At 51.6% G+C, this 140,456-nt stretch overlaps 3 protein-coding genes across 11 annotated transcripts; 2 read left to right on the top strand and 1 right to left on the bottom strand.

Annotated features, from left to right (window-relative positions):
* Nucleotides 1-3,966: 3,966 nt before the first annotated feature.
* U2AF1 (U2 small nuclear RNA auxiliary factor 1) lies at nucleotides 3,967-16,881 on the top strand. 3 transcript variants are annotated; one of them, XM_067739592.1, is made up of 8 exons: nucleotides 3,967-4,125; nucleotides 7,578-7,665; nucleotides 10,993-11,059; nucleotides 14,406-14,455; nucleotides 14,608-14,706; nucleotides 15,268-15,401; nucleotides 15,480-15,572; nucleotides 16,600-16,881. In XM_067739592.1, the coding sequence occupies exons 1-8, from the start codon at nucleotides 4,082-4,084 to the stop codon at nucleotides 16,736-16,738; spliced, it is 714 nt and encodes a 237-aa protein (XP_067595693.1). In that variant the 5' UTR covers nucleotides 3,967-4,081; the 3' UTR covers nucleotides 16,739-16,881. The 3 variants fall into 3 exon arrangements, with proteins under 3 accessions (XP_067595693.1, XP_067595694.1, XP_067595695.1); XM_067739593.1 differs by lacking the exon at nucleotides 10,993-11,059 and adding an exon at nucleotides 10,110-10,176; XM_067739594.1 differs by lacking the exons at nucleotides 3,967-4,125; nucleotides 7,578-7,665 and adding an exon at nucleotides 10,155-10,176.
* Nucleotides 16,882-32,674: 15,793 nt separating this feature from the next.
* CBS (cystathionine beta-synthase) lies at nucleotides 32,675-66,167 on the top strand. Of its 3 annotated transcripts, none has more exons than XM_067739591.1 (16): nucleotides 32,675-32,803; nucleotides 36,450-36,657; nucleotides 39,833-39,939; nucleotides 41,893-42,027; nucleotides 43,394-43,473; nucleotides 43,553-43,687; nucleotides 44,228-44,297; nucleotides 45,550-45,641; nucleotides 46,408-46,533; nucleotides 47,183-47,267; nucleotides 47,589-47,694; nucleotides 55,402-55,479; nucleotides 55,643-55,777; nucleotides 56,494-56,602; nucleotides 60,372-60,456; nucleotides 65,668-66,167. In XM_067739591.1, exons 2-16 carry the CDS (start codon nucleotides 36,458-36,460, stop codon nucleotides 65,775-65,777), a joined length of 1,653 nt encoding a protein of 550 aa, XP_067595692.1. In that variant the 5' UTR covers nucleotides 32,675-32,803; nucleotides 36,450-36,457; the 3' UTR covers nucleotides 65,778-66,167. The 3 variants fall into 3 exon arrangements, with proteins under 3 accessions (XP_067595692.1, XP_067595691.1, XP_067595690.1); XM_067739590.1 differs by lacking the exon at nucleotides 65,668-66,167 and adding an exon at nucleotides 62,360-63,212 and having other exon boundaries at nucleotides 39,833-39,930; XM_067739589.1 differs by lacking the exon at nucleotides 65,668-66,167 and adding an exon at nucleotides 62,360-63,212.
* A 12,654-nt stretch (nucleotides 66,168-78,821) lies between these two features.
* Nucleotides 78,822-128,494, bottom strand: PKNOX1 (PBX/knotted 1 homeobox 1). 5 transcript variants are annotated; one of them, XM_067739583.1, is made up of 12 exons: nucleotides 128,356-128,494; nucleotides 109,699-109,767; nucleotides 108,636-108,742; nucleotides 105,010-105,137; nucleotides 102,824-102,995; nucleotides 100,863-101,033; nucleotides 97,014-97,113; nucleotides 96,030-96,127; nucleotides 90,423-90,551; nucleotides 86,691-86,767; nucleotides 84,372-84,544; nucleotides 78,822-82,030 (listed from the first exon to the last, which is right to left on the bottom strand). In XM_067739583.1, the coding sequence occupies exons 3-12, from the start codon at nucleotides 108,684-108,686 to the stop codon at nucleotides 81,819-81,821; spliced, it is 1,311 nt and encodes a 436-aa protein (XP_067595684.1). In that variant the 5' UTR covers nucleotides 108,687-108,742; nucleotides 109,699-109,767; nucleotides 128,356-128,494; the 3' UTR covers nucleotides 78,822-81,818. The 5 variants fall into 5 exon arrangements, with proteins under 5 accessions (XP_067595684.1, XP_067595683.1, XP_067595686.1 ...); XM_067739582.1 differs by lacking the exon at nucleotides 128,356-128,494 and adding an exon at nucleotides 120,021-123,962; XM_067739585.1 differs by lacking the exon at nucleotides 128,356-128,494 and adding an exon at nucleotides 110,659-111,305.
* Between the last annotated feature and the right edge of the window lie 11,962 nt (nucleotides 128,495-140,456).

Genomic DNA, 140,456 nt, shown 5'->3' with positions numbered 1-140,456 from the left:
GTGCCGCGGAGCGGCTGGGCCCGTGAGCCATGGCCGCTGAGCCTGCGCATCCGGAGCCTGTGCTCCGCAACGGGAGAGGCCACAGCAGTGAGAGGCCCGCGTACCGCAAAAAAAAAGAGTTTTTACATTCACTCTTCATGGGGTGTAAAACTCCTGTCACAAATCGGGGGAAAATGAATGTCAGAAATCTTACTTTTCGAAAAACATTCAGGAAGGCACCGTGTGCAGGAATAATAAAATACCCGTTTTCTCCCAGTCTGGGGTTCTCTCAGTGAATTCATGCTGCTGATTGAAAGGGATCATCAAGCCAGGCAGAAAACACTTCTTGGGTTACCAGTACACGTTCGTTTGCGTAAGAGGGCACACACAGGGATGCATTCGCCCGCCACCTGGGCCTTTTTCCAATCACAGCCAGCTTCATCCTGAGTCGGCCTGTGCTTTTCATCCTGCAACCCTGCCTGCACCCTCCTCAACCATTCTAATGCCTTTCTAGAAATGCACTACAGGACCCAGCTGTTTCCTCAGCTCTGAAGCCTAGTGCAGACTGAGGTTTTAACCCGAAGCAATCTTAGCAAATCCACCACTATGATTTTCAGATGGTTCCTGAAGAGAAGTTTTTCTATCAGACATTCAGATTGTTTTACATCACTGCCTAAATCTCTACAGCCAAGCTTCTGAATATTCATGCTCACCTTTACAAATCAGTTCTTCCCGTGCTATCCAAGCTGTTTCGTGAGCAGCAAATGCCGTTTGGCATACACTGGCGTCCTCACTGCCAACCCCACCATCCACTTCTGTCAGCATCCCTGGCCCCCCATGCAGTGGTTTCCACGTCTCACTGGGTCTTGGTCATCACCAATCCTGCAGAACTTCAACTGCCCGCCCTTTGATTTCCAAAGTCATATGTCATGGTGGGTCCCAACATCACTGGCTTCCTGATATCACCAAGGACAGTGTTATCTGTGTCCCCAGCAAGCAGTGGGGTATCTTTAACTCTTTTTTCAGGCATGAATAGTATGACTGAACACGAAGTCACAAAAGGAAAAATAAACTTTAAAATTTAAAACACACACATCAGCAACGGATAGAGGCGCCTGCACCCCTGGGAGCACTGGAGTGCTACAGTCAGGTCAGGTCAGCTTTGCAGCGAGGTGAATCTTGGCACAAAACTTATGGGAAAAAAAACTTCTCAGTGTCCAGAGCTTTCTGCATTTTGGAATTGCAGATAAGGGACTGTAGGTCTGTTCTACCGGGGAATCAAGGAAAAGACAGAACCAGCGTCTTCAAAGAGCTCCCAGTCCAACAAGGAGAGCTGTCTGCAAACAGAGCACAGTTCAGTGGTGAAAGCTGCTATTCCTTCCGGGGAGGAAGACCTTACCCTCTACCCTTCTAGGGTTTTCCAGCTGCTCTAAGAATTAAATTGACCTGAGACAGATTAATAGGAGAACATCAAACAAAAGTTTAATAACATGTATACATGGGAGAGGCACTGGAAAAATGAGTATCTCACCAAAATGGCTGAAGCCCTCACCTTAAACACCATTTTCAGCTGAAGACAAAAGAGCACGTTGAGGGTAGTGGTTCGGGACTTCAAAGGGGTGGAAGGCAATTCACAGAGATGGAAAAGCAGATGTGTGGTAAGCAAATGTTCGTGGGCCTTGCAGAGACAGTGGGACACAGAGTGGACTCTGACCTCTAGGTTTTCCCACCACATTGGGCCATGTTCTTTGTAGACATCTGTGGCGACGGCCCTATTCCAGGAACAGGCCCTTTATCTAAATTCTTTAGGCAGCTAAGGGGGGGGGGTGGTGGTAAAAAGAAACACTTTCTGAGTCTTTTTTCTTAAAAACAATCAGCCTAAATTAATCCTCATGCCAAAGAGACACATTTTGGGTTGGCACACTTTGCTTACCTAGAATGAGCACCTACGAAGTGGTCCCTCCAAGGCAAGCATTGCTGATCCCATTCACAAGTGGAAACTCTGAGCCCAGAGAAGTTCATAACCAAGTGCTATAAAGACTTACATCTCCCCCCTCAACACATTTAAATTCTAACCTCCAATGGGGTGAGGGCCTTCGGATCACAGTCAGGCCATGAGGGAAGAGCTCTCACATATGGAATTAATGCCCCTATAAAAGGATCCCAGAGCGCTCTCCCTTCCCCCACGTGAGGACCGTTGGGGCCCAGGACAGGCCATCTCAAAATGTGCCTTAATGGCATATTGATTATTTTGAATTAAAGTACTTAAAAAACGGCCAATGCAAAGGGACACTCTGACCCTCCTTTCTGTCTCCCTGAAAGCAGGACATAAATCTTTTCTGTGAAAGGAGCATCCCCTGCATCTAGAGGCAGGACACCCTTATCCCCAAAGATGGGGAACTGGGGGCTGAGAAGCACAAACCTCATTCTTTAACTGGCACCCCAAACCTAAGTTTCTTTGTCCTGTCGAGTCCTCACAAATGTATTGTTTCTTTGTCTAAAAAGTATAAAAGTTTCCTGCTTTGGCCACTTCTTAGGTCCCATTTCTATGGGGCCTCCATGCACATGAATTAGAATTAGTTTCTTTTTCACCTGTTAATCTGTCTTGTGCCAACTGTACTATCAGTCCAGCCACAAGCCCCCAAGAGGGGTGGAGGGGAAGTTTCCCCCTCCCCAAGAGCACAGAGTGGATCATAGCCCCTGCTATGACACTCACCAACCAAAAAAGTGGTTCTCAGACTGTGTCCAAAGGAAACCAAGAGGCCTCAGATCTGCTGTGAGAGCTACACAAGGACCTGATTATCTATTTTTACCCTTCACCTGCAACCCATTCTCAAATGTGTTCTATAGCAAATTTTAACACACTAGAGACGGCCAAAATATTAACCATTTCTGCCAGGATAACTCACTTTTGTATAGGCCTCCCCCCAGGATAAAACTTTGTTGCATTCTCTTGTTTAGTTATGAACACCCAAGACTGCAGAGCTTGGTTGGCAAACACACCAGGTGTGCATTTGCCCCAAATACAAAAAGATGCCTGCAGGAGGCCACTTGTTGCAGGACTGCTAATGGAGACGAGACTGGATCAACCCATGGGCCCATCAACAGGGGACGGGTTGACCACACAGTGGAGCTCTGCGCAGCTACAAAAGCAGTCAGGACCTTGACCACGTATCCTATGAAGCCTCCTCAAAGACGGACGGTTACATGAAAAAAGGCAAGGAGGAGGAAACATGGATAGAAAGGAGAGTCCTCCAAAAACCGGAATAAACTAAGAAAACCGGAGGTCGGTAGCGCTGGGGGAAGGACCTGGCGTCCCCGTAGGTCTGTAACCTCTGCTCGGCTCCCGACCGGCCCCCTTCCCGCGGCGGCCCCTGCGCTCCAGCTCTTCCGCGGTCTTTAGGGTTTACGTGCGGCCGGCCTTCTGGGTATCGGGAGGCTCTCCGAAACCGCCGGGCTTTCCCGGGACCGGGCCCAGGCGGCGCACCTCCCGGACCGGGGACGGCTGGGCACCCAGATTTTGCTCCCCGCCTACGAGTGGTGCTCGAGGAGGGATCTTCCCGGAGGAAGGGTTCGAAAGACGGTGGGGGTCCCAAAGGGAAAGTGCGGGCAGAGGGCGCCTGTCCCGCTGAGAACCCGCGGAACCCGCCCGCGCGGGACAGGCGCGCCCCGGACCCAGCCCCAGGGACAGCGTGGAGAAGCTGTCCGCCGCCTCCTCCTCCTTGACCGCCGTTTGCGCGCTCGGCTTCTCTGGGCACCGGGGGACGCCGGCGGGGGTCTTAGGGCCTCGGCAGTGGCGCGAGGAGCGCAGGAGAGTGGCCGGAGATCGCAGGGAGCGCCGCCGGAGAGCGCAGGAAGCGCCAGGAGGGGACGCCGGGAGGGGACTCAGGCGGGCGACGCGCGGGCTCCTGGGCCGCGAGGGCGGTGCCTCACGCGCGCCAAGCCCCGCCCACGCGCAGGCAGCGTCTCTTCCGATTGGGCAGCGCCTCCAGGCCGTCGGGGTGGGCCGAGAGTCGTCGCGTCCGGGTGACGTCTCCCGCGGGCGTCGGGAGGGGTCGTCGGCGTCCGCACCAGTGTCGGCGGCCGCGGCGGCGGGTGGGAAATGGCGGAGTATTTGGCTTCCATCTTCGGCACCGAGAAAGACAAGTAAGTGAGAGCCGGCCGCCGGGGTCCCGGGCCAGGGGGGCGGGCGGTGTGCGGCGAGGCTCGGCGGCGGGGCCCGGGAGGCGGCGGGAGGCCCGGCGGGCCGGCGGGGGGAGGGGCGGGCGGCTCTTCCGGCCTCGGGAGTCGCGCGCCGCCGCCTCGTGCGCCCGGGCGGGCGGGCAATGGGCCGGGCGGGTGGCGGGCTTCCGCTCAGGCGGCGCGGCCTCTCCCGCCGGGGGCTCCTCGGCGGCCCACCTACAGGCGACCCTGGCCCCCGCGACCCCGGCACGCGGAAGCCGCCTCGAGTTGTGCTGAAGTTGTCAACATTAACGATTCCCCCAACTTTCATCTTTTAATGTCGAGTCGGGCAAGCGGTAGTACAAGCTTCGCCCGCGTTAAATCGTTAGATAACTTAGGGTCCTAACTGTTAGGGTTTTATCCGCTTCACGAGCCTCTTGTGTGAGTTAAGCGGTGATCGGGCTGATCATAAGGACATTTGATGTGAAAAAGTATTTTGGAGATTACGGGTTTAACTAACCGTAAAAGACATAATCTGATTTTAAAATACTTTAAGATGTAATTCTAATATAATAGTAAGATGGGTGTTTTTTCTTTTATTAGGTTGTATATCTTTCGTAACCAATTGTTAGATTAAAAGTAAAACATATAATTTTGATTTTGCCACGTATTAATTTCCAGTTTATTCACTGAAATTTAGACTAAAGGAAATGTTTCCAGACATTTTGGAGGATAATTCTTATTTGAAAACCCAAAGATTAAGCTTAATCTATTCTTTGAATAAATGGTTAACATCTTGGGATTCTTTAGGGCTGTACAGGGCTTACGTGAATATGTTTTTTAATGATAAACTCCTAAGGGTGCTATAGATAATGTTTCAATACCACTTGATCAAACACTTTAAATTGTTTCTGTTTTCCAGGATGCAGTCTATCTTGTAAAATGTCTTCTTTTACACATTCTAGAATTTCCTGTGTTGTTTGGAAGAGGGGGTTATATTTTTTCCTAGCAAAACTCACAAGACAAAAGCATCAGTCATACTCACTCCAGAAACATTAATTGAGTGTCAACTCAAGGCCAGTCTCTGGGGACTCAAAGATGGGTAAAATTTGGATCTTGTTCTCAAGGAACTCAAGGAGTGAGGGGGTACTTATTGTGTAAAGGATAACTAAAGTAAAACACATTAAAATGTATTAAGTGCTATGGAAGAGGTGTGTGCCCCGAAGGCTGTGGCTCCAGAGGCCGCAGCTTGGGGAACATGATCTTGAATGGATTGGCCAGCTCTGCTGGAAAAAGAGGCTTCTCGGAGTTTGCTGAAGAGCGTGCAGTGTTAATTTCACTCTTGAGCTTATGTTAGTGTGCGCCATGACTTATGTCCCATGCAGTGTTTTTCCATTGTTCTGGTAAAAAGCTGCATAAGGTGGTGTCTTCGCTCTTTGCTCTATGAAACTCTTACTTCAGAGGTTCATTTCAATGTTTTTTATATTCCTTCTATAAATAACCACATTTCAGTCTGTTGGTGCTGTATTGTAAAAATCATGGCTGTAATTCAGGAAACGAGTATTTAATCTAGGTTTCTCATTTCAGGGAGACTTGCGGGGTTTTAGTTTCCAGGAAACATCTCGACTCCTAAAAAATGAAGATGATGATTCCCGCTAACCTTTTAATTTTCTTTTTTTTCAATTTAAGCTGGAAGTAAAATGTAGGTCTGTACCAATTGAAAATATCTAGCTGATTAGCTGATTACACATGTGAGGTTATGGACAGTTTCTAAATCTAAGCGTAGATTAGCCTTTCTGACATCTTCTCTGTGATAGTAAATCACGTGTTTTACATCATTTTATTCCAGTAGTTTAATGAGCACACTAGAAAAGTTTTGACTGATAGACTGAATTCAGTGATTAACTGGGCATCGTGAAAAGAGAGTCATCTCTGGAAGTACAGGACCAAGGGTTGTTTTAGTTATATGGAATAGTTGGGTATTAATTGTTGAGATGGGTTTTGTCTATTCTGGGATCTTCTTAAAATAAGCTCTTTATTTTCAAGTGACTTCCTGAAGATGTAATGTTATATACTCAAGCGAAATAATCTGAAGCAAGACTTACAAGTTTGCAAATACATGTAGTAATCATTTTCCTCTCCTGGTACATTTAGACGTTTCCACTTATATTGCCATCTGATAGTAAATCAATGGCTAGTTGACCTTAATGGTCCATCAGATTTCACTGAGGCCCTTTGACCTTAACTCTGGGTGGCCCTTGCTGAATACTGGAATCTACAGGGTAACTTTCCCACCTCTGCGAGTCTAAGTTTGAATGGGGCCCCCTGGTAAGAGTGCATAATTCATCATGGATGGGTTATGCCAAGCCACCTTGCGTTGCTCTCACGCTGGCTGGAGTGCTGGTTTTGATTTTATCCGGATGGCCCAAGTATTGGAGCTTTTTAAAGGAGGGCTTTGCGATATGGGGACAGAAGGTGGCCTCGTGTAGTTCCTGCAGACGGGGGGGAGTTCCCCAATAGCTTGTTTTCAGTGTATTGAAACCAGGAGGACCTCTTTTTGGAAATTTCTTTTGGAAACCAGACCTCTTTTTGGAAATTTCCTATTAGTCTGGTGTCTTGGGTGAGGGAACCTGGACTTTGTGATTATTTAGATAATAACGACTACGTGTAATGAGCACACAGATGGTGCATCTGATTCTGGTTCTCGGAACAGTGCCATGTTGGCATTTTCCTCAGTTTACAGGTGGCTCCTGAGACCTGGACAGGGGCTGGCTACTGGCCCAAGTCCAGGCAGCTAGTAGCCGACTCAGGATCTTGACCCCTCGCTACACCGTGTTGATGTCCTCAAGAGAGAATTTCATCGTGGAAGACTAAAGAACAGATAGGTTTTAAGTTAAATACAGTTTTAGATTAACTTAACATACAGTTTAAGAGGAAACGATAGAGAAGTACAGTTGACCTTTGAACCACGTGGAGGTTGGGGTGCTGACCCTCTGCACAGTCAATAATCCAGTCTGAGTTTAACTTCTAGTCAGCCCATGTCTGCTGTTCCGAATCCTACGATTCATCCAACCATGGGTCGTGCAGTACCATAGGATTTAATGACTAAAAAACCTGAATATAAGTGGACCTGCATAGTTCGAGCCCGTGTTGTTCAAGGGTCAACTGTAGTTGAAAGTGGAGGGGATTCCAATGCAGAGGAACCAGGTTAGAATTAGAGTGTTCTTCATTGAAAGAGTACCATGTTTTTAGAGGGGCAAATTGAAGCTGAGTAGTTCTAAAATATGGGAAGGTACCTATTACCAGTAAAAACAATGTGCCTGTGTTTTTGTGAAGTAAAAGAAACGTAGTTTGATAGCATTTATCATGTTGATGACATGTTTCCATCTATTTGTTATCTTCCCAGCAAAATAATCAGTTCTTATTTTCCCTTACAGAGTCAACTGTTCATTTTATTTCAAAATTGGAGCATGTCGTCATGGAGACAGATGCTCTCGGTTGCACAATAAACCGACCTTTAGCCAGGTTTGTTTGTTTTTCCTTTTTTTTTTCCGTTTTCATGTAAATGATCAAAACTTAATGTACTTTACAGAGGCAGTTAATTTCCATGTGTTAATAAGCAGGGGGGTTTTTCTGTAGTTTTATTTTCCATTTGTGTTCATAAATGTGTTTGTTTAAATGAGAATGAGGCAGGTGAACCACCCCTAGCGGAAGGTCTGAGAGCACCATTCCCTGTTTTTTTCATTAGAAAAACTTATGGGTTGTGACTGGTTTTCACTGCCTGACCACCCTCCCTGCCTCTAACAGGCGTGGGCCGGGAGGGGCAGCCGGGCCTGCGCTGCCTTCGCCTCTGCTCCAGGCGCTGGTAGCTGCAGAGCTGGCTTTCCGCTTGTTGCTCTCCAGGCAGTAGAGGTGGATGGAGCCCCCTTAGAGGAGACGCTGGTGTGACTGTCAGCAGAGCCGTCACACTGTGCACGCAGGGGCTCTCCAATACCCCTGGGTGTGTCCCCTCTGAGACCCCAGCCAAGGACACAGCAAGTTGTATCATGTCATTAGAAACATGAACAATGAAAGTTAACATTAGAAGACAGGCATTTACTTTCAGTTATTCGTGGCCAGTCTGTTCAGTTAATTGAGAGATGCCTGTTACCTTGGGCTTGGCTATGTTGTGAGTTCAGATCGGTCAAAAATTGGTGATTTTTGATAGTTTATTTTTGGCTAATTGAAGAAAAGGCAAGGGTTTACACCCTGCAACAGATCCAGTGAATTAAAGGGAGAAAGCACCTCTGGGAGGAAGAGAAAGCTTCTGTCCGTGTTTACCTGAATGTTTGGATTTGAAAAGAATCTATCCTTCAGTCTTTCCAGACTGAGGGCTCTTGAGCTCCTTCAAGCCGCCCGTGAAGTCTGAATGCAGCCTCAGAACCACTGTGTATAAGTGTTTAGGAAGGTCAGTCAGTTGTTGTAAGAAAGAGACAGTATTTTCTAATTTAATAGCTTTGAACATGTCTCTTTTGAAATTCAGAATATTGGAGAATTCGCTTCACGTTTTCTGTTGAAATTTTTTTTTAAGTGCTTCCGTTCATGAACGAAATCTCCCTCACTAGGCCAGTGGCCCTGATTCCGTTAGAGTTTGGTGGGGTCAGGTGTATGTGTTCACTTGAACATCTTGTTTTGATTCGTTTGGTTGGCTTTAGGTAATCCTGACCACCTGTGATTTTAATGGAACTGAATTACTCCCTTTAAGTGAAGTTTCTTTTATTATTAAACAGCCACTGCCAGATGACCTGAGTGAGAGCTAAAATGAATTTCCTGTTGGATCACTGGGCTCATATAGCTTTCCATCAGAGCTGCCACACACTGGTGATTCCAGTTAAAAACCAAGTGCGGTTGGCTTTGGGAACGTCGGAGTCCTGAAGTGGTTGACTTGGGGCGGTATCAGTGGCTTGCAGAGAGGCCAGGCCCTGGGGGTGGGTCTGTGTGGTGACAGCTGTGCTGTGTGGCTGGCGGGCATGCTCCCAGGTGGGTTTCCCAGAGCAGACCTGCGGCTGAGGGACCCGCACGACCATTCCCCTTGACCCCGCAGCTGGAAGCGGAGGCAGCCGGTTCTGTGAAACCACTTACAAAACTGCTCTGGATACACGTTGAGACTGAATATTTATTTTCTTAAATCATGTGGTTTATTGGTTCAGCTTGTAAATCTAGCATAATTCAGTGTGGGTTTCTTTTTAAGCTTCTTACAGTGATGTGGACATTAAGATTCATGTAATGCTAGCCTACTAACTTAAACATGGTTTGTTTTTTCAGACAACTTGAGTTTGAGAAGAACGGTACAATGTAAGGTTTCACGTCTGCCTCATCCAGCTTAAAGCACAAGGGCTAAAAGGATTTTTTCCCTTAAAAGAAGGATTGGAAAAGAGCAAATGTTTTAAGCTATTGTATTATGTAAACAGAGATCCCACCAAGAAAATGTAAATACGCTAGGTGTCCATGAGAGTTAGGAAGCCCATTGGGTGCGCCTGTTTCCTACGAGATCAAGAGAGCTTGACGGACTGCATATACTTGGCTTATGCATTTGGTTTAAAAAAATTTTTTTCATATGGGGAATATGATTATAATGTGACTTTTTCGACATCATAGTGTCTGCTAGCTTGAAGTATGAGGAAATGTTAGCGTTCTATTATTTACCGTGTCTTAAAACACTTCAGTGACATGGGACTACTCAAAGTAACAATTACAATTTCTTCTTGGTTGCTGGCTGACTTGACCTAAGTCACTTGACCTAAGTCACCGCTCAAACTCTGTTTTCATAATATGATGGTTTGGGTGTACTCTTCAGAAGACAAGTGTCTGACTTGCAGGAAACAAACAGCAGGCGTTGAGCCATTTGCAAACAAGTTGTCTCTTTGCAATTGTCTAATATATGCACAGCAGCCAGTAGAATTCCCCTTTTTATTTTTTTTTCCCCGCAGACCATCTTGATTCAAAACATCTATCGTAATCCCCAAAACAGTGCACAGACGGCTGACGGCTCACACTGTAAGTCCCACAGTTGGAGAAATTTTTTTAAAACAATGGTGTTAAAGAGCCCACTCTTAATTGAGACAAATAATGTTGGCTTCTGAGCTGCTGACATAGAGCTGTTGCAAACAGGACACGGTGCCGGAGGTCCTTGGCGCACACAGCAAGAACTTGATACTTGGCTGCGTTCAGCAGGCTGGCCGGGAGGTCACTGGCCGGACCTCTTCCCACCGTGGACGTTTGTTAACGAGAGGGGTCCGGCCCTGTGACACCCAGACGTCACCAGCCAGTCATTGGTCTTCACAGTGACTGAACCCCTGGCAATTATTAAGTTCTTTCTGTGAAATCAAAAACCTTAGGAATATTTAGGATTTAATAAGGTAAGTTGCCCAATAAGTGTGGGTTTTATTTCACCATTATACTTTTTCCTCTAGGAAGTAGAGATTTCATGATACGTAATTATTGTATTTCTCTAATCAGTTTATACAGGCACCCTTTCTCATTTGTTCATTAAAAGTTTCCTGTAACAGGAATATTTTGGTAGTAGCCTGCCGAGTTGTTTGCATTCTTAACTGGATTGGAGCTTCGAAAGGGAGAATTTTTACAGTCTGTGACAGAAATACAATATGAACATGTCATGGGATCTCTGTTGCATCGCAGTGTCAGGGCGCTCCACGACAGCCACCAACTAAGAGAGAACACCTCTGCTTCGAAAGAAAATAACTTGCTCTTTTTTCAGCACTGGGTCTTGACTGAAGTGATCGCCACAGGAAACCGGTTAAGTGTTTACATTTAATTTTCCATGATATAAAGTTGTTGCGTTTTGTATTTCAGACCATTGCCCTCTTGAACATTTACCGTAACCCTCAAAACTCTTCCCAGTCTGCTGACGGTTTGCGCTGTAAGTTCATACAAGTTCCTTCCCTGGTTCCCTGGGCTTGCGTGTCAGAGCTCAGCGTCAACTCCATCTGGTCTGCCGCTGTAGTGTCAAGGACCACCTTTCACTAGAGGTGTCGAGAGCTTGTGTCCCACTGACCCCATGGAAAGCTCTGTTTGAGATTGGAACTCGTGCCCACTTATTTAGGAAGGAAAAAGTGACTGGAGAGGGTGCCCTTGACAAGAGCATGGCGCTGCTGCTCTCCCTTTCGGCCCCTTGGCCGTCATCCGGGGGTGTGTGTGTGCACGCTCTTCCCGCTGACAGGGAAAGTTTCTCTGACTTAAAAAAAATTGTTCTGAAATTGTTTTTCAGATTTTATTTCTTATTAGACTTTTTTCCCCTTAAACTCCATTTTGGAGATCATGCTTTTAACTGTGAGAGCACTGTTCTGAGAATGTTTCCCAAGGAGGGTCCTCCAAGTTGCATTGACCCGAGTGCAACACCAGTCCTGTGTGGACTCCTGTCTTCATCAGATACTTTATGTAGGTATTTCCGACTTCAGGAGTTAGTTTATTACATTTGGGAAATAAAGGATCCTTGGTAGGGAATAGCTCTAGACTGGGCATTCAGTAGACGTTACTGGTTCCTTCAGGTAAGGGAGATGCTGAATTTGAGTTATGGATGTGGTATTTACTGAGGGGTATCTTTTGGGGAACAGGAGAAATACTACTATCTCTGGAAAGTTAAGTTTTACAGCTGTTGAAATTCACCGTGGAGTGAATTTAGTCATCTGAGGATAAGCTGAAACGAACATCCTGGACTCGTGTTAAAATCAAGGGGTCCAGACCAAAGGGTAGATGCTTCTCATTCACCAGTTTGTTTTGAAGCTGTAAAAACTAGATCACAGAATAATACCACGAGGTACCTTTGGATAGCCACAAACCTGGATCAAACACACCCTTGGCCCGGAACCCCTCAGTTTATAGGGTGACCTACAGTGGGTGAAATGGTCCCAGCAGCCACCACCTCCTCAAGCTGGCCCCAGACTGGAAGGCCTTCCAGTTCCGTGTGTGTGCGTGCACGGTGCCTGTGTCTGCAGGGGAGGGACTGGTACATTTTTCCTGCCGAGACACTAAATGTTTTTCGACGCTAATGCTGACCTGATAGAGAATTAATTTCTTTCCCTGAATCTGATGGTAGCAGGATTTACTTGGTAGCCCTTGATTTAAAATACCTGGTTTTCTGTTATTTAAAGAAATAAGATCAATGGGTGGAAGAAACTTGTTTCTCTATGGACTGATTAAATAATTTTGTAACAGCCCTACCCTGGGGTAGAAATGAATGAGAAGTAGATGACTGAGTTATGACAGTTAATCACTCTTTGCCCTGCTTGTTTTTTCGGGGATGCGTATGCTTTATTGACAGAAGAATGTTGGATTAGTTCTCTGTGTCTGTATTTGCGATTCACAGGACTCTTGTTTTGCATATGCTACAAAATAAAAGTTTAGCTGTACTAAAGACTACAATTCTGGGGTCCAGATTGTACAAATTAAACACAATTCTGATTCTACAATTTAGCTAGGTTCATCAGTTTCCTAAAATTACTGGCTCTTTTTAACGTACCCTTTTATCTGTAGAAAAATAAGCTATCTCTGCTCTGATTAAGCTCAAAAATGAACCCCAGTTTAAGAGCGTTTCTGTAAGAAAACTGGGTACTTATTTAAAATATATTGAGTCGTGTAAATACTTTCTTAATTGAACAGTTTTTTAATCACTCATCTCTGCCTTTTAGGTCATTTTGATTGACTCAGAAATTTTAACCAGAGTATAGGAGATGAGATATGCCCACCATCAAGCATTTTAAAATATGAACTTTACATAAATTTTAAAATACGATATTCTGTTATATGGTAACAGAATAGGAATTCTAAGAATATAGCCAGTATTTTAACAGCCACCAAAATTTGATTCTCAGTATTGCTAAAACTTTTTGAGTGTGTAAATATTTTCTGTCTTCTCATTTTTTCTAATGTGGAGAAGGAAATTGTAAACATTAAAATCTGCCCTTGGAATGGGTTTCACTTGACTAGCTTTCTGTTGTTCGGAACTTGATTTCTGGTCAGGGAAGAAGGTACGGTCACGATAGCTTTTAAATCGACACGCGCTGTCGAGTAGCCATTGTTGCCTAATGAATTCAGTGAGTTCTGTGTTCTGATGCAAGCTGGGTTCCTAGAAATTCAAAAGTAACTAAAATGCAGGGACACCCCCCCGCCCAACTGCAGTGGCAAGAAAGTGAACTTAAATCATTGTCAGGATCAAAAACTGAAGTTAGTTCTTACCCTTGAGGTAAAAAGTTTTCCAGCGAGCTCGGGACTCGCAGGCAGCGCAGTGTGGATAGAGCCCATGGCCACAGCCCAGCGCCCTTGGCGGGTGCCCAGAGGGGGCCGCCAGTCCAGGAGGTGGCTTGTGGAAGGTGACAATTAAAGACAGGCTGTCCCAGCCTCGAAGCCACTCCCCGGTCTGGCTGTTTGGAACATCAGTTTACTGACACACCAGCTTTGTGCTTTCTCAGAGTTAGGTTCAGAGAACGTTAGAGTTTGATGGTAAGATTTGGTAGGAGGATGATGAGGATAGAATGTAAATTTGCAAAATCTATCCACAGAACTGACTTGATTTCACTTAGTGCATGTGAATTATGAAGAATAAACTTGATGAAAATAGTTTGAAATAGAAAATAATGCTTTCTTCAACGAAGCATTGTAACTTTCCCTTTATGTGAAAGAGGGCGTTCAAAATACTGTAATTGAATTTGGTAATTATCCTACTGAGTCTTTATTTTCGGTCATTTGGGTTTTAATCGCATCAGAAAGAACTTTAATGACATTTTGTGTGGCTGCTAATTGGTAAAAGAAACTAGTCAGGAACATAAGCTTTTAATCATTTACCCTGATTTCAGCTTTCATTTTAACCTAATAAAGGAAAGGAAAAAAATCAGTGTGATTACTTGGCCTGTATCTTAAATCTAAAAAGGAAGAAAATTTTCACTTAAAAGTTTCTTAATTTGAGAGTCAACCTTTTCCTCACACTTTCTGAAAATGTTGGCCCTTTGATGCTGATTAAAACTTGTTGTGATTTTAACATTTTAATAGCCAGAATTGAGATTGTCATAAGGGGCATTTAAAAATCTCACCACACTTTAAAATTTTAACAAGTGGCTGTGTAATGCAGTGTCTTCAGTCTCCAGTAGAACGCAGCTCTCGTTTTCTCTCTAGATAATCTGATGTGTGTTATGTAGCAGTTTGAGTTTAAGCACAGAGCTGTCTCAGTCACGGTTCCCTGCTCTAACCAGCAAGATTTCTGTTGTTCACAGGTGCTGTGAGCGATGTCGAGATGCAGGAACACTATGATGAATTTTTTGAGGTGAGCTGTTGACTGAAACCCACTGACCTGTTGTTCACCCTCTGTATATGGAATTAGGACTTTTCTCCATTAATAAAAATGCCTAAACGTGAGTTATGTTCAGTTACTCTTTTATTTCTGTTGTGATCCTCAAACCACTGTCCTCCCTTCAGGAGGTTTTCACAGAAATGGAGGAGAAGTACGGGGAGGTGGAGGAGATGAACGTCTGCGACAACCTCGGAGACCACCTTGTTGGGAACGTGTATGTCAAGGTAGGAGTGAGACGGCAGGTGAGGCTGAGGAAGGGTTAGTGCCCTTAGCCGCTAGCCTCGAAGTTCCACGTGCTCGGCCCTGTCCATGAATTCGATGCGCTGACCGGCCCTCGTTGGCTGCGGCTTGGGTCCGGTGGCCGGCCTGCGGGTGCCGGGAAGGTGCAGGGAGGGCCCCGGTCGGCGGGTGTCTTCAGCTGTTGGTTAGCGGCTGTTGGACTGGGGAGAAGAAGCTGGTTTATATGTTTGGTTTCTTCTCCCCCCCACCCCTTTTTTTAAATAAAAAGCTTTCATTGCCTGCATAAATCATGACGTGTTCTTTTAACCAGTTGAATTTGAAAACCATGGCAACATATATGGCATGAGCTTGGACCGTAGCAAAATTAACTCATTGTAAATAAAGGGTGGGCTGGTTCTTAAATTGCTGTCCGACATTATCCCACCCGAATTACTTTATCCCATCTGAATTACTTTACCTGTGAGCAGTGACGCATAGTTGAGTCAGTAGTTGAAGACGTTTGTCATTGAGGTGTGGGCGGCAACGTTTTTGCCTTGTCTTTTCAGTTTCGCCGTGAAGAAGATGCGGAAAAGGCCGTGATTGACCTGAACAACCGCTGGTTTAATGGCCAGCCGATCCACGCCGAGCTCTCCCCTGTGACCGACTTCAGAGAAGCCTGCTGCCGCCAGTACGAGATGGGGTAGGTGTGTGCAGGCCCCAGGGGCGCCCTGGGCGGGTGGGGGGCACGCACCACATGACCCCGTCTGTTCTCCCACAGGGAGTGCACACGGGGAGGCTTCTGCAACTTCATGCACCTGAAGCCCATCTCTCGGGAGCTGCGGCGGGAGTTGTACGGGCGCCGCCGTAAGAAGTGAGTACTCGAGTGAACCGTGACTGTTTCTTAACCAAAATACTGTTTTCAAGTAAAGCTTGGCCTTCGTGTCATTTCTCTTTAAAAGGCACTGCTTAGAATGTAGTGCATGTTTTAAAATATAACATGTACTCTTTGAAGGACATTTTCCACGCACACACGGCTTCCTCGTCAGGTCGAGATCAAACCTTAATAACTGAGGGAACCGTTAAGCTGGTGACCACTAAAATTAGGTTTGTTTACATGGTGTTCTCAGATATCTGGACTTCCTTTATGTGCTGCCTATTTCCATTGGGGTTTCTTGGTTTTTATTGGCTTGGGCAGGTTTCTTTGGCTGGGGGCGGGGGCACCACCCTATGGACCACCGACAGTTGGGCACCGTTACGTGTCTGGTCCTGTTGCTTAAGTGCAGGTGGTCGTGTCACCAAGCAGAGAAAAGGCCAAGGTGTCAGTGTGACGAGTCTCTTCTCCTACTCAGATCACTGAGTTCTGACCCCAGAGGGATTCTCATCCCTCTCCTGTCAAACAAACATTTGGAAATGCAGACCTTACTGGTGATTGTTTCATTGTCAACAAAAAGAAGCGTAGGAGAAAAAGAACCCTGGCCTCCCCTCACCCACAGCAGGCCCGACGGACACCGTCGCTGAGCTGCGTACGTGTCAGGGCGGCGGCTTGGCTGGGACGGGACCTGAAACTGGGGTCAGATGTGGAGTGAGGGGTGTGTATGTCCCGTTCACTCTGGATTAGGGTTTCCCCCAGCTGTTTGAGTTGGCGCCACAGGAGGATATGATAGAGAAGATGGCGTAGCTCTTCAGTCTTCAGGTGCCCCTTTTTATCCCTGACACATCGTCTGAGACGAGGGCTCATCTTACAGCTCCAGCTTGTGGCTTCATCGGCAGCATTTTTCTCCTTTGTTGGCCTCATCGGCGCGATGAGCTGCAGTGTTCAGACGTGTCAGTCCCCCCGTCCTGTATGTTGCGTGCTGCGGTGTGGGTGCCACGGTGTCCTTTTATGTCCTTGCTTGCAGGCATAGGTCGCGGTCCCGCTCTCGGGAGCGTCGCTCTCGGTCTAGAGACCGTGGCCGCGGCGGCGGCGGTGGTGGCGGCGGGGGACGGGAACGTGACAGGAGGCGGTCGAGAGACCGAGAGAGGTCTGGGCGATTCTGAGCCGTGCTGTTCTTGCCGCGTGTCTGCTGGGAAGCGTCGTCCGTCGTTGGTTGACCAAGCCAGTTCATAATGGGAGTTTTTTTAAAAAAAACAACAAAAAAAACAAAGATGGGTTTCTGAATAAAATTTGTAGTGATACAGAATTCCTGTGTGACTGATTTCTTGTGCCAAGTCTTTGTTTCCAGTCTCTTCCTTTACAGACCTGTGCATACATCATCAGCCCTTGAGGTGAAGGTATTACATCAGGCACTTCGCGTATAAATGACACACCTACCGGTTAAGGGAAAACTCATGTGCGAAAAAGGCCTGTTTCCTGCCATCTGCACGTTAACAGGTAATCCAGTGTTTCTCTCCCGAAGCTGTCAGCAGACTGGAGTGGAAGCCCTGCAGACTGCGCTGGCGTCTGCAGGAAACTTGATCTCGACCAAGCGCAGTCCGTGGAGCCTGCAGTGTTGGGTTCTTATCCGTGAGCTTCTAGTTCTGCCCCAAGGGCTGCCTTGTGTCCTGAGGCACGGGTGGCATATAACACGGGGATGCGCTCAGGCACTCGCGTTTCTGTTTCACCGACTGATGGCTGCGTCGTAAACCACTAAGGGACAGGAGCACAAGCCCTGTGATCACATCTGCCTCGGCAGAACCCTCCTGTCTGGTGTCACCTTCCCAAACCATCTTCGTCATGGCAACGCAGGGCAGTGTGACTCAGGGCAGCCGTGGAGTCGTGTCCCGGCTCCTGCCGTGGCTGCGCCTCGGCTGAGAGCACAGAGATCCTCTTAAGAGAATGTCTTACCCAAAGGCAAACCGAAACACGCTTCCAGGTGACCAGCACACGGCACTGCGTGGCATCCCCGTGTTTCCTCAAGACAGCCCCAAGCACAGTTGCCCGCAGGCGTCCGACCCTCTTACCCATTCCTGAGAGGTGTGCCTGCTGAGTGCAGGGAGACACATTACTTCCCTGACCAGTTTGTTTCATGGAAGTCAGCTTTTATCTGATAAATTATAAAAAGTGATTTAGTGATTATGTTAGTTTTGTTCAGGTTTGCAGTGTTGAAATTTTGGGGTTTTTTTGTTTTTTTGCAGTAGTAGGCAGATGATTTTGGATAAAGTGGCACTTTGAGTCGGTGGTCTAGGAAGTTATCTTTAAATCAGTTTTCATACTCGCAAAAGAGTCTGTACCAGTACTTCAGATTTTCTATCTAAGTTTCGTCAGAGTTGTAGAAATTACTGAGTCATTTCCACTGCATCTGAAGGAGGCAGCGTGACAATTTTTAATTTGTATTTCTTAACTTTGATTAGAGTCACCTTTTCCTGTGAAAGTCTCTAGTTTCAAAAGTAAATGAAGATCCCTGGTGGTCCAGTGGTTAAGAATCCACCTTCCAACGCAGGGGACTCAGGTTCGAGCCCTGCTCGGGGAACTAAGATCTCACATGCCACGGGGCAACTAAGCCCGCGTGCCACAACTACTGAGCTCGCGTGCCTCAACGAGAGAGCCCGTGTGCCACAACTACAGAACCCACACGCCGCAGTGAAAGATCCCGCGTGCGGCAACTAAGACCCGTTGCAGCCAAAAATAAGTAGACTTTTTTTTTTTAAGTGTCTTGAAAACTTTGTCACCAAAGTCAGAAAGAGGAGCTTACAAAGTAAAGGGAAAGGAACCCTGCTGCCCCGCCCTCCACACCCTAATGCAGGTCTGGAGTGAAAGGCCGTTGAGGGCAGTTTGGGCCTGAAGCTGCCCCGTGTTGCCACTGGTTTGGGCATGCTTGGACCTACCCACGTCAGCAAGGAGCAGCTCAGTAGATAAGCCCAAGTAAAGGTGGTAGCAGCCAGGTCCAAGGGGATTTTTATTTTATAAAAATGGGGGGGAGCTTCCCTGGCGGTGCAGCGGTTCAGACTCCGCCTTCCAGTGCAGGGGACATGGGTTCGAGCCGTGGTCTGGGAAGATCCCACATGCTGCAGCGCAGCTAAGCCCTTTCACCACAACTACTGAGCCTGCGCTCTAGAGCCCACGAGCCACAACTACTGAGCCCGCGTGCCTAGAGCCTGTGCTCCGCAACAAGAGAAGCCACCACAACGAGAAACCCGCGCACCACAACAAAGAGTAGCCCCCGCTCGCCACAACTAGAGAAAGCCTGTGCGCAGCAACAAAGACCCAACGCAGCCAAAAATAAGTAAATAAATTTATTTTTTTTAAAAAAGCCACTTGAAATAATTGATTTGTAATGAGGACGGGCCCAAATATTACTGGAAAAGTTTCTTGTCCTGAATATTACACGATGTATATTAAGACTGAAACCAAATAGAGAACAGCTGCTGAAACAAACTCAAACACGGTATCAACACGTTTAATTCAACAGTTGTGTTGAATTACTTCAATTAACTTTTACAGCCTTTGTTTTTTTGCTTGCTGTTTTGACACACGTATAGCAAGCTTACCCTATGCATGTGTATATATATAATAGTTGAAAATCATTTTAAATATTTCAAACATTGGTGCTTGAGGTCACCACCACTATCGACTGGAGAAAATTCACTTCCTTTGAACAAGATAGTATTGGAGAAAGGGTTGCTGGTGTGGTCACTGCAGTATCACTTTTTCCCTTCTCAGTTCAGGAGTCCTTATTTACCAAAAGGGGATGAAGCAGCAAATGATTTTTCTTTTTTAAAAGTCTATTCAGGGGCTTCCCTGGTGGCGCAGTGGTTGGGAGTCCGTCTGCCGATGTAGGGGACGCGGGTTCGTGCCCCGGTCCAGGAAGATCCCACATGCCGCGGAGCGGCTGGGCCCGTGAGCCATGGCCGCTGAGGCTGTGCGTCCGGAGCCTGTGCTCCGCAGCGGGGGAGGCCACAGCAGTGAGAGGCCCGCGTACCGCAAAAAAAAAAAAAAAAAAAAAAAAAAAAGTCTATTCAAAACACTGGCATTATAAATGTGCTTCTAGAGCCTTTGTAGTGGAAAGTCAGGCTGGGGTCTTGGCAGTCAGAGTGTCACACGGGACTCAGCGTGGCTGGCGCTAGTGAGGTTGGCTTTGTGTAGTCCAGTGGTTCCCAGTCTTGGGGGTTCTCAGACCATTTAGAATTTTCCAAAGAAACAACATAGGATTGTGGTCAATATAAGATTCTCAACTTCTGGTCTGCTAAGTGGGACTTTTTTAATTGCTCTCATCAAATTTCACCCATCATTTGCTGAAGGAGCATTTCAGTTTTTTAAACATATTCAAAAGTAGAGAAATTGTGGTGAAGCCCCAGGTACTTAAACCTTGTGTACGTAAGATGTTTGCATCCCTGAAACGTAAGGACTTTTCCATGCTGCCACCTCAGGAAAGCACAGCCCGGAATAAGCTTGGCTCCATCAGCCATGGTGCCTTGCCTTTCCTTTCGTATCTCCTAGGGTTGGGGTGTAGCAGCACGTCCATCAGGGTGCTGTGACGTGTGTGTGTGTGTTTGCACACACGCTTGTGCACCAGCCAAAAGTGAGCAAGGTGGAATAAATGGCTTGTTGGCACTTAGCATTTTCGGCTGGCATTTCAGGGCAAGAATAGGCAAAGCTCTACACTTGAGAAAAGGATGCTCAACTGGAAGAGGCGCTTCAGAAGACCAGGTGCTCCGAGAACTCTTGGGTCCAGCCGAGCAACTTGGGAAGAGGGCTGGGGTCTGTCTAGGGGCGCGGGGATTAGGTTCTCAGAGGGCTTTGGAAGTGGCAACAGGAACTAGCCCTGGAGGCCGAATTCCTGTCCCTGTCAATCCAGACACAGGCAGCATGGAACAAAGCAGGAAGAGAAGGCACCTTGTTGGGTCAGGCTTTTTATTCCAGTTGATCTGCATAACCTTTTGAGAGATAGGAGGGGACAGCTCTAGAAATCAGGTAAATTGAGCACGTTGTCCCAGTGCAAGTAACAGCAGATACGGTGAGCTAGTTCCATCAACAAAAATAAAGGACGTATTGGCTGTGTTGACCCAAATCACATAGACTGCCAGTTATATCTCCAGCAAAGATGGGCTTTTTCAGGATAAGCAGAGAATCCAACTGGGGTCTGTAGCCGTGAGGAGCCGTGTGCAAGTCCCCGCAGCGCTCCAGCTCTAGTTCTCTGCCTGCCCCACCCCGTAGGGGTTTGCATCGCCTCAGCTTCTCCAGGGTTCACATTCCAGAGCAAGGACACCTTCCCCCAGGACACCCAGCACCTGGCGTCTAATTGACCCAAATTGTTACTGCGTATAGCTTCCAAATTCTTCATGTGAAATGAGTACGGTACTGATAAAATCTCCAAGAAATGGGACACACACACACAAAACTACAGGGGAGTCTCAGTTCTGAATATGGATGCAAAAGTCCTAAATATGGGCAAACAGAATCTAGCAGCATATTAAATATGCCACAGTTAAGTGGGATTTATTCTAGGAGTTAAGGATGAATTATAACAAATATTTAATTTGTTCTATTTAAGTTTTCTTAGGAGAGTCCCAATCACATCTGTGTTGTATCTCTTAGCCGGCTCCATGATTGTCATATTTTTAATGAGCTGCGGGATGCCTACTGTACAATACTTAGAGAACTGTTATGAGGTGAACCCCCTAGAAGGTCCTGCCCAGTCAGGAAGTAGCTGCACCGGCCAACGCCCAGACCAGCCTCCCAGCCACAAAGCACCTCCCTCCTCGAGAAAACGACCATCTCAACACGTGTGGCCATCGACCATCTCAACACGTGTGGCCATCGACCATCTCAACACGTGTGGCCATCGACCATCTCAACACGTGTGGCCATCGACCATCTCAACACGTGTGGCCATCGACCATCTCAACATGTGTGGCCATCGACCATCTCAACACGTGTGGCCATCGACCATCTCAACATATGTGGCCATTGACCATCTCAACATGTGTGGCCATCGTCTTGTTTCGATTTGGTTTTATTATCTTAAACACTGTACATAGATAGACCTAGAGATTATCATACAAAGTGAAGTAAGACAGAGAAAGACAGATATCATAGGATATCACTTATATGTGGGATCTAAGAAACCAATACAAATGAACTTATTTACAAAACAGACTCACAGACATAGAAAACAAACTGTGGTTACCAAAGAGGAAAAGGGTGGGGGGTGGATACATTGGGAGTTTGAGATTAACAGATACAAAATACATAAAATAGATAATCAGTCAGACTTCCTGGTGGCGCAGTGGGGAAGAATCCTCCTGCCAATGCAGGGGACACAGTTTCGAGCCCTGGTCCAGGAAGATCCCACATGCCGCACAGCAGCTAAGTCTGTGCGCCACAACTGCTGAGCCTGCGCCCTAGAGCCCGCGAGCCACAACTGCTAAGCCCTCGTGCCACAACTACTGAAGCCTGCGTACCTAGAGCCCATGCTCCGAAACAAGATAAGCCACTGCAATGAGAAGCCCACACGCCACAATGAAGAGTAGCCCCCGCTCGCTGCAACTAGAGAAAGCCTGCATGCATCAATGAAGACCCAACACAGACAAAAGTAAAATTAATTAATTTTTTAAAATCAAAAAAATAAAATAACCAACAAAGACTTACTGTATAGCACAGGGAACTGTATTCGATATAATAACCTATGATGGAAAAGAATCTGAAAAAGAATAAACATTGCAAATCAACTATACTTCAATAAAAACAAAACTAAAAATCTAGGGGGTGGAAGGATTTGGGAGATTGGGATGGACATACATACAATATTGATTCTATGTATAAAATAGATAACTAACGAGAACCTACTGTATAGCACCGGCAACTCTACCCAATGCTCTGTGGTGACCTATGAGAAGGAAATCCAAAAAAGGGGATATATGTATGCGTATAGCTGATTCCATTTACTGTACAGTAGAAACGAACACAATATTGTAAAGCAACTGTACTCCAATAATAATAAAAAAATCTACATAGGCTTCACCAAACATTACAGTTTTGCCTCTTTTTGAATTTTATATCAATGGAATCATTGCGTATCGCCTTGCCTTGCTTTGACTCAGCTTGTCTGCAACGTTCAGTATGTTTTTGGACGCCGCTGACTTGAAATTGCAGCTCGAGGCATATGAATCGAGTAGTTAATACCTGTTCCTGGCACAGCTGGCCAGCTGGAGGAACAGAAGGAGGAAGAGGAGGGGGGGCCGGTGGGGACGCGTCCCCTGAGGAAGGAGTGAGCTTGGACATGCCTGGATCAGGAAAGACCGGCACTAGGCTGTGCTGTGGAAGCACGGGGCCCTCATCCCCCCTCACCCCATGTGTCGGCCGAGGGCCAGCTGCTCTGACTCCCAGCACCGTCATCTTCCCTGGGGCGGCTGGTGGGGCAGCCCCACCTGGATGGAGCGTGGCCAGCCCGCGGGTGCAGAAAGGGAGGAAAACCCCTTGCCGGTTCTTCAACTCTGATCAGAGAGACACGTGAACTTCCTTCCACACTTCGTGGGTCAAAGCAAGTCACAAGGCCACTCAGCACTGCAGTGGGAGGGGCGCCAGAGGGAGGGGTCCTGGGATGCTGGGTGGACAGCAGCGTCCTCCAAAGTGCATTCAAGGCACAGCACACGGGAAAGAGCGTCAGGGCGACATTGTACAGGGCCTCGTGAGTTTGGGAAGGACCTGGAGCTCGTTCTGAGTGGTGGGAAGGATTTGAGCACGAGGATGATACATTCTGATTCGTGTTTCTGAAGTAGTGTCTCACCGCAGGGTGCTGGAAGGGGACCAGAGTGGAAGCTACTGCTGTGGTCCAGGCAGGCGGGGAGGGCAGCTTGGACTGTGGCAGGTGTTGGGGGCCGTTGAGTCTGGGACAGACGGTCTCTGTCCCCTTTGCCTTCTAGCTCTTCCAGTGGCTGCAGTGGCAGGTTGGCAGGTCCCTGGCTTCACCTGGCACGTCCACAATGGACGGATGAGGTTGGTGCCTTTTCGTGCCATTGGCCATTTGCGTGTCCCTGTGAAGGCCCTGCTCAAGTCTCTGCCCATTTTAAAATCAAGTCGTTTGTCTTTTTCCTGTGTATTTCTAGCAGTTCTTTACACAGTCTGAGTCCTTTGTTGAAGGTTGCGAATATCTATCCCGGTCTAGGGCTTCCTTTTCCCTCTCAGTGGTGGGATGAACGCATGTCTTCCCATGTAACTAGTCCAGTTCAGCAATATGTCTTCTGTGGACGGTGCTTTCTGGGTCCTGTTTAACACACCTTTGCTGCCGAGTTCCTGCTGATGCTCTGCCTCGCCATAAGCCTATCGTCTTAGCGTGCACACTTAGGGTACACGCAGGATTGCTCTCTGATCGTTTTGTGTGTATGGTGTAGGGGCGCTTGTCATTCTACAGGGTTAGCCAATCGTTCCAGCAACTTTTATTGTGGAAAGGGCCACAGCCTTCCCTGCAGAGCTGAGGGGGCCTCTGTTGAATCAGGTGACCACACGTGTAGATGGGTCCGTTTCCAGCTTCTCCAGTCCCGGGTACCTCCTCGTGCCTCCCATATAGTCAGAAAGAAGGAGAGCCCATAGGACCTGCTGGCGGTCAGATGTGGTCAGAGAGAAGGTTCCAGGTCGCCTCCACGGCTTTAACCTCAGCAGATTTTTTTTTCTTTATCAATTTCATTACTGATAAAGCTGATTGGAGAACATGAATGTGGGTTTTAAGGCCCGTAGAACTCGTACTACCACCTCCATCCATGGTTTGACCTTGGGACAGCCCACCTGAGGGACAGCCTGTGTCCGCAGGACAGGCACAGTCTCCAGGATACTGCCAATGCCAACCTGGGGAGGGGACAGGAGAGTTGGTCCCCAGGGTTCGCACCTTTTAAACGGATCAGTGTCTTGCAGTCGGGAGAGAACGGACAAGTCAAGGGCCTCCGCCGAGCAGACCACCACTCTCCTCTCCTGGGAAGGAGGGGGCATGGGAGGGGAGGGGAGGAGGCAGCACTGTGATGGGTGCTGGTTCCTTGTGGAAACACAGTACTGAGCTAAAGGGGCGTCACTTCCCACCCCAGGATTCCTCAGAGCTCTCTCCCAGCTCCCTGGGAGGAGGCAGGTGGGGTCCAGAGTGGGCTGGGGAGGACTCACCCCTCAAGGCTGCCCTCCGTCACGCACAGGCCATGTCCCCAGTACCCCTACCCCTCCTGTTCCACGGATGGGCGGTTGGCTTCATCCCAAGAAAGTTTGGAACAGGTGAGAACCGTGCAGTAATCAACTCAAGGGCCGCCCTGAGGTCAAGGCTGAAACTTCACTCCCGAAGCATCTGTCTCCCCTGAGCCTCGGTCCCACTGTCCAGAGAGGCTTCCCAGCACCTGTGCGGGAGACCGAATGAGAACAAAGCCAGCAATCTGAAACTTCGGGAATTGAGAAAGTGTAACCCTCCTCCCACATCAAATCCCTAAGAGAGGGTAGTCCAAAGCCGCAATCACCTTCCCCCATAAAGTTCAAAGACATTGAAGCTCAAGGTCTCTTCCTCCTATGGCATCTTATGTAATGGAAGCTTCTCAACCAAACAGTCCTGAGGCCACCAGGTGGCTGCCTTCCCTTGCACCTGTTCCAGGAAGCAGGACGGGCCTGAAAACACAGCCCGGCAAGTCCACGTGGCCCGTCAGGAGAGCTCCCTGCCCGTGACGTAAGAGCTGCACCCGTCCCTGGCGGCGGGTTCCTGGTGGCCGGATGACTCACGTGGATGGCACCGTATGGGTCTCGGGGGGACCTACCATGCCCCCCCCCCACGCTTGGGACTTACTGTTAGAGCGAGCTCAGGAGCTCTCACCTCCGAAACGGGGCCCCCATCTCAGGACAGACTGTGGCCTTTTGCTCAGAAGATGCCAGGTTCATCCAGGTGAACTTGGCTCACTCCCAGCTGGAGCTTCCTTGGCGTGCGTGTTCAAACCTTACACAGCAGAGCCTTAAACTCAGACAATCCCCACCTGCATCTGGTGAACAAACATTCAGGCACCTGCTTCAAATCCCAGGTCTTTTTATTTCTTTTTTAACAAGCTGAATCAAATGAAATTGCCATTTTTTTTGTAGGTTAAAAATGGTCAGACATCAGCAGTTTCATGTGGGTCAACCTGACATGTCCCAGGGTTGGGTTGATTGCCATTGCAAGACGGGCAAGAAAAGCAGAGATGCAGGCGTCCGACTGCCTGGGTCGAATCCTGGTTCTGCTCCCCTTTAGCTGCAGACCTTGGGCAAGTCACCCAACCTCTCCTCCTAGGGTAGTTATGAAGATTCCATTAGTTAAAGTTAGGTAAAGTTCCTCGAACAGTGAGTGGCACGTACATGGTAAGTGCCCAAGCAGGGCTAGTTGTTGTTATTAGTGGTAACACTATTCGCAGCTGAAGGTAGGACATGGTGGTACGGGGAAGGACACGCAGAGGAATAACCAGGAACCCTAATAGGCTTGTCGTACAAGGTGAGAGCTTGACGGGTGGTATAAGAAGTTACTGAGTACAGGCCTAGATGGAAAAGAATCTAAAAAGAGTGGACATATGATTCACTTTGCTGTACGTCTGAAACTAACACAACAATGTAAATCAACTATACGCCAATAAAATTTTTTTAAAAATAAATATAAATAAATAAAATTTTTCAAAAAGCAGTTACTAAGTACAAAACAGACTCTGAAATTGACAAAACATTGTTGGGAAAACTAGAGTAGAGCTAAATAAATAGACCCCCCACGTTCATTCATGGGCTAGAAAGTTCATTCCCCAAGTCAAAAGAATCAAATACTTAGGAACAAATTTAATCAAGGAAGTGCCAGATTTGTACACTGAAAATGACCAAAAAATTGCAAAGAAATGAAAGAAAAACTAAATAAGTGGAAAGGTATCCTTTGTTCACAGATTGGAAGGTTTAATGTTGTTAAGATGGCAGTACTCCCCCAAAACAATCTCCAGATTCAGTTCAGTCCCTCTCGCAATCCTAACAGCCTCTTTGTGCAAATGGAAAAGCTGATCCTAAAATTTTATGGAATTGCAAGGAAATCCAAGTAGCCAAGGCAATCTTGAAAAAGAAGAATGAAGTTGGAAGACTTGCACTTCCTGATTTCAAAAGTTAGTACAAAGTTACAGTAATGAAAATGGTGTGGTACTGGCATAAGGATTGATGTATAGATCAACAAAATATTTAGAATTGAGGGTCCATAAGTAAACCCTAACATCTGTGGTCAATTGCTTTTGACAAGTGTCAAGACCAGTCAATGGGGAAAGAATTATCTCTTTAACAAAGAGATAATCCCTGCGCCACCAGGGAAGCCCAAGCATTTATTTTTATTGTTAAAATAGCTATGGCCTAAAGTTCATAAATCAAGAAAAAGAAATACTGGATATTGTCTACATGATGGCGATGAATACCATTTTAAAAATGGCCAGGGCTTCCCTGGTGGCGCAGTGGTTAAGAATCCGCCTACCAATGCAGGGGACTTGGGTTCGTGCCCTGGTCCAGGAAGATCCCACACGCCACGGAGCAACTAAGCCTGTGCGCCTGTGCTCTAGAGCCTGCGAGCTACAACAGCTGAGCCCGTGTGCCACAACTGCTGAAGCCCACGCACCTAGAGCCCGTGCTCCACAAGAGAAGCCACCGCAATGAGAAGCCTGCGCGCTGCAACGAAGAGTAGGCCCCGCTCGCCACAACTGGAGAAAGCCCACACGCAGCAACGAAGACCCAACGCAGCCAAAAATAAATAAATAAATAAATAAAATGAAATGAAAATGGCCAAATAAATTGTCTCTGGGACCTGGAACTGGGGGTGGAAAGAGACTCCAGTTTTATTGGCGTATAGTTGATTTACATTGTTGTGTAATGCTTCTACCATTAGCTGTTCTCCTGCGTTTGCTCTGTCACCCTGTGGATGAGAACCATTTCCTCCTGCTGCCCTGTAACTGGAGGGGCCAGCCAGCCATCTGCCACCCAGACTCACCTCCGCAGGAGAGTTCACACGTCCCTCATCTGCCTCAATGTCCTGCCTCTTCCTGAGCTGCAAGCCCTTTTGCTGGCCCCTAGGGCCCTTGGGTGCAGGGACAGCAAACGCCTCCACAACAGACATTTATTTTTTCACAGTTCTGGAAGTCCAAGATCAGGTTGTTGCAGGATTGGTTTCTCTCTCCTTGGTTTGTAGATGACCGCTTTCTCCCCGTGTCCTCATGTGGTCTCCCCTCTGTGAGTGCACCCCTGGTGTCTCTTCCTCGTCTTATAAGGACACCAGTCAGATTGGGTTCCAGCCTGCTACGGACTGAATATTTGTGCCCCCGTCCCCCAACCAGAAAACCCCCAATGTGACAGTATTTGGAGGTGGGGCCTTTGGGAGGTGATGAGGTCATGAAGGTGGAGCCCTCGTGGTGGGGTTAGTGCCCTTATAAGAAGAGACACAAGTGAGCTTGTCCCCTGCTCCTTCCCCCAACGTCTACAAGCCAGGAAGAGAGGCCTCACCAGGCTGATCTTGCGCTTCTAGTCTCCAGAACTATGAGAAATAAATGTTTGTTGTTTAAGCCGAGCCCCTACTCTTGTTAAAGAAAATTATTCTGACACCTGTAAAAAGGGTAAAGAAGACGTTATTTGAGACTGTTGCAATAGGAGAGAGAGATGGGGCTCAACTCCAAGTACAGGGAGGAAGCCGAGGATTTGCTGCCAAAGAGCAGAGTGAGGGCTCAGTGGATGGAAAACTACTAGGAGACATCAAGGCAAGGAGATTCCTTTTTTTTTTTTTTTTTTAATTTATTTTTGGCTGCGTTGGGTCTTCGTTGCTGCACACGGGCTTTCTCTAGTTGTAGCTAACGGGGGCTACTCTTCGTTGCAGTGTGCGGGCTTCTTATTGCAGTGGCTTCTCTTGTTGCGGAGCATGGGCTCTAGGCACACGGCTTCAGTAGTTGCAGCACGCAGGCTCAGTAGTTGTGGCACACGGGCTTAGTTGCTTCACGGCATGTGGGATCTTCCAGGACCAGGGATCGAACCTGTGTCCCCTGCACTGGCAGGCGGATTCTTAACCACTGCGCCACCAGGGAAGCCCTAAGGTGGGGAGATTCTTGATAGACAGACCTTGTAGAGTTCTTGCTAAAGGCAGGCCAGGGACTTCTACATCAAAAGGGGGGGACCTTGATCGAATGTCAAGGGAGACCAGATATGGGGTGGGGCAGTCTCTCTAAACTGACTTAGCAGGATTCCTGCTAAAAGTGGCCTAGGCAGGCCCAAGACAAGGTGTTGGGGGGATGCTAGTGGAGAAGAGGGCTCAGAGGAGCCTGACCAAGGTTTGGTCAAGGAGTCTTAGTTACCCTAAAGGCCTCTTTTTCACTTAATCACCTCTTCAAAGACTTTATGCACAAATATAGTTACATTCTTAGGTGTGTGTTGGGGGGCGGCACTTGACATATGAACTTGGGGAGGTCACAGTTCAGCCCATAACAAGGACACATTGTGCAAGCAGATAGGGTAGGGGGTCCCTGGAGAAAGAGAACCAGGCATGGCCTTCTCAACACAAGAGAAGCCATTTTTGGCCTAAGCCACTTTGTTTTTTTCTGTTTGTTTGTTTTTGCTTTTGTTTTAAAATTGTATTTTATTTATTTTTTAGCTGCATTGGGTCTTCATTGCTGCGCATGGGCTTTCTCTAGTTGTGGCGAGCGGGGGCTACTCTTCATTGCGGTGCGCAGGCTTCTCATTGTGGTGGCTTCTCTTGTTGCTGAGTGCAGGCTCTAGGTGCTCAGGCTTCAGTAGTTGCGGCACACGGGCTCGGTAGTTGCAGCGCGCAGGCTGTAGGGCACACGGACTTCAGTAGTTGTGGCGTACAGGCTCAGTAGTTGTGGCTCGCAGGCTCTAGAGTGCAGGCTCAGTAGTTGTGACGCACAGGCTTAGTTGCTCCATGGCACGTGGAACCTTCCCGGACCAGGGATCGAACCCGTGTCTCCTGCATTAGCAGGCAGATTCTCAACCACTGTGCCACCCAAGAAGTCCCCTAAGCCACTTTGTGATCTAAGCTTGGCCACAGTGCTTGCCCTTAAACTGGTCTCAGTAATTAATGATCTTTGGGGAAGTGAGGGAATGCAGGAACACAGGAAAATCAGTAAAGAAACAATAGTTCAGACGCTGACTTAGCACCACTGCTGTGGTCTCCATCCAGAGTGCATCCCCTGGGTGGAATCAGACCAAACCAAGGACATTCTACAAAATCCCTGGCTTGTACACTTCAAAAATGTCAGTGTCCTGGGGATTCCCTGGCCGTCCAGTAGTTAGGACTCCACGCTTTCACTGTTCAATCCCTGGTCAGGGAACTAAGATCCCACAAGCCACACAGCACAGCCAAAATAAAAAAGGGAGGGAGGAAGGAAGGAAGAAAAAATGTCACTGTCTTAATACAAAGAATAGCTAAAGAGACTGAGCCACTGAATGTGGCACGTGGTCAGGGACTGGCTATGCAGGACACTGTGGGAATGATTGGCCAACTGAGGAAGGTCTGTTGGTTAGATCATAGTTTTGTATCAACGTTAACTTTTTGTTTTTTAAAGTCTTTTATTTTTTCAAAGCAGTTTTAGCTTAACTTCTTGATTTTGACAGTTGAAATATGGTTATAGGAAACAATTCTTTGTTTCTGGGAAATACACACTGAAGTATTTGGGGGTAAAGGGACATTGTATCTCCAACTTACTCTCAACCATTCAGAAAAAACAGATAGATAGATGGTAGATAAATTGATGACAAAGACTTACATACATACTTTATATGTAAGAATCTAAGGGAGACACAGAGAGAGAAGTGTAAAGCAAACATAATAAAAATTTAACATTTGGAAAATCTGGATGAAGGGCACCTGGAAATTCTTTATAGTATTTTACTATATACTATACCACTATAGTATGTACTATACTATAGTGTGTGTGTGTGTATATATATATATATATATATATATAGTATATATATATACTATATACTATACCACTTTTCTGACATTCTAAAATTACATTAAAAATTTTTTTTAAATTTTTATGCTTGCCCTTTAAAACAACACAAGTTCATTGTCTCTCACAGCTCTGGAGGCCAGAAGTCCAAAATCACGGCGCCGCAGGGCCGTGCTCCCTCTGAGGCTCTGGCGGGGGTCATTCCTGCCTCTCCAGCTCCTGTTGCTTGCGTGTTCTTGTCTTGTGCCTGGATGACTCCAGTCTCTGCCTCTGTCTTCACATGGCCATCTCCCCTCTGTGGGTCTGTGTCCAAATTTCCCTCTTGTAAGGACACCAGTCGTACTGGATTTAGAGCTCCCCTCTTTATTCACTATGACCTCATCTTAAGTTGATTATATCCTCAAAGACCCTATTTCCAAGTAAGATCACACTCAAAGATTCAGGGGTTAGTAAAAGTTTAACATCTGGGAATCTTTGAGTATCTGGGAATTCTTATACTATTCCCGCCACTTTTGTGGCAGTCTGAAATTATGCCAAGATAACATAATTCGGAGCGTAATTTAAAACTCCCCACTGGAAACCCTCCCAAGCGCCCCAGGTCTTTGAGGCTAAAGTCCAGATCGTGGCCTGGACTCCGCCTCCCCTCCCACCTCTGACCGCACCTGCTTCTGCTCTGGCCACAGTGACCTTCCCTGCTTCCCCAGACACCCTGCTTTCTTCCTGCCCCAGGCCTTTGCACTGGCTAACTTCAGCCGGGGACATCCTTCTCCAGGACAAGATGTGGTGCCTAAGCTCTCTGCTCTAGGGTCACCTGTCCACAGAGACTTCTGACCACCTGATCTGGGACTCTGCCGCTCCTGTCTTTCTCCATTCCCCGCTGTATCATTCTTTATTATCAGTGTCATTAGTGGAAGTTTTTTTATGAAGTGATGTCTGTTGAGCCCCCTCCCCTAGAACAGCAACCCCACAGGCACAGAGGCCATTTGTCTCAGCCTGCTCTGTTTCCCATGCAGCGCTGGGAGCAATGCGGGCACGTGGCCAGCGCACTAAACAGTTGGGTGCTGGGCCAAGTAACTCCATCCTGTGTGTCTGCCCAAGCCTGGCGGCTCCACCTTTCACTTAGTCACTACGGTGCAGGAGAAACTCAAGGGTCAGGGATTCTCCATTCAGCTCGGAACCTCAAGAGGCAGGCAGGCTCTTTAAAAGTCGAGAGCACCCAGTCTGGAATATTGTTATTAGCGGTCGCCTTCCCAGCGACCAGGGCCATCCTGGCCGTCAGCCTTTGGCGCCTTAGGCGCCCGTGAGAGCCTGCCGGCAGCCCGGCTCCCAGCGGCTTTGTGGCTTCTGGCCATGTCCACGTGCGCTCAGCTTCCCTCCCTGATGGGAGCGGTCACCGGGCTGGGCAGACAGAGGGGCTCGGCCGGCGAAGCACTGTGTATGCTGGGCCCTTGGACCGTGAGGGGCAGGAAATAAGTCGGGACAAACCCGCCGTGGTGGATCCGAAGCCCAGGTGCAGAGCGCCTACTGTCTGCGCGCTGGGTCCGCCCGCAGCTTTCAGCCCCCTGGGGTCCCGCGACCAGACAGAACCGTGTCCGGTGGTCGCGGGACCGGGCCAGCGTGAGGGGACCTAGCAGTTGGGATGCGTGCTGAGGCTCATCCTCAGGGCCTTCCAAGTCCTTCTTCTCTCCAGACCGCACGTTTTTAACTCATCAATCAATATTTATTTATTACACTCCCGCAGAGCAAGGATTTACCCAAGTAAAACAGAATCGGGACATTGGGTACAGTGTTCGCACACCCCTGGATGCGGGGTTCGGGTTGGGGTCCCGGGGCGGGAGGTGGGGAGAGGGTAGGGGTAGGCGGAGCGTGCTGGGGTCCCGGGAGTGAGGGGAGAAGAGGGGACAGAGGCCAACGGCCCACGGCTGCGTCAAAAGAGAGTAGGTGATGGGGGTGGGGTCTTGACCCAAGGTGCGGCAGTGGGGGAGGGGTGGGGGCGTGGCGGGTGGGCGTGGCGAGAGGCGGGTACGAGAGAGGTGGTGGCCGCGCGATCCGCAACTCGGGATTGGCCGGAAGCCGGCCCCCGCCCCTTCCTCTCGGCCAATCGCCTTCCTTCCACTCTGGCCGCCCGGTCCCCAGGGTGCCACCCAGCCCCGGGGTCGCGCTTTCCGGGTCACCGCTCGCCGCTCCCGGACGCGTCCAGCCCGCCGCTTTTTCCCGGTCTCGGTCCAGGTGAGCACTTGCCGGACCGTGACTCGCTCCACCCCTAGGCGGAGGGATCTGGCCGGGGTCTGGGACGGGGTCCTCGCCTCGGCAACCGCTGGGCCGGTGTTGCATCATCTACATCTGCCAGCCGCGGAGCTGGCCACGCGACCCCCGCGTCCAGGACCCTCCCCTTATCGCGAGTCCACACTGTCTTGAAGCTGGGGGTTCCGCGCCCACGTGGCCCAGGGCCTTCACTCCAACTCCTGCGGCTGCGGAGGGGACGGCAGGGGGCGCGAGCCGGGGGGCGTCGAGCTGAGACTTTCGGAAGATGCGCTCTAATGGTGGCATCATTGATTTTTCGCTGCATTTTGGATGGGAAATGGTTGTCTCGAAAATTGCTCTTTTCTGCCAGTTCTGTGGAGTGGGCGGGGGGGGGCGGGGTGTAAAATATTGATGTAGTTGCGTAGGCTGCGCGGGAGGTGGCTGCCCGCGGTGGGAGGGAGCGCAGGGCAAACAGGGCCCTGCCTCCAGCACGTACTAAGGGGATGGGGGAGGGTGAGACCCTGAGACCCCCACTTCGAGCCCTAGGCTAGGCGGATGGCTGAGCTGGAGAATGGGGAGTGGTAGTGGGGAAGGAGCGGGAGCGCAAAACTTAGCCTCCCAAGAGTTACCTGGGGGTGTTTATCCCAAACGGTATCCCCAAAGGCCAGGTGACCGGGCGGTCTCCAGATCCTCTGTAGCGTCTCAATTACCCGCCTGAAAAGTCTCCCTTTGAAACGGGAGTTTACTACCTTCCGCACCCTTGGCCCTAACTGGCCCCCTTTGGCCGACTGGTGCGCGCGTGCAGGGCGCTGGGGGGCGCGGGGGGCGTGACCCCAGGAGGGTCTTGGGGTTTGGAGTGCGGCAGGAGCCAACAGGACCGCGTCAGGGGAGCCCGCCTTCCCAGCACGCACGTGCGTCGGCGCGCAGGGCGCTGTGCCCGCGGGGAGCTGTGCCCGCTGGGAGCTGAGACGGGCTGCACTGGACTGAATCCGCGGGTTCGAACCCGGGTCGCCCAGCGAGGGTCCCGCCGAGTGCCTGTGGGTTCCACGGAGGCTCTGTCGGTCTCGATTTGAGTTCCAGCAGCCCCTTACCTTTCGGGAGGTCGCTACAGGCGAGGCAAGTCGCCACATAGGAGGCGCAGGGCTGCCTGCGTCTGCGTGGCAGGTCTGCGGGGTGTTCTGGCCAGGGGGCTGCCGGCCTGTCGGCCTCTGATGGGGAGAGAGGTATACGACAGGGGCGCTTCTGCACGACGGAAGAACCACCTACCCGTGGGCGCACCGCGGAGCGAAGGCAGTGTTCCGCTTACCTCGGGGGCTTTTTGAAAGGTGGAAGAAGGACGCGGGGACGTCCCTCCGTGGTTTCACGAGGGGAACTGAACGCCTGAAAAAGTACTTGCTGATCCAAAGACTTGAAGGAACCTCTGCTCTAGGCACGTTTGGGGGCAGATCGGCTGGGAGGCTGGTTTCTCCCGGAAAGCCGTGCGCCGCGGGCCTCGTGGATTTGAAACGGATGTGATTGCCAAGAGTGGGGGTCTCCGCTTCCCCGGCGCGCAGGCTCCGGCCTGGGCATCTGGGGCGACCTGCTGGGCGCTGGTCTGCACCTGGCCCTGCGCTGGGAGACAGGGAACCAGCTGGGGCGGCCTCTGCCCTTGCTGATGGTGGCGGTACCTAGATGGGGCCGCTCCCGAGGAGAAATCCAGCGGGTCCACGAGCCTCCATGTGCACCTCCAAGTGAGGGGCCCTTTGCACCTTCAGCCCAGTTCCGCCTGGGCCACCGAAGCTTTTCACAGCAAACTGCCTGCCGAAATGTCCTGGGGAGCAGAGGGGCAAGGCTGGGGGCTGGAGGAGTGGTGAGGGCTGCATTCAGAGGTCACCCCGAGCCACATCCCCTACCTTGAGCTCCTCGCAGGGGCCTTCCAGACCCACAGGGCTCCAGAGACTTGGGGTGGGGGGAGCTTTAGGTTTACAGAAAAGTTGAGGAGAGAGCAGAGTTCTCACGTACCTACCCCCTCACACTCACGGTTCCCCCTATTATTACCATCTTACGATTTTTACAATGAATGAACATTATGGTTAACAAAAGTCCCTACTTATTCAGATTTCCTTAGTTTCCCCTAATACCCTTTTCTGTTCTGGGATTCCATCCAAGACACCTCATTCAATTTCGTTTTCACTGCTCCTTACGGAGTTGGAGCCGTGGTGAGTGTTCGGTCATCAGCCTGGTGAGTGATGGCTCCGCGCCGGCCGTGGACCGGTCCTCTGTTCAGTGTGGGAAATCACAGGGCGGCAGCCGAGCGGCTGAGCTCAGTCCTGGTTTCTGAAGATGAGAGGTGGGCATTTGCTCATCGTCACCAGAAGGAGCTGGGCAGGGCTGCAGCCTCTTTGAGTGTGCCCATTCCCTTTCCTTTCTTTCTTTCTTTTTTTTTTTTTTTTTTGTCATCTATTTTAAGGTTCCATGAGATTTTTAATTGATAAAATACATGTAATATACTGTTTAACTATTCATAAGTTTCTGAATTCAGTAGCAATGCACACATTCACAATGTTGTGCACTATTATCTGTACCCCAAACTTTTTCATCATAACTCTGTACCCATTAAACAGTGACTCCCCTCCCCCTGCCCCTGGGAATCTCTATTCCACTTCATGTCTCTCTGATTTGCCTATTCTAGGTACCTCATATAGGTGGAGTCATGCAATATTCTTCTGGCTTATTTGACTTCGCAGAATGTTTCATTCCTTCTTTTTTAGGGTAAAAATATATTTATTAACATCTTCATCTTCCTCTTGTTATTTCCATCATATAAATGTAGTCTTTTAAAATATATATATTTATTTACTTGTCTGCTCCGGGTCTTAGTTGCAGCATGCGGGATCTTCACTATGGAATGCGGGATCTAGTTCCCTGACCAGGTATCGAACCTGGGCCCCCTGCATTGGAAGCGCGGAGTCTTAACCCCTGGACCACCAGGGGAGCCCCTAAATGTAGTCTTTCTCAAACAACTTTATTGAGATCTCTTTGATATATAAAAGTCATATATATATTTAAGGTGTACAACGTGATGTTTTGATTTATGTATACATTACAAAAAGACAGCACAATCAGGCTATCAAGATGAATACACTCATCACCTCTACATAGTTGCTGTGTGTGTGTGTCTGTGTGCGTGTGCATGCGCTCACATGTTGAGAAGATTTTAAAACTTCATTGTTTTTTCATGGCCAAATACTCTTCCACTGTGTGGGGAAACCACATTCTGTTTATACATTCATCCGCTGACAGACACTTGGTTTGTTTCCAGGTTTTTGCTATTGTGAATAGTGCCGTTATGAATGCGGCGGGCACATACTCTATGTTTCCATTTTCTTTGGCTATATGCGTAGGGGTGGAGTTGCCGGGTCACACGGTAGTTGTGTGCTTAACCCTTTGAGAAGCTGCCCAGCTGTTGTCCACAGCTGGTGCCTGCGTAGTTATGCCTTTTCCTGCCGAGCTACTTCAGTGAATGGAGCTCCACGCCCAGTGGGGGCCGGGCGCGCAGGATTCCCAGGACAGGCAACAGAGAAGCAGGCCCTTCTGCAGGTGTTTGGAAACTGCCCGAACTGACGGCATCTCTTCCCCTTGCCTTTGACAGATCCCACCATGCCTTCTGAGACACCCCAAGCAGAAGAGAGGTCTGCAGGGTGCCCCCACCTCTCAGGGGCACACCTGGGGAAAGGAAGCCTGGAAAAGGAGCCTCCGGGAGACAAGGAGGTCCTGTGGATCCGTCCCGATGCCCCGAGCAGGTGCTCCTGGCAGCTGGGCAGGCCTGCCACCAACTCTCCACATCGCCACACTGCTCTGTGAGTCCCCTTTATGACCATAAGATGGGGGAAGAGTTTGCTACCTGAAGCCAGGTCGCCACAGGGACCTGGGGTGTGAACCACCACCCCACCACCCCCGTCCCTTGTGGTCGCTCTGGATGGATGGTGAGCTGGGGTGGGAGGTGTTTTATAGCTGAGTCCCCCAAGGCTCAGAGAGGCCAAGGCTCGTTTGTGCTGTAGAGCAGCACCTAGTTCAGTGCCTCCCAAGAGCGGATGCTCAATAAATAAAGGGATGTGCCCAGGTCCCACGCTCTGAGTGACAGGTGGGGGGGGAGGTTTCTGATCCAGATCTGTCCGGTTGCACACTCTTGTAGTTAGGATCATGCCTGCCCTTCTCTGCTCAACTCCAGGCTGTGAGATATTTCTCTGTAGTGGGGTCTTTGTGGTTGGACTGAGACTGTTGGATGAATAAACCGCGACTTTAAGCCCTCTCTTGGGTATTCACGTGTCTGCAATGATCTCATTATGAATAACTGCAGTGGAAAATGCAGTTCGTTTAGTCACAGCACCTACTATATGTGTGCCCTGTTCTAGGTGCACAATCAGATCAATCAGTGGGAAAGGAAAAAAAAAGGCAAAAATCCCTGAGCCATCATGAAACTCGAACTGAGTTCACTAAATCTTAGGATTATCTTTATTTCCTTAGTGTTCTCTCCCAGAAATACAACAAAGGAGTCGGAAGAACATGCCTTTTGGATGTTTGGTTCTTATCCTTCACACACTGCTGTACCAACATTTATGATTATTGATTTTCGATTCAGAACTGGGGAGGGGGAGGGGGAGGGGTGCTCTCCTCACTGGGGCCAATGGACCGAAGTAACATTTACAAACCCAGAAGCTCCCAGCGTTAAACATACCTCGATTCTGGGAGCTCAGGAGGCCAAGTTGGCCGCCGGCCATAGGGCATGAGCCCCTGCTTCCAGAACAAAGCAGGGGGTGAAACGGCTCCGTGAGCTTCTCACTGGGCCTGGGGTGGCTGGGACACCATCCTATCCAGGCTGCAACCTAGCATCACACCTGCGCTTCACGTGGTGGCCTGACCCTCCTAAAACGCCCTGGCGGGGTTGCTGTCCCATCCTGAAACTGCTTGTCCCAGTTCAGGTTATGAGGAGCTGGGCCCGGGCCTGAGGCTCTGGGGCTCACCCGCTGTCAGGACGCTGGACCCGGGTCCCTGGACGAGGCAGCCTAGGCGATCCCGGTGGTGAGAGCACAGGGGTGATGAGATGGGTGGCCTGGGGAGACCTCAGAGCCGGTACCTGGATGGGCAGGAGGTGCCAGCCCTGTGGATATCTGGGGAAGGGGTTCCAGACGGTTCCCAGGTAGGGTGGGCTTAGAACAAGGAACAGAATGGGAGCAGCAGAGGGAGGGGAGGGGCTGCGGAGGGGAAGCAGAGCCAGGCGCCCTGCCAGGCGAGGGGGTTTCAGGTTATTCCAGGGGGCTGTAGGGCTCTGCTCCCGGAAGCCTGCTGGGCTGTCACAGGGAAAGCAGCTGAGATAAGGTGTTAAATTCCCTCCCCAGGCCTGGCCCGATCACCTCAGGCAAGCTCCCCAGGTGACTTTCTGCGCCCCCCCCGCCCCCCCCCACCTGGTGCTGAGTCAGGAGCCCTGAGTTCTCCGCAGGGGCGGGCTGGGCCTCCCCGTTCTCAGGCCGCTACAACCTCTGCTGGGGGTGGATGACTCAGCCGCCCTCCAGTGCTTCCCAGGTGTTTACCCCTCCTGCCCTGGCTTTAACTAGTTAATAAGTCAACCCCGAGGTCGCCCCTAGAGCCTGGTCTCCCTCCAAGTCTGGGGTCAGGAGCCCTTTGCCCCCGCCCCGGCTCTCCCCTCACCCCAACTTCCGCACCTCTCTTGGCCAAGCCTGCCTCTGGGGGGGCTCGGGGCATCCGTGCCACCTTGGAGGGTGCAGCTGGGCTCCAGCCAGGCCGTGTTGCTGCCTGTGTGGGCCCCGGGGCGGAAGGCGGCATTCCCGGGGAGCGGGGAGGAATCTACATGGTTAACGGGTCCCTGCAGTGGGGACCGCGGCTCACGCAAGCGTGAGAGCTGTGGGGATGGCACCTGAGAAATCCAGGGTGTAGGAAGCCATTGAGTTTCTTGGAACTCACGTCAGTTTTGCATATTCCGGGAATGAATAGTCGGTCCCTGAGGATGAGGATGGAGGCAACATCGTGGGGGCCACTCAGGAAACGCAGGTATCACAGCGTGCACAGCTGAGCAGCAGCTGAGCTGTCCCACACCTTCCTGTCACCTGTCACTGGCTGCTCAGCTGGAAGAACCACTGGGGGGGGGGGCAGTCACTCGAATGTGAAGGGGGACAGTTGGTCCATGAGAAGCGAATCCCGTTCTGAGCCTGGAGGCCCACCTGGGAATTCGCCTGACCTTAGCCCCAAGGACAAGAGATGACCCGCCAGAGGCCTTTGTTCTTTGGTCTGAGTATCAGGCTTCCTGCCACCTGTGCCAGACACTCTGAGTGATGCCAGGTGCCTGGGTGGGCTCTTTGCAGTCACTGTCACTGTCACTGCCCGGTGGCCAGACCATCTGAGGGGGTCTCTGTCCAGGGGTCCCCACCAGTTTTTTCATCGAAGAAAAGGAAGGGAGGTATCCCAGGAGGCAGGTGCTGAGAGAGGAGATGAATTGAAGATCAAAAACCTAAAAAGATCAGAACTTCCCTGATGGTCCAGTGGCTATGACTCCGCCTTCCAATGCAGGGGGCGCGGGTTTGATCCCATATGCCAAAAGAAAAAAAACCTAAAAAGGTGGACCAGGACGTGATGTTTTGAAATCAGTGTTTGTTTGTTTTAACTTTTTTATTTGGAAATAACACTCAAATGAAGTTGCAAAAATCATACAGAGAGGTCGTGGGGACGTTCGCCCAGCTGCCCACTGATACCATCTGTTACCACAGTGCGTTTTCAAACCCCGGAAACGTTGGTGCAGCTGTTCACTAAACTGCATTCGTTTTCATAGGTTTTGAGGTGAACTTGCCCGTGCATATGTGTGTGACCTTTCAGCAAATGTGGATTCGTGTACTTGCCACCCAGTTCCTCATGAAAGGCAATTCTTGGCTTTACTTCTTGATTTATTTAAAAGAATGTGCGGGCCTGCCAAGGCTGGTACCATTTTGTTTTTCTGAGTAATCGTGGACTCCTCTGTTTTAGGGAGAAGTCTCCCAAAATCCTGCCAGACATCCTGAAGAAGATTGGGGATACCCCGATGGTGAGGATTAACAAGATTGGGAGGAACTTCGGCCTGAAGTGTGAGCTCCGTGAGTGCCGGCTTCCTGCGCGCGGCTCGCAGGCCGGGGGCGCGGGTGGGCCCCTCACACCCTGCGGGAGGGGTGTTTGACCACGTCAGGTGAGGTCGGGAAGCACACAGGACAGGGCGGGCTGCTGGAGGGTGAGCGAGCCCTCGCCGGAGTCGTGTAAAGGAGGCCGTGGCCTGTGAGCTGAGGCCTGGATTGTGGAGGGAAGCGTGTCCGGGCAGATGTCGGGGGCAGAACCCGAGCCGGGAAGGCGGTGCTCTAAGCCGGCAACTGCCGGAGCAGAGCGGCGCCGTTCTGTCTCGGACTCTCGTAGGGAGGGGCAGCCATGCCGTGGGTGGGGTGGGCTGACCTGAGAGCCGGGGCGGGTTTTGTGATGAGGGTCCCAGCCATCCGCCAGGCAGGAACTGGCTGCCCCGGTGCTCAGACAGACAGTTGGCGTCTCGCTTAGGAGACAGAGTGGGCATTTGGGAGCCGCGTCTGGTACACGTGGGGATCACCTGAGAGTCTTATCCAAGTCCTATGGAGAAGGGACTTCTTTGCAGGAGGCTGTTTCCAGGAACACAAGAGGGTGGGGGCCTTTCTTCACCTCCACTGTTCTCCCAGCTCGGAGCCCAGGTAGATGTCAGCCTTGTCCCAGAGGAAGTGACAGGTGCAGAGGCCCTGGGGCGGACCAGGCCCGGTGCTGCTGGGGCAGAGAGAGCTGGGAAGGGGAGGGCGTGGGGGTCCTTGGGGGTCAACACCTCCTAGGGGAGGGACCGAGGCCACGTGGTCGATTCACCCCAGAGGCATCACCACCAGAGGCTTCCCGCGCACGCCTCTGGTGAAGAATTCTCTCATAAGCAACAAGCAGTACGCACTCCCAGGCGCTGCTGGGGGTGTATCAGAACAGCCCAGGAGAGCTATCGTCTGCTCTGTGCTCCTCCATCAGATAATAGAGACCAGTAACCAGTACCCCGTAGGCATGGGCCTGCTGCGTGCGCGTCAACTTGGCAGGAGCCCCTGAAGCAGGTTTTACTGTGTCCATTTTACAGATGGAAAAACCGAGCCCCCAGTTGGTTACTTGGCTTGCCCACGGCTGATCAGCTTGAATCCCTGCGTCTCTGTTGGCTTTCCCAGGGGCTCATTAGAATTTTCTAACCAGTAATTCAAGTGTGTGACCTACAAGAGTCTGGGGTGCAGGGCTCCTCAGCGGTCAGACATTCAAGAGCCCCTCCTTCCCTGTCCCGGCAGGGGCCTCTCTGGGTCTTGTGGATTTCAGAAACCAGGACAAAGCAGGAGGAGCTTATTTTGTGGGTGCTGCAGGCCGGCCTGGGCCTTCAGTCACATTTGGTGCCACTCTCCCCCTTTTACGAACACTGCATGTTTTTGAGAGGTGGGAGGGAGCCCTCCCCCAAGGAAAGAAGAGCAGAAGCAGAGGCTTAGGCACGGGAGAGGACGTCGTATCTGCTAGGTGGGGAAGATGGCGGGAGGCAGGTGTGGAAGGTGTGTGGGTCCTGGTCTGGGGGTGTGACGGGCGAGCTGTGGCTTCAGGACATCAGGTCGTCTGTCATGATCCGCTGGGTACGGCGGGGCTGTCTGCCCTGATTCAAGCCTGGCTCCAGTCGGCCACCCCCTGCACGCCCAGCAAGTCTCTTCGGGACTGTGCTGCGTCACGGGGGTGGCTCTGCTCCATCCATCCAGTTGGGGGGGCTCCTTAGGCTGCTCTGTCTCATGCACTTGGAGTTGCCACGTGGTCCATGGGGGGGTGGGACGGGCAGGTGGCAGAAGCTCCCGTGGGCAAGCACCCTCACCCACATCAGGTGTGGGAGGTGGCAATGGAAAGGCGATGATTTTCAGGACCACCGAAGCTTGTCCCTGCATCCTGGGCGTATCGGGTGCTGGGGAGGGGACGGCACGGCAGGCATCCCTTAGCGGTCGGGGTCCTCTTCCTCTCTCATGATGCGTCTCTGGCTCCAGTGGCCAAGTGTGAGTTCTTCAATGCGGGCGGGAGCGTGAAGGACCGCATCAGCCTGCGAATGATTGAGGATGCTGAGCGCGAGGGGACCCTGAAGCCTGGGGACACCATCATCGAGCCGACGTCGGGGAACACAGGTGGGCGCTGCCACGGGCCAGAGCTCCCGGCCCGGGTGACCCGGGGCTGCACGTGCCGGTCCGTCCGGCGGCCCCTTCCCTTCCCTCCACGCACTTCGCTCGGCTCCTGATACCTGTGTGCAGGTGTGTGGCTGCGCCCAGCTTTCTCTGATATCTTGCCGTCCCAGCTGCACTGGTGATGTTGGAGTCTGTTATGTGGGCAACTACACCTTGTAGTAAAAATCTGTCCGAGTTTCCTTTGGCTGCGGTAATAAGTCCCACAGCCTAGGCGGCTTAATCAACAGACATTTATTATCTCGCAGTCTGGAGGCTGGACAACTGACATCAGGTGTCAGCAGGGCGGGTTCCTCCTGAGGCCTCTCTCCTGGGCATCTTCTCCCTGTGTCCTCACGTGCGTCCCTCTGTGTGTGTCTGTGTCCTGATCTCTTCTTATGAGGACACCAGACATACAGGGTTAGGGCCCACCCATATGACCTCGTTTAACCTTAATCTCCTCTTCAAAGGCCCATCTCCAGTTAGAGTCACGTTCTGAGGGGGGTTGCAGGGTAGGACTTCAACAGATGAATTTTGGAGGGACACAGTTGAGTCCATAACACTCCACCCTCTGGCCCCCAGAATTCATGTCCTTCTCGAATGCAAAGTATATTCACCCCCATCCCGACAGCCCCCCAGAGTCTGAACCCGTTCCAGCACCGCCGTTAAGTCTCATCTAAGGATCACCTAAATCAGAGGCGGATGAGACCTGAGGCTCGATTCCTCCTGAAGCAAAGTTCCCCTCCGGCTGCGAACCTTCAAAACGGACAATTTATGTGTTTCCAAAGCACAGTGGCAGGCCAGGCACAGGACAGACATTTCCATCCAAACCCAGAAAGGGGTCGTGGGTCCCAAGCAGGTCCGAAGCCGAGTGGGGCAAACTCCAGGAGATCTTGAGGCTCCAGAGCCCTCCTCTCTGGCTCCGTGTTCTGTCTTCAGACTAACTGGGGTGGCCCCTCCCCTCAGCCCTGGGCAGCGGCCCTGACCCCTTTGGAACCAGGGAGGAGGCGTCCGGCCCTGGCCTGTGCCCCGGCCCCGTGGTGGGGCTGGGGACGGGGACACGCGGGCTCCACAACGTCTGCTGCTATCGTCACCTCCCAGGCGCCCAGTAAGAGCTGGAGGAATTGGGGTTCATGGTGGGCAGCCTGCTTTCTTCTCTGGGCGCACTTGCCTTTTTATCTCTGCCTCCGCATTCTCCTCTTATCCCCTCATTTGAGGGCAGAAGGGGATGACGTAGGGCATTTCTGCAGCGCCCTCTCCCCTGGGCCTTTGGGGCTGGAAGCGGGGTCTCGGGGGCACTGTGGCCCCCTCTCACTGCATGTGCTGTCCCCAGGGATCGGGCTGGCCCTGGCTGCCGCGGTGAAGGGCTACCATTGCATCATCGTGATGCCAGAGAAGATGAGTACTGAGAAGGTAGGCGGGCATGTCCCCGGCCCCTGCCCCTGCGCTGTAGGCCCGGTGGGGAGGTGAAGGCCACCACGTACCTCTGCAGGTGGACGTCCTGCGTGCCCTGGGGGCCGAGATCGTGAGGACACCCACCAACGCCAGATTCGACTCCCCTGAGTCACATGTGGGCGTGGCCTGGAGGCTGAGGAACGAGATCCCCAATTCTCACATCCTGGACCAGGTGAGGGCCGGGCCCTGGGGGCGACTGTGTGCCCAGAGGCTTGGGACCAAGTGGGGCCTTCCCTGGGGGATGTCTGCCGGGGGCTTGGGGGTGGTGTCACATCTGCAGCAGGAGCAGAGGCTGCAGAGGGACCGACGCGCTGGGACGCGGCCACTGGCCTCTCCCAGCCCAGCGTGTGGCCGGCAGGGTCGGCCAAGCCTTTGGCTCTGCTGTCTGTGTGCCGGCTTCGAGGGCTCAGCTCAGTGCGCTGGAACGCCCTTTGCAGAGGACCCGGGAAGCTCTCTACAGGCATAAAATACATGCAGACCTTTTGACTGGAAGCTCTTCTTTGTCACTCACTCCACGTCTGGGTTAATTCAGAAATCGCACCTTGTGGAGAGCTGGTTTTCGTGCTTGGTGTCTGTTGAGGTGCCCGGGCCATTCCCCGAGCTGCCGGCATCCTCCCTGGCTTTGCACTGAGCTGTTTGCCTGGCGCCCTGGGGCTGCTGCCGGCTCTGTGCCTCGACCTCAGCGCGACTCCTTTGCTCTCTTTCCTTGCAGTACCGCAATGCCAGCAACCCTCTCGCTCACTACGACATCACGGCCGAGGAGATCCTGCAGCAGTGTGACGGTGTATACTTCTAACCCTGCTGTCCATCTTGACTGGGAGTGTACAAGTCACTTGCCCGCTCCTTCGTAAACTCTTTTAATCCTTCAAAACCCAGCTCCAATGTCCCTCTCCGTGAAGTGCTTTCTAGAACATTTCTCTAGAGCGGTTTCCTCCCCCTTGGACTTTGCCCGTGCCTCTCCTATAGCGCCAAACATACCATGTGGTTGTATCTGTTTACCTAGCAGTCTTTCCTCCAGACCTGTAGGAGCTCCTGAGTGCAGGGCACAAGGGTGTCCCAGGCTGGTTCTGGGCTCACAGCTGGGGCTTCACGTTGCTGAACGGCACTTGGCCTCAAGTCCCAGCCTGGGCACTGAATTCAACATTGGGGTTTTCTCATCTGCAGAACTGGGGTGGTGACATCTGCAGTTAGCTTACTCTCTACAGACATGAGGCTGCTTGGAACCTCTCCGCACAGCTGGTGCCGAGGCCGAGGGGGTTGCGATGTTTTCTGACGGGCCGTTTCCCTAAGAGGTCTTCGGGAAGAGTTGCCGGGGGCTTGGCACCCCTGGCTTCCTGTTTGGAGCCTAGCGTTGGCTTAAGTGCCCTCGTTCCGTGCCCAGGAGCCGGGCAGCAAGGCCCAGGCGTTTGCTCACCCAGGTCTCATGTGTGAGAATCCTCTCATTCGGTAAACACAGCCTTTCCGCCTCCGCACGGGTGCCCGCGCTGACTTGTCTGCAGGTGCCTGAGCTGGCCGCCGGGCACTGAGAGAGCCCAGACGACGTCTGAGCCAAGCTGAGCGGTTTATTCTGGTCCCTTTGATAGTTCAGTTCACTTATCCACGTCGTCTGAACCAAACAGCTTAAGGAAGCGTGAAGAGCCCCCCTGGGCTCAGCCCTCAGCCAGCTGGGGCCCACCTCCTGCAGGAAGTCACCTCGTTCTCGATTCACGACAAACAGGGATTTCAGGGACTGGCGCGTTTAGCCTGAAACGGGGCTCCCTGGGGCTCTGTTCCTGTGACTGTGTCTCAGAGATGAAGGACTGTGACGAGAGGCTTTACATTTGAGAATAGGTTTGCTTTTGCCCTTTCTGATAACTTGCCTTCGTTGTGGTTGAGGACCTTCTTGCTTCTTATTAAGAGTGGAGGGCTGAGCAGAAACTAACACGCCATTGTAAAGCAATTATACTCCAGTAAAGATGCTTAAAAAACAAAAGAGTGGGGGTCGGCCGCTCCTGCCTGAGGATGTTCTCCCTGACATGCCTTCTCCCCTGTCAGGGAGGCTGGACATGCTGGTGGCGTCGGCGGGCACGGGGGGCACCATCACGGGCATCGCCAGGAAGCTGAAGGAGAAGTGCCCTGGATGCAAGGTGAGGGGCTGCGAGGGCGCCACCCTGCCCCGCCCGGGAGATGTGGGCCTGGACGTGTGCGCGTTTCCCACCTGCGGCCTGAACTGCAGCTGGAGGCTTAACTGTCGGGCTCCTTGGCCTTGGGCCCACAGAGTGGCCTCTGCTTTAGAGCCGGAAGTGCCCATTTCTGACACTTCTGCGTAGACGGCCTTGCATCTTATATAGGGGGTGGTGTACCTGTGCCTGCCCCGGGGATAAAGGACCCAGCAACCTGGACGCCCAGATGAGCTGGGGGTGGGAGAGTCCATTTGGGTGGCCTCCAAGGGTCATTCCAGAAGCCGAGAGCTCTCAGGTTCAGGTCCTACCGCTGCCCCACTGGGGCTCTGAGAGTAGGGGAGGGGCACCTGAGCCTGGGGAGGGGCTCAGAGAGACCCTCACTTGAGGTGCCGAGCGTACCCTTCCTCTCTGCCCATTTCTCCGCCATCCAGGAGAGGTCAGTCCTAGAAGCCCCCTCGCCCCAGGCTCCCGCTGTCCCGGGGCGTCTCCTGGGGCTGTCCTCGGGCACCCCGCGCAGGAGAGGCTTTCCAGGACGCCGCTTCCCCCAGCCTCGTGCTGCCCCTCGAGTGCCCTGAGCTGGACATTCATTTACCTTGCAATCTCCCAGCGCCCGGGCCTGGGTTTGTGGGTTTCGAGCCTCGTGCCCGAGGTCCGGGAACAGGGCCCGCGCCCGGATGACAGCTGGGTGCGTCCAGGTGAGACTTGAGCCCTAAGGCTGCCCACCCTGCAGATCATCGGGGTGGACCCCGAAGGCTCCATCCTCGCAGAGCCCGAGGAGCTGAACCAGACGGAGCAGACGGCCTACGAGGTGGAAGGGATCGGCTACGACTTCATCCCCACCGTGCTGGACCGGACGGTAGGCGGGGCGGCAGTGACAAGCCCCAACCTCAGGCCACAGCCTTGCCTAGCTGGGCACGGTGTGCGGGGGGGGGGGGGGGGCGGGGCCTGGCTGAGCGGGAACAGAGACGCGAGCTCCGCGCTCCACGGGGCAGTAGTCTCGGGGGTCATGACGTGGTGACTCGCGGTACTTTACCTGACGAGCATGTACCACGGCCCTGTTGGGCAGACACAGAGGCCGTTGGGGGGTGGCAGGTGGCACAGACCACCCTGGCAGGGGGAGGGAGCCAGGTGGCCGGAGCGGGTAAGCAGGCCGACGTGGGAGAGCTAAGGACCCCAGAGAAGGCTCCTTTTAAGGACCCTAAAGGATGCTTCGGTCAGAGACCTAGACTAGAAGTGTGGCCCTCAGCGGGGCTGCTGGGCGGTTTTACTGGCCACGTGCACAGTGTGCTGGACCTGGGAGGAGGGGGTGGGGCGCGACCTAGGTCTGCAGATGCGAGTCCTGGATCCCAGACAAGGGGCTGGGCTGCATCCCTGGAGGGTCACGACCTCCTGGACCGAGGTCCTCTGTGAGGTTGCAACCTGGGCGGTGGTGCCCACGCCCACCACACCCCCACTGCCCGGCGCCCGGCGCTGCCCGGCCTGACCGCCTGCCCTCGGCCCCCCAGGTGGTGGACACGTGGTTCAAGAGCAACGACGAGGATGCCTTCGCCTTCGCGCGCATGCTGATCGCGCAGGAGGGGCTGCTGTGCGGTGAGTGGGGCGCCGGGCGCTCGGCCTCTGCCAGCTGCTGGGCTAGCGCCGGAAGGACACCCTCGCTCTGGGGCTGCCCGGCCCACCTGTACCCCATCTGCTGCAGGGCTTGGAGGTTCTGTGCGAGGAGGGTTTGGTCGTGACAGTCGGTGGTAACGAGGAGAATGTGGGTGGACAGTGAGAATCGGGGGTCCTCCCAGCACCCCGAGCCCGGTCCCTCCACCGAGGACCCCTCCAGAGCGTGTTGGGGCGTGCACACGCACTGGCACGCACACGCGCATCGCACGCCCCCGCCGGGTCTGACCCCGACCCTCCCGGCAGGCGGCAGTGCCGGCAGTGCCATGTCGGTGGCCGTGAAGGCCGCCCAGGAGCTCAGGGAGGAGCAGCGCTGCGTGGTGATCCTGCCGGACTCTGTGCGGAACTACATGTAAGGAGCAGTCCCTCCGGCCCCTCGGCTGCCCGCACTCCGCCCCCCAGGCGCCTGTGCCGGCTCTGCTGCCCGCCAGGCCTCCCCGAGACGCGGCAGCAGGAGGGAGGCGGCATGGGGGTCTGTGAGGCCGCGGGGGACGCGGAGGAGGACGCAGCCGTCCTAAGAGCGCCTCCGCAACCCCCGCTGCAGGGAGCACCGGCTCTGCTGCTTCACTCACACTGCAGCCCCAACCTGGCGAGACCCAGGCTGGGCTCGGCAGCCCCGGGGACGGGCTGTGCGATGCCTGCCTGCTGGCCTCCGAGGCCCCTTCGAGTCCGATGGTGCTGAGTATCTGCACACCTGCCCAGGTGGCAGCTTGCAGCCTCCTGCTTCTAGTTCCCGTCCTCTGGGCCGATGGCGCCCGTCTGGGGCCACCGGCTGAAAGAGCCAGGGTTGCTGTGCGGGAACAAGGGCACGGGGGGCTAGAGACCTCCCCCACGGACCCGTGGGCTTCCTCCCTGGCCCAGGAGTGGCAGGTTACATACCTCGGGTGAGCTCCGCTGCCCCTGGTGGGCGCCCGTTCCAGCAAGGGGTGAGGCACGTCTGGGTGTCCACTGCCAGGTTGCCCTGAGCATGGCCGTCCACTCACACCGCACGGTGCGTGAGAACGGCCGTCTCCCCACGTGCTGGGCCTGCCTGCTGTGCGTGCGCACTCCTGCCTGTGTGTGTGAGAGAGAAATGGCGAGAGTGTGACTGAATGATCATGTCTCGGGCACACACGTCTAGGCTGGGGGGCTGGGGGTCCTCCCTGCTCCCCACTTTCTTGGTCCTCGTCTGCCTTTTTTTTTTTTCTAACATCTTTATTGGAGTATACTTGCTTCACAATGGTGTGTCACTTTCTGCTGTATCACAAAGTGAATCAGTTATACATATACATATGTTCCCATATCTCTTCCCTCTTGCGTCTCCCTCCCTCCCTATCCCACCCCTCTAGGTGGTCACAGAGCACCGAGCTGATCTCGCTGTGCTATGCGGCTGCTTCCCACTAGCTATCTATTTTACATTTGGTAGTCTATATATGTCCATGCCTCTCTCTCACTTCGTCCCAGCTTACCCTTCCCCCTCCCCGTATCCTCAAGTGCATTCTCTATGTCTGCGTCTTTATTCCTGTCCTGCACCTAGGTCTTCAGAAACTTTTTTTTTTTTTTTAGATTCCATATATATGTGTTAGCATACGGTATTTGTTTCTCTCTTTCTGACTTACTTCACTCTGTATGACAGACTCTAAGTCCTTCCACCTCACTAAAACTAACTCAATTTCGTTTCTTTTTATGGCTGAGTAATATTCCATTGTATATATGTGCCACATCTTCTTTATCCATTCATCTGTCAGTGGACACTTACCATGTCCTGGTTATTGTAAATAGTGATGCAGTGAACATTGTGGTACATGACTCTTTGAGTTATGGTTTTCTCAGGGTATATGTCCGGTATTTGGATTGCTGGGTCATATGGTAGTTCTATTTTTAGGTTTTTAAGGAACCTCCATACTGTTCTCCATAGTGGCTGTATCAATTTACATTCCCACCAACAGTGCAAGAGGGTTCCCTTTTCTGCACACCCTCTCCAGCATTTATTGTTTGTAGATTTTTTGATGATGGCCATTCTGACCAGTGTGAGGTGATATTTAATTGTAGTTCTGATTTGCATTTCTCTAATGGTTAGTGACGTTGAGCCTCCTTTCATGTGTTTGTTGGCAATCTGTATATCTTTGGAGAAATGTCTGTTTAGGTCTTCTGCCCATTTTTGGTTTGGGTTGTTTGTTTCTTTGATGTTGAGCTGCATGAGCTGCTTGTATATTTTGGAGATTAATCCTTTGTCAGTTGCTTAGTTTGCAAACATTTTCTCCCATTCTGAGGGTTGTCTTTTTGTCTTCTTTATGGTTTCCTTTGCTGTGCAAAAGCTTTTAAGTTTCATTAGGTCCCATTTGTTTATTTTTGTTTTTATTTCCATTTGTCTAGGAGGTGGGTCAAAAAGGATCTTGCTGTGACTTATATCATTGAGTGTTCTGCCTATGTTTTCCTCTAAGAGTTTTATAGTGTCTTGCTTACATTTAGGCTTTAATCCATTTTGACTTTATTTTTGTATATGGTGTTAGGGAGTGTTCTAATTTCATTCTTTCACATGTAGTTGTCCAGTTTTCCCGGCACAACTTATTGAAGAGGCTGTCTTTTCTCCATTGTATATTCTTGCCTCCTTTATCAAGGATAAGGTGACCGTGTGTGCGTGGGTTTATCTCTGGGCTTTCTGTCCTGTTCCATTGATCTGTATTTCTGTTTTTGTGCCAGTACCATACTGTCTTGATTACTGTAGCTTTGTAGTATAGTCTGAAATCAGGAAGCCTGATTCCTCCAGCTCCGTTTTTCTTTCTCAAGATTGCTTTGGCTATTCGGGGTCTTTTGAGTTTCCATACAAATTGTGAAATATTTTGTTCTAGTTCTGTGAAAAATGCCATTGGTAGTTTGATAGGGATTTCACTGAATCTGTAGATTGCTTTGGGTAGTAAAGTCATTTTCACAGTGTTCATTCTTTCAATCCAAGAATATGGTATATCTCCCCATCTGTTTTATCTTTAATTTCTTTCATCAGTGGCTTATAGTTTTCTGCATACAGGTCTTTTGTCTCCTTAGGTAGGTTTATTCCTAGGTATTTTATTCTTTTTGTTGCAATGGTAAACAAGAGTGTTTCCTTAGTTTCTCTTTCAGATTTTTCATCATTAGTGTATAGGAATGCAAGAGATTTCTGTGCATTAATTTTGTATCCTGCTACTTTACCAGATTCATTGATTAGCGCTAGTAGTTTTCTGGTAGCATCTTTAGGATACCCTATGTATAGTATCATGTCATCTGTAAACAGTGACAGTTTTACTTCCTCTTTTCTGATTTGGATTCCTTTTCTTTCTTTTTCATCTCTGATTGCTGTGGCTAAAACTTCCAAAACTATGTTGAATAATAGTAGTGAGAGTGGGGCAACCTTGTCTTCTTCCTGATCTTAGTGGAAATGGTTTCAGTTTTTCACCATTGAGAATGATGTTGGCCATGGGTTTGTCATATATGGCCTTTATTATGTTGAGGTAAGTTCCCTCTGTGCCTACTTTCTGGAGAGTTTTTATCATATGTGGGTGTTGAATTTTGTCGAAAGCTTTCTCTGCATCTATTGAGATGATCATACGGTTTTTATTCTTCAATTTGTTAATATGGTGTATCACATTGATTGATTTGTGTATATTGAAGAATCCTTGCATCCCTGGGATAAACCCCACTTAATCATGGTGTATGATCCTTTTAATGTGCTGTGGGATTTTGTGTGCTAGTATTTTATTGAGGATTTTTGCATCTGTGTTCATCAGTGATATTGGCCTGTAGTTTTCTTTCTTTGTGACATCTTTGTCTGGTTTTGGTATCTGGGTGATGGTGGCCTCGTCGAATGAGTTTGGGAGTGTTCCTCCCTCTGCAATATTTTAGAAGAGTTTGAGAAGGATAGGTGTTAGCTCTTTTCTAAGTGTTTGATAGAATTTGCCTGTGAAGCCATCTGGTCCTGGGCTTTTGTTTGTTGGAAGGTTTTTAATCACAGTTTCAATTTCAGTGCTTGTGATTGGTCTGTTTATATTTTCTATTTCTTCCTGGTTCAGTCTCGGAAGGTTGTGCTTTTCTAAGAATTTGTCCATTTCTTCCAGGTTGTCCATTTTACTGGCATAGAGTTGCTTGTAGTAATCTCTCATGATCCTTTGTATTTCTGCAATGTCAGTTGTTACTTCTCCTTTTTCGTTTCTAAGTCTGTTGATTTGAGTCTTCTCCCTTTTTTTCTTGATGTGTCTGGCTAATGGTTTAACAATTTTGTTTGTCTTCTCAAAGAACCAGCTTTTAGTTTTATTGATCTTTGCTTCTTTCATTTCCTTCATTTCTTTTTCATTTATTTCTGATCTGATCTTTATGATTTCTTTCCTTCTGCTAACTTCGGGGTTTTTTTGTTCTTCCTTCTCTAATTGCTTTAGGTGTAGGGTTAGGTTGTTTATTTGAGATTTTTCTTGTTTCTTGAGGTAGGATTGTATTGCTATAAACTTCCCTCTTAGAACTGCTTTTGCTGCATCCCATAGGTTTTGTGTCATCGTGTTTTCATTGTCATTTGTTTCTAGGTATTTTTTGATTTCCTCTTTGATTTCTTCAGTGATCTCTTGGTTATTTAGTAGTATATTGTTTAGCCTCCGTGTGTTTGTATTTTTTGCAGATTTTTCCCTATAATTGATATCTAGTCTCATAGTGTTGTGGCCAGAAAAGATACTCGATACGATTTCAGTTTTCTTAAATTTACCACGGCTTGATTTGTGGCCCAAGATATGATCTATCCTGGAGAATGTTCCATGAACACTTGAGAAGAAAGACTATTCTGTTGTTTTTGGATGGAATGACCTATAAATATCAATTAAGCCCATCTTGTTTAATGTATCATTTAAAGCTTGTGTTTCCTTACTTATTTTCATTTTGGATGATCTGTCCATTGGTGAAAGTGGGGTGTTAAGTCCCCTACTATGATTGTGTTACTGTCGATTTCCCCTTTTATGGCTGTTAGCATATGCCTTATGTATTGAGGTGCTCCTGTGTTGGGTGCATAAATATTTACAATTGTTATATCTTCTTCTTGGATTGATCCCTTGATCATTACGTAGTGTCCTTCTTTGTCTCTTGTAATAGTCTTTAGTTTAAAGTCTATTTTGTCTGATACGAGAATTGCTACTCCAGCTTTTTTTTGATTTCCATTTGCATGGAATATCTTTTTCCATCCCCTCACTTTCAGTCTGTATGTGTCCCTGGGTCTGAAGTGGGTCTCTTGTAGACAGCCTATATACGGGTCTTGTTTTTGTATCCATTCAGCCAGTCTGTGTCTTTTGGTTGGAGCATTTAATCCGTTTACATTTAAGGTAGTTATTGATATGTATGTTCCTATTACCATTTTCTTATTTGTTTTGGATTTGTTATTTTAGGTCTTTTCCTTCTCTTGTGTTTCCTGCCTAAAGAAGCCCCTTTAGCATTTGTTGTAAAGCTGGTTTGGTGGTGCTGAATTCTCTTAGCTTTTGCTTGTCTGTAAAGGTTTTAATTTCTCTGTTGAATCTGAATGAGATCCTTGCTGGGTAGAGTAATCTTGGTTGTAGGTTTTTTTCCCTTTCATCACTTTAAATACGTCCTGCCACTCTCTTCTGGCTTGCAGAGTTTCTGCTGAAAGATCAGCTGTTAACCTTATGGGGATTCCCTTGTATGTTATTTGTTACTTTTCCCTTGCTGCTTTCAATATTTTTTCTTTGTATTTAATTTTTGATAGTTTGATTCATATGTGTCTTGGCGTGTTTCTCCTTGGATTTATCCTGTATGGGACTCTCTGCACTTCCTGGACTTGATTGACTATTTCCTTCCCCATATTAAGGAAGTTTTCAACTATAATCTCTTGAAATGTTTTCTCAGTCCCTTTCTTTTTCTCTTCTTCTTCTGGGATCCCTATAAGAATGTTGGCGCGTTTAATGTTTTCTCAGAAGTCTCTGAGGCTGTCCTCCATTCTTTTCATTATTATTATTTTTTATTTTTTTGTGGTACGTGGGCCTCTCACCGCCACAGCCCCTCCTGTTGTGGAGCAGAGGCTCTGGACGCACAGGCCCAGCGGCCATGGCCCACGGGCCCAGCCACTCCGCGGCATGTGGGCTCCTCCCGGACCGGGGCACGAACCCATGTCCCCTGCATCGGCAGGCGGACTCTCAACCACTGCGCCACAAGGGAAGCCCCATTCTTTTTTCTTTATTCTGCTCTGCAGTAGTTATTTCCACTATTTTATCTTCCAGGTCAATTATCCGTTCTTCTGCTTCAGTTATTCTGTTATTCAGTTATTGATTACTTCTAGAGAATTTTTAATTTCATTTATTGTGTTGTTTATCATTGTTTGCTCTTTAGTTCTTCTAGGTCCTTATTAATCATTTCTTGTATTTTCTCCATTCTATTTCCAAGATTTTGGATCATCTCTACTATCATTATTCTGAATTCTTCTTCAGGTAGACCACCTAGTTCCTCTTCGTTTGTTTGGTCTGGTGGGTTTTTACCTTGTTCCTTCATCTGCTGCGTATTTCTCTGTCTTCTCATTTTACTTAATTTACTGTGTTTGGGGTCTCCTTTTCACAAGCTGCAGGTTTGTAGTTCCCGTTGTTTTTGGTGTCTGCCCCAGTAGGTAAGGTTGGTTCAGTGGGTTGTGTAGGCTTCCTGGTGGAGGGGACTGGTGCCTATGTTCTGGTGGATGAGGCTGGATCTTGTCTTCTGGTGGGCAGGACTGCCTCTGGTGGTGTGTTTCAGGGTGTCTGTTAACTTATGATTTTAGGCAGCCTCTCTGCTAATGGGTGCAGTTGTGTTCCTGTGTTGCTGGTTGTTTGGTGTGGGGCGTCCAGCCCTGGAGCTTGCTGGCCGTTGGGTGGAGCTGGGTCTTAGTGTTGAGCTGGAGATCTCTGGGAGAGCTCTTGCCGATTGATATTACGAGGGGCCGGGAGGTCTCTGATGGACCACTGTTCTGAACTTGGTTCTCCCACCTCAGAGGCTCAGGCCTGACACCCGGCCAGAGCACCAGACCCTGTCAGCCACGTGGCTGGTGAGGGTCAACAACTCTGCTTTGCCCTCTGGGCTTCAGTTTCCTCACCCCTGGACTGAAGTCACTCTGGGCTTTCAGCGGTCTTCCCTCCAAGCCTGCCCCTGTAGCTCCAGGCCTAAGCAGCTGTTTGTCAGGTGCTTTCTCATCTGCCTTTTTAGGGCAGGTCTCTGGCAGACCCCAAGGCCTGGTCTGGTGTCCTCTGAGCCCAGGTGGGATGGGGTCCCCCATGCCCCTCTGCCAGAGCAGATATGAGGACAGCCAGGGAAGAGGCCACCCAGGAGCCCCGAGGGGACATGATGGCGCAGGATCCGGGACAGAACTGTTACCCACCAGGGTTCTCGGACTCTTTAATCAATAGAAATTAATAAGAGGCCAGACGAGAAATTCAGGCAAGGCTTTACTGGGACTCATTCTGTAGCAGGCGGGAGTGGAAACAAGTAACAGCTTCCCTTGCTCTCTCGCTGAGGAGGGGGTGAGCTGGTCCCTTAAGTGGGGTGAGGGAAGGGGTGGGTCCAGGGGTCAGGAGGGGTGGCTTAGGTGGTCTGCCCACCCCTTTGTGGTACTGTGTACACGGGGCATTTGCAGGACCCTGCTTTTGCTCCCAGCAACTCAGAAGTGGCAGTTGCGTTTTTGGTTTTCTTCTATCTTGTTTTGTCCTTAATTTGCCCCAGCTGTGCTGTGCATGCAGTTATTTTTAGTCCCTCATAGTCTCTTTGTATCTGTTGCTTGAGAAGACGTTTGTCCAGGTGCAAGCACTGCAGAAAAGGGTCCCAGGTCCCAGGTTCCAGCGTACCACAGAACCTTCTGCTGTGCTCTGAGCTCATTCAGCCCTGGTTGACCAGATGCCCCCGTCGACCACAGTTCCCTAGGGGGTCTTTCTGGACTCTGGCTCTCAGGCCTCTTCGCGGAGCCTCCGGCCAGCCCCTCTGGGGTCTCTGCTGGGCCGTGGGGTCTGGGGAGGGATGCTGGGCTTTCCCTCTCTGAGCACCTCCACCCTCAGTGTGGGCAGAGGTGGTGGTGAGCCCCTGGTGACTCGTGGTGCCGCAGGTCCAAGTTCCTGAGCGACAAGTGGATGCTGCAGAAGGGCTTCATGAAGGAGGAGGACCTCCTGGTGAAGAAGCCATGGTGAGGATGCCTCTGAGCAGAGATGTCTCCCCAGCCGCACGCGTGTGGCTCGCGACTTGCGTTCCTGGTACCCCGGGCACGTGTGCTGTCCTGCACCTGGCTGGGCGCCCCTGCGGCCTCCCTGTCCTGGACTCAGCCTCCCTGGCCCACCCTCTTCCTGCAGGTGGTGGCACCTCCGAGTTCAGGAGCTGAGCCTGTCGGCCCCGCTGACTGTGCTGCCCACGGTCACCTGTGAGCACACCATCGACATCCTCCGGGAGAAGGGCTTCGACCAGGCGCCCGTGGTGGACGAGTCGGGGTCAGTCTCAGCCTCCATCCAGAGCTCTGCCCTCAGAGGGCCCTGCCGGGCGCCTCCAGCCTGTGCTCCACGCTGCTCTATGTCCGCGGTGCTGGACGGGGCAGCCCAGTGGACCCCACAGCTGGCCGGCTGGCCTTGGTCACTTTGCACTCAGATGCTCAGAGTCTTGGACGGCTGGTCCCTGACCACCGGCCAGGATGGGGGCTGCTTGTATTAAGCCTTTGGGCTTTAATGCCTTGGTCCCAGACCATTGCACCCAGCATGTGCACAGGAGGCCGGTGTAGGGTCCTGCCCTGGCTCTGGGCATGTGCCTGACAGTGGAAGGCCGTGACAGACGTGCCCTGGTGACAGTGACGCACCATCAGGGCTCTCCCGGGACTGTCCCAATTCTAGCACCGAAAGTCCCATGTCCCAGGACACTGGCCAGCTGGTCACCCTTGACACCTGTCAGAATGGAGATGCCCAGAGGACTCACTGGTTTCCTGTTGCCTGCACTGGACGGTCAGCTCCAAGGGCAGGGTGTTTGGTCACTGCTCGGCTCCTGCCACACAGAGACCCTGGGTAGATAGTGGTTGGTTCTAAGAGGAGTTCTGGGCTTGACCCTGAGGGTGGCTGTGCTGGACTCTGCTGTCTTGGCAGGGGGTGGCGTGGGGTGGGGTGTGGAGGGTGCGGGAGAGGCACCAGTGCTGACTCCTGCACCGCCTCTGCTTCCCCAGGGTGATCCTGGGGATGGTGACCCTGGGGAACATGCTGTCGTCCCTGCTCGCGGGGAAGGTTCAGCCTTCGGACCAAGTTCGAAAAGTCATCTACAAGCAGTTCAAACAGGTACGAGCCTTGCGAGGCCTGAGCAGTCGGTGCTGAGACCAGCTCCGTCCCGGGAGGCGGGGCCACGCGTCCCTCGCCCCTGACCCCATCAGACCCCTAAATCTGACAATTCGCCCCAGCTTCACAAAGCGAGAAGCCCCAGGTGGGTAAGGCCAGCATTGGTGAGGGCTCACCCACGCCTGTACTTTGGCAATGCCTGTGGTCACTGGCAAGCCCAGGGACCGTCATCCCAGCCGAGCCGGGCGTCTGCCAGCATGACCATTCCCAGGGCACCGGGCCCTGATTTTGTCCTGTGCACACCTCATTTAAGATCACCTGGCACGCCTAAGTATTTAATAAGAACTAGAACGTTCTGGAGGCGGAGCCGGGGCTGGTCAGACCCCGTGGTCATCCTGAGATGATGGCCACCCTGTGATGGGCCAGGGCAGAGCCGACTCTGTGTCCCCGAGGGTGCCTGGGGTCAGGGCAGCCCCTCTCCCTGGTCTCCTGGCATTCCACAACCCCTTTCTCCTCGGACCCCCAGTGAGTGGGAGTGCTGGGTCGCTGGCTGTCTCCCGCTTGAAAGGCTAGCGGTGGAGCCCATATCTAGGAATGGATTTGATTGTCCTTTTTCCCCACCTCACACGTAGCTGAAATGTCGCCAGAATCTGTGTGTTTCTCCCCATATCCACCACGCTGCCATCGCCTCTGGCGTGGTCCCTGCATGGCCCCTCACTCCTGGCCCTAACTCTCTGCGGCTGGAGAGACCACAGGAGACGTGGGTGGGGTCTTGCCCCTTCCTGCCAAGCCCAGCCGGGAGGGTCCCGGCCCTGCGACCCCGGCTGCCTCCACTCCTGCCGTCCACCTGCCCTGGTTCTCAGACGGGCCGGTCCCTTCCTGCTGCCTTGGCACCGCTGTGTCTGCTCTCCTGCCCCCCACCCCCCGTCCCCTCCCCTCGGCCTCTCTGACCCCCAGGCCCCGAGCACCTAGCACATGGGGTGTGTTCTTGGAGCACTTATTGCCCCCAGTCCAGTGGAGGCTCCAAGAGGCTATCCTGGCCCCCGTGGGCCCTGAGTGGGGAGCACAGGGCCCGGCGTCACATGCATGTGGGTGGCCAGCCAGGCTGAGCAGGGGCAACCTTTCCGCCCATGCCATTGCCCACCAGCCTTTCTGGAAGTTTCTGCCCCTCCTTCTCTTCCCTGCGTTGAGCTGAACATAGCGTGTCCCATTTGATGATTTTGAAATGAACACACACCCGCGACACCACAGTCAAGAGTGAGCGTCTCCATCCCCTCCCCCACTTCTACCCCGGCTTCCTCTCCCCTCCCCGCACGTCTGTCCTGTCCTGTAGACTGTGCGCCCTCCCCGGGCTCGTGCGCATATGCAGCCCCACCGTGTGTACCTTGTCTGGCTTCTTTCATGCAGCAGAGTGGTTTGTGTTTTTTTTTTATATATAAATTTATTTTATTTTATTTTTGGCTGCGTTCGGTCCTCGTTGCTGCACGCAGGCTTTCTCTAGTTGCGGCGAGCGGGGGCTACTCTTTGTTGCGGTGCGAGGGCTTCTCATTGCGGTGGCTTCTCGTTGCAGAGCACGGGCTCTAGGCGTGAGGGCTTCAGAGGTTGTGGCACACGGGCTCAGTAGTTGTGGCTCGCAGGCTCTAGAGCGCAGGGCTTAGTTGCTCCATGGCGCACGGGCTTAGTTGCTCCATGGCATGTGGGCTCTTCCCGGAGCAGGGCTTGAACCCGTGTCTCCTACATTGGCAGGTGGATTCTTAACCACTGTGCCACCAGGGAAGCCCAGCAGTGTTTTGAGGTCCCTCCGAGGTGTGGTGTGCATGCTGTCCACCCCCTCCCGTGCCTGAGTCCAGTCCTGTTGTGTCTCTGGCCTCTCCTGCTGATTCTCTGCTGTGTGTGCCCTTCCCTCCCCCAGGGAAGAGCCGAGCGCTCTAATGTTACTGAGTCCAAGCTTGCTCTGCTTGCCGCACGACAGGCCAGTAGATCGGGAGACAAGGTGTCGAGGCTATAGGAATACAACGTTATTTGGAAAGCCAGCAGACGGAGAAGATGGCAGACTGATGTCTCAAAGAACCATCTTCCCGGGGTCTGGATGCCAGTCTCTTTCACAGAACAGAGAGTGGGAGGAGGTGAGGAAGTAAAGTAAAAAGGCCATAAGATATGCAAATGTCCCCTGGAATGGCCAGCCTCGGGGAGGGGATGTGGGGGAGGGGATGTGTTCGTTTCTTCTTGCAGCCATCCACAGGTGGGCAGGGTCAGGACGTTTCCCTGAACAAAGGCACTTGGGTTTAACATTCAGGCAGAGGGGCGGGGTTCCCCGAGGCAGGCTGTCCTTTAGGGAACAAAAGCAACCGGAAGCAAAAGTTAAAGTAAAAGAAACAGATGCAGCCTGTAGTCAGGATTGGCTTTTCCCTGTTCCACTCGGTCACCCCCCTTAGTGGCCAAGGCTGACCTCCAGCTGCAGCCTTCCCCCGGGGTGTAGCCGAGCGTCAGTTTCCTGGGCTCTAGTGCCATCCAGGCCCTCAGGGGTCTCGACGCCCTGCCACCGAGGTGTTGGGTGGGGCCGTGTGTGCCTGCTCTGCTCCAGGAACCAAGCGGTGGGTGTAAGCGGACACAGGACGTCCTTCAGCAGGGTCCCCGGCATCCCTGGTGCAGACAGTGTCCCGAGGAGAATGCAGCCCCGAGGAAACCTGGGTGGGTCCTGTCTCCTGGGTACACCCTCCGCCTCCAGGGCTGCCCCTTCCTGCCGCCACGGGGGTCTGGCCGCCGGCAGTGAGCAGCAGGGTGCCCATGGAGCTGTGGCGCCCCCTTTCCGCCCTGTTCTCCTGGCGGAGAGGAGGAATCCTGACCCCCATGGTCTACTGACCACACCCAGCGTCTGACCTCGTAAAGGCAAGCATGGGGGAAGTTGCTTCCGCAGCCCGGGCCGCTGTGTTGTGTACCGCTCAGCTGCTCTAGTGCTTGGCGGGCAGTGGTGCCCAGCCCTCCTTACACAGGTTAAGGCACTGCTGGCGCTTTTCCTCCCACCCCCGAGCTTGCGTCCTCTCCCAGGGAACTTGCCTCCTTTGCGAGAGCTGAACTAGAAACGGTTCCAGTGGGGCTCACAGCTTTGGAGATCGCCTTGGGCTTTGAAAGACGGACCTAAGTGTCCTTTTCTTCTTTTTCTTGGAAGCTCTCATCGTGTGTCTACTGAGCAGATGGCCCAGAGTGGGCGCTCACGTTGCCCGCCCCTCACCAGGCCCTGTACCCCCGCCCCTCATCACGCCCTGTCCTGTCACATCTTGCACTGATGTAGGATTTGTTCCGATGGATGGCGCATGTTACGCTGTTCGTAACTAAAGTCACTCGTTTACTGAGGGTTCAGTCTTTGGGTTCTATAGCTCTGTGGGTCTTGACAAAGGTACAGTGACCTGTACCCATTACAGCATCGCACACAGTAGTGTACGTGCCCCACGTGCCCTGGATCCCTGCACCCATTCCCCACTGCCTGAACCGCCAATCTGACTAGTTTTGCCTTTTCCGGAAATTCATAGAGGTGGAATCATACTGTGGGAAGCCGTCCTACTGGCTCTTTGCAGAGTGATACGTACGGACTCTTCCAGGTCATCCAAGTGTCCTTTCACGTGTGTCAGGGCTCGTTCAGTTTCTAAGTCAGCAAGAGGCTCCAGAAGAACCTTCTGGAGGGACGCCGGCCCCTCCTGCTGCCTTGTGCTTTGCTCGGGCCCCGGCCGAGCTGGGCTGCCCTGGCGAGCGCTGACCGCAGCTTCCCTTCCAGATCCACCTGACGGACCCTCTGGGCAAGCTCTCACACATCCTGGAGATGGACCACTTCGCCCTGGTGGTCCACGAGCAGATCCAGTGTAAGTGGGGCCCTCTGCGGGCTGGGGGCGGGGGCGGGAGCCCTGTGGGGTGCTGGCCGCCGGGCCCCCGGCCCAGGCTTGTGTGTGTGCTTTCCTGCCGTGAGCGCACAGGGCGTCTGGGAGCTGGAGAAGCTGATCCCCAGCCTTGGGTGCAGATCTCAGAGGGACCCCCCTGTGGGCCAACCTGGGTACCGGCTCGCGGTGAGATCACAGGGCTTTATAGCCTGCTCACAAAGCCCTTCCCGGACCTCCTGGCCGCATCTCTGGAGGCCCGGGATGTTATTCTGGTGCCGGGAGAGGACGAGGGTTATACAGATCCCGAGAATTGGGGCCGGTGGGGGGGTGGGCCTTGGAGCCCGCCCTCCCGCCCGCCGAGGGCTGGTCCCGGGGCCTGGGCGCCCCCACCTAACCCTCTCCCGTCCTCGGTTCCTGGGCGCGGGACCTGGCCTTGGGGATGGGGGGACCTGCAGGTGTGTACGCCCCGCCCAGCCCTCGAGCTGGGGAGCGGCGCTGCGGTCAGCCTCGCAGCCTCCAAGTGCCAAGGAGGGCGTCCAGGCCCCGGCTCCCCTTCTTGTGTCCCACACTCGTGTTTGAACATCTACACACCCTGACGTGGGATCCGGTTTCAGGGTCTGTAAATAAAGTTTCCTTTGACACCGCCCTGTCAGAAAGCACGGTCAGCGGCCGCTTTCGTGCTGTGTGGGCGGAGCTGAGGGGTCATAACAGAGACCCTACCGCCCTTTACAGAAAGTTTGCTGACCCAGCTCTGGCCAGTATCTCCCGGGGGACCTGGAGACCGCTCCGACTGCCCGCCCCCGTGGGGCCCAGTGCTCCAAAGCTGCCCCTTTGCCTCGAAGCCCCTCATCTCTTCTGGGTGCCCCTTGCTTTCTCCTGAGGTGCTCCGAGCCGGCCAGTAGGGTGCCTGGCCTCTCTGTGTCTCCAGCAGCCCACCCTGTGTGACCTCTGCCCTCACAGGCGTGAGGGACAGACAGGGAAGCGGGGTCTGGTGGAACGGGGTGCGACCTGGGCGTTTGCCACCGGCTGCTCAGCTCTGCCCGGCCCAATGTGTGCTTCACAACAGCTGTCAGTCAGGGTTCCCCGAAGAAACAGAACTAGTAGGATGTGTGTATACAGAGATTTGCTCTAAGGAACGGCTTATAGCCTGGCAAGTCCCAAGACCTGTGGGGCTAGTGGCCAGGTTCAAGGCCCCAAGAGTCAACATTTCCGGGTCCAAAGGCCGGACGTTTCCATCTTACTCGCGTTGGGTCAGCCCTTTCGTTCTATTCGGGCCTTCAACTGACTGCATGAGGCCCACCCACACTGGGGAGTGCAATCTGCTTTACTAGGTCCATCCAATCAGGAGTTGATCTCATCCAAAGACACCCAGAATGTTGGCCCAGTATCGGGGCACTCCATGGCCCAGTCGAGCTGAAATGTAAAATATACCATCTCCATCCCCCTCTCTGCCCTTGGGCGTCAGGGCAGGGGGCCAGCGGCCTGCGTGCATTCTAAGCCTGAGAGAAAGGCATGGGTTTGAACACAGAACGGTAGGCCAGAGATGTGAGCCGGTGGTGTTGGGTGTGAGTAGGATTGGAATTTCATGCCACGACTCGGGCCTTGGGCACCAGGGGCGACCCCCGGCTGTTCTGAATGAATGTGGCCCTCGGGCGTCCCTGGTGGGCGTGGCTCAGCGGGGTCAGGGCCCTGCTCTCTGCAGCTTCGCCCAAGTGGCTTGCGTTGGGAGGGGACGGCACTTGTGCTTGGGCCGCCAGGGCACACAGGTGCCCGTGGACACGGGGCATCCTCCCCGCACACCCCCGCCACCCTGTGCCTGCGGGCGTGGCCGTCTCAGATCCGCTCCGTATGAAGGCCCCTCTGAACCTGCGGCCTTGTCCCCCCTCAGACCACAGCCACGGGGAGTCCAGTAAGAGGCAGATGGTGTTCGGAGTCGTCACTGCCATCGACCTGCTGAACTTCGTGGCCGCCCGCGAGCGGAACCAGAAGACAAACTCGGGAAGTGGAGGTGCCGGGGCCGCAGCCCAGCTCTGACCACCCCCCAGGGCTGTGCGGCTGTTCTCGTTCGCTTTCGTAAACACTAAACAAACACACACATGATTTTAGCCACCTGGCACTGGGCGTCACTGTCACAGTGGGTGTCAAGGATGCTAAGTGCTTAGCCCGGGCCCAGCAGAGATGTTATAGGTCCCCGTCATTAACACTTGGCCACCTAAATGAATCTACATATGATTTATTCGATTAGATGTGTTCTTCTTTAACTAACTTTCTCTTAAGATGTTTCAGCAAGCAAATCTTTTCAAAGAGAACTCAGCCAGGCGGATGGACCCCTGCCGTGACTGGGGTAGGGGGACTGAAGACAGAGGCCAGTGCCTTTCCCAGGAGTCCAGAGGGGGGAGCAGGAGAATGGGGCCCAGGAAGCGTGCGTCGGCACCGTGGCCCTTCTCCCAGCAGCATGGTCCACTGGGGGATGGCTTGGTTGGAGTGGCTTGAGTGTTTGGGGTTTTTTAATTGAGGTGAAATCCACTTAACCTAAAATGATGATTTTTCAATGTGTAATTCATTAGCGTTTATTAGAGGTCGTCCAGCCACCACCTCTGTCGAGTTCCAGAACATTTCATCCCCCATTAAGCTGTCACTCCCCTCTCCCCTCCTCTCCGGGCACCCACGACTCTGCCTTCCATCCCCACGGCTTTACCTGTTTGGGATATTTCATATAAAAAGAATCGTACAATATGTGACCTCTCGTGTCTGGCTTATTTCACTTTGTCTGATGTTTCTGGGATTCACCCATGCTGCCGCATGAATCTGCTCCATTTTTGTAGCTGATCAGTATTCCTTATACGCACAGACCACGTTTTGTTTATCCATCGTCAGTTGATGGACATTGGGGTTGTTTCCACTCTTGGGCTGTTGTGCCTAGTAGTGCTATGCACCTTCGTGTACAGGCATTTGTTTGAACACCTGTTTTCAGTTCTTTCGGTTCTATACCCAGGACTGGAATTGCTGGGCCACGTGATAATTCTATGATGAATTTTGGGGGAGCCACCAAGTTGTGTTCCACGGTCGCACCATTTTACATCCCCACCAGCAGTGCATGGAGGTTCCAGTTGCTGCACGTCCTCACCAACACTTATTTTCTGCGTTTTGTTTTTTACAGCCATGATAGTGGGTGTAAAGTGTTATCTCACTGTGGTTTTGATTTGCATTTCCCTAATGATATTGAGCATCTTTTTATGTGCTTGTTTGGTCACTTGTGTATCTTCTTTGGAGAAATGTCTATTCAAGTCCTTTGCCCATTTTAAAATTGAGTTGTTTGCCTTTTGTTGTTCAGTTGTAGAAGTTCTTTATATATTCTGGATACTAGAGCCTTATCAGACATGTGATTTGCAAATATTTTCTCCCATTCTGTGGGGTAGCTTTCCTCTTTCTTGATAATGACCTTTGGTGTACAACAGTGTTTTGTTTTTGATGATGTTCAATTTATCTGTTTATTCTTTTGTTTCGTTTTTGGTATTATATCCTTGCCAATCCAAGGTCATGTTTTCTTCTAAGAGTTTTATAGTTTTAGCTTTTACGTTTAGTTCATTGATCCATTTTGAGTTAATTTTAGTACATGGTGCAGGGCAGGGGTCCAAATTCATTCTTTTGTATATGGCTGTCCATTTGGGGAACAGACGTTCTTTCTCCATTGAATGGTCTTGGCACTCTTGTGGAAAATCAGTTGGCCATAGATGTATGGGTTTATTTCTGAACTTTTGGTTCTGTTCCGCTGGTCTATATGTCTGTCCTTATGCCAGTACCACACTGTTTTAATTACTGTAGCTTTGTAGTAAGTTTTGAAATCAAGAAGTGTGAGTCCTCTGACTTTGTTTATGTTCAGTATTGTTTTGGAAATCGTGATGTATCTTTCTTCATGTTTCTTGTGCTTGGAATTCTTTGAGCTTCTTGGGTTCCAATATCTGGTTTGTAGGAGTTCCAGAAAAGAGGAAACAACAGAGAAGGAATCACCAGTGAAATAATTCAAGAAACTGTCCCAGTCTGAAAGACACGAGTTTGTAGATTGAAAGGTTCCACCTAGTACCCAGCGCAACAGATGGAGAAAGACCCACACAGGGAACATCATCGTGAAATGTTAGATCACTTGGGACAAGAAGATCAGAAAAAGTTTCCACTTAGGGGTGGGGAAACCCAGCTCACAGAGAGAGTCTAGGGAATGAGAAAGGGATCCAGCTTCTCCATCTCTAGAATGTGGAGGCTGGGAGACAAGGGAGTGAAGCCTCAAGGCATCTGAAAGAAGGGACGTGGGCCAGAATCCTGGGTGCAGGCACGCTCTCCCTTAACCCTGGAGGGAGGATGTAGACGTTTCCCCCGAGGCAGGTGGCCTCCGGGCCCAGGGGAGCACTGGAAGATGCACTCCACCAAAATGAAGGGGGAAAACAAGGGCCCCAGCAGGCCATCAAGACAGGTACCCCCAGAGTGACAGGGAACAGGGCTGGGCAGCCATAGATATTGCAATAGACGGACACAGCGTGCAGGACATGCTGAAGACGCAGCCCTGAGGGCCCACTCTTGTTTCCTACACGCCGGAGCCCCTTCCAAGGCCTCAGACCACGTGGGCAGGCCGAAGATTCGACGGGAGAGGCCACCGTCCCTTGGGAGCTTTCTGGCGGGGCTGGGCTGTGTGGAGGGGGTGCTCACAGCTGCCTGACCCTGTCCCGGCTGCCGCGCTCCATCTATCTTCCGGGAAAGGCCTCCTGTCGTGGACGCGGCTTCGCTCCTCTGTAAAGAGCCCCAGGTACAGCTGGGTGTGCCTTTTGGGAACGGCCAGTTCCTTAGTCATCAGCTATTTGTCTCTAAGACCGAGGCTCCTTCTGGGTGTTCTGCAGCCCTGGGCCCCCGGCAGCCGCGAGCAGGCCACACGCCGCTGTCCCCCCGGGGGCTGTGCGGGAAGCCGTCCCGGTCCCCACAGACAACCTGGCAGGCGGAGGCCTTCCCCACCTGGTCCGAGGAGGGCCTGGGACTGCACAGACCTGGCGGGACATGTGCTCTGACCTCAGGGGGGCTCATTTGATGATTTGACTGAGGATGGGGAAGTTTTTTCAAAAAAGTATTTTTCAGTAGAACTGTGGTAGGACAAGTAAGAAATATCAGGTCCTAATCCCTGGAACCTGAGAATGTTCCCCTCTTTGGAAGTGTTTGCAGGTGTGATGGGGCGATTATCCTGGGTCATCCAGGTAGGCCTAAAGGCCCTCACGTGTGTGACAACAAGGGTCCCTCTAGGGGAGAGGCAAGTGGAGACCTGAGACTCACGGACAAGAGGAGGAGGATGTGGCCGTGGAGACGGAGACGGGAGGGATGCGGCCGCAAGCCAGGGATGCCTGGAGCCCCGGAAGCTGGTAGAGCCGGAAGGACCCGCCCCCAGAGCCTCCAGAGGGAGCACGGCCCTGTGACACCCTGATCTCAGACTCCTGGCTTCCATACTGGGAGGGAACGAAGGTCTGTTGCTTTCAGCCCCGTTCGTGGTGCTTTGTTTCAGCTGCCCCAGTGTATCAGTGGAATCATCAGATTATACTCTTGCATTTGACTTCTTTCACTCAGCGTAATATTCTGATTTTAAGGGAATATTTCAGACATACAAACAGGTGGAAAGAACAGTAACCGCCCCGCTGAAGAAATAAAACCTCACAACGGCAGCTGGAGCCCCGCGTGGCTTTCTGATGGCGCCTGTGTCGTCTCGCTACACACGCGTGTGTCCCTGGATGGCGTGTGTTACCGGTATCATAGGTACCGTTGTGCCGCCAGCCTTTTCTGCTCAGCTCCGCGCCCTCAGGATGGTGTGTGTTGACGGTGCCGCACCGGCTCACCCACTTCCGGCCGTGTCATCTTCCATCAGACGGCTTCGCCCACCCACACGGACGGGCTTTTTTCCAGTGCTTTACTGTGACACGTGGTGCGGCCACAAACATCTCTGAACGCGGTGGCCAAACCTTACGGATCGCTATTATGAACTGGCCATTGCTCTAAGCATGTCATGTGTATTCACTCAGTCAAGTCCCGTGATTTAACCTCTAGACTTCTATGAGAGAGAAAGACACTCATCCCTCTGTTGCATAGGCCACTGTTACTCTGGGTCTGTGCTACCTACAGCTGGGCCCGACCCTCCCTGGGATGCTTAGGCAGGAGGAGGGGGCTGCTAGGAGTGACGGTGTCTTCAGTTTTTCCAGAGATAGACGGCCGCCTGCCCCCCACCCCGCATTAGCTAGAGCCGCCCCCCGCCCCCCACCCCGCATTAGCTAGAGCTGGCGTAACAAAGTACCCCAAACTGGGCAGCTTAAACGACACAAATTAATCCTCGCACAGTTCTGGAGGAAAGGGGGCCAAGATCCAGGTGTGGGCAGTGTTGGTTCCGTCCGGAGGCTTTTTCCCAACTTCTAGGGGTTTGCTGGTAACTCTTGGGCTTCCCTGGGGTGCAGAAGCATCATCTTGACCTCTGCCTCCATCTTCACACGGCGTCCTCCCTCTGCATGTGTCTGTTTCCAAGTCACCCCTTTTTATAAGAACCCCAGTCATCAGGTTAGGGCCACCCTAATGACCTCATCTTAATTAACTGCATCTATAACTACCTCATTCCAAATAAGGTCACATTCAGAGGTGCTGGGTTAGGACTTCAACCTATGAATTTGGAAGGGACGCAGTCAGCCCCTGACTCCCCCGACATAACCTGCCCTCATCCCTTTGTTGACACTCCTGACGTCATACCCGACACTTCCACTTGGATCCTATTGGCTGATCCAGCTGCCAGCACACAGGGTACCTTTGAGGGAATTTGAAAAAGGCAATCCCTCTGCTAGATGCAGCCCTGGGGGCACACAGCTTGGCAAGGCGACAGTGCCTTTGTGCAAATTGTGCTGGGACTGTTAGACCCCAACAAGCATTGAGTCCTGCAGAGAGCAGCGTCCTGGGCCCAGTTCAATCTGGGTTTGAATCCTGACTCTCCCACTTATCAGTGCGGGGTTCTTGGGCAGATTGCCCTGATTTCTGTGTCTGTAAAGAAGGAGGTAAGTTCGACCTCACTGGTATTTGGAATCCAATCAAACTAGATCAGGGTCCACCCACGGTCATGGTAAGCCTCAATCATGGTAATATTACCATCCCTCTCCCCCTGTCCCGCTTCCCCGTTTGCCCCTCCTCAGGGCACTGCCTTGTGGGACATGCCCCCGTGCTTCCATGCACTCACTTCCCAGAACTTGCACACCCTTGGGACTTACATCAACCCATCACTATGCGATGGGACTAAATTCAGACTCTGCAGGGAGCAGTTCCAAAAGCTAGTTATTTGAGGACAGATTTTTTTTTTTTTTTTTTTTTTTTTTTGCGGTACACGGGCCTCTCACTGTTGTGGCCTCTCCCATTGCGGAGCACAGGCTCCGGACGCACAGGCTCAGCAGCCATGGCTCACGGGCCTAGTTGCTCTGCGGCATGTGGGATCTTCCCGGACCGGGGCACGAACCCGTGTCCCCTGCATCGGCAGGCGGACTCTCAACCACTGTGCCACCAGGGAAGCCTGAGGACAGATGTTTTTAAACACAGTTGAGAGCCTGAAACCTCACCGTATCTATGCCTGAGACAGTTGACTCTTTCCCTCTCCCACCCATTATTGAGAAATGGAATCCCAGGAACCCAGAACGTCTCCAACCAATCACTGTGGATTAAGTCTTTAGAATGTGTGCTTTGACATGTGTCCATTACTGAGTCATAATTTGTGTGGAGCTGTCACCCCCAAACGCTGTTCCTCTAAATAAAGGGACTCCTAAGGGGTAAAGAGCTGGGTGGTGAGAGAGTTCTGTGGTTCACTGACAAGCACTGGGGAAACAGTTGTTTTTTTATAGGACTTCTCAGAGCCTTCAGTTTGCTAATGAGCATCAACACTCTCTGTATCACTTATAATTCGGTTCTCCTGCAAGTGATAGAAAACCCAGATGACAATGGCTCCATTCAGGTTAGAGGAGATTCTCTCTCACTGAATCACAGTGCAGAGGCCAGCAGTTCCATCAGCAGCAGAAACCCAAGACCTTTCTACCTTGCTGCTCCTCCATCCTCAACACAGGCTTCTACCTCATGATCCCAGATGGCTGCTGGAGCACCAGCCATTATGTGTATGCTCCAGCAAGCAGGGAGGAGAAGGGGATAAAGAAGAGTGCCTGGGCTTCCCTGGTGGCGCAGTGGTTGGGAGTCCGCCTGCCGATGCAGGGGACGCGGGTTCGTGCCCCGGTCCGGGAAGATCCCACATGCCGCGAAGCGGTTGGGCCTGTGAGCCATGGCTGCTGAGCCTGCGCGTCCAGAGCCTGTGCTCCGCAACGGGAGAGGCCACAACAGTGAGAGGCCCGCGTACCGCAAAAAAAAAAAAAAAGAAGAGTGCCCTCATCCCTTTGTTGACACTTCTGACGTCATACACGACACTTCCACTTGGATCCTATTGGCTGATCCAGCTGCCAGCACATGAGGTACCTTTGGGTGAATTTGAAAAAGGCAATCCCTCTGCTAGATGCAGCCCTGAGGGCACACAGCTTGGTAAGGCGACAGTGCCTTTGTGCAAATTGGAAAAATGGTGAATTAGTCCATCGCTGCCATTTCTCCAGGCAGACCCAGGACGCAGGCCTGTGCTGGGGACCCTCTAGTGTGAGCAGAGGTCGGCCTGGAGTCAGCTAGCCTCACCGTCTCTGCTCCACACCCTTGCTCTGGCCACAGCAGTATTAGCACAGGAGGCTGCCCTGCCCACTGGCCTGAATGTGGGAACGTGTCCCACCTTAGCTGCAAGGGAGGCTGGGCAGTGGAACATTTATTCCGTGGCCACAGGCTCAGCTTAAAATGGGGGTGGGGGGTGTGTGTCTAAGGAAGTCCTAAGGAAGAAGAAAAAGTAAAAGTTGGGTGCCGGTTTCAATGTCTGCCACACCCTCACACCTTCCCAAGGTGCCCTTTTTAATAAAAACCCAAATGACAGAGAGAGCTGGCTCAGGACACTGGTGTCCCAGAGAGCAAGCAAACTGATGGAGCTCCTTGGGTCCAAACCCATGGTCAGCCCACGTGGCTGGTGGACCCTCCCTCCCCCGAGCTGGGGTGGTGGACATGGGTCATGCCTGGCCGTGCTCAGCAGGAAGGGGGTCTTCCTGGGTTGTGGATTGCCTCGTCTCATGACTCAAGTCCTGGGGGGAGACAAAGCCCACCTCCTAACCTCTGGACCGGAAGCGCCAGCCACTCCCGCACCATCCCTTGCAGCTAGGGTGCAGGCCCCCCGACATGCCTGGAGGCTGAGATTCGCCACCCCGACCAGGTCCGGGGCCAGGGCCACCAGGAGGGAGGAGGGACGGCGAGCCTCTCTGCAGGGTCCGGCCGGCATGCAGAGGGCAGTGCCGTCCCACCCACTGGTGGCAGCAGCGTGGCCCCCTCCCCATCCCTGGTGTGACCAGCCATGGGTGGGTGGCCAGCCTGAGCCTGGCCCTCCCACTTCGTGGCCATCAGTCAGGCCCCCCTGACAGTTCCCCTTCTGCCGAACAAGCCGCGGGCTGTGCCGGTTGCAGCAGGAGCCCTGAGCAGGGACATGTCCCCTCCACCGCCGCCAGGGATGGCTGGGTTTTCATCCCGCCCTCATTCTCCCTCAAGCTGAGCGCACAGTGGGTTCCAGAACCCTTCCCGCTTCCCGGAGCCAAGCCAGCTGGAGAAAGAAGCAGCTGTTCTCCGTGGCGGTCTCGGTAGTGCTGGGAAGACTCCTGCCCCCGTTAATAGAGCGCTTCAGCTTGAAATACTGTCAGCAGCCCCGCGCTCCTTAGGAGACGTGCCTCCACGTGCACAGAGACCTGCAGGCTCACAGCGAGGCTCTTCTTTATCTACCAAATCGGTCAGCATTAGAGAGGAAGCAGCGGGAGGTGCTGGGCATCCCCGCCCACCAGGCGTGGGCCTCCACCAGCTCCCGATGAGGGCAGATCAAACCGGGACAACCCCCGGGGAGGGCGGCTTGAGAGCAGGAGCCTTAAAATTCTCCCTCATTCACTCACTCGCTCACCCGATAGCCACTGAGGTCCCACCACTGATCAGGCAAGGGGGCCTCCCTGCTCGTGGGAAGAATCAAAGAAGAAATAAAACAACTGCAAAGGCGATCTGTGCCACCAGGAAAAAGCAAGAGACCTATGGACGATGGATAAAAAGCGCCGTCTATGCACGCGGTAGAATAGTATGTGGCCTCGAAAAGGGGCATCTGACACATGCCACAACGTGGATGAGCCTGCGGGACATTACGCCGAGTGACATCAGCTGGTCACAGAAGGACAAGTACTGTACGGTCCCTAACTCACAGAGGTCCCTAGAGGAGTCAGATTCATAGGGACAGAAAGTGAGAATAGTGGGGGCCCGGGGCTGGCGGGGGGCAGTGACAGGGAGCGAGTGTTTAACGGGGACAGAGTTTCCGTTTGGGAAGATGAAATAAACTGTGCACTTAAAAATAGTTAAGATGGTACATGTTACGATATGTGTATTTTACTACAATTTTTAAAAAATTAATTTATTTTTGGCTGCTTTGGGTCTTCGTTGCTGCGTTTGGGCTTTCTCTAGTTGCGGCAAGTGGGGGCTACTCTTCATTGCAGTGCACGGGCTTCTCATTGTGGTGGCTTCTCTTGTTGCAGAGCATGGGCTCTAGCCGCGCAGGCTTCAGTGGTTGTGTCGCGTGGGCTCTAAAGCGTGGGCTCTAGAGCACAGGCTCAGTAACTGTGGCTCGCAGGCTCAGTAATTGTGGCTCGCGGGCTCAGTAGTTGTGGCTTGCAGGCTCTAGAGTGCAGTTTTAGTAGTTGTGGCTCATAGACTCAGTAATTGTGGCACACGGGCTCAGTATTGTGGCTTGTGGGCGCTAGAGCGTGGGCTCGGTAGTTGTGGCTCGTGGGCTCAGTAGTTGTGGCACATGGGCTCAGGAGTTGTGGCTCACAGACTCAGTAGTTGTGGCTTGTGGGCTCTACAGCGTGGGCTCAGTAGTTGTGGCTTGCGGGCTCAGTTGTGGCATGTGAGCTCAGTAGTTGTGGCTTGCAGGCTCTAGAGCACAGGCTCAGTAGTTGTGGCTCGCAGGCTCTAGAGCAGAGGCTCAGTAGTTGTGGCTCATGGGCTCAGTAGTTGTGGCTCAGACTCAGTAGTTGTGGCACATGGGCTCAGTAATTGTGGCTCGCAGGCTCTAGAGCACAGGCTCAGTAGTTGTGGCTCATGGGCTCTAGGGCACGGGCTTGGTGGTTGTGGCTTGCAGGCTCTAGAGCACAGGCTCAGTAGTTGTGGCTCAGGGCTCAGTAGTTGTGGCTCATGAGCTCTGTAGTTGTGGCACACGGGCTCAGTAGTTGTGGCTCATGGGCTCTAGAGCATAGGCACAGCAGTTGTGGCGCACGGTCTCAGCTGCTCCACGGCATGTGGGATCTTCCCGGCCCAGGGCTTGAAGCCGTGTCCCCTGCGTTGGCAGGTGGATTCTTCACCACCACGCCACCAGGGAGGCCCTCACCGCAATTTTAAAAAGAAAGAAAAAGCAAGGAAAGGGTTGAAGATCTCTGGGAGGCAGAGTGGCCGCGTTTCCCAACAGACTGGCAGGGCTGCCCGGTGGACAGCAGGGGAAGAGCCCAGCAAGCTGAAGGTACAGAACGTGCAAAGGCCCTGGGGCAGGAGATGCTCTCCAAGTCAGGGCATGGGCCGAGGACCAGGTGCGCAGCGGGAGCAGGTTCAGAGCCGAGTCAGAGGGCAGCCCCGCAGCTGAGGTGGCCCGTCGCTTCTGGCTCGGTGCTCTGTTCCTGCAGGAGCACGTCTGCCCTGGTCTGAGCCATGCACCCACCAGAGGCTGGCTTTGGTGGAGTTCACGTCGGCTCTTTGGTGAACGGAAGCCCCGTGCGGCACGCGTGTGCCGGTGCTCTGGACACGGCAAGTCCACGGTGTGCAGAGGTCTTGCCGAGAATCTCCTGATGCGGTTCTTACAGCAGAGGCCACGAAACCACGAGAACAGAGGAGGGGTCCAGGCCGGCAGGCGTCGTCAGAGCTGCATCGCCAGCTCCTCCTCAATCCTTTACCACAGGGGTCCCCAGCCCCTGGGGGCCGCGGCCTGTTAGGAACCGGCCGCACAGCAGGAGGTGAGCGGCGGGCATTCAGGACAAGCTTCACTGCTGCTCCCCGCCACCGGCATCACCACCTGGACCATCCCCCACCCCGCATCAGTGGGAAAACTGTCTTCCACGAAATGGGTCCCTGGTGCCAAAAAGGTTGGGGACCGCTGCTTTACCAGAATGGCCAGGAGGACAGCAGGGGAGCGGAGAGGGAGGCCGGGCCATGAGCAGGGCCAGGCAGGGAGAGACAGCCCGGCGTCTGGGAGCTGGGGAGAGCCAGTGGGTGTGATGAGGTCGGCTCTGTATGAAGGCTGGCCCTGCCTCAGAGACTGCCCCCCGCCCGGGGTCCCTAAAAGCTGGCCGTGGAACTGGAGCTTTGCTCAGACGGCTCAGTGTGCCCCCCGGGGTCCCGTGGGCAGGATGCTCGCGTGGGCTCTGCCAGTGGACACACCGCCCTCGAGTCCAGGATCCCCACCCTTGAGTCACCATGGCAAGGCGGGCGGGCGGCGTGCCTTTGGGAGTCGATCTCCTCAGAACTTTTTAAGTTCTCTGTTTTTTTTGAAATTTAAAATTAAGTGAGCATCTCAGTATTGTGTAATAATAAATACGCGTCAGCTATTTTTAACTGGGTGGGTAGAATTGTAGAGCACAGTATTTTGGAGCACGTATTTACTTGAAGGTTTACAACTTGAAAGAAAGGGGGAGATGGACGAACCACGTGTGCCACTGGAAGACTATGGGAACCGTCAAAGGCCAGTTGATGAGCCCCGAGGGGACGAACACACCCCGAAGGGGGGCAGCTGGGGAGGAGACGAGGAAGTGCTGCGGGACCATCAGATCTACCCCCTCCACGTGTGACGCTGCAGCAAGGGGAACACGATGCAGGGTGGGCCCCGCGGAGGCACCGCGTCCCCTTGCTTCCTGGCCGGGGTCTTGCGGGAGCCCCCAAGGCAGGACAGGAGGAGGAAGCCAGGGTCCTGGACGCTGCTGAGGGGCTCCCCCAGCCCCCAGCCCCTCCCTACAGCCATGACGTTGGGGATGGGGGCGGCCCTGACTCCCCGACCCGGGGAGGGGCCTTGGCTCGGGCAAGCCCTTGGTGCCTACGTCCCCGGCTGGGCACGTGACCTCGCGGGACGGGCAGCACGCAGCCCCAGTTGCTGCGGCTGCCCCTGCAGGACATGGAGCCTCCTGGGCAAGGCAGGCACTGGGGGGTCCGCGGAGGGCAGCCACGTGCGCATTTGTGCAGCCGTTGGCGGTTCGAGAACACGCATCATCGCTTCAGAAACGCAGCGGCACTTAATCGCCAGGACGCGCAGGCTGCTCGTTACAGACGGGCCGTAATTTAAACAAGGCCCTAAAGCCTCCGTCCTAGGGACACCTGATTTGCCGCTGGCGCGTTTCTTGTGCGTTTTAGTGACAGGACTGGTCTCTCTGCAGTCTATGGCTCAGCCTTCTCATGGACGCCTCCGGCTCCCGTGATCTAGCCCAGCCATGTCCCCCGGTGGGACCGGGCCGGCCCACGTGGGGATCGCCACATCCACCTCCTCCATCAGGTCAGGAGTGTCCCAGGCAGGCCCGGCCTCCTGCAGCCCCAGGGCTCTCAGCAGGCAGGGTTGAGTTACAAGCACACCAGTCGGGAGGGAGCGGGTGGGAAGCTGAGCCCCTCGCTGCACAGCCCCGGATGCCTGTCCTCGCTGAAGACACCACCGCAGGGCCAAACGTAAGCTCCGCACCCTGGACAAGGCAGGTGACGGGCTGGAGGGCGGCGTCCCTGGCAAGATGGGCCCTTCGAGCCCCTCTCAGTGCCTCTCCTCGGGCCCAGTATCCAAGTGGGGGGAAGGTTAGTGACTGGATCCAGACCAGCATCAAAATCGACGCGGCTCACTCTCTTCTCCTGGGTCCAGTGCCTGACGTGGTGAAGGAGAAGGGGCACCGCGAAGGCAGGGCACCGCGGAGCGCGGGCACCGGGGCTGCCCAGGTAGGCACCCCCAGCAGCATCGGGCAACGACGACATCTACCTGCTCACACTTCCCACGTCGAGCAGCTGCCCCACCTCCCAGCGCAGCTCCCAGCGTCTGCGAGGCCACCCGCCCGTGCGTGGCAGGAGGCTGATGCCGTGGCTGGAACCTCTGCACGTGGCCTGGGCTTCCTTACAAGGGCACGCGTCCCGAGTGGTACAGCGCCAACAGGACGCTGTCCACTTTTGTTCTAACCTCAGTCACCAGCGTCACAGACACGCATCCTGCCCGACGGCAAGGCGAAGCCAGACCTCAGCCAGTTTCTAGAGAAGGGGACTTGCTCGACGGACAAAGTTCTAGAAGAGCACATGGGCCTGGGAAGACTGCTGTGCCACCGCGGGGAAATTAACCTGTGGAGACCCCAAGGCTTGCCGCGAACCAGCATTGCCGGGCAAAGAAGCAAGACGGGAATGGCTTTAGGTCGCTCAACAGTAAGGTGGGAGGCGACCGAACAGCCCCTTCAATTCCCAATGAAAACAGTCTCTAGGCACAGTTCTTCCCACTCCCGATTCCCATTTTTAATTCCTGACCTGCGGTGCAGAGAGCTCGTTGTGCACTCCGACCCTGTCTGGACAAGGCCCCACCTCATCTGAGACGGGCTCATCCTCAGGACCCACTCCTAACGCCTCCCTCCCCCCTCCCTCCCAGGCATCCTCCCTGGGACCTTCAGAAAGATATGTATCCTTGAAAAACAGCGTTTCGTACATTTCCCATGTGCCTAAATGGTGAAACAGGTCTGGTTCCACTTCCTTTTTCTCCACTCAAACCGATCGTAAAATCTTGTTTTCAGTAATCATTTTGGGGCCCCAGTTCCATTTTGGATGTAGAGGCCATGAGAACACTTCGCAGCCTATCAAGGAGAAAAAGTGGATAATCTACATCTTTAATGCTGCTTGAGCTCAGAGAGCTGCGGTTGCAAGGCGAGCAGGTGACTGAATCCGAAAGAGGGACAAGCCCCCCAAGGCGGGAGGCGGGGTTGCAGGCTGGTTCCCCTTTGGCATAGCCGGCAGCCCAGCTGCAAAGGGCACCGCCTCGGCCGGCGAGCGTTCTCTCCCCCGTGTGCCGGGGAGCAGGGCAGGGGCTGGAGACCTCCCCCACACCCCCAGCCCGGTGCCCCGGGGGAGCAGGCGTGAAACGCCACCCACCACCCTGACCCTCCCCTCTTTCGAAGCAAAGCCTTAATCCAGCGGGGGAGGGACAACCCCCCGACCCCACCCAGGTGAAGGCTGCTGCTTCTGGGGAGGAGCAGGGAGCCTCTCAGCCCCGCCCCAGGGACACGCCCCCAAACCCCGAACCACACCCAGACGCGAGGCAGAGGCTGCGGCAGAGGCGGGAGGGGGCAGGATGGCTGGAAAGGCTGACCCCTGGGCCCCAGGACGCAGGACCTGCCTGCGACCGAGCCTGGACCAGGAGAACACCTGCCTCCACCTGGGGGTCGGGGCGGGGGGGGAACAGAGCAGAGAGACACGCCCCCCCCCCCCCCCCTCGGCCGTGGGCAGGCAGAAAGCTGGAGGCCGGGCAGGAACACGGACGCAGACCCTCTGGCAGGAGGAGTCTGAAGGCCACGAAAGCAGCGACCAAACTAAACCCCAAACCCAGCACGAGGGCCCAACAGACGGACTCAGCCCCGCACCGCGAGCCTGCCGCTGGCTGCACCCACTTCCGCGCGAGGCCTCTCGTCTTTGGTCTCTGCCCTTCTACAAAAAGTGTCCGGCATTCGGCCACGTAGCATGAGACACGCGGCGAAGAGAAGACAACCCCTCGTCCTCAGAACCAGCCCCGAGAGTGTCCACGTGCCGCCCGTCGCTGTCCGAGCCCGGACCGCACGGCCGCTCCACTCGGCAGGGACCCCCAGGGCGCTTCCCTGACTCCTGCCGCCACGGACAGCACGGCCGCGGGCACCTCTGCAGGTCCTCACGTGACCCTGCAGAGGAATTCTGGCAGAGCCTGTAGGACCAGAGTCCAGCGCCATCTCCTTGGGGACGGCCATCCCGGTGACGCTCCCACACTCGGTGCCACCTTCCGAACCGCTGCCGGGCAAGGGGCAGAGTCTCCTCGTGGTCTCGGTTTAGTCTCTGGCGGCGGTGAGGCCCAGAACGTCTTCACGTGCTTGTTGGCTGCGCGGGTTTTCCCTTCAGTGAACTTACGATCCTCTGCCCCGTTCTTCTGATTTCCGAGAATTCTCCCTTTACCCTCAATATGAACTCCTCGCCAGCTTTGGATGCTAACAAGGAAAGCGAGGGAGCCGCGTTTCTCCCCGAGTGTCGCCTGTCGGCGGTCCGGGCTGCCGCCCTTTTGCTTTGGCCGCATCCACCAGGCCTCGTCCTCTGACTCGTGCATTCGGCCTCGTAGGTCCTCCTCGCCCTGTGGTGATGACGGTGAGCTCCTCCATTAGCTTCCGCTGGCTTCGTGGCCACCAGCCCTGGGAACCCGGCCGCCCGGTTCGGCCCGGGCCCCGCGTCCCTGAGGCTGGGTGCCTGGGGCCCCGTCCCACGTCCCCACACTCCGCTCCTCCTGGGAACACCCCTTCCTTGGCTTCTCTGGCTTGATGCCAGGGAGCACTTCCTGCAGCTCCAGGGCTGTCCTCCTGCAACAGAACTCTCTGGCTGGAAAACTCAGGTCTACACTCAGAGCATAAACTACAAAGGGCTTCACCACTTACTTGGATTGACTGCAGTGTTAATATCAAAAAAAAAAAAAAAACTGAGTTAACATAAAGCAAAATATTTTTTAAATATACCTGATTTTTTTCTCCCAACCATTTTCTAAAATTGTGTAAGCAACTAGAGCCATCAACATCACTAAAATGTTCCTTTTCAAAGACACTGGGATAAAAGAATTCCTGATTTATCCCTGTATATTAAAGCCATTATTGGCTTTTATAGGGTGCGCTCTTGGGTTCGTTTAAACAGTGATATAAAAAAATGGAAACATCTGTGCGAGAAATGCCTTCTCAATACTATTTGTATGTAAAATACTTACCAAATTATTTCATTAAGCAACACTAACTGGTCCTTTATAGACTAACAGGGAAGAGCCGGAAGAGATCTTGCTGAGCTGAGATGGCCCTGGACCCTCCTCTGCAGAGGCCGGGCCTGGGCTGGGGGTCAGTGGGTGGAGGTGCCCGCCCCCTAGGCCAGCATTCGTTAAGTGATTAAGCTATAGCTCTACTGTTTTGCAAATTTTAGTTTTAAAATGGTAAGGAGACCTTAGGTCTCAGTGAAAATAAGAGGATCTGTTTGTAAAAGGGCAAAACTAGCTTGTGCTAAGAATTTCTTAAGAGTGTGTATAACACAGCACGTGGGCTAAACATAATACATACATTGTTCAGGACATCTCCTAATGCAACAGGATGAAAAACACTGGGTACTTGGTCCAAATTCAGTTCTTATTTTCACGATTTGCTAGCTCATTACTTATTCACTCACCTCTCTCTAGGTAGAATTTTATTCATCAAATATTACCTTGAGCTAGACCAAATCTTATAAAGCAATTTCTTCCTTTTATAAACCAACTTCTTCCCATTTACAAATGAAGCCCTTGAAGCCCAGAGGGGCCCAGGGCTGAGCCAAGGTCTCACCTGGTGAAATTTCACGCCTACCCTCTCCCCTCTGACCTCAAAAGAGTTGGAGAGAGAGGGGGGTGACTCCCTTTTTCCGTCAAACGGATCCGAACAATGTCTTGGAGCAACACATTACATAGCTGTCACTCCTCATTCCAGCCAAGTTCACGATTTCAGATGCACTTTACAAAATCACTTAAGTCTGCGGACTTTAGCTTGTAAGTATAAACGGTTTGGGAGTTAAAACTCTCTGCCAGTGTTTCAGTGGACACCCCCCTTCAGTATGTCTGGCAACTGCTCTGGTGGGTAATGTGACAACGTGAACCATCGAAGGCAATACCTACTAATGAATCATTTTCTCATTACTATCAAAGTAATTAGATTTGTGGTGAACTACAATAAAAAACAAGTAAAAACTTTCCAGTTTTTCTCCTGGAAAACCAATGATGACCTGAAGAAACTTAGAAAAGGTTCTTGAAAATGTAACCGGGCCCGAACGTGCCAGGGCAGTGCGGCCCTCATTTTAAGGATGCGCGGGGCTCACCGCGGACCCCAAGCGCCACCAGCAAACATGCCAACGTCTGAATGTTGTTCTCAAAATGGAAAAGCAGCTGCGGTGACACGGACTCTAGAAAATAAAACGTCCATGAAGCATGTTTCTGTTTTTAATTTTTTTGCTTTGATAGATCAGTTGCTTCACAAAAATCCCTTTCAAAGACAACAATCCGAGAAAACAATTGTTACAGTATTCACATTTAAAGATTGTCAGTTCATAGACCAAACAACGGAAACGGGAGGACGGCGGAGTTATTCCTGTCCCTAACTGCCAGAGGTGGGCCGTTCTCACCTTCCGGGGATGTCTGAGCTTGTCTGAAAGAAAAAGTGCTCCAACACTTTCTCGCCCAGGTAAGAGTCGGGTCACGGGCAGGTTATGCAGAGATGACTCCCGGGACCCTCGGGGCTGAGGTTCCAGCATCAGGGCTCTGTGGTCTGTGAGCGAGCTGGGGCCGGGGCCCATCTCACTTTGCATGCTGGATAAATGCTTACACTGTCTTATTTCTGGAATCAAGACACGGAAAGCTCCGTTAGTGCAGCAGCTGGAGCGTGGCCAGGGCACGGACCAGCCGTCCGCTACCGGCTCGCAAGCTGAGCAGCAGGTAACACACCGCGCTTAACCTGGGTCTCAAACCACCGTCAAAAGCATCCTTCACAGGGAAAGAATTTAACAAAAGCGAAGTCAAGGTCGAATTCGTTCATTTAAAATGAAAGCTCAACGGGGTCGTGCGCTCACAGATGCTCTCAAAAATCCGAGGGCTGGAAAACGGGTATTTATTAGGGACCAAGTGACCAGCAATACGCCGGGCAGCAGTTAACAGTCTGCCTGTCCGGTTGTTTAAAATCCCCTTGGTTACTCAGGGGAAGGGCTTAAAGGAACCTCAGGCTGTGTCCAGAGCGCCCTCTCTCGAGTGGGCTTCATCCTTGTCCTCTGACTGTGGCGAGCAGCACGCAGACTTCGGCTGGAGGGAGTGTGGCCGAGACCCCGGGCACCGACGGCTGGACCCCCACGCGGCCCCGCGTGAGCACTGCCGTGGCCTGTGCAGCACACATCCCAGGACAGGATTTCTGCTGCAGGGAAACGCGGACCTGGCGCGACCACCTGCCCGTCACTGATCTGAGCCCAAGGGCAGAGGGATGGTGGGGGGGGGGGGGCGCGCGGGCGGGGGGGGGGGGGGGGGAAGCGAAGGGAGGGAGGTGGGAGGGAGGGGCTGGCCAGCTTCCACAGGGCCTCGTCTTAAATTCTAACTTCGTTGGACTTCAAATGATCTTTTAAACTGGTGTAGACTTGACTTAAAATACTTGAAATTGTTTACAAATGAGGGACGCAATAGCTGCTTTAAAATGTTATTTTCTCCCCCAAAAGAGTCGAGAATCAAGTTTTTCTTTTAAACCTCCTGAAATATTTTAAAAGAAATTCCTGTGTGTTTCTTGCTTCCTTCTGAGTTACCTAGGAAGTGCTCTCCTATGAGTAACTTTAATTATTAATAATTTCGGGGGGGAAAGTCAGTTCCAGAAAACAACCTGCACCAGCTCAGAATACCCCCATGTAGCCTTGGTCCACAACCAGTTACTGTCACTGCTTCTCAGGAGCTGACGATCTTCCCGACCGTAAGACTGTCCTTGAGAAGTGCGCTGAGCTTGACGGTAACACGAAGATTTCCTCCGTGAAACCAGGGCCTCTGCTTCCTCTCTGAGGAAAAGCCCCACTTGAAAGCAAACCAACAGAAACAAATCAAAACCCAAGGAAACAAACCCAGTCTGCTCTGCGGTTCGTCTGGTCACCAGGAACCGAAGTCCCAACACTACTCCAGATCTGATGTGATCAAGTCAGAGGGAAGGACCACGTGCAGGAGAGAACACCGACCCCAGGACCAGCGTGAGACGCGGCGGCAGGAGGGCCACCGTCACCCCATCCTCCAGGCCCCACTCGTTCCCGTCCCGCAGGGGATGTTTGTTAATCGTGGAACAAAGCCGAGGGCTTGCTCTTTACCCCGGCTCTGAGCCAGCGGGATAGAGGACACTTCATATTAGTTTATCATAAACATTCTACACGTAACATATGGCTGACTAAAAAATTCTAAAACAACACCCAGCTAACATGGTACACTAACCATTTAACTGTGGTCAAATTTAAATTAGACTGAAGTATGTCAGTAAGAGCTTTTAACTGACCACTGGCTACCATTTCTTAGCTTACCTAAGCTCTACTTAGCAAGTACCTTTAGATGTTTGTTTAAGATAAGTGTAGGATGCAATCTGAGCACTTACGGATAGACTAAAATTTGAAGATATCAAACCTTCATTAAATAGGTGTTTCTTTTATAGGAGTAAATGTAAATTGCTACCCTGGGATAGCAGAGAGCCATGGAATGCTAGCTAACTTTGGGCAGGTTCGTCAAATTTGGTCAATTCAGAACATTCCAAATTGAGACAGTAAGCATGTACTGTTTCTCCTCTAGAAATTTTATCCTCGATATAGTCATCATCCAATTCATAACGAATTTATAAAAATAGCTTTTTATCCAATAATTCCAGCAAGGTAAAAATAGGAGTTTCTTTTCACATACAGCAAATGACACAGGCTCACGGAACACGAGCGAACGGAACCACATTTAACTCGCCATACATTCGCCGCCAGGTCGCACGCGGTTTATTGCTGTGTGCTGTCATCCGCCTCACACCGGCACTTTTCAGGGCCAGAAGCTGCTTCCTAATCCACGGGCTCCGTCAATAAACCAGCCCACTGAGACCTGCTTTCACCACAGAGCTAAATTAAAACTGCATGATTTTCTAGAAAATGGCAGCACTATTCCTTAATCTAGTCGGGGGTTCAGGGGGCGGGGGAGGGGGTCTGTCATTCATCATACTTTTAGCATTAAACCTTGAAAGAATTTCCTTAAAAACACACACACGCACGCACACACACGCACACACACACCTTGAAAGAAGTCGCTGCACCAGCAAAGACGCCCTGGAAGCTTACTAGGAAATACAAAAGTGCACTCTTCTATGCCTACATATAAAACATATTAGAAATAAAACTGTGTAAAATGTTTGCTGTGCCAACTATAAAAGGCGGGGCGGGCGGCCCTACTGCAGGGAGTCGCTGTTCTCCAGCACCAGCCCGCCCAGGTGGCCGGGCGCCAGCGCCGCCCCGCCGTCCCCCGTGCTGTCCACCGAGTCGTCCTCGCTCTGCTCGGCCATCATCACCTGCTGTACCGCCAGCGTGGCCCCGTCCGACGACAGGGACTGCAGGCTGTCCACGTTCATGCCCACGGGCGCGGTGATGGTCACGACGGCTCCTGCGGCACAAGGCGGCTGTCACCACACCATCGGCGCTCGGATGCCAACTGTTACCCCTCGACCTGTGGGGCCGGGCTGCCTGACCTCCCACGAAGCCCCCTGCCCATTCCTGGGACCATCCGCAGGGAGTTAAGGACCCGTGTCTCTAGGATGGGCCCCAGACCCTGCGCGGCTAAGCTCTCAGTCTACAGAGGGTCCGAGGGTCAGGACGGTAAAGGGCACAGATGCCCGAGGTGCAGAGCGAGCGCCACACAGAGGACAAGAGACCCAGGACACGGGGGAGAGGCCTCGAGACAACAAAGCGGGGAGACGGGGCGGGAGGACTGGGTCAGAGGAAGGCAGGCCGGTCTGAGACGGAGACGGAGAACCTGCGACACGCGTTCCTGCTCCCCCAGCCAACAGCGGAGGGGGGAGAGCACCAAGGGCCCGCGAGCGGGACGCCGATGAGACACGCTGGGCCGAGGACGGCGCTGCGCTAGGGAACCCCACATGGTGGGTCACACGTGCCCGTCCATAAAAATCTGCACAGCACCAGCGGGTGAAGAAAGCAAGAAGGTGTCATCTGGGGTTTACATAATTCATGTAGCGTTACGCTTAGGAAACTTCTAAAAATGATTCATTCATGCATTCATTCTTGTCTGTGCACAGACCACGGCATCAGACACGCACTGGGAGCCTCCACGGGAAACTGGTACTAAGGGTTGTCTCTGGAGAAGATAAGAAGCCAGGGTGGAGGAAAGAGTACTTCTCACTGGATATCCTTGCCTGAAGTTCTTCCCCAGTGGATAGGTATTGCCTTTTCCAGGAGCGGGGCAAGGGAGGGGGAGAGAGAGAGGAAAAAAACCTTTCTAACTAATCCTTGAATTAAAAAGGAAAACAAAAATGGAAAATACAAATGATCTAAGTATGAAGGTAAAGCCACTGCCTATCAAAACCCAAATAAAGAAGCCAAGGCTTTACAGGCACATCCCGTGAGGGGCCCCTTCCGAGCCCAGGGCCAGCCCGGCTCTGGGACACCCTGAGCATTGGCAGAGGACAGATGAGTGCATGTGTGCAGGAAACAACCGAGGCCAGGAAGAGAATCAGCCCCAAAGATCACAGAGCACAGTGTCCAGAGCTGGCAGAGCTGGACTGGACACACCCTGGAGCACAGGCCCTGGGCCGGGCACTGACAGGTCTTGCCTCTGTCGAGGGGGAAAAGCAGGCCAGGACCCAGCACTGCCGGGACCACCAGGCAAGAACCAATTGCAAAAGCAAAGCCCAAGAGGATCAGAGAGTGCCCAGTAACCCGACCGCTAGAACATAGCTCAGGGAGACCCGGAGCGACACGGAAACACCCATCCCCCAATAAGGTCACACCCACAATGTCTGGCCTCTAGTCAAAGATTACCAGGCACGCAAACAGGCAGGAAAACAGCCCATAATGAGAATTCAGTCAACAGAAACAAGCCCAGAGCTGACAGATGTTACAAGTAGCAGAGGAGGTCATCAAAACAGTCACTGGAGACTGTGTGCTGTTTGTTCAAAACTTCAGTAGACGGTGAAAGATACAAAAGCTCCCACGGAGCTTCTAGACAATGTCCAACATGAAAAACACAGGGATGGGATTAGCGGAAGATTAAACATCGCGGAACACAAGACTGGGGAAGCTTAAGAATAGAAACAGAGAAACTATCCAGGATGAAACAGAGAAGGAGAATCCAAAATCCTGGAGAAAGCAGCAGTAACTGTGTGAGTTGTAACACCCTATCATAGGGGCAACTGGAGCCCCTGGGGGAGGGGAGCTCAGAAAATATATTTGAAGAAATAATGGCCCCAAACTTTCCCAACTGAATAACAGTAAACTGCTGAGCGGAAAACGTAAGAGGAGAACGAGAAGGTAAGAATGCGATAATAACACAACTTATTACATTTAAAAATACACACACACAACCATCTTAAGTGTGAGGAACTCACGCACACAGAAGATGCTCGTCAGCTAAACACAGAAGCAGCGGCCCGTGATGAGGGGACGCGGGGCAAAGGGAAGAAGAACAGCTGGATGAGGGCCGCAGGGACAGAAAGAGTGAAGCGCCAGGCGGTGAGCGCACGACACGTCCACTCGCTGCACCGAAGCAGGAGGGACAGAAAGAGGCGGGAGGGACCTCGGGGGACTGGCCTGGGACCCGGCTCTCCCGGGCACACCTGCACCCCTAACAAGCACCGGGACCAGCGCTCTCTCGTGGTCAGATGCAGAACGACCACTGCCTGCCCTTGGTTCACAGCCTCACACCCCCCCCAGCCCCCAGGACAGCGGCCGCCCACCGGCTGCGAGGGCACAGGCCCGGGCCCGGTCCCCACCTTCGGACACGGTCAGCTCGCTGGCGGCTGGCTGTGCAGCTCCTGAGGCGATGGAATCGGGCCAAAACCTCTGGACGGGTCTGTTCTGAGCAGTTTTCTTCTTTGTTTTTGGAGTTTCTGAGCAACTAGAATCCAACATCGGCTGCAGGATTCGTCTTCTCGCATTGATGAACCTGCGAGCAGGAAACAGGTCAAAACGGCCTTTCCGAGGTCGCCCAAGGCAGTCACAGGCCCGCCTGACGAACCACACGAGCAGGAACACGTATTCCCTGTTAGAAGCAGCACTCGGTGACGACACGCATATTATCTAAATGTCCAGAGAACAGGGCTGCTTTTAAAGTGATTCATCTGAATACAGACCAGCTCTTCCATGGGACCTTTCCTCCACTGTAACCGACGTCTCCCTGTCGGTGAAACTGCTATTCATAATGACACTGATGATACTGTCAACGTTGTGAATGCGGCATGATTTTCTCTGAGGAAGAGGAAGGTCAAAGCAGCAAAACTACACGCCCTGCAGTCGTGACGCCCGAGGCCTTGCAGGCTGTGCGTCTCCTATCTGAGGGTCCCACCCGGCCAAGCCCTGAGTGTGGACAGATGTCCGGCTCTGAGGTTGCCTAACTTCAAAGTCCTAAGATTCAAAAACATCTACAGTTGCACTAGGACATATTCTAATAATACAAACGACCGGGCTGGCGCCTCAGAGCTTCGTTCAGCGTCGATCTCTGGTCCCTGCAGCTGAGCGTGAGCTGGACTCCCCGGAAGCTCACCGCCGACCCCAGCGCCACCTGGGAAGGGGCACCCGCTGCTACCTTTCAATCTGTCTCTTTATCCATCTTTGTCAAAGCTGCTACGAGGCAGAGGCCTAAGCTAACGATGAGTGTTGTCCAATCTCGCTCCAAGATAATTTTTGCAAATATAAAAGGAAAGAAAGTCAGAAGAGGTAAAAATAGCTTCAAATATTAACTAAAAGACTTTAGAAAGTTTAGAATTTATAAAAGTCATGTTTTAAACTGTGATGAATTTCAAAATTAAAAGTTGAGGTCAAACCTTCTAGATAAGACAATTCTCTTAAGACAGCAGAGGAGCAACTTAGGGAAGGGAAGGGAGCCCACGAATGAGGAACAAATAGCGAGGAGAAGGCTGATTGGCGATAAACACACCAGAACATCCAGAGACGCACCTCTGCGTCTCTCATCCCTCAATCCATCCATCACTAAACCACACACAGTCTCTACGTGGGACCGCAGGAAAATAACGGAGAACATGCTAAGACATTACAAAACTCACAGCCACACAGTACTCGAAACTTTTGAACTCCTGTTAACACTCTATCTAAAAGGTCTAACAGGAGCTGATTCAAAGGGTATGGTCTATTATGGCTAGCTAAGTAAAAAGTACTGGCCCAAGTGCAAGATACTGGAAACACCTGATGCAACGCCAAAGCATACCTCCTGCATACACAACTGCCCAAAACGAAGAATTTATCATTTATGTTGGAACTCACCTGACCTTCAAGTTTAAATTTTAACAGTTAAAATGAAAAGATAACAATGTTTACAAGTGGTAGAATCTGTATTTCCTTTTCTTTTACGCGAGCCAATTTCATTAACCTGAAATCAATTCCTACATCTGAATAAGAAGTAAATAAAAATGAGGCAAATGACTGCAAGCAGAACGCAAGTGCACACCCAGACCTCAACGCCGCTCAGTGATGTGAGCGCCTCTTGTGTAAGGGAAAACCATCACGGTCAGGGTCCAAGTGTCCACACTGCCATGTGACACGAGAAGCAGAACAGGGTGTTTCATAAAGAAACGCTTCCCTCTCAGGACGCTGAGGCCTCCTGTGGGGCAGGACCACCGCGCGGCCGGCCAGCCATGGGACTCCCTCCCCCAGTCACTGCTGAACAAGTGACACGGGTTTCAAAAGGTGTGAGGGGTGCGGAGGGGCCACCGGGGTGAGGGGAACTCACCTCGGCCGTCCACCGCCCAGAGGAGCTCGTCCACAGAAACATGGTGTTTGTGAGTGGAGGCTGGGGTGAGGGGCGCTGGCTAATGCCCTGGAGAAACCCATTTCTAATCAAGGGAGGGGGATGTCGGCCAAAGGCCCTTAGTGGGGTCCCGAGCATTGAAAATTTAAGGTGAAAGTGTGTGTGATTTACGATTACCTGGCTGCCCCCGATTCCAGACTCTGATAACACAGGAATGCTAGTTAAAAGAACTCATGTACTTCAACCAAAATCTACTACCTATTGGCGTGAGGACTGCAGGTGCTCCGCCGTGCGGACGGCACCGTTTCGGAAAGCAGGGGCAGCTTACCAGTTGTTCACCTGGAGTAGCGTCAAATTTGTCTGAGCAGCAATCTGTTTTTTCTCATCTTCTGTCGGGTAGGGATGCTGAAAATAAAAAGAAGGGTCACCGTGAGCTCCAGCTTTTAAAAAGGAACTCAAGATCATCCTGGTGAAACAGAGGCACACAAACAATCGTTAGTAAAAACCGGCGTCAAGGGTGCTTGCAGCTAAAACCTAGCTTCAGTCTCATCATGTTTTCCAGAAATGCCTAAAACAAATGAAGCCTTTCTCCCAGCAGCCCAAGAACACAGGTGTTGCAGCAGCTAGTGAAAGCCCAGGCAGAGGTGTGACGCAGACAGGAGTCCGCACACTCAAAGGCCACGGCGAGGGGAAGGGCGCGGGGCACGCAGAGGGGCTCCTGGGCTGCACCAGCTGCTGCCCTAAGCACCCGACACAATCTATGGCTTTGTATCAACGTTACAGGTGTAATTCAAGGACCATAAACTGCAACCATTTAAAGCAGATAAATGGCTGAGTTTCGACCCACAGCAAGACAGAGCGCGCAGGTCACCCCTGTACATCCTACGGAGATTCACTGATTCCTCATGGACACAGAGCTGCCGCCACCGTGATGTTACGATGAGGAAACTGAGCAGGGCAGTGCACACCCTCCCCGCATCCTGGGCCGGCTGAACAAGAGGAGGCAGGAAGCGGATGGGGCTGCTCCAGGCCGTCACATTCAGGCGACACGTTTCCGTCACGGGAAGCGCCAGCACGAGCTGACACTGGGATGCACGGGTGTCACCTACGGCGTCACTAGACTCGCGTGTGCAGCTGGCAGAGAACCGAACTGAGGGCTGGGGACGGGGTGTCTGCTATTTACTCTTCATTTCACGTATGACCGAAACATTTCACTCAGAAAAAGCCAGAAGTATAATAAATACAGACACACCTAGGAAATACTGCAGGTTCAGTTCCAGACCACCTCAGTAAAGAGAATATTGCGATAAAGCGAGTCACGAATTTTTGTGTTTCCAAAAATGTTATATAAAAGTTATGTTTAGGCTCTACTGTAGTCCATGAAGTGTGCAGTAACATTACATCTAATAGAACAATGTACATACCTTATTTTAAAATACTTTATTGCTAAAAAATGCTAACCATATCTGAGCCTTCTTGCAAAAGTCACATCACAGATGACTGAGCACAGATCATATCAAATAATAATGGAAAAGTTTGAAATATTGAGAGAATCACCAAAATGTGACACAGAGATAAGAAGTAAGCAAACGCTGCTGGAAACAATGGCACCGATAGATGTGGTCCACGCAGGGTTGCCACAGACCTTCAGTTTGTGAAAAACGAACATCTGAGAAGCGCAATAAAGTGCAGTATGCTTGTACCAAAATTCACAGACGCACCAGAGGAAAACAATTTCTATCTGCAGTAATAAACAACTTCTCCAAGGTCGGTTACCATCTGCCTGTAGAAACCAGTACGACATTCACTCTAAAACGTGCACGCACTGAAGGCCCTTATTTTGCACCGAGCAGGACCCCAGGGGGTGACTGGCACCGACAAAGTAAGGAAGTGGGGGTCTCTTTTGCTTTTTAAGCGAACACTCCGTGTGTCCGGAAGGGCACTATGCCTTCTGGGATATATAACCGCATTTATCTCAACAGCAGTGGTCCCACTCCTCACACTAGCCCACAGTGACTCACTTTCATTCTATAGGTGAGCATCTGGCCCCAAGGGAGGGTTTATGGAAACAGAAATATTGTTCTTGTCCTTTAAAAAGCTCGTAAAATAGGGGCTTCCCTGGTGGCACAGTGGTTGAGAGCCCGCCTGCCGATGCGGGGGACACAGGTTCGTGCCCCGGTCCGGGAAGATCCCACATGCCGCGGAGCAGCTGGGCCTGTGAGCCATGGCTGCTGAGCCTGCGCGTCCGGAGCCTGTGCTCTGCAACGGGAGAGGCCACAGCAGTGAGAGGCCCGCGTACCGCAAAAAAAAAAAGGCTCGTAAAATAAAAAGGGGGCAGGAAGCAAGTGCACAAACCAGAAAACAAAACAAAACAAAACAAAAAACCCACCAAAACAGTAACGAGTGCTGCCTAGAGTGTCAGGAAAACTACAAGGAAAGGACAGTATTTCAGAGAAATGAGGTCAAGAAGAAGACACAGGAAATGCTTCATAGGGAAAAAAAAAAAGGCATTTTAATTGAACCTCTGAGCAGGGTCTATTTTAGAAATGATTAAAACATTAAAGGAAACTTAACAGGAAAATAGCCAATTCCATCACTTACTTGTGTTGTAGTCCAATCACTACATTACAGACACATTTATCGGTTGTAATACAATGTATTTAGAAACATGTACGTTCTACTTTTTCACTTACGTCCACGTACCTACAGCTTCCTAGTGCTTTTGGCCCTCGCTTACCGTGTTAACTCGCTGTACAACCTTCCTAACGCGCACACCAACCCATTTCCCTTTATGGCAGCAAACAGCACTGTAACATTCTGTCCCTAAACGTCTCCCCTGCGCGTGACCCTCGCTAGGACCAGCTTCTAGGCGGGGTCGCACTGCCGATGACGACCGCGTTCTCCCGCGGCATGTGAGCCGCCCCCTCCGGGCCGGGGCACAGCCCGCAGAGCCCAGCTCCGGGCAGAGGAAAGGGTCTCAGCAGCGACCAGGGCCAAACCCCAGAGGGACTGGAGGCAACAGCCGGGTGAGGACGGAGGCGGGCGCCCAGGCACGGACGCGGCCGCAGCCCGGGCCGGGGGCGCCCCCAGGGGCAAAGGGGCGCTGCGGAGACCCGAGGGCACCACGGCGCACGGGGTGGAGGCGGGGAGGCCGGGGCAGTGAGGACGCGGCCGCAGCGGGTGACGGCAGCGCTGACGCCCAGGCGCAGGTCCGGGCCGACCAGCTCAGCCCTCAGGAGCGGCCGGGCCGGGGCTGCGGATGGACAGGTCCGCGGAAAGGGGTTTCTCCCTCCCGGCCCTCCAGACCCTCTGGACCTCCGCATCCGCCCGCACGCCGCCTGGGCCCCTCCCTCTGCCCGCACAGGCCGTAACCCAGCGGTGCGCCCACCTTCCCACCTCCATCCTACCGCGCCCCCCGGGGCCAGCCCGGTCCTTCCCAACACAGCAGCAGCGAGAAGGCTGTCACTCCTGGAAGCTACTCGCGGTCACATCCTCCCCCGAGGTCGGGGGCGTGGGGACTGGGTTCAGGCGGGGAACCAGCCAGCCTTCCCCAGAAATCGGTGGGCAAGCGTGCACCCTGAGACAGGACGGCTTCAGGGGGACGTGCCGAGGTCCAGGTGAGGAAAGGGGGTGCGCAGCCTAAGGCACACCAAGCTCCCCTTCACGGTCACGGCCACGTGCCGCCCCTCCGTCCACAAGCTCGACTCCTCATCTCCCTCCCAAATCCCACGTATCAAACATCGCTACTTTCCAAGGTTTTGCCCCAGAGCACCTCTTCTCTGCCCACTTCTCTCATCAACCTCACCTCCCCGCAGGCACCCTCCACGGGCAGTTTCTCTCGCGGGCGCGTACCGTTAACAGCGGCTGAACTTACTCCCTGTCACCAGCTTTTGGGTAACCCTCCCTTCTGTCCTGTGCTCGACCCATCATGGACAGTCAACAGAACACCGATTCTTAAACCCAGGCCTACCAGCCCACATAAGTCCATTTTTTCTAGAAAATCAGCCAGAAAGAAAGCCTCACGGAGGTCTGGCTAGTTGCAGAGCACGTGTGTCCTCACCCCGATGTGCTGGAAGAGCCAGGACCTCATCACATTGGTGGCGTGCTTCGGCAGGACCCCCCTCTTGTTCTTAGATGAACCGTCATCTTGATGCAAGATGCTGAGATCCTGGTTTAACTGTAACTGAAGCTTTTAAACAATTGAAAAATAATGTTAGAAAGCATAGAAAATGATGACATACCCAAGTAGCTTATGAGTGCAGGTGTAGAGAACAACCAAGGATCTTACAGCTACGTGTCTTATTTACAGGAAAGGCATGAACACTGGGACCCTGTAGGGCTGATTTTCCGAGGATGTGGCCCCTCGCGTTGTAACCCTTTACACTCGCGTCTCAGCCGCGCAGGGGCCCCGTCTGGCGATGCAGGTGGGACGGGCACCGAGAAGCCGAGAAGCCCCGAGTGTCCCACCCTGCACGCAGCCGAGCCCCGCCCTCGCACACACTTGTCCTCAGCTTGTCTCCTCTGGCGACAGATGAGACAACAGCCCATTTCCTGGCCTGGAGCAGGATTCAAGCAACCGACAAGGATGGACAGGGAAGCTGGAAGGGCCACTAACTAGAGGAGCCCGGCCAGGAGAGAAAGAAGCACACAAAGTGCGGACAGAGCGACCACAGAGCAGAGGGGCCAAGGCGATGACCTCTGCCCAGACGGCTCCACGGCCACTCAAGACACTGCCCCCCTCACCCTGAGAAGAGCCTGAGATACAGCCTGTTCATTCCATCTCGGAAGGAGAGGACACGTGTGTAAGTCCCCTTAGATGAGCGTCCGTCCGCTCACACAAACACGAGGAAAGAGCATCATGCCCCAGGCGTCCAGCCAGGGGCTGCAGAGATGGTGCCAGTGGCGTTCATGCCCCAGACCAGGGAGAAAACCAACACCCCGCGCTGGGGCCTCCACACAGACACATCGGGACCTCTCCACTGTGATCCATGCTTTACCTTAGAACTTCTGTGTGACCACCTAGAGGGGTGGGACAGGGAGGGTGGGAGGGAGGGAGGCTCAAGACGGAGGAGATATGGGGGTACATGTGTGCATATGGCTGATTCACTCTGTTGTACAACAGAAACTAACATAGCATTGTGAAGCAACTGCATTCCAATAAAGATGTACTAAAAAAGAAAAATCAATAAATACGCATCAACTTCTGTAGGTCAGTTTCAGTATAATACAGTCATAAACATCATTTACAGGACTTGGAAGTTTATTTTGGAGAGGTATCTATTATTTGTTCTTCCTCTAGATTGACATCATTTTGGATAATTCTTTAAAAGACTGAACACCAGCATCTAAACAGACAGAATTTATGACTTAAAGGAGACATTACAACCACTAACTAAAATTTCTTAAAACCTAAGATTATTACTAAGGGCATAACTGTTTTCTGGAATGCATGTGTTTGTTCATTAAAGGACTGAACAGTATTTTTTTTTAAAGATTGATTAATTTTTGGCTGCGCTGGGTCTTAGTTGAGGCACGAGGGGTCTTTCGTTGCAGCGCTCGGGCTTCTCTCTAGCTGTGGCGCACGGGCTCCAGGGCGCGTGGGCTCTGTAGCTTGCGGCACGCAGCCTCTCTAGTTGAGGCGCGTGAGCTCAGTAGTTGTGGTGCGCGGGCTTAGTTGCCCCGCGGCATGTGGGATCTTAGTTCCCCGACCAGGGACCGAACCCACGTCCCCTGCACTGGAAAGCGGATTCTCTACCACTGGACCGCCGGGGAAGCCCCGAGGACTGAACAGTATTAAGCAAATGCCTATATGCTCACACTTGTGTGCAACAGGAAAAAGAATGAAAAATGGGCTTTTAAAACTAGTTCCACTAGGGCCAAAATGGAACCTGTCTGCTGTGTTTGCCTCAATTTAATACATGACCTTCTTCATGCAATGTGACATGTATTTCAGTTTCAGTGTTGCTTTTTTTGTGCAGGGTTAAAACAAGTGTGGACTCATGAACAGGGAAAGTGACAGCTGGCCACATGACTCGACCTCACAGATGCCACCAAGGGGGCCTGGGGAGGCCAACGAAGCCGAGGGCCTGCGGGGGGACCGGCCAACCGGCCCCCCGCCCTCCAGCAAAGCTGAGCCTGCGCGTGGCAGGGGGATTTAAAAGCCGAGGAAACTGGGTGAAAACCCATTTAAGAAGCAGCGGGGCCCCCATACCACTCCCCATCATTCTCTGCGGGTGACTGATCTGCCCCCAGCCCTGCAGAGACTCGGGGTCTCTTTCCCAAAGAAACAGACCAGAGGCTGAAGACCGAGCCTAGCTCGAGGGTGGGAGGAGGGGCGAGGCCAGAACGAGGGTGAAGAAGATCTGCACACAAGGTGGGAGACCCCGCCCACTCCTGCCCCTGCAACTATGCTTCCGCCCCAAGCAAGAGATCAGAGTCCTGCTCCGGGGAAATGAAGGAAGAAAAGGCCGAGGGAGCGCAGAATTTGGAGGCCAGGCCACAGAGGAGCCGGCCCGCCAAAGAACAGCACCTGACGAGCACCAAAGAGCATTCCAGTGCCTCGTGTTTACATTTAGAAGGACAGCCAACTGCCCCCAAACACTTGAACGCCTCCCTCACAAAAAGCCAACAGCAAAGCAAATGAATGGTATGATGTGCGGGAAACAGGGCAAGTGCAGAAAGCAAAGCACGTGCCAACCATCCGTGAACCAAGGGTAGGAGAGCACAGTGGGCAAAGAGGAGCCTCAGAAGTTACAACCACACTGAAATGTAAAACCTAACAGATGCGTTGGAAGATAAAAGGCAAGTTCTCGAAAGTAGATAGAAAGTAGACAATGGGAATACAAATATAAAAATACAGAAAAATCAAGAGACTCGGTTCAGAAGGTCTAGCGTCCGATCTGTAAGGGCTCTGGAAGGAGAGAATGTGCAGGTTGGGGGCGGGGGCGGGGCTGTCACAGAGAGGTCAGGAAAATGTCCCAGCCTCAAGGACACGAGGTCCCTGGCAGTGCCCAGCGCAGCCGACAAACAAGACCCGCGCCAAAAACTCAGGGGAAAGAGACGCATCTGACAGAGGAGAAAACACCGAAGACGGGGAAGCGGAGCTCACACTGACTGTCTCGAAGGCAGCGCGGCTGCTAGAACACACTGACGGCGCCCGGGGAGCCCCTTCCCAACCTGGAATCGTACATGCAAACCAACTGCGTGTCAAGGATGAGACCAAGTCACTTCTAGGTTTGCTAAGTCCCAACACGAGGCACCTTCCACACACGTTTTCTCCGCAAGTTCTCGAAGGGGCAGTGAAGCCTAGAAAGTAGAAGACGTGGGCTCGCGGAGAAGGGGTTCCTCAGGGTGACGCGCCGGATGCCCGACGCGCGACGCCCGGCCGAGGTGGAGACCAGGAGGCCGAGAGCCCCGAGGCCACGCGGCCCCGACCAGCTACCTGACAGGGACACCGAAAGCATGCTAGGCATCCGTGAGGATTCAGCCGCCGACGCCATGGAAACTGTGCGGGGGTGGGTGGGGGAGAACCCAGCTGCTACCTCGGGCAGCGTGATCACGGTTACACACGCAGCTCAGCAGAAACCAGCATTTACACGCTCATGAGGATGTTCACAATGAAAACGCATCAGCTGCACTGTGTCTACATGGACGGCATCCTGGCCAGGGAGGGGACGGGAGAGAGCACAGCCCCCAGCAGGACAGAAAGCCCACGCTACAGGTTGTACGGGTGAGCTAGGGGAGGGGATTTTATTTCAAACACAGAGGGAACAGCAGAAGCAATGGCCAGGAGGCCTGAAAGCGGTCACCCAAGGGGAGCGAAGGTGAGGGTGGGAGCTGCTGTGAGTCTGGTCCAGGCCTCTCAGCAACGCGGGCACAGGGCGACCTGATACCAGAGAGTCAAGCATCACCGTAAATCGCGAAAAGGAGGCGAAAACTTGTCACACGTCAGACAATAGCACAACCCCGACCCATACGAATAACGGTTTTGTACAAATAAGACTATCCCGGGAAAGGGGAGCAGGGTGGGGCGAGGAGAAATCAGTGGAGTCTCACTGCCCTGGCTACTTCTTATTTTCTCGGAAAAAAATGCTTTGAAATGAGTATGTACTGCGAGCACAACGGGGGACCCTTCTGTAGCGGTGGCACAGCCCAGGAAGAGCGTCCGGCTCCTCCGTGTGACCGGCGCCAGGTCAGAAAACGCCCCCGTGGCCAATGCGCCCGGCGCGGGGAGGGGCCGGCCACCGCCGTGCGCCGTCAGAGACAACCGCGCGCTCTCTTGACCTCCAGTTTCTAGAACACAGAAGCCGTCACTGCTGAGGGACTCACCCTAACTACCTGCAGCCCAGCAAGAACCCAGACGTCGGCCAAATGAGAAGGAAAAACGCCCGGAGTGACCACAACAGCTCTGCAGGATCACGTACCTACACGCGTGGGCTCCCTGGTCACAGAAGGCCCCAGCCGGGCCCCAGCCGGTCTATTTACTCTTCTGTGAAACCCCCTGCCCGCCCTGCGCGGGGCTCGTCTCTCCAGCTCCCCAGCCCTGCCGCCCTGCAAGGGACAGACACCGGGGCTGTGACGGGGAGGGGACAAGTGCAGGGTGGGCTGCGGGGTCACTGAGGACCAGAGCAGAGGCGGCTCCTGGCCAGCAGCCTCAGGGAGCAGGGGCTCCGCGGACGTCACCGAAACTCTGCACGTCTGCTATGTAAACTCGGTGAAATTCTTCCTTAAACAGCAGAACGAATGAGCCTCCACCGTACCAGTAAGCACTGGACTTCACAGTGTTTCTTTCCGCTAAAAACAGTTCACTGTGAGGCCAGGAAACGCTCTGAAAACCAGCTTTCTGTTCCCAGCCACTGTAAATGGAAAACTTCAGGCACGGCGGGCTGGCCGGGGATGGCGGGCCGGCGCTGGGTGGCTGGGCCTGGGGGCCACCTCGTGTCCTGGCCTCAGGTGTGCCCAGGCGGCCCCTGACCCAGGCCCTCTCACACCTGCTTCTGATTTAAGAAAACACTGACATCCCCAAGGCCGGGCCTCAAAGTGGTTAACGAGGATGTACAAAGCATCTGTGCAGGCCAAAGACAAAGAATAACATAAAGAATGAATCAATGGTCTTCAGTAAGAACTGATGGCGAAAACACTGCTTCTGATTTAAACCTAGCTAAGTGTAAAACATTAAAAAAAATGTGTGTGTATATCCCTAGAACGTAGAGGGGACTGGTCTCGCGTTACCACAAAGGCACAGGGAGGGTAAGACGACCCCCAGGTCGGGGCACGTCACGGCACTGCCAGCGCTGGCGTTCTGCCGGCCCAAGCCCACCCCCTCAGCTGGAGGCCTGGGTCGGGGTGAACGTCCGGGGGTCCGGGCAGGGTGCGTCTACGCAGCCTCCGCCCTGCTGAAGCGGAGACAACCACACAGCCCCGCGTTAGACGGGACAGCAGTGGCCCCTCACGGGGAGGGACCTTTTCCTCCTTCCTTAGGCTTCTCTGAACTCTGCAACAATGTGGAAGATGAACCGTGAAGAAGACGCATGACACCGACATTCAGGTTAACTGGAGACCGCCCGCATGGCCTTCACGCCGAGGGGACGGCTGGAGCCCGGGCCGCCTGTGCCCCCGTCCCTGTGCTAACACACCCCCAAGCACCCCGCGGGGCCAGCTCACGGACCTGGGAGTTCTGGATCCGGATCGTGCCGGGCGACAGCGCCTGTGTCACCACCTGGCCTTGGGGAGTGACGACTGTGACCGGCTGATAGACTGTGCCCCCTAGAAAGGAACACGAAAAGCTGAATCACTCTCCAGTCCTCACGGTTATAACCGCTCTTCTCGGTGTGCTCACCGAAGAACAAAATCTGTAGCTGATGAGCTCTGAAAATCATTTCGAACGGCAGCAGCACTCGGCTGGCTGACGCTTCACTTGGGCGGTGGCGGGCGCGTGAGCCAGGGCTCCTCGCGAGACAGCACAGGGCGGGCGGCTGGGGGTGGTCTGTGAGTCCCCTGCTTCGCTCGCCTTCATTTCCTGGCACGTATTAAAGGACTTGGCCAAAGGTGTTAGATAACAAATATTTTTATTCTAGTTATTTTTTCCATCCAACGTGCTTTCATCTTCCTGCGGAGGTTTCCCTTTGTGTGATTATGGGGAGGGTTTTAGTTTACTTTCTCCCCCTCCTTCTGTGCCCATTCCATCTTCATGATGGTTCTGTACGTGCAACGTACAAGAAAAACCATCACAGGAAGAGGACAGATTCCAGAGTTCCCTGGTGCATCCGAGACAAGTAACACTAACGCTAAGGCTGCATTTTCACCTGCTTATCATCGACTTCTGACGCTGCTTAAGGTTTTCCAGGTGCTGCTAAGAGCACAATTAAAAACTATGTTATTTGAAAATTTCTGTTCGTTTTTGCTATATATTTTCAACTCCCATACAAAACCTTTCCTGCCAATATTTTTTGAGAGGGAAACACAATTTGTATAAAATACTTGTTACTGAGAATGAACAAGAACCAGGCATTCAAAGAGCTCTAGACATTGACACTCCTGTATCGGGAACTGGCATTAATTAGAAACCACGCTGATGCACTTCTTCATTCTAATATAAAGGCCTTCTTTCTGCAAAAGCTCGAGGCAAGTGTCCCTTTTTCTGTCGTCATACCTGCCACTGTTGCCATGGTGACGCTCCCCTGCTGCAGAGCGGATGCTGGTACCACGATTCCTTGGGGGCTGAGAGTGCCTGTGATGGCGCTTTGAACCTGCTGTAAGTCATGAACACACAGCGAACGGGTTATGTTATCAGAAGACAGAAAACCCATGTTTAAAACTCCAAAACACGTGGCATAATGGCATCATCAGTAAAGGAAAGACGCTTGAGGCAAAGAGCATCATCAGAGGACAAGCCTTCGTAAGGCTTGCGTTACAGACGTATCTGGAAGCAAGAGGTGCCGAACTGACTGCGTGTTAAATGTGATCAACACTGAGGTATTAGTTTCAGCTTAGCTTCCAAAAGATGATCTCTCACCTCCTCCGCATACTAAACACCCTACAGCCCTGGAGGTATAACTAGGAAGACTAAAATCACCTGATCAAGTCACACACCTTCTCCATTCAACTTGGCTCAGAGTTTTCCAAGAACCAAAGCCTCCTGGACAGGATGAGCTATTCAAAAGATGATGCCACAGGCTGGGGAGCCCCCCCGGGGGCACAGCCTGTACCTGCCCTTCCCACAGCACAGAGCACGCCGGAGCCCCCAGTGTCCACGTCTGTGGGGTGCTGGGTCTGGGCCTGGCCTACTGCAGGCTCTATGCAAGTGTCCGTAAACACCATGTCGGAGAATCTACCCATCTGAAGTCAGATGCAAATGGGCCAATGTATCCATTTCCTGTGATGGCTGGACTGGGAGCCAGCGAGGGGCGGACCTCTGCACCCGGCATCCAGCACGGGGTCTGGCACACAGCAGGCACCCAGATGCTTGAGCGGTTAAACAGCCTAAGTAGAGAGCCTTCAAAGACAATTACCCTGTGGGCTATCACATCCACTTGAACGTATAAACTTTGCTAGGTCTACGTGAAGCTTGCTACATAAACTTGGTCAGGATAAAAATTAAGCAATCCAAATCAGTATTCTAAGCTCCCACATTAAGAACCTAGAAAAAGAGGAGGCAGATGGAACCAGAGCAAGCAGAAGGAAGGAAATAAGAAAGATGAAAGCAGAAATCAATGAAACTGAAAACAGAAAACCAGAAAAATCAATGAAATAAGAGCTGCTTCTTTGCAAAGATCAATACAGTGACAAACCTCTAGTAAGACGGACAGAAAAAAAGAGAAAAAAAACAAATTACCGATATCTGGAATGAAACAGGGGAGATCACTACAGACCCTGAAGATATCAAAGGATGAAAAAGGAATACTACTGTAAACCACTCGACACACGTAAATTTGACGTCTTAGACAAAATCCAACATGAAACAGATAATCTGAATAGCCCTTTAAGTAATAAGGAAACTGAATTAGTAATTTTAAAATTCCAAAAAAGAAATCTCCAGGCCTAGGTAGTGTCACCGGAGAATTCTGCCGAGCATTTAAAGGAGAGTGAACACAACTAACCAATCCTACATATTGCTTCCAGAAAACAGAAGAGGAGGGGACATTCTCCAATCCATTTTATGAAGCTTATACTATCCTGATGCCAAACCTAGCCAAAGACTGTACAAAAAAAATAGCTACAGACGAATATCCCTCAATATAGACACAAAAATGCTTAACAAAATTCAGGAATCTATACAAAAAGAATTACGTGCCAGGGCCAAGTGGAGTTTATTTCAGGAATGCAAAGCTTGCTCAATATTCAAAAAAATCAAGTAATGTAACTCTACCACATTAATAGGTGAAAGAAGAAAAATCACATATCAATCTATGCAGGAAAGCATTTGTCAAAATTCAGCATAATAAAAACTCTCAGAAAAACAGGACTAGAAGGGAACTTCCTCAACCTGAAAAAGAGCATCTAGAAAAAAAAACAAACCTACCACTATTCCCCCGACACTGGGAAGAAGGCAAAGATGTCCCCTGAATCCCATTCCAGATAGTCCTGGATGTTCCAGCAGAGCAGTAAGGCAGGAAAAGGAAACAGAAAGTGTAGAGATCAGAAGGGACAAAACAGAACTGTCCCTATTTGCAGATGACAAGACTAAACAGGTAGAAAATCCTAAAGAATCTACAAAAAGGATCTCCTCGGACTAATAAGGAAGTTCAGCCAGGTCCCAGGATACAAGATAAAGACACAAAAATCAACTGGATTTCTACATATTGGCATGGATTCTGAAGTTAAAAATATAATAAATTTACGATTGTGCAAAAGAGTGAAATACTTAGGTATAATTCTAAAACCACGTGTGCAGGAATTTTATGTCAAAAGCGAGAAAACACTGATGAAAGAAATCACAGAAGAGTAAATTAGTGGAGAGAGTGCCGCAACTGTGGGCTGGGAGAGTCAACACAGTAAAGGTGTCAACTCTCCCCAAGGTGACACACAGGTTTAATGTAACTCCTGTCAAAACCTCAGTAACATTTTTTTGCAGATATAGACAAGATTATTCTAAAATTCATGTGGAAAGACTAAGGAACTAGAATAACTAAACTAATCTTGAAAAATAATAAAGTAGGAGGAATCGGTCTACCCGATTTTGAGACTTATATAGCCACAGGAATCAAGACTATATGGTCTAGATACACAGATCAATGGGACAGAACAGAGAACACAGCAACAGGGCCTACAAGTATGACCAACTAGTTTTTGACAATAGTGCAAAGGCAATTCCACGGAGGAAGGACAGCCCTTTCAACAAACGGTGCTGGAGCAAATGGACGAACTTAGGCAAAAAAACCCAAACCTGAAAATGGGCCATGGATTTAAATGTAAAATTTTTAGGAAAAAAATAAGAGAAAGATCTTTGGGACCTAGGGCTAGGCAAAGAGCTCTTCGACTTGACACTGAAAGTATGACTCATAAAAGGAAATGTGATAAATGGGATTTTATCAAAATGAAAAAGGTTTGCTCTGCAAAAGACCCTGTTAAGAGGATGGAAAGATACGCTAGAGACTTGGAGAAAATACTGGCAAACCATATATCCAATGGAGGACTTGCATCTAGAGTACTCTCAAAGGTCAACCATTTTTAAAAATCCAATTAGAAAACGGACGAAAGACACGAGCAGACCGTCTACCAAGGAGGATACACAGATGGGAAATAAGCACATGAAAAGCCGGCCAACACCGCTGGCCATCAGGGAGATGCGAGTTACAGCCACAATGAAACGTCACTACACCCCTTCAGAATGGCTAAATATTACAGTGCTGCAACATGGATGAACTTGAGGACATTATGCTAAGGAAAATAAGCCAAACACAAAGGGACAAACATGGTATGACTGCCCTTACATAAGGTACCGAGATTAGTCAAGGTCACAGAGACAGAAAGCAGGATAGTGGGGTCCAGGGGCCGGGGGGAGGGGGAGGGAGAGTGAGGAGTCAGTGTTGCAGGGGGACAGGGTCTCAGGTTGGGAAGGTGAGAAAGTTCTGGAAAGGACGGTGGTGACGGTTGCACAACAATGTGAATGTGCTTAATGCCACTGAGCTGTGCACTTTACAATGGTTAAAATGGTAAGTTTTGTGTTATTTGTGTTTTACCACAATCTTAAAAATTCATTAAAAAAAGAGAATTAGAAAGCAATGACTGGTACGCTGGCCTCCAGAAGCGTGGGGTCCGGGGTCCGGGACACAGAGTGAAGCCTCCCTTTTTCACCCGGGAAGCCCAGGTGGGCCCTCTCTCTGGCCTGAGGGAACACATTCCCGGCACAGGCCACGTTCAGAAACCCAGAGGATCCTCAGAGCAGGAGAGCCGAGGGCAGCCCCACAATCTGAAAGGGCTGCGGCCTCAGACATCAGCACGTTTCACCCTTGCCGACGCTGCAGGGACCAAGCAGGAGCACAGGGCCCGCCGTAAGTACCTGGGACTGGACAGGGGAGTACGGGCTGCCAGGTTCCCCGCTCAGGAGAGTTTCACTGTTCATTTTCGTTTTTAGACAAGCAATATAGCGACTGCAGAAATCTTTGCAGAGTTCATTAACCTTTTCCAGCTCAAGAAGATGAATACGCAGAACCTGGATTGCTTTTACCATCTAGAAGCAAGAAAATGAAGACTTTCAGACCAGAAAAAGGGAGCATGACGGTAAGTTATCATTATCACCACACGACTCTCCTTGGTTATGAGCTTGGTAATGACTCAGCTTGGTTATGAGCCAGCCAAGGCCACCTGTACCGCCAGTAACAGGAGGAGAAAGACACCAGATGTTACGCAGACCCACCAAGCATTCCAGCCCCACCGACCTGTGGCTTGTTGTTTCGGCTCCACGTGGCTGCAGGGACAGAGGCGGTCACAGCTCTGGAGCCGCCGGGCCTCGACCTTGGCCTCACCTAGCGACTCACCCTCTCCCCGCTACTGCTCCTTCATCTGTAAATGGGGATGAATCCGTACGCACCTCCCGGGTGGTTCTTAATGTTGAAGAAGTTCAACTTACCAACTCTGCCTTTTATGGACTCTGCTTTGGGCATCAAGTCTAAGAACTATGCCTACCCCTAGATTAGCCCCAGATCCTAAAGAATTTCTCTTACAATTTTTCTAAAAGTTCTTCGGTTTTATACAAAGTCACTACATTTGGGGGTAATTCGTCTCCCAGCAGTAGATAACGGACACTAGTGATGAACCATTACCATAAACACCACTTCCTGTGAACGAGCAACCTAAGACTCAGCTCCTTCCCCGTGACCTTGGTGGTGACAGTTCACACATCTCTGTGGAATCAACCAGTCAGCCAGCGAGTAGTGAGAATGACTACTAAGTACCAAGCTCTGCTAGGCCCTGTGCTAGGGCACCAGGCAGGAGAGCCCTGGTCCCTGCCCGCCTGGCCCATGCTGGCTACGCCCGTTCCCTCCTTGCTGATGGCCGCATACAGAGATGCGGAGGCAGAGAGAGCATCAGGCCCTCATCCCCAAAAGGCAGGCACTGTTGGTCCCATTTCGAAGACGAGGAGACAGACTCAAAGTCAGACAACTCACCTATAAAATCTATTTGGCTGTAAGGGTGGAATATTAATGAAAAATTAAAAACAGTAACACCTAAGACCAAGGCAGTTTATTCAGGGAAAAGTTTTCCAAAGACCCTTTCCTGCTGATGAGGGGCCTAGGGCTCTGGTCTGGGAGCTGGCCAACTCTAGTGGGAATCCAGCCCCAGACACAGGCTGCCAGGGCTGCCCGGTGCTGAAGGATGCCACTCCCCTTGGGCATAGCAGTGATGTCAGCCCAACGAACTCTCCATTGCTGTCGGGAAGCACAGAGAACCCAAGGTTTTGGAGCACTGGACCTGGGAGGGGGGCACCCGCGTGAGCCAGGCTGGCTTCAGACAGGAAGCCTAAGGGAGGCCGTAAGGGGTGTCAGTCCCTTGATAGGCCCGTCCCTGCTCTGTGCTCACAGGCCACTCCGAGTCATCCACAGTCTGTCACCCACCACCAGTGCCAGCCTCCAGACAGAGCTGTCTTGGAGAACAAAGTTGTGGTCCACGATCGGGGAAGAGCCAACACCTGAAGCTGGGCCCAGACACGTTCCCAGGAAGCAAGACACAGGGCACGCCGACCCCAGTGGACCTTCCTGAACATACAGGAGGGACTGAACCCCCAGCCCACTCAGGATGCAGGCTCAAGCCATCCTGTTGGATTATTACAGGAAGGGGTCAACAGAGAAGGCTGGAGACCTGGCGACATTCAAGTCACACACGGAAAATTATCTCACGAATTGTACAGTTCTCCCCTTCGGCAGAGCCACAAACAATCTGAAGTTCTAATTAGAAATTTAAAATTTATCGAACAGATTAAATTTAGAAGAAATAAAAATTAAGACCATGTATGTTACTTACTAAGTTGTCAGTTTCTGGATCCTCACAAAAGAAGGGCTTTCCTTCCTTCTCTTGCCTCCTTACGAAGCTCTCAATGTCCACGTCAAAGCTGGCAGAAGTTGTGCCTTCCGAGCCCTGTGTGGACTGCTCACATTTTTCAAACAACAAAGCTAATAGTGGAAACAGCGGATGCCTGGGGGGAAAAATTTAAAAGATGTGTTCTACACTTTCATGAAAATGTTTTACTATGTACATGTGCAATGTTTTCTATAACAGCTTTGCTGAGATATAATTCACATGCCACACAATTCATCTATTTACAGTTTATAATGCAACGGATTTTCGTATAGTCACAGGGTTGTGCAACCATCACCACAGTCGATTTTATAATATTTTCATCCCCCAGAGAAACCCTGTAACTGCTAGCAGTCACTCTCCATTTTCCACCAAACCCCAGCCCCAGGCCACCACTAATCTACTTTCTGTCTCTACAGATTTGCCAGTTCTAGACGTTTCATATAAAAGGAGTCATATACTATGTGCCCTTTGGTGTCTGGCTTCTTTCACTTAGCGTGATGTTTCCTAGGCTCATCAGTGTCGTAACATATGAGAGTACTTCATTCCTTTTTATGGCTGCATAATATTTCACTGTATGGTTAACACCAGTTGGACAGTTTTAAATTTTACTTTCAGATCCATACTCCATTTTGAGTAGATCTTTGTAAAGGATGTGAGATTAGGTCAAGGATCTTCTCTCTGCATGTGGATGTCCAATTGTTCCAACTTGGACAATCTGTTGGAAACTCCACCTTTCTCCACTGAGAAGATCAGGTAGACTGATTCTTCCAACTTTATTCTTCTTTTCACAATTGTTTTAGCTGGTCTAGTTCTTTTGACTTCCATATAAAATTTAGAAATAACTTGTCTATATGTACAGAAATATCCTGCTACAACGTTAATTGTAATTGCTACAGAGCAATTTTAGGAGAAGTGACATCTTTACTACGTTGAGTCTTCCAATCCATGAACATGGTATGCCCTTTATTTAGGTTTCCTTTGACTGCTTCCATTGGCATTTTATAGTTTCCAACATAAAGGTTTGTATGTGCTTTATTAGAGTTATACCTACATTTTTTTGGAGCTCTCGAAAGTGGTATTTTCTCTTTAATTTCAGTTTCTAATTGTACATTACTGGTAGAGAAATAGGATTGGTTTCCGTGTGTTGCCCTTGCAACCTGTGACCTAATTAAACTCACTTATTTAGTTCTGGAAGTTCTTTGGTACACTCTTTGGGATTTTCTATATGTGGACAATCATGTCAGTTGTGCATAAAGCCAGCTTTATTTCTTCCTTTCTAACCTGATATGCCTTTTCTTTCTTTGTCTTGCCTCAGTGAACTGGCTAAACGTCCATTACAGAGCTGAACAGGAGGAGTCAGGGCGGACATCTCTGCCTTATCCCCAAACTTGGGGGAAAACATTCCGTCTTCCGCCATTAAGTATGATGCGAGCTGCAGGGTTCTTTTGTAGTTTCCCTACATCAGGCCAAGAAAGTTCCCCTCTATTCCTGCTTCACTGACAGTTTTTAATCATAGCTGGCTGTTGACTTCTGTCAAATGCTTTTCTGCATCACTTGATATGATCACATTGTGCGTCTCATTGGTTGATCTCTGAACGGTGAACCAGTCTCACATTCCTGGGATGAGCTCCATTTGGTCACTAAATAGTCTTCTCTCTACACGTTACTGGATTTTACTTGTTAATATTTTATGAGTGATTTTTATGCCAAAGTTCATGAGGCATACTAGTCTTTAGTTGTTTCTTTTTTTATATTGTCTTTGTCTGGCTTTAGTATCAGAGTGATGTTCAATTCATAAAATGAGTTCAGAAACATTCCCTCTTCTTCTACTTCCTGGAAGAGACTGTGTCGACTTACTGCTTTTCCTTCTTTTTGGTAGAATTCTCCAGTACAACTATCTGGGCCTGAAGATTGCTTTTTGTAAGGTTGACTAAAATGTAGATTTACATTCCAAAACTTTTTTTAAAAGATATTAGGAATAACATTGTAATCTGAGAAAACTTTTACACCAGTAGTTATCACATCACGCCTCACTGCTCTGTCTGGCTAATAGCTCACGTTCCATTTAACCAGATTTTCCATTCTCTTTACTCCTCTGAACACCCACACGCTTCACATCGCATTGCTACCTATAAATGGCCTGCTTGTCTGCGTCCATCGGGGTCTGGGACCCCACAGGGGGAGGGCTCACTCCTTCCACATCTGGTTCAGAGCAGGTGGGGTCTTGCTCCGTTTTTAACTCTGTTACTACTTGCATCTGTGAAAGGAGGAAGAGAACTTTTGTTACTAGAAAGAAAATAAGCTGCTACCAAGTACAGTAAGTCCCCTATGTACGAACCTTCAAGTTGTGAACTTTCAAAGATGCGAACAGACTATAAACCTATTACAGTACAGTACTATATAGCCAGTTGTGTTAGTTGGATACCTAGGCTAACTTTGTTGGACTTATGAACAAATTGGACACGAACTTGCTGTTGGAAAGGAACACGTTTGTATGCAGGGGACTTGCTGTATTCTATTCTCAAACAGAAATGCAGTGGAATGGTAAACTGCCAGACGGTTATATGACAGGCAATAATACGGAAAGAATACTACCAACAAAGTCCTTTGAACTTAATGTGCTTCTAAATGGCTAAAACAAAGGTCAAATTTCCAAAACATTTAAAAATTGAGAGGACCGCTATCTGTGAAATGCTTGTGATTTTCAAAACCGTAATAACTCTACATCCCTGAAGGGAACTGGCACACATGCAGTCTTTCTCGTCTGCCTCTCCTTGTTATCTGTCCTCATGCTGAGTAACGTTGCAGGAAGAGAAGAATAAACAAATAATCCAAGCTTTCTTATCTTGTCACAAAAGCAACTCAAACCCAAGATGCTCCATATTTGTGACAGGGCTGAAATCCTCCCTTACCTATCCTTAAACTCAGGAATACACAAGCTATAAAAATGTTACGGGGACTTCCCTGGTGGCGCAGTGGTTAAGAATCTGCCTGCCAATGCAGGAGACGTGGGTTCGAGCCCTGGTCCGGGAAGATCTCACATGCCGCAGAGCAACTAAGCCCGTGCGCCACAACTACAGAGCCTGCGCTCTAGAGCCCACGAGCCACAACTACTGAGCCCACGTGCCACAACTACTGAAGCCCGCGCACCCTAGAGCCCGCGAGCCACAACTACTGAAGCCTGCACACTCTAGGGCCCGCGTGCTGCAACTACTGAAGCCTGCGCGCCTAGAGCCCGCACTCCACAACAAGAGAAGCCACCGCAATGAGATGCCCACACAACACAACGAAGACCCAATGCAACCGAAAATAATAAAATTTTTTTAAAAAATGTTAAGGAAAGTCACTGCATCCAGAAAGCAAAGACCAGCTGTGTTTAAAGAAACAGTGTTAAACGTAAGAGAAAGCCTTAAAGATATTACCACTGAAATTGCTTTAAACTGGCTGTGTTGTTTGTAACGTCCGGGGAAAAGTATTTAAATCCTTCAACATAAAGAATTCAGTTTACAAATAAAACAAAATCGCTACAGTAAACTTCTTGTTATCCCTGAGCAGATCACCGCCCTCCTCGGCTTCTTCAGGACTGGGGTATCTGGGATGCACCTGCCCCGCCCACAACTGCCACCCCCCGCCCCTCAAGGAAGCAGCCTGTTGGGGAACCTGTGGTGGGGTGGGGGGTGGGGGGAAGCTCATCCACGGAGATGGGAGAGCCTGCATCCTGCCAGGAACCCAGCCTGGTGCTCGGGGCTGCAGCCGAGAGAGCAGCCCTGCAGGTCCGGGCTCGGGTCCTGTTCTCAACTCTCCAACAGGCCAGAGTGAGCAGGTTACTTCCATTCTGCCGCCTTTAGATGGAACAGTATACTTGGGAATTGCTTCTCTCTTAAAAAAATAAACCTGTGCGCCACAACTACTGAGTGGGACTTCCCTGGTGGTGCAGTGGTTAGGAATCGCCTGCCAGTGCAGGGGACATGGGTTCAAGTCCTGGTCCGGGAAGATCCCACATGCCGTGGAGCAACTAAGCCCGTGCGCCACAACTACTGAGCCTGCACTCTAGAGCCTGCGAGCCACAACTACTGAGCCCACATGCCACAACTACTGAGCCCACGTGCCACAACTACTGAAGCCCGCGCACCTAAAGCCCACGTGCCGCAACTACTGAGCCCACGTGTTGCAACTACTGAGCCCGCGTGCTGCAACTACTGAAGCCTGTGCACCTAGAGCCCGTGCTCTGCAACAAGAGAAGCCACCACAATGAGAAGCCTGTGCACCGCAACGAAGAGTAGACCCTGCTCACCCCAGACCCAGTGCAGACAAAAAAAACCAAAAAACAAAAGCGACTGACTAAAGCCCAATCAAACACAGTCCTTCTGGAGAGAAGTCTGACAGTATTATAAAAAAAAGCCTTAAAGGATTTATTTCAGGATTTAAAAAAAATGATCGTGAAAAAAGAGGAATCTAAATGTTCAACCTCAGAGGACCGGCTAAGTAAATGCGGTCTGTCTGTACTGTAGAAGATCAAATCCTTACTGAAAGGAATGCTCACAAGCGGTTCTCCACGTCACGGGAAGTGCTGAGCTGTTACAAGCGAGGCCTTTCCCCCCCTGCGCCCAGCCCTGCCCTGGACTCCCTGCATCAGGGCAGGGACCAGCTGGAGGGAGACGGACACGTAACAGGGTGTGTCAGAAGGTGATCACTGCCACGGATGGAGAACAAAGATCAGAGGAAGGGACCGGGAAGCGGGTGGCAGGTGGGGAGCAGGCCGTGGGGGTAACCAGGGCCGGTGGGGGGTCCTCGCAGAAAGCGGGGTGAAGCAAAGACCTGCAGGACGGAGCGGAGCAGAGCCAAGGGGCAACCAGAGCCAGGGCCCCGGGGCAGGCAGAGGTGAGAGCCTGTGAGGTCGTAGGGCCCTCCGGGCAGGGAGTCCACGAGGAGCCACCGCAGGGCCCAGGGACAGCGGGGACATCGTTAGATGTGCATTTGAGAAACAAAATCTCTTGGAAATATCAGAGGACTTCCTGGTGAAGAGAGCAGCCTGAAATAGAGTTCCCTACCTCTAAGAAGCAAAAACACTTAAAACATTTTTTTAAATCAACAAAACCAAAATCACTGCAACAGGAAACATCCCAGGAATGGAACAAAACTGTCCATCAAGGAAAGACCCGACTTGAGAAGGGGACAGGGTCGCAGCTCAGGTCCTACACACCCCCTGAGTCTCACCAAGTGGGGAGTGACAGGTGGGCGAGGCGCCCCAGGCCTGTGGGGGGGTGTCCCTAAACCCTTGAGCAGGGAGCCGGGCGTCATGACCGTCTCCTGCAGGGGCAGGAGACATACAGACAGCACCGCAGCTGCACCCCACGTGCCATCGGACGGTCCCCTCTGCCACCCACATGCAGGGGAACGAAACCGCACAGCTCCCGCCCAGGCCAGCAACTGGGCAACACGGGAGTCTATGATTATCACCACAACCTTTAAGAGCAACGACACTTACTAACACTGACATTAGAAAGGTGAATTCCCAAGAAACTATGACTTGGGGGCCTCAAAATCACTGGCAGCCTCGGTGTCATTCAGGAAACTACTTGAACAATTCTACCCCTAAGCTTTCTGAGCACCCAGATGCAATAAATGCACCGAACGTTCACCATTGAACCTGCACCCGCACGGACACTAGCTTGCGAATACACAAGGCACTGTCCGTGTTTCAGTACTAGGTCGGCTGACTACTTAGGATGTGGAGCAGAGCGCCCGTGCTCACTTGTTGCCCATCTTGATAGCTGTCTATGCTCAACGTCTGTGTAGCCATCATGGTGAGTGAGTTCTTTATAAAACATCAAATCATCTTGAGTCAAAAGCAAACGGTGTCTGGGAAGACAAAAGCAGAGAAGCATCGGTTAATAACTCAGAGCATTTCTTGTCCCTTATTCCACAGCACCCGTATACCTTTTTAAATACATATCTTCACACGGAGAGTAAAAGCCATCCTCCACACTACGGTATAAGCCAAATCCTACTCAGCAGCCCCGCACCTGCCTGGCGATTGCGTGTCTGCACTTGCCCCAGGCCCGGACACGTCATCACGTCTCCAGGCATTTGGGTTTATTCCTTCACTCACCCAGCAAACACCTAGTAATGTCTACACGTGCGGGACACTGTCCTGGGCCCTGCGGCTTTCCTGGGGCCACAAGGAAGAGGAAGGCCAGGCAGCACACGGAGGGCGTAGGGGCGCTCAGGCAGGGTGACACGACAGAGGGTGAGCACGCAGCTGGCAGGTCACACGGCTGCGTGACGGGGCAGGTGCACTGACACTGAGCCCGGGGAGGCCGACCTCAGGCAGGAAGGACACAGGTGAGCTCAGGGAGGCTGCGCTGGGCATCGGCTCACATCTGCACGCGATGCAAAGGTGGGAACACTGTCATTCACCTGTCACCACGCACACAGGTAAATGAGACGAGAGAAACCAGGTGGGGATGCCACCCGTGCCCCCCGCAGACAGGAGGACAGTGGAGCCACGTGCAGTGGGACAGCAGAGTTGGGGGGCAGTGGGGGACACGGGAGCAGGTCACACCCACTCATGGGCCACGTGGAGACTGTGCGCCTTCTTGGGGCGGGGGAGGGAAGCCCCAGGAAAGTCTGACCAGAAGGGCCCTGAGGCTCCCGGCTCGGGACGGTCCCTCTGACGGTGTGCAGGGCAGGTGAGAGACTGTAGGGCCGAGGAGGGCGGAGGCCGTGTGGCCGGGGCCGATGGATGGGAGCACAGGGCGTGCAGATGGCCCGGGATGGGCAGGGGGGCGGGTCCGGGGAGGGTCGACAGTTCCCACCTGAGCCACCGGCAGAGCAGAGCCGCATGTCCCGAGGTGGAGCCAACGGCGGGGAGCGGGGTCTGCGGCCTGGGAGGAGAAAGCGAGAGATGGGACGTTGAAGGTTTGAGACGCTTCTCAATACCCACGAGGGAATTCTGGACGAGCGAGTCTGGGCCACCAGTACCAGCCCGGTAATCGTCAGGGCGTGGCCAGCACGTGCAGCGGTGTAAACGTGTCCTCCAAGTAGCCCAGGTCCTGACCCCCAGGCCCTGCAAGTGGGGCCTTACTTAGAAACAGGGTCTTTACAGGGGTAATCACGTTAGGGGTCTCGAGAGGCGTGTCCTGCCGAGAGGGGGAGGGGAGAGGCGCCGAGGGCGTGGCCACGTGAACCTGTGTGAATCCGAAGCAGCCTGGAGTGGTGCTGACACAGGCCGAGGACACCCAGAGCCGGTCCTGAGCCCAGTGCCGGGAGGGGCCCGAGCTGCTCACCTACAGGCGTCCACCTGACAGTGGCTTCCCAACAGCTGACCTGAACAAAATGCACAGCAGAGGCCCTGGAAGGGCCTCGACCAAGAAGGCAGAGCCACAGCCACGTGGGTCTCGGCTGGGGGCCAACTCTCCACGGTCACTTTCCAGCATCCGGCCGGCCCGCCCCACGAGATGACACTGCGGTCGAGCCCACAGCTGCGGGATCTAGGCAGTGGCGGATCACTCTTCCAACTCTGGGGGCTTTCAAAATGCCCATAATAAATAGTGGGGACAAGTCAACGTTTCATTTTAAAAACATATAGATGTGTAGTCCTTCTCTCTACCAACCTGGTTGAAACTTCAATATCTGACATAACTTGGTACAACCGTTCTAAAGGAAAAAATTTGAAATTTGCGTCAAAAGCTTTGAAAATACATACTTCCTCTACAATGGAACACCACGCAAGAAGTGGAAAAATAAGAAAAAAAAGGCAACTCCATATGACTAACATTTTGTTGAGTAAAAAGGTGGGGACAGAGTGCCAAGGTCCCACTCCCGCAGGACACCGAAGGCGCCTGGAAGAAGCTGCCAGCAGATGGCGCCGTCCGCTTGAAAGGGTGGTCCAGGCCCGCCGGCAGCCATCTATCTGCAAAGTCCTCAATTCCAGGCTGCAGCAAAATGGTCCTCCATGTTGGGGCAGAAACACGGCCTGGCACCTGCAAGTGGGCAAACAGCCCCCAGCAGAATTCACAGGCTCACACATCCCGCAGAGCTGCCTGGGCTTGGGAGGAAGCGCGTGCCCTGGTCCAGGCCTCTGGCAACCTCAGCTACTCAGCTACAGGCCCTCCCAGCCCTGGCCAAGGCAGGCCCAAGACAGAACCTGAGTGACTAAGGGAAACCTACCATTAACTGGGAAATGAAGCATCCAACCCAAGGATGAAAGGTCAGCAGGCTCATCTTTGTTTAGCAAAAGCTCCTCTTTTAGGCGTTGCATGAAAACCAAGGTTAACTTGAGATTTCGAAACAATCAACCCCTAATTCTCTCCCCCATTACACAGAAAAGTAAGCTTCTATTATATTCAAACTCAGCAACAGTGTCCTCACTTCCTTTTTAAAGGTTATACTCCATTTATGATTATTATAAAATATTGGCTACACCCCCGTGCTGCAAGATGTGCCCTTGTGTCTCATGTACTTTATCCCTAGTAGCTTATGCCTCATAGTCCCCTACCCCACCTGCCCTTTCCCTCTCCCCCCGGTGACCACTAGGTTGTTCTCTATATCTCTGAGTCTGTTTCTGTTTTGTTATAGTCACTAGTTTATTTCTTAGATTCCACGTGTAAAGGAAACGTACAGTATTTGCCTTTCTCTGACTTACTTCACTTACATAACACCCCCCAAGTCCCTCCATGTTGTTGCAAACGGCAGGATTTCACTCTTTTTTATGGCTGAGTCGTACTCCATTGTGTAAATATATACCACTTCTTTATACATTCATGTGCTGATGGACACCTCAGTTGCTTCCATGTCTTTGCTACTGGAAACAGTGCTGCTATGAACATTTGAATCAGTGTTTTCATTTTCTCCGGATATACGCCCAGGAGTGGGACTGCAGGATCATATGGTAGCTCTATATTTAGTTTTTGGAGGACCCTCCATACTGTTCTCCATAGTGGCTGCACCACTTTACATCCCCAGCAACAGTGCACACGGGTTCCCTTTCCTCCAACTGTCTTCAATTCTTAACGTCACACAAGGCTCTAAAATCCAAGTCAAAGAACTGCCGACCCAACAGGCTTAACAACACCATGGTGTTGAAGGGTGAGACACGGTTTTGTCCATTTTATTTCTACAAGTTTCATCCAGTTAAAAAAGAACACATTTATGGAAACTGTCACTTTGGTACCCTTTCAAGAGTTCCAGCCAGACTTGAAGAAAACACAACTTTCCAATTTTCATGTACAGAAACGTTAAAACTAAAAGTAATTAAAGAAATACAAAATTTAAAATTATACATCCTTTCTCAGCTAGCAATTATTAACTTTAAAACAACAGTGCGCCACTTTGCTAGCAAAGACGAAGTGAAACCCAGCACCCTGCAGGAATCCTAGGTCTCACAAACCGTGTAATTGGTTTGGAAGGCGATTTGACCGTATGTATAGTTACCCATAAAAAAAGTTACACTCTTCTCAAACTCAGCTGAGAAGACAGCATTAGTGTTGCAACCTGAAAGGCAGACAAAAAAATGAAAGGTGAGCCAAATCTAACAGGCAGGTGTTTTAATATCTCTAAGCATCTAGTCAAGGACAACTGACAAGTCAGGGAAGAACCAGAGGCAGACAGACTGGCTGAGTACCAGCAGGTGGAGAAGGCCTTCCTGCTCAGAGCAGACGGTGAGTCCGGGAAGGTCCAGGACGGCTCAGTCTGCAGAGACAGGAAGAGGAGGTGCAGCATGCGGGTCAGACGGTGGAGGGGGCCCCAGGTCAGCAGCACCCCAGCTCCCCTCATCCCAGCCCACGTGGTCCCTGAGATGAGAAGCCCGACTCGCCTGAGATGACTTCCTTCCTGCCTTAGTGGTGTCTCTAAGCCCTGTGGGAGATTTAGATTTTAATATTTTTGTGTTTAGCTTCAGAATAATCTATGTATTTGACATTTAAGTTGTGTGCAGTACGCAAGAAATTTTGGCAAATTAATCTTAGGTTTTAGCCTTGATTCCAGTTTAAAAGTATAACTGAGTTACTGATTTTACACATTTCTTTTTTAGTGAAAAGGCACAAGAAATTTACTAAGATTGTAAACATTACTTCATTTATGCAAGTTTACCGACTGCCAGGGTCTATTCTAGGTCCTGAGGGTGCAGCAGTGAGCAAAACCAAGTTCCTCATCCGACGAACGTCACTTCCTGGTAGAAGGTCTGGAAAGTTTGAGAACTTGAGATTCACTACATGTGCAATTTTAAGTTACTAGATCTACTGAGAAGGTTTTATTTATTTGGTCACATATTTAAGGTGCTTAAAACAAAAAGTGTATCTACTAAACTTAAAATGGGTTCAAAATGCATAAGATTTAAGTTGTATATGGGACTGATCATTAAAAATGGTGCATGTAGTCTGATCATCTTGAGTTGATCAAAGGCTGTCTTATGGGTGAAAGATCAAAATTTACTAAACTTATAAAGAGAAAAATGAAATCTATAAATTCTAACATAAAAGCATAGAGAGAAAAACAGGGCTGTAGCTTTGTAGCCTTAATAAATGTTGATTTAAAAATAACCTCAGGGCTTCCCTGGTGGCGCACTGGTTGAGAGTCCGCCTGCCGATGCGGGGGACACGGGTTCGTGCCCCGGTCCGGGAGGATCCCGCGTGCCGCGGAGCGGCTGGGCTCATGAGCCGTGGCTGCTGGGCCTGCGCGTCCAGAGCCTGTGCTTCGCGGCGGGATAGGCCACGGCGGTGAGAGGCCCGCGTACCGCAAAAAGAGAAAAATAAAAAAATAAAATAAATAAATAAAAATAACCTCAAATAATCTCTTCTCAAAAGAGAAAAGCTCAAAAGCCTCATTTCAAAGGGCATTAAAAACTCACGGCAAGCAGAACAACTAAGCCCGTGTGCCACAACTACTGAGCCCACGAGCCACAACTACTGAATCCCACAAGCCACAACTACTGAGCCCACACACCTAGAGCCCGTGCTCCTCAACAAGAGAAGCCACCGCAATGAGAAGCCTGGGCAGGGCAACGAAGAGTAGCCCCTGCTCGCCGCAACTAGAGAAAGCCCGCACGCAGCAACGAAGACCCAATGCAGCCAAAAATAAAAGAAATTAATGTAAAAAAAAAAAAGAATGAAGCCTTTTGTTTAAAAAAAAAAAAAAACTCATGGCAAGAAAGTCAGAGGCAAATAATGTTTCTTATCCACATTGATAGAAAAGAGAACAAGAACCTACACGTCATCCATAGGGGAATGGTGAAATCCATTACGGTTCCAACCATCAATCACGAACATGAAGGTTAAGTCCAAGGAAAAAGTCTCATGGGTGCTGTCAAATGGAAAAGCAGGGCACACAATCCGCTGTGCACGTAACTGTGCCTTTCATCCAATCCACAAATGTTTACTGAAAGTCGTCTCTGGGCCAAGCTCTGTTCTAAATGCTGGGTATGGAGCAGCAAACCAAACACGGTCCCTGCTGTCAAGAAACAACTTTACAGGCTTCCCCGGTGGCGCAGCGGTCGGGAGTCCGCCTGCCGATGCAGGGGACGCGGGTTCATGCCCCGGTCCGGGAGGATCCCACGTGCCGCGGAGCGGCTGGGCCCGTGAGCCATGGCCGCTGAGCCTGCGCGTCCGGAGCCTGTGCTCCGCAACGGGAGAGGCCACAACAGTCAGAGGCCCGCGTACCGGGAAAAAAAAAGAAACAACTTTACAACAATGTTGAAAAAGTATTTGGAAATTAATGTGGGGAGAAGAGACAGCTCTCTAGGACCAAGAGCGTGGGGTCCTCTCCTACATCCTTTATTAAGTTTGATGGTCCGGGGACTTCCCTGGTGGCGCAGTGGTTAAGAATCCGCCTGCCAGTGCAGGGGGCAAGGGTTTGAGCCCTGGTCCGGGAAGATCCCACATGCTGCGGAGCAACTAAGCCCGTGCACCACAACTACTGAGCCTGCGCTCTAGAGCCCTCGAGCCACAACTACTGAAGCCCATGCACCTAGAGCCCGTGCTCCGCAACAAGAGAAGCCACCACAATGAGAAGCCCGCTCACCGCAACCAAGAGCAGCCCCCGCTCGCCGCAACTAAAAAAAGCCTGCGCGCAGCAACGAAGACCCAACGCAGCCAAAAATAAAAAATAAATAAATTTATTTAAAAAATAAAATATAATTTAAAAAGTTTGATGGTCCTCTCTGTGGAGGTCTTCTGTAGCCCTGGTTAATTAATCCTGAAACACATCATGGTTTTTCTTGCTACTGTCAAAAGTATCTCATTGTCACTATACTTTCTGGTGGACTACTGGGTGAGAGATGCCCCCAGTCTGCGCAGGCTAACCTTGCACCCGCCAACCTTCCTAACAGCTCATGGAGAGGCTGCTGGTGTTTCTCAGCACACGCAGATGCAATCCCAATCAAGATTCCTGCTGTTTCTGAAAAACTCAAAAAATTGGAAAACATCCTACAAGGCCACAGGTAACAACTAAGAAGTGGCTAACGGCACAAGAACAGGTAAACAGGCCAATGGAACAGCAGAAGTGAGACGCTGGACTCGTCAGGGCTGGAAGGAAAAGTACCAAAGATGCAAAAAGCTTTGGAATTTTGATGCTTTTACAAACACCTCTCTGTACTCATCAATTGCTGCGAAGTGCTGGTGAACGCGGGCTTTTGGTGTTGCTACACACACACACTGTACGTGGGCAACCACGCGCTCCCGCTCAGCCACGGGCACGCGGACTCTCGGCCACCTGGGCGGGCCAAGCAGAAGCTCCCGCAAGATCAGAGCTCTGCATCAGAGTCCTGTTTACGGGGCCCACGCTAACGCAGAGACGCACAGAGAACTGGTCCAGGAGGGTCCATCTTCATTTGCACTGCCAGCATCACAGCGGGGCTTAGTGAGGGCAGGAAGGAAAACGAGGGAGGAGATATCTCCCAGGGTCTATGTATGTGCAGACCTAAGTGAGGCACTTTTAGAGCACATCCCCAAACTGCGACACTCCTCCCGAGATGGGGGTCTTTGTTCCCTCCTCTTCAACGTGGCCTACGCTCAGCGACTTGCTGGGAAGCAGGAGAGCGCATCCGGAGCAACGCTGTGTGACTCCAGGGCTGCGGAAGCTCCCGCCGCCATGTTCACCGGGACACTCACTTCCGGAGCCCCGAGAAGTGAGAAGTCTGACTAAACAGAGCGCCCCCTGCGCTCACTGTGAGGAAGCCCAGGCCACAGCGAGAGTCCACGCAGAGGTGCTGTGCTCAGCAGCCCAGCTCACGTCCCAGCTAACAGGCAGCAGCAACTTGCATATTTGAGGAAACCCTTCCAAAAGACTCCAGCCCTCAGCCACCCAGCCATCCACGGCCCGGCGCCCTCCAAGCTGAGGACCCCAACCTTGTGGGGCAGAGACGGGCCGGTCCCACCGCAGCCCTTCCAAACTCCTGGCCCCCAGGCCCGTGAGCAGAGTGAGGTGTGCAGCCTCCTGTGCCCCCGCCAGTAGGGACCGGAGCGCTCGGCAGTCTCTGGAGCCCTGCTGATGAGCAAACAGGTGCAAAGAGGTGGAGCGCCTTTGAGAGGCCGATCTGTCTGGCTCCCAGGCCCTGCCATTCCCCTATGTGCTATTTCAGAGAACACAACAGAACTCTGTCTAGTAAAAATTAATAAACAGAACCCTTAATTAAATAGAGTTGGGGGCTTCCCTGGTGGCACAGTGGCTGGGAGTCCGCCTGCCGATGCAGGGGACGCGGGTTCGTGCCCCGGTCCGGGAGGATCCCGCGTGCCGCAGAGCGGCTGGGCCCGTGGGCCGTGGCCGCTGGGCCTGCGCGTCCGGGGCCTGTGCTCCGCGATGGGAGAGGCCACAGCGGTGAGAGGCCCGCGTACCGCAAAAAAAAAAAAAAAAAAAAAATAGAGTTGGGAGGCCATTAGGCGCACTCCCACACCCCGACGGTAGGGCCACCCGACAGAAAGTGGACAGACTCCTCTTCCCGCCTGGCAAGGCCTCAGCCCAGGAGACGCTGCCCCAGCCCAGCCCAGCAGGGAAAAGCCGCCGGAGGGACCCATTCCTCCGGCGGACTCTCGACTCCAGAGTCAAGCTCTTTAAAAGAGCTCTCCTCTCCTGGCCACGCAGGGACTTGCACGGGCGCCCCATGGTTGCAGACCCCAGATTTCAATTCTTTGTTGGTCCCGAATAAACCCATTTTGCTGGAGAAGTAACCAGCAGTCTATCTGTTTTATGGCAACCGTTTCTAAGATAACTGTAGAACTCACAAGGAAATCAGGCAAATGTTTGACAATCTGACAGCTCTGATGCCTACAGATGTTAATTACCTCAAGTCAATCTATGAATTATAGTGTCATTCAAAACCGGGAAACACTAAGAGAATGGATGAAGAAGGTGAACCACCAGGTACGCACCACAAATGACCTCCAGTCATGTAACATTCAACGCTGCACACACAGGTAACTCTGCTTTGCAAACAGTAACGAGTCTAAAGAAAATGACGGCCTGGTGCTAAGTGTACAAGTGGCATCTCCCAGTAACAGCCAAGGTTTGCAAGTCAGACATCTCCAAAATATCGTAACAATTACTGAAAAGGAAAGGAACTCCTCCTTCCTGCCCGATCAACATGTATGAGAAAGACATGATGCAGCCACCGTATGTTGCCAGCACATGGTAACGATACTACCCATGAGCATGTAAGAGTTGAAATGCTGGGCGATGAAGACCCCAATTGCAACCGTAAAGTTTATTTTCCAGAATTTCACTTTGGAGAAGAGCCATCTGGTGGTGTTGATCCAACAACTAAGCTTACAGAACAATCACCAACCATCACACCTCCATCCCCTGAGCTCCCCGTAATGCCTCCGGACCTCTCCCCCATGGCCACTCTTCCCAACCCCACCCGTCCCCCAAGTCCATTCTCCACACTGCAGCCCCAGTGATGGGGTTTCTTAAGGCTTTGCTGCTTTCCCTCTGCTATCAATTTTCAGAGTAACGTGCTGGTTCCCTAGCGTTCTCAAATAGTGACCAGTGAGGCTGTGATCCACGGGTTTAAACATGTAAAAAATAAGTACAGGGCTTCTCTGGTGGCGCAGTGGTTGAGAGTCCGCCTGCCGATGCAGGGGACACGGGTTCGTGCCCCGGTCTGGGAAGATCCCACATGCCGCGGAGCGGCTGGGCCCGTGAGCCATGGCCGCTAGGCCTGCGCGTCCGGAGCCTGTGCTCCGCAACGGGAGAGGCCACAACAGTGAGAGGCCCGCGTACCGCAAAAAAAAAAAAATAATAAGTACAGCTTTTTTATATATGTATATATTTTCTGATGTTCCAAATTATCCCATCTTTTTCCAATGTAAGCCCCTTCAGTTACCTCCTGCAGCTTTTAACGCACTCTACTCTTTTTTTTTTTTTTTTTTTTTGCGGTACGCAGGCCTCCCACCGCTGTGGCCCCTCCCGCCGCGGAGCACAGGCTCCGGACGCGCAGGCCCAGCAGCCATGGCTCACGGACCCAGCCGCTCCGCTGCATGTGGGATCTTCCCGGACCCGGGCACGAACCCACGTCCCCTGCATCGGCAGGCGGACTCTCAACCACTGCGCCACCAGGGAAGCCCTCTAGTAATTCTTGATAGCTTTCTTGCTTTCAGGTAAAACGAGATACTCCAGGCTCATATTGTTTATTTTCTATGTCAAACCCAGACTTTGCCATTGATCCGAGGGGCTTTGATTCCAATGGGAAATGATACGTAGAAACCACAATCCAGGTGCTGTGTGCTCATTGCTACTGGTTGGTCACTGTTTCTAACCTTTCCAATGGACAGGGATAAGAAATGTTTTCTCATAAAAATTTTGTACAGACAAAATAACACTGATACCTCCAATTCAAATTTGGGATTACAGGGTATTTACTTTACTTCAAATTAATATTTGTATATCTCTTTTCTTACCCTGAAAATAATTTCCAAATGACAGTAACATAATGACCTATTTATCACTTTATATGTGTGTGTGTGTATATATATATATATATATAGTTTCAAAATAATATGAATATTACTACTAACAATACAAGTACTAAAAATTGTTTAAGATTTCTTTGTAGTTTCTTTGTCTTTAGGATTTATCCCACTAGGATAGATGTACAATCCAAGTTGTTTTGAAGTCACTGGAAATAATAATTCTCTGTGTACTTAAGCCACCAATTCAATTCCTAGTTAGGTTCTTGTTCTTTCTTTCTTTCTTTTTTTTTTTTTTGGCTGTGCTGGGTCTTTGTTGCTGTGCGTGGGCTTTCTCTAGTTGCGGCGAGCGGGGGCTACTCTTCGTTCGTTTTGGTTCGTGTGCTTCTCATTGTGGTGGCTTCCCTTGCTGCAGAGCACGGGGTCTAAGTGCACAGGTTTCAGTAGTTGTGGTGCACGGGTTTAGTTGCTCCGGGACATGTGGGCTCATCCCGGACCAGAGATCGAACCCATGTCCCCTGCGTTGGCAGGCGGATTCTTAACCACTGGACCACCAGGGAAGTCCTCTTTTCTTTTTTTTTTTTTTTAAGTATAATTTCCATGTTATTGTGTTTTCAGAGAATAGTATTTCTTCAGTCTTTAAGGACTTAGCTCCTTACTTGGGCTCTGGTGGAGGCCATGGGGCAGCACCTGCAGGTCTAAGTCAGGGTGGGAGTGTTCCAACCTTCTGGCTTCCCGAGAACCATTCTTGACTACCATGCTGTGCTCACACAGTAACGTACTTTCACATATAGCTTGGGAAGCACACAGGTGTCGAAAACACTTGCTTCGGAAAAGTCCCTGACGGCTTCGGCCTTTACTATGTTCCGAATGACGAACTTCTTAATGGGCTTATTCTTGGGCATGCATTGGGCACAGCTGGCTCGGCCCCTTTTGACATGACCATTTTTCCTTCTTTTCTTGGTCATCTTAGAAGCAAGGAGGCAAGGGAGCCCTAGTTAGATTCTTTTGATTCATTTTGCTTTAATTTTTAGGTAGTCCTCCCCCCTCCTTTTGATTTAATTTTACTATAGAAGATACGTTTGAAACCTAATCTATAACCCTGTCCCCTCCCTCTCCAATAAGGAACTCATTTTAATAGTCTGGGGTTTAAGCTTTTTTATCATAAGCAAATAGTCATACCCTCTCTCAGATAAGAGTGCACACTCTTCTCAGCTCCGGGCCTTCCTTTTCTCACTTACCACATCCTAAAGGTGCTTCCCAGCAGGCTGTCATCACCTTCACTCCTGTTTACAGCTGCAGAGTGAGTACTACAGGTGTAGCAGACTCAGTGCAGTTATTTAACCAGCCCCTCTGTGGACATGGGTGTGTTTCCAAGTCTTCAAAGGGATCTTCTGGAAACCCAAATCTGATCAAGACACACCCACTTAAAACCCTTCAGAGGATTCCCACTGCCTACAAGATACAGATGATAACTTGTAAGGCAGCATGACTGGGTCATTACTGTGCTCCTCCCTCCCCGCCCCCCATCGCCCCACTCTCCGCACCGCAAGCATACCAGGCCCTTCCAGGTTCTTCAGAGCCCTGGGCTTCCCCCAACCCCCAAAGCCTCTGAGCACAGTTCCCGCCCCCATCTGGACTGGTCACCCTAATCCTCATCCCCTCGCCCACTCCTGTTCCCCTGGACCATTCACATCAGTCATCCCCATCTTAGAAGAGCTGCCCCTGACCTCCGACCCACATCTCAGAGCAAAACATGCCTCCCTTTTACAGTCTTTCCTACAGCTGTAATCTTACATTATTCCGATGGGCCTCGGATTAACCTGTGCCTTTACTACTTCCTGGCAGGAAGGAGCCGTGTCTGTTTTGTTCACCATTATACTCCCCACCGCCGTGGCAATGTCTAGTACACAGCAGGTGCACAGTAATTTTGTTAGTGAATGGTTGTTACATTTAACACAGTAAGTATCTGTTCCATGAAAATCTGACCTAACTCACGCCAGTGCCTTTCTAAAATGATAAATCTTGGGACTTCCCTGGTGGCACAGTGGTTAAGAATCCGCCTGCCAACGCAAGGGACACGGGTTCGAGCCCTGGTCTGGGAAGATCCCATATGCCGCAGAGCAACTAAGCCCATGCGCCACAACTACCGAGCCTGCGCTCCAGAGCCCACGAGCCACAACTACTGAGCCTGCATGCCACAACTACTGAAGCCCGCACATCTAGAGCCCGTGCTCCACAACAAGAGAAGCCATTGCAATGAGAAGCCCGTGCACCACAACAAAGAGTAGCCCCCGCTCACCACAACTAGAGAAAGCCTGTGCGCAGCAACGAAGACCCAACACAGCCATAAATAAATAAAAATTTTTTAAAAAAGAATTACTAAAAAAAATTTAAAAAGATAAATCTTGACTACCTTTCTCCATTTCATCTAAAGTTGCTGGTCTGTACAAGTTTTCTACCTCCAAGTTCAATTCTTATTTATTTATTTATTTAGTTGCATTGGGTCTTAGTTGTGGCAGGCGGACTCCTTAGCTGCGGCATGCAAACTCTCAGTTGCGGCATGCATGTGGGATCTAGTTCCCTAACCAGGGATCGAACCTGGGCCCCCTGCATTGGGAGCTCGGGGTCTTATCCACTGCGTAACCATGGAAGTCCCTCCAAGGTCAATTCTGATCATTTATATCTTCTTCATAAACTATGCACAGCTTTTCAGATTTACTGCCATCAAATTGTACATGGATGTTCTCACTTGTAAAATTTTCATATTTGTAGTCATATCCCTTTTTATTTTTTTTTAAATTTATTAATTTATTTTTGGCTGTGTTGGGTCTTCATTGCTGCGCGTGGGCCTTCTCTAGTTGCTGCGAGCAGGGGCTACTCTTCGTTGCAGTGCACGGGCTTCTCATTGCGGAGCACAGGCTCTAGGCGCGCAGGCTCAGTAGTTGTGGTGCACGGGCTTAGTTGCTCCGTGGCATGTGGGATCTTCCCGGACCAGGGCTCGAACCCGTGTCCCCTGCACTGGCAGGCGGATTCTTAACCACTGCACCACCAGGGAGGTCCCCATCTTCTTTTTCCTCTAAAATGTACTATGTATGGCTCTAGGGCTGTACAAAAACAGGCCACAGTGGGACGTGGCCCATAGGCCTGCAGTTTGCCAACCCCAGGCCTAAAGTTTAGCTGTCCCAAGAGACATGTTGTACTTGACAAATATAACCCCAGCTACAGCGCACTCTCTAACTCAGTTTCGGTGATGTCAAGTCTCTTGCACTTTTCATTTAATCCACACACATGCTGGTGCGTCCAGGCAGCTCCCTCCCTCCCAGGCTGCCACGCCCACCCAGCTAGGCTTCAGTTTCCCAGCAGGGCACTCCCCAGCTGCTCTCAGAAGCTGCTCTAAGAGTTCCACCAATTCCACTAACCGAGAAACACAGGAAATTCTGGGGTAATTTCAGTCTCAGTGGCTGTGAGAGCCGGTTATGAAGCCAGAAAACGGCTGGGAGACAATATAAACTATATCTCTAGATTTTAGGGGGCAGTTGCTTATCTTTCCCAGAACATTTAATTGATGATCCTTTTCTAAACCAAACCTGTGCACTAATAAAGCTAAGAAAGCTGTCAAGGAACCCAAGACTCTCAAAATTCTATATTCAGAAAACCAGATCCTTTCCGAGACACCGTGCAGGACACCAGCTGTACGTCACTACAGTGCAATCAGTTTTCCTCCTGTGTGTGGGGTTGAGGTGACTGCCACTCGAGAACACCAGCCAAGTGTCCCCTGCCTTCTGTCCTGGCTCCATGTCCCATCCCAGGGCGGTGTTCAGTCAAGAACTCATTCTGAGGAAAACATTTAGCAAGATATCACTTTATTTTTCAAGCAAGATTTTGGGAGGTACCACTTGAAGTTTAATATTCAAATACAATCAGGCGTTAAATCCTGTTAAAATCTATCCCCCCAAAATATTTCCAAGCCAACCACCTATGTCCCCAAGAGACACAGCAAAATTCTAACAACAAAGGTGTTTAATGGTTTCAGAACCCATTTCAGTAAATTCTGGGCTGAATGGCCTTTCACAGCTGATAGATTCGATTCACACCACAGCTCTGTCTTTAGGGCCATGACTATCACCGGCATCACTAAACACTGCTATTTAAAACTTTCATGACATACTTGCTACTGACGGTCAATGAATATGTTGTAGGAAAAACAGGAACCCCCACCCTTCAAGGCAAGGGCTCTTTCTTGGGACCATCTTTTCCCTAGGGCACCGTCTGAGCTCAGGGACAGAGCACCGTGGACGTCGGCCTGGCAGCACCATCCCTATCCTGATCGGGCTGGCGCTCAGCTTGGCAGCCCAGAGGATGATCAAATAAACATGGGAAACAACAAGACCTAAACGCTTGAAAGGCTTCACAACATCGGGCACGGCCAGAAAATAAAGAGACTGTAGGCAAATATTTAAAATGAGAAATGTGTCAATTATGTAAATACATGAAAACATATGTAATAACACTGACTAAAAACACAACTCAAAGGAGCTGAACTGATGAATGTGTAAAAATTTATGCCCATCCCATGAAACTCGGGTTCCACACAAGGCATTTTGGGAAATGCCATTCTAGGTCAGTACTTCTCGACCAGGGGGGATTTTTGTCCCCCAGAAAACACTTGGTGATAGCTGAAGACATTTTTGGTCGTCACAACTGGGGGTGGGGGTTCCTCTGGTGTCTGCTAAAATCCCACAACGCACAGGACACGAAGTACCCAGCCCCAAATGTCAGCGGGGCCCCAGCTTTGAACGCCTGCTGTAGAGGATCACAGGGGTGTTTCACTTAGGCTGCAATAAATTGTACTGAAATAAATATTTGTTTTATAGGGTTCTTTTTTATTTATTTATTTTTGGCTGCGTTGGGTCTTCGTTGCTGCGCGCGGGCTTTCTCCAGTTGTGGCAAGCAGGGGCTACTCTTCGTTGTGATGCGCGGGCTTCTCATTTCTCATTGTGGTGGCTTCTCTTGTTGTGGAGCACGGGCTCTAGGCACACGGGCTTCAGTAGTTGTGGCACGTGGGCTCAGTAGTTGTGGCTCGCGGGCTCCAGAGCGCAGGCTCAGTAGTTGTAGCACACGGGCTTAGTTGCTCTGCAGCATGTGGGATCTTCCCGGACCAGGGCTCGAACCCGTGTCCCCTGCATTGGCAGGCGTATTCTTAACCACTGCACCACCAGGGAAGCCCACGTATTTGTTTTTAAAAAAAACTGTGCACAAACACATAACTGAACTTAGACTATCGCAAAGTTAAATTCCTGATTTTTAATGCAAAAAAAAAAATACAAACTTTGGGGGTTTCCCTGGTGGCGCAGTGGTTGAGAGTCCGCCTGCGGACACAGGGGACACGGGTTCGTGTCCCGGTCCGGGAAGATCCCACATGCCGTAGAGCGGCTGGGCCCGTGAGCCATGGCCGCTGAGCCTGCGCGTCCGGAGCCTGGGCTCCACAACGGGAGAGGCCATGACAGTGAGAGACCCATGTACCGCAAAAAAAAAAAAATACAAACTTTGGTAAAATGTCTCAGACAACATGTGACATATAGTGAGGGCTTGCCAGACTCTCGTGAAGGCATTATCTCTGCAAGTCCGATCAGACTGTTCAGGAAGCTGCGATCACAATTCCTACCATCCACAGTCCCTTCCGAGTGACCCCACCCACCACTGCAGACCCTGCTGAAAGGAGCCCACCCCTCCCTGGGGAGAGCTCGGGGATCAGGAGCCCCTGGAGCCCAGGTCAGCACCTGGGAGACACGGTGGAAGGCGAGAGAGCTGTCACCCTGTCTCCAGGATGTGTGCTGGGAAACAGGAAGAGGATGAGATGGGCAGAGCTGGGAAACGGAGAACATGCAGCAGACAGTGTGCAGAAGCAGTCAGTCGTTAAGAGCAACAGTGGAAGTGAACAGGGAAGGTCAAGACCAGGGTGGCAGCCGGATCCCGCCAGGGCCCAAGCCGCAGTTCCATCAGCCCCAAGGCCCAGCACTACCTTGGTCCCTGGACCCCGCTGGATTCCTTTTTTCCTTATTCCTGTGTGACCCTAAACCCCCGGACTTGAAGTCGGCCCGCTCCCTGCCGTCCTGGGGCCTGACTACAACAGCCAGGCGTCCATCAAAGACAGACACAAACGATAAAGGCAATTCCCACCACGTGCCCTGCAGCCTGCCACCAACAAGGCTCTGCTAGGCCAGAGGTTACACCAAATGACACACACCATTTGGGTGGCAGGGTCGCCCTGAACAGAAATAATCCCCCAGACAGGAGCGCATCACCCCATACTGAGCAGCTCACCCTGAGGGGAGGGATGACAAGGCCTGCTGCTGGACCCGTCAGGACGAGCACACGCCAACACTGAAGGGAAGACTCAAGACAAAGGGCATCTGAAAGGTTCACTAACTCACTGGCCCTCAATCCTGCAACGTGACTGATCAGTACTTTTCAAGATTCTGACAAAGCTGTAGGACCCTTTTCCCCAAGGAATCCTAGATGGAAAGAAGCAGCTGCTCTGTCCCCTCCCCAAGTCCCCCAGACGCATCCTCAGGGCCACAGTGCTTCTGCATCAGGAGTCTACAACCACCTCGTCAGACGGCAGGTCTGCTGGGTCAGTACCAGGCCCTCTGTGAGTGAAACTCCCAGAAACAGTGACTAGACCAGCGGGGCTGACACACCGACACTAGGCGCGGCTGCTGGCGAGGGCACAGCAGCTAGGCGCCCTGTCCACTCGCTGGAAGGCAGACAGCACGGCCGGAGGGGCCTCATTTGATGCGGCCCTTTGCAGCCAGCCCTTTCCAACCAAACAACCATGCCTCCCAGCCCTTGAATGTTTATTCTAACAATTTCCAAACTGAACCTTTTCTACACTATATTTCACTTTCCACGTCTTCCTAAACAGATTGTACAAGACAGAACAGTAACCCATCACAGTTGTGAGTCATCACAACTGCTGTCAGGCAGTAAACCCACGTGGCCTCACCCCACCATGACCCCATACTGTGAAGCTTTGGGTTCCCTCGCTGCACTGTTTTTACTTCCTCGTCACCCTTGCCATCAGTATAACCATGTGAAGAAGGAAGAAGGAGGCACATACATATTCCTACTAAGGGATGGGCTGAGAGTAAACAGCCTTCCAGTGCAGAGGTCCTTAACTTGGTCTCTGTGAACCTGAATGAGAAAAAAAATCACATCTTTATTTGCAATAACATCTGGCTGAAATTTAACACTCACTCAATTCCACCGGCAGACGTGAAATCCTGGAGAGCACCTGTGACTTCTTCACCAACAGAAACCGCAGGTATTTGCACAAAGCATTAGCATCATATACTCAAGAAGAAATTATTAGAGCCAGTGTTCAATCTGTTACTAAGTGAGCTACTAAATAGCATGTAAAGAAATTTATCACCAGTTTGGTTCAGTATTTTGATAACTGTATTTCAGTGTAATAGGTTCTCTTCTTGATCCTCTCTTATTTTTTCTAAACCATTTGTAGGAGGAGAGGAGGGGTCTGGAGACGAGCAGAGCGCAGGGAAAGGTCCCCTGGGGCGCATGATTTGCATCAGTCCAGAAGTTTCAAGGTTTTCTTCTAAACAGTTTCAATTAGTTTGAAACAAAAGCGAAAGTTATAACCAGAATGTTACCTTTCACTAATCCTAAGTAATACTTTCCTGAAGTCACAACACACTGATACGGAAATGTAAATGCAGGACACTGAGGACAGCTGTTTACACCCAGTTCCATTAGTGCTGACACTTAAATCCTCAGCACAGAACGTTAATCTTCCGAATCGTACTTCACCTACCATATTTCAATTCCCACTTGTAAATCTCTGAAGCAGGAAGAGTCCTTCCACTGCTGCCTTCCGAAAGCCCTGTGTCAGTCAATATCACACAGCCGTGCATCGCTGATTCAACCAAATACTGTAACTAAACGATCTACATACCACTCTCCACGCTCGGTAAATTAAGAAAAAAAATGATGCGAGGCAGATCTGAGTCAGTGAGCCATCTTCCAAATGCAGGTACAACTAGACTTGAGAGTATCACCAATGACTGACTGGCAAAATGTTTACATTTCACTGCGATTCTTCCATACAATATTCAAAATACTTCATGTAAAATTATGTATTATATAAATACATAAATCCCTTTCCAATATGTCAGGAAAAATCATACAAGTATACCCAACGAAAGCTGAGCGTTTCATTTACCATAAAGTAGAAAGCACTCCCTTCCTAAGGAAAAACCAGTAGTTTCTATTAAAAACTAAGTCTTGGGGCTTCCCTGGTGGCGCAGTGGTTGAGAGTCCACCTGCCGATGCAGGGGACACAGGTTCGTGCCCCGGTCCGGGAAGATCCCACATGCCACGGAGCGGCTGGGCCCGTGAGCCATGGCCGCTGAGCCTGCGCGTCCAGAGCCTGTGCTCCGCAACGGGAGAGGCCACAACAGTGGGAGGCCCGCGTACCGCAAAAAAACAAAAACAAAAAAACCTAAGTCTTGGGATCAAAATTAATTTCAACCCTCTTACGAATGGCAAATGTATCCTGGATGGTTGCAGGTGTGCGATCAAATTTACCAAATGCATATTCGCGCATGTATAGGTATCCCCCCCGCAAGGATCTGCCTTCTGCCCTTACCCGCGCCCCCAGTCCGCCCCGCCCCGCGTCGCCCCCGTCCGGGACTCCGACCCCAGCAGCACGCGCTGAGACGCATTCTAGGAGTCAAACTTCAAGAAGGAGAACCTGGCTGGCCGAGGCTTGGAACCGCTAACAAAACGGCGTTTCGACAGCCCTGACGATGATATAAAGCAGACTAACGCTCCCTGCCTTTTCTGAAGTGACTCACGATCTCTTTCTAAAGGAATGTGGAATTCCAGAGAGTGGCCGGACCGTGCCCGACGCGCCCAGGCCTCTACTTCACATCGGCTGTTTATTACTCGCGACGCATTTGTCACTCATTCCAGACACCGGGCACCCGGATCCCTCCCAGCCTCGGACTCGGCGACGGCCAACGCAGTGCCTCGGTGACCCTCCGAAGCACCCCCGCCGCCCCCGCGACGCCGGCCCCGCCCCCGCGCGCGCCCGCTCCAGGCCCCGCCCCCGCGCGCCGCCTCAGCCTGGGCCCCGCCCCCGCCGCGCGCCCCCGCGCCCCCCGCCCCGCCCGCGCAGGGGCGCGCGCCGCGCTCCGAGAGGGACGGTTAGGAGCGCGCGCCTCACCACGGGCCCCGCGCGGCGGCGGCGGCGGCGGAGCCTTCCAGAAATTTCCGCGTCCCTAAGCCCACACCGAAAAACAAGCGGGGCGCGCCCCCGCGCCGGCCCGGCGGACAGCGCCCCTCCCCGCGGCCGCGGCTCCCCTCCCCCACCCGCGCCCCCTCCCCGCCCCCTGCCCCGGGCGGCGAGTCTGGCGCGGCCCTCCCGGGCGGCGGCAACCCGCGGAGACCCGGGCGGCGGCGGCGGGGCGGTGGCCGCGGCGCCTGCAGGCCGGCGTGATTGATAGTGACGGGGCGGCGGAGCGGCGGCGGCGGCAGAGCGGTTGAGTGACAGCTTACCTGGGTGCCAATCTTCATCACACTGACAAGCGGCTGCAGCAATCGGGACCCGCAGTGCCGCGCCCGCGTCCAACCGTCACGCCGACGCTGGGCCACGCGACACAGCCTCGCTCAATGGGAGGAGGGCGACGCCGACGCGCGCCGCATCAATATTCACAGAGGGGGCGGGGCCTTCCGGGCCCGGGCCCCGCCCCGTCCCGGCGCCGCGGCGGCCGGGGGCGGGGCCTGGCGCCGGGGGCGGAGAGTGAGCCGGGGGCTGGCGGCGGCCGGCCCCACCCCCGCCTCGCTCCCCAGTCGGGCCCCGCCCACGACCGCTGCGCCGCGGCGCGAGGAGAGGCCCACCCCGCTGGCCGCGAGCCCCGCCTCACTACTACGCAGATGGGGGCGTGGCCTTATCTCGCCACGCCCCCTCCGCTCGCCCCTCAGCGGCCGGGGGAGGTGTGTGGTGGGGCTCGGGTGGGCGAGACCATTCGCGATGGTCCGGCGGGGAGGGCGGGCTGTACCATCCGCGGGAGGAGCCTCGGGTCCTCTTCGCGCGCCAGGGCGCCGCGGGGCCCGGCCCCCCGGGCTGCCCTCGGAGGCCGGGCCGCGCGGGTGTTTGGCGCCCAGGCCCCTACTCTGCGCAGCGCCCTCTTTGTGTACAGGCCCGCGGCAGCCCCCCGCTTTCTTCCCCGCGGCTGCGCACGTGCGTCCCGAGCGCGGCGGCTGTGCCCAGAGACCCGCCTGACCCCGAGCGCCCTTAGGCCTGGTCCGGGCTCCAGCCACTGCAGCACGCTCGCCTCTGGTCTCGCGCTCTGCCCTCAGGCACCTGTCCCCCGGTGATCCACGCAAGGCCCAGTCTCTAGGTGAAGTGGCCTCCCTTAGAGCGACCCGGAAAGTGTGGTCGTATTTCAAGGTGGACTTTCAAAGGCGGTGCTGCCTTGCGTCCGCGGGCCCCGCCGGTGGCCGTGCGCTCCAAGACGTTAAGGGAAGGGCAGGCCTTCCCTAGTGCAGAGGCACGGGGCTTGGCTGACTGTACATTTTTGCAGAAACCTTCCTCCTGTGTGGGATCGCTGTCTGGAGAAGGGCTCCCGCGCTGCTCCGGGAAGAAGCAGACCCAGGACGGGAACACGTGGCTGAAAGGTGCCTGGGGTGGGTTCAGTTGTGAACAGCTCGTCAGGACATCCCTCCTCTAAGTCTTCAGGGTTCCAGCAACACCAGGAAGCCACAGACAGTCTGTGTGGCCCTGCAGAACGGCTCTGTTTTCCAGAGAGTAAGTTGTAGCGGCGCTTGGGCTCAGGGGAGGCCAGTGAGCCACTGACCATTGGAAAGTTGGAGGGAGGGGACCCCAGAATGTCAGTGATGCAGACCGGCTACCTATATGTGCAGGGCCCAGTGCAAAATGGAAATACAGGTCCCTTGTTCAAAGGATATTAAGAATTTTAAGGCAGGGACAGCAGAGCATTATACGAAGCTCGGGCCCAACCGTCTGCACTGGTCACAGGCGTGGTGCAGCAGCCCTGGCCTCACTGGCTTCATCCTAGTGCTGGCCCAGGGCTGAAGCTTTCACCTGGTTCCCATCAAGTGTGTGAGGCAGCAGGGATCTCGGACCAGGAAGACCTGGGGGTGTGCAGCCCCCTGATAGCCAGGTACAAGTCACCAGGCAGTTGAGGCCCAGGCCCTGCACGCCAGTCTGGCCTCTGCGCCTGGTCTCCTCTACCCGTGCCCCCCATGATCTGCCCGCTCTTTCTTTCCTTCTCTCTACAGGGCCATCTCCAGAAAAGAGGAAGAGCTGCAGGTGCCGTCGGTGATCCCCTCCAGGTTTGCGGCTCTGAGGCTCACACATTTGGGGGCCCTCTTTAGGAAAAATAATTCAAAATGAGGTAGAAGTGGGGTCACGGAGGGCAAGGCTTCCTTTGCTTCCATTTGCCTCCCTCCACAGCCTGCCCCCTAGTAGTGGCACCAGGGTGGTTTACTAACAGAAAAGGAACGTTTGTGCACAAGCAGCTCTTCTGAGTACTTTCCTTCCAATTTCTTTTTTATAAAGATTTGCTACTGTTTTCCCAAGGACCACGTCTAGGTGTGTGAAATGAAAAGCCTCATATAATTGTTTCTAGAACTGTCCAGATGACAGTAGGTGCTGTGAGGCCAGGAGGGGAGGGCACAGTAGGTGGGCGCAGGCAGGGAGGTGGAGGAACGCTTTGAGGGACGCACAGCAAAGGCAGAAAGAACTCTGCCAAGGCGCCGGCCAGCCTGACAGAGCCCCGCCCTGTGCAGCACTGTCTCAAGCTGGAGCGGGTTGGGGAGAATGTAGGAGAAAGGCGAGCCTTGGACCCTGCCTGGTGGAGCTTATGAGCCAGTGCACAAAGCCTGTAGCAGCCTGGATGGGGTGCAGGGAGCTGCACTGTGTGGGGGAGATTATGGGGTGAAGGCTGGAGGAGGTGACGGGGGCAGGCAGGGCTTGGGCCATCCTCAGAGGATGGCTGGGATCTGGGGCTTTGGTAAGAAAAACGAGTGAGAAAAACACCTAAAAATAAGGGCAAGTCTCTTGGCTTGTTATGGCGGCCAGTGTGGCTGATGTGTGTAAGCTGCTTCAGTTTGCATAGGTGAGCAGGAAGTCACCAGCGATGAGTAGGGGATGATCCTTTTAAAAATATGTCAGACCTCATCACTGCTGTGCTCAACCCCTCCGAGTGTTACCCATCTCATTCAGAGCAAAAGCAAAGTCCATGCAGAGCCCCTGAGGGTCTCCCGGATCTCTCTCCCCTCTGCACTTCTGACCTCAGATCCCACCATCCTTCCCCTCACCCACTGTGTTCCAGTCTGCCACCTTGCGGCTCCTTGCTCTCTGCAAGCATGATTCAGCCTCAGGGCCTTTGCACTGCCTATTCCCTGTGCTTGAAGCACTCTTCCCAAAGATATCTGCATGGCTTTCTCCCTCACTCCCTGAAATCTTTCTCAACATCACTTTCTCAGAAGAGGTTTAAAATTGCAAACTCCCAACCCATTCCCTGTCCTCACCCTGCTTCCTCCTCTGTGGTACTTGTGTAGATACATGTAACATATGATGTAACTGTATGACTATGTAGCTTGTTTATTATGTCTATCATCCAGCACTCCCACCCCCAACACACACACACATAAACACTAGAATCTACTCTCCAGGAGAACAGGAATTTTACTCTGTTTTGTTCACTGATGTATACCGAGCACCTGTACTAGTGCCTGGCAAGGAAATATTTGTTGAATGCATGAACGAGTGCTTCTGAGGCATGGTGTATTGGTTAGCTATTGCTTCATAACAAATTATCCCAAACTTAGTGTCTGAAAACAACATACATTATCTCAAATTTCTGTGGGTCAGGAATCTGGGCGTGTCTTGACTGGGTCCTCTGCCTCAGGGCCTGTCACGAGTGGCCGTCAGGGCTGGGGTCTCATTTGAAGGCTTCACTGGGGAAGGATCCACTTCCAAGCGCACATCATTGTGGGCAGATGGACTGAGGGCCTCAGGTCCTTGCTGGCTCTTGACTGGAGCCCCTTCAGTTTCTTGCCACATGGACCTGTCCAGAGAGGAAAACAGCAGCTGCTTCATCCAAGCCAGCAAGGAATAGAGTCTGCTAGGCAGACAAAAGTTACACTGTTATGGAAGGTAATCCCAGAAGCATCTTCCCATCACCCTTGTCTAGTGTATTGGTTAGAAGCAAGTCTCAGGTCCTGCCCACACACAAGGGGAGGGGGTCACAGGAAGACACAAACACCAGGAAGAGAGGATCCCCCAGGACCATCTTAGGGCCCACCCAAGTGGTATTTCTTTTTCTGTGTAAAGGAGAGCACTGTGGTGTAGTCAGAAGAGCCCTGGGCTTGCAGTCCACAGTGCTGGGGGTGGAGTCTGGCTTTGCCACTTGCCGTGTGAATGTGGATGAGAGCACTTGACCTCCCTGAGATCCAGCTCCCTGCCTTCAGTGGGGACTTCGTACATCTCTTGGGATTCTGCAGAGGAGGCAATGAGCTGCGTGTGGAAGGCTCCCAGCACACAGTGGGTGCCCAGGGCCAAGACTGGAGGAACCATGGTTCTTCATGCCTGAGCCCCGTTTTTTTTAATTGTGTAACTTTTTATTATGAAACATTATCTATCTGCAAGGGAGCAGATAGCATATACATACATTTATATAATAATAAAAGGAATATAAATATACTTATCAATCTTGGGAAATAGAACAATGCCATTACCTTTCAAACCCACTGTCCCCTTTCATAAATGCTTTTCTTTTTCTCTAACCAGAAATAAACATATCCTGACTTCTGTTTTTTGTTTTGTAATTCCTTTGCCCTTCCTTATAGTTTTACCATCTAGATTTGAAATCTCAAATAATATATATATTTTACTTTTCACTGTTTTAAAACAATACTTGAATTTTATTGAGTCTTGTTCTTTTAACCTAATCTTTGGTTTGAGACATCCATTTATGAGTCTGCACAGTACTGAGGTTCACTCGTTTCAAGGGCTGTATACTATTCCATCTGTATAACCACTGTTTATCCAATCTACCCTTTTTTTTTTTTGACATCTTTATTGGCGTATAATTACTTTACAATGTTGTGTTAGTTTCTGCTGTATAACGAAGTGAATCAGCTATATGTATACATATGTCCCCATATCCCTTCTCTCTTGCATCTCCCTCCCACCCTCCCTATCCCACCCCACTAGGTGGTCACAAAGCACCGAGCTGATCTCCCTGTGTGATGCAGCTGCTTCCCACTAGCTGTCTATTTTACATTTGGTAGTGTATATATGTCCATGCCACTCTCTCACTTCGTCCCAGCTTACTTCCCCGTGTCCTCAAGTCCATTCTCTACATCTGCGTCTTTATTCCTGGCCTGCCCCTAGGTTCATCAGGACCTTTTTTTTTTTTTTTTAGATTCCATATATATGTGTTGGCATACGGTATTTGTTTTTTTCTCTCTGACTTACTTCACTCTGTATGACAGACTCTAGGTCCATCCACCTCACTACAAATAACTCAATTTCGTTTCTTTTTATGGCTGAGTAATATTCCATTGTACACACGTGCCACATCTTTCTCCATTCATCTGCCGATGGACACTTACGTTGCTTCCATGTCCTGGCTATTGTAAATAGTGCTGCAATGAACATTGTGGTACATGACTCTTTTTGAATTATGGTTTTCTCGGGGTATATGCCCAGTAGTGGGATTGCTGGGTCATATGGTAGTTCTGTTTTTAGTTTTTTAAGGAACCTCCATACTGGCTGTACAAATTTACATTCCCACCAGCAATGCAACAGGGTTCCCTTTTCTCTACACCCTCTCCAGCATTTTATCCAATCTACTCTTAATGAGATTTAGACTGTTCTTTCTTTGCAAGGATTATAGACATGATATTAATATTCTTTTGCATGTCTCCTGGGGTACCCGTGCAAGAACTTCTCAGGGGTGTGCATCTAATAAAGAATTGTTGGGGGCTTCCCTGGTGGCGCAGTGGTTGAGAGTCCGCCTGCCGATGCGAGGGACGCGGGTTCGTGCCCCGGTCCGGAAGGATCCCACGTGCCGCGGAGCGGCTGGGCCCGTGAACCATGGCCGCTGAGCCTGCGCGTCCGGAGCCTGTGCTCCGCAACGGGAGAGGCCACAGCAGTAAGAGGCCTGCGTACCGCAAAAAAAAAAAAAAAAGAATTGTTGGATCATAAGATATAATGAGTGGCTAAAGCAACTCCCAGATGAAGTTGCCATTGAATAACACGGGGAAGGCTCTGGCAGAGATGGTATTTGGGGGAAATGCGAAAGTTCAGTTTCGTGCATGCTGATTTTGAGGTATTTTCAAAATGACTTCTGAGAATAACAAGTGAGTGTTTTGTAAACAAATCTGGAGTTTGTGGGAGAGGTTATAGGTAGAGATACAAATTTGGGAGTTGTATCAATCAGGAAGATTTCAAGAGCGGTTTAATAAAAGTACTATTTTAAAAAGATCCTTAAGTATCCAGGGGACTAATTAACAACAAACCACTGTGAACTCCTAGGCTGAAGGGAAAGGGAGAGGAATCAGTCACTAGAACGCTGAAGAAAGATGTGCGTTCCTATCTTTCTATCTATCTACTTTCTCTCTCTCTGTGTCTCTCTCTATTTCATGGCTCGTGGTTTTGTTTTTATTTATTTTATTTTTAAATTTTTAAAAAATTAACAATAATTTTATTTGTTTACTTTCACCTGTGTCAGCAATTTGGGGTTTTTTTGTTTGTTTGTTTTGGGGGAGTGTTTTGCCACTGGTTATTGTATTTATTTATTGACTTTATACAGCGGGCTCTTATTAGTTATCTATTTCATACATATTAGTTGTATATATGTCGATCCCAGTCTCTCAGTTCATCCCACCACCCCCCCCCCCGGAGCCCCGCTTTTCTAAAGAGGACAATTCCAACAATTAAGTCCCTAAAAGATCAGGGTGGGAGACGCTGCCCCAGCTGTGACGGCTCCTCCTCAAGGATCCCAGCACAACGCAACAGGGACGTGGCAGCCATGGCCAATGTCAAAAGATAATGTTGACCAAAGAAGGAATCGTGACTCTCAGGCAGACGTGCAATCAGCAGGTGGCCAGCAGCTTCCTGAGCTTGTTAGTTGAGCGAGGGAACTGGTAAGACGCTCCAGCCAGTTCAGAGGAAAATGCAAAGAACACACACCTATATAGGCAGGAATATTGGCGGGAACTTGCAAATTGTGCAAATCTGGCCTTGGGTGGGAGGATTTGGGGACCATGGGGTGAGGGCTGTCCCTCCATCACAGAGTCCAGAGACAAAAATAATTTGCATCGTCACTCATTCTCTACAACCATAAGATAGCTCAAAGGCAAGGAAGAGCTAGAATCAGATGACCCAGAAGGGTGAGCTCCAAAGAATGCGCAGTTGCCCACTGGAGACGCCCAGGCAACGTTTCTGCTTATTCCAGGTGTCCTTACACCAGGTGTATTACTTTGCTAGGACGGCCGTAAGAAAGTACCATAGACTGAGTGGTTTAAACAACAGAGAGTTATTCTGTCTTAGTCTGGAGGCCAGAAGTCCGAGATCAAGGTGTCAGCAGGCTTGGTTCCTTCTGAAGCTGAGAGGGAGAATCTGTCCCAAGCTCTCCCCCAGCTTCTGGTCGCTTGCTGGCAAGCTGTGTCACTCCTTGGCTTGTAGAAGTTCACCCTGATTTCTGCCTTCGTGGTGTTCTCCCCGTGTGCCTCTGGGTGCCCAGTTTCCCCCCTTTTTTAAGGATATCAGTCATATTAGATTAGGGCCTACCCCAGTGACCCCACTGTAACTTGGTAAAGACCCCGTATCTCCAAATACAGTCACATTCTGAGGTCCTGAGGGTTAGGACTCACCATATGAATTCTGGGGGGACACAATCCAACCCTCACACCAGGAAATCCTACCCTGGAAACACAACTGGCCAGGCAGAATTGTGCAGGGGACTAGGGCCTGAGCTCTGGTCACAGCATCAAATCGCACCAGGTCCGTGCTGTGTGGGTCCCTTCCCCACCCGTAGGTCAGCGTGGTCCCGTGGCCTCTCCTGGCCAGTGGGCTCCAGCCCTGGCACCAGAACGACTCGGCTTACTCGGGGTGACTCTCTGTCACTAACTGAAAATCTGCTCATCAGGAAAATGTTTCCTGAGGCATTCTGGGGGCAGGGGCGCTGCAGTGGTCCTTGTCTCCCAGGCTGGCCTCCTGGCCAGGCATGCTCCCCTGAGATGAAGCCAAGGATACGAAATACCAGTCAAAACAAACAGCAGATGCCACAGGGAAAAGCCAGCTTCCTCTTGGTTTTATCCTGACCTTTTATTAACCAATGTTTTAAACTAAGTCTTCTTACATGAACACGTTCCCTGATGCAACCTCACGTTTTTAGGCCGTGAAACCAATTTTCTCTTGATCATTTTCAGGCACCCGGAGCCTTAACTGAAATACCGGATCGTTCCCTAGATTTTTGCTACATTAAACTATATTGTCCAGTTAAAAAAACAAAGTACGAAACACCGTGGTCGAGGACGATTCCTGGCTGTCCCCTGACTGCACAGCCTTTGGACAACTTTGCCAGTGAAAGCTTTGTTCCAACCACCTGCCCCAGCGCAGCTGTGCCGATGGCACGACGCTTCGTTCCGCAGCTCCTGTTTCCCAGCGGTCCCTCTCCCTGGCCTCGTTGTGGGTCACACCATGATGGCTGCCCACCCCTCAGAGGGACCACAGATGCTGGAGTTGGCTGCTCCCGAGGAGAGCCGGGTGGCGACTTTTTTGAGCGGGACCAGAACAGGCCTCCTCGGGCCGTGCAGCTGGAAGTGGCACCGTGACCCAGCTGCTCGCTTGCAGCCGGCGACTTTCCCAAACCAGCAGCTGCTTCAGCTTCCTTTGTGATCGGGCCAGTTTCTAAATTCGATAACGGTCAAGAGGCATGGTCTGTGCTGTCACGTATTTAAAAATCTGTTTCTCGTTGAAGTTACAAAAGTAATGGCAACACGAGCTTTCGCAGGGCCGAGCTCACTTCGTTTTGATCGTTGCCGCCGGCGTAGGGGGTCCAGGGTGGTGGGTGGATGAAGCCCACCTCTGCCCGAAGCATCCAGCCAGGCTGTGCATCCACTTCCTGGTCTGAGAAACAGAACTAATAAGCAGAATACAACTTCTCTTTATTGTTTGCTGTGAAGAGTGATCTGATTTAAGCATTACTCGAAGGCCCCTGCTTATCTTACCAAGCACAATGTCCTCAACGTTCCTCCATGTTGTAGCAGGTGACAGGACTTCCTTCTCTTTCAAGGTTGAATAATATTCCATAGTCTGGATAGACCACATCTTGTTCATCCATTCACCTTTCAGTGGACACTTGGGTTGTTTCCACCCCTTGGCTAGTGTGAGTAATGCTGCTCTGAACGTGGATGTACAAATATCTGTTTGAGTTCCTGCTTTCAGTTCTTTGGGGTCTATACCTTGTGGGCGTGAGGCGGTATCGGTGATTTTTAAGACTCCTTTGCTTCCCAATTTCTCTCCCCTCCTACCTTATGGAATACTTAAGAGGTTAAATGTGTAAGATAAGGAAATTCCCAAAAATGAGGAATTGGTAAGTTTAGACTTACATTTCCCAGAGGGATTGGAATGAGTCCCTTTTTACCACCCTGAATTCTCCCAGCCAGAGCCTGCCCTGTCTCACTTCACAGCTGGCTTTGGGTTCATGAAAACACATACAATATTAGAAATTAAGACTAAAAGATTGTTTTTAAAAGATTTTTATTCATTCATTTAAACCTACAATTAGAAACCGATTCCACGTTACTCAACAATAAATAACATTTTATGAAAAATCATTATTTTCAAAAAATGATTAGTGAGAACAAGGGACTTGTTTCATATTTTTGCAGATCTCTTTAATGTCTAGCTTGATAAAAGACAGCTGGATTCTCATAGCTGCTTCTGTGTTCAGTCTCTTGTAATATATTGTTTTAGTTGATGTCTGTGAAGAAAATTTGACCTCTCAGGGATGTGTAGCAGGAAAGTGGAGGAGTGTTTATATAGGTTCTCCACCAAAACTGACACATGGATGTTCCTTACAGGTTCATTGCAATGTGGACTCCAGCAGCGCTGCAATGTACCTTTCCTGCTGTTAGACTAAAACCCACTGGTCTCTCTGGCACTTTGGATGGATCTATGACCCACACATGATTTTGTAACGTGGCCATTTGGTCATTTGGAAAATATTAATTCACTGAATGGTGCAGTTATTCCAAATGTTGACCCATTTCACTAGACAATGTTAAAAATCACAGTTGTGCGGAATGTAAATTGGAACAGCCACTATGGAAAACGGTAAGGAGACTGCTCAAAAAATTAAGACTAGAACTACCATATATGATCCAGCTAGTCCATATCTGAGTATTTATCCAAGGAATACAAAAACACTAATTTCAAAAGATAGATGCACCTCATTGTTCATGGCAGCATAATTTACGATAGCCAAGATGTGAAAACAACCTAGGTATCCATCAACAGATGAATGGATAAAGATGGTGATATATATATATGTACCATCGTGTCCCCGCAAAAAGGCAAGGACCGTCTTAGTATTATTAGAAAAGTAGTTTTTTTTTCATACCAGTTATCTTTTAATTGAAGTATAGTTGATTTACACTGTTGTGTTAGTTGCAGGTGTACAGCAAAGTGATTCAGTTATACATATATATATTCTTTTTCAGATTTTTAAAAATTTACCGAGGTATAGTTGACTTACAGTGTTGTGTTAATTTCTGCTGCACAGCAAAGTGATTCACTTACACAAATATCTACTCTTTCTCAGATTCTTTGCCATTATAAGTTATTTATAGTTGCTATACAGTAGGTCCTTGCTGTTTACCTATTTTATATATAGTAGTGTGTATGTTAATCCCAAACTCCTAATTTTTAAAAGTAGCTATGGGCTTCCCTGGTGCCGCAGTGGTTGAAAGTCTGCCTGCCGATGCAGGGGACGCGGGTTCGTGCCTCAGTCCGGGAAGATCCCACATGCCGCGGAGCGGCTGGGCCCGTGAGCCATGGCCGCTGAGCCTGCGCGTCCGGAGCCTGTGCTCCGCAACGGGAGAGGCCACGACAGTGAGAGGCCCACGTACCGCAAAAAAAAAAAAAAAAAAAAGTAGCTTTGACCCTAAACTGCTGAACCCTGAACGGGTCTGGGGGCCCTTGGGGCCCATGGGCCACACATCGAGAGAAGCTGGTTAGACGTGCGTGCCGCACGGAAGACTAGTTAGTTCCCCGCAGGACCTCTTCAGCATCGTCTTTTCCTCCTTTCCATCGTTCACCTGCTATTGTCCTGAAATTGAGAGCCCACGGGGTGTGAGGTCCCGTGCGGGTGTTCAGTGATCGGTGTGACGCTCCCTCTTTTTCTTCTGAGCGGAGCGCACGTTTCATACACCCCTCCAGGGCTCTCCCTCCACACGCCGGGAACCGTACAAATATCGTCATATCGTGGCCACTCCAATCGTTCTGCGTATCACTCGATTCTGTAATCCTATAAGAGACCCTTTGCTGAGGAGGTCACTGAGCAGTGGAAACATGGCAACAACAGCAGGACGGAGCAAGCCAGCAAGTGCGGTCAGGTGTCCGGGAATTTAAAAGGATTCCAGTCGTACAAAGCCCGTCCTCCCACCACAAGGGAACTACACTACAGATCAGTAACAGAGAGATAACGGGAAGCCCCCAATATTTGGAAACCGTATTACACACTTGGGTAGAATACGCATAACACAAGGTTTGCCTTTCCGACTGTGTGCAGGTGTCCAGGTCAGTGGCCTGGCGCACACGCGCTGTAGTCCTGCCATCACCGCACATCCAGAGCGCTCTGTCGTCTTGCAAAGCTGAGGCGCTGGGCCCTGGAAGGGCAGCTCCCCGCACACCCCCCAGCCCCTGGGGGTCACAGCTCTGCCTTCTGTCTCTGCCTCTCAGGGGCCTCATCTGAGTGGACTCATCTTTTGGTGACTGGTTTATGTCACTGGGCACGGTGTCCTCAGGGTTCATCTGTGTTGCGGCATGGGTCAGAATTTCCTTCCCTTTTAAGGCTGAATAATACTTTTGCTTTATTTTTATTTTTTTTAAATTTATTTTTAGCTGCGTTAGGTCTTCATTGCTACGCACGGGCTTTCTCTAGTTGTGGCGAGCAGGGGCTACTCTTTGTTGCGGCGCACGGGCTTCTCATTGCGGTGGCTTCTCTTGTTGCAGAGCACGGGCTGTAGGTGCGCGGTCTCAGTAGTTGCGGCATACGGGCTCAGTAGTTGTGGCTCGCGGGCTCTAGAGCGCAGACTCAGTAGTTGTGGCGCACGGGCTTAGTTGCTCCGCGGCATGTGGGATCTTCCCGGACTAAGGCTCGAACCAGTGTCACCCTGCATTGGCAGGCGGACTCTTAACCACCGCGCCACCAGGGAAGCCCAATTGTGCTTCATTTTAAAAGAGAGACAACGCCCTCAGGCCGGAGGAAGACAGAGGCAAGAGCTGTGAGATGACCCAGTGTATGCAGCTGGCACTGGGCATGGGCTCAGCTGCATTGGGTCAGGACAGGATTTCCTGGGCTTCGGCACCTGGGATGGTTAGTTTCCTGTGTCAG

Source organism: Pseudorca crassidens, chromosome 5, assembly GCF_039906515.1.
Source record: "Pseudorca crassidens isolate mPseCra1 chromosome 5, mPseCra1.hap1, whole genome shotgun sequence".
NCBI lineage: Eukaryota > Metazoa > Chordata > Mammalia > Artiodactyla > Delphinidae > Pseudorca > Pseudorca crassidens.
The sequence above is the reverse complement of the archived record's forward strand: the minus strand, read 5'-3'. Positions and strand labels throughout refer to the sequence as shown.

What these genes read in the sequence shown, in the direction of transcription:
- U2AF1 (XM_067739592.1), top strand. Translation starts at nt 4,082, where the DNA reads ATGGCGGAGTATTTGGCTTCCATCTTCGGCACCGAGAAAGACAA. An exon ending in ATAAACCGACCTTTAGCCAG is followed by an intron (nt 7,666 to 10,992) that starts GTTTGTTTGTTT and finishes TTTGTATTTCAG; the next exon opens with ACCATTGCCCTCTTGAACAT. An exon ending in ACTATGATGAATTTTTTGAG is followed by an intron (nt 14,456 to 14,607) that starts GTGAGCTGTTGA and finishes TCCTCCCTTCAG; the next exon opens with GAGGTTTTCACAGAAATGGA.
- CBS (XM_067739589.1), top strand. Translation starts at nt 36,458, where the DNA reads ATGCCTTCTGAGACACCCCAAGCAGAAGAGAGGTCTGCAGGGTGCCCC. An exon ending in CCACATCGCCACACTGCTCT is followed by an intron (nt 36,658 to 39,832) that starts GTGAGTCCCCTT and finishes CCTCTGTTTTAG; the next exon opens with GGAGAAGTCTCCCAAAATCC. An exon ending in AGAAGATGAGTACTGAGAAG is followed by an intron (nt 43,474 to 43,552) that starts GTAGGCGGGCAT and finishes GTACCTCTGCAG; the next exon opens with GTGGACGTCCTGCGTGCCCT.
- PKNOX1 (XM_067739583.1), bottom strand. Translation starts at nt 108,686, where the DNA reads ATGATGGCTACACAGACGTTGAGCATAGACAGCTATCAAGATGGGCAA. An exon ending in GCTATCAAGATGGGCAACAA is followed by an intron (nt 105,138 to 108,635) that starts GTGAGCACGGGC and finishes CTCCTTTCACAG; the next exon opens with ATGCAAGTAGTAACAGAGTT. An exon ending in CGAGCTGACCGTGTCCGAAG is followed by an intron (nt 82,031 to 84,371) that starts GTGGGGACCGGG and finishes CTTGTGCCGCAG; the next exon opens with GAGCCGTCGTGACCATCACC.